Source organism: Anabrus simplex, chromosome 13 (genome assembly GCF_040414725.1).
Source record: "Anabrus simplex isolate iqAnaSimp1 chromosome 13, ASM4041472v1, whole genome shotgun sequence".
Lineage (NCBI taxonomy): Eukaryota > Metazoa > Arthropoda > Insecta > Orthoptera > Tettigoniidae > Anabrus > Anabrus simplex.
In genome coordinates, this window is record NC_090277.1 from 85,021,351 (window position 1) to 85,143,246 (window position 121,896).

The 121,896-nt window shown below is 38.1% G+C and overlaps 2 protein-coding genes across 3 annotated transcripts; one reads left to right on the forward strand and one right to left on the reverse strand.

Annotated features, from left to right (window-relative positions):
• Nucleotides 1-11,102: 11,102 nt before the first annotated feature.
• On the reverse strand, nt 11,103-55,480 carry LOC136884691 (uncharacterized). Of its 2 annotated transcripts, XR_010861406.2 has the most exons (8): nt 55,438-55,480; nt 42,647-42,726; nt 33,566-34,706; nt 32,560-32,642; nt 31,127-31,288; nt 23,160-23,330; nt 19,681-19,898; nt 11,103-12,611 (listed from the first exon to the last, which is right to left on the reverse strand). XR_010861406.2 is itself a non-coding variant. In XM_067156963.2 (7 exons), the coding sequence occupies exons 3-7, from the start codon at nt 34,607-34,609 to the stop codon at nt 12,557-12,559; spliced, it is 1,515 nt and encodes a 504-aa protein (XP_067013064.2). In that variant the 5' UTR covers nt 34,610-34,706; nt 42,647-42,726; nt 55,438-55,480; the 3' UTR covers nt 11,103-12,556. The 2 variants fall into 2 exon arrangements, 1 of the variants encoding a protein (XP_067013064.2); XM_067156963.2 differs by lacking the exon at nt 19,681-19,898.
• A 1,476-nt stretch (nt 55,481-56,956) lies between these two features.
• Nucleotides 56,957-120,130, forward strand: LOC136884948 (CWF19-like protein 2). The gene is made up of 12 exons (XM_067157283.2): nt 56,957-57,078; nt 62,258-62,467; nt 64,179-64,415; nt 73,950-74,156; nt 76,257-76,634; nt 78,681-78,953; nt 79,080-79,145; nt 94,302-94,511; nt 98,481-98,597; nt 108,598-108,753; nt 113,627-113,809; nt 119,889-120,130. Exons 1-12 carry the CDS (start codon nt 56,992-56,994, stop codon nt 120,036-120,038), a joined length of 2,274 nt encoding a protein of 757 aa, XP_067013384.2. The 5' UTR covers nt 56,957-56,991; the 3' UTR covers nt 120,039-120,130.
• Nucleotides 120,131-121,896: the final 1,766 nt, after the last annotated feature.

Consider the following 121,896-nt stretch of genomic DNA (forward strand, 5'->3'; position numbering starts at 1 on the left):
GAAGCTGGATTGGACGTGGCGGAAGTAATGGGGCAGGAAAAGTGGAAGGACAGAAAGGAGTGGAGGAGGCTTGTTAACCACACCCGGGAGACTGGAGTGGGACATTGATGATGATGATGATGATTATTATTATTACAGTAAACATAATAATTAGCTATTTCTGAACCACACAGTGTATTGTTTTGACCATATTGTCTCATTTCAGTAACGGACAAGCTTCACCACTTGAGATAAGGTGTTGGACTTAGGGGATATTTTTAAGCAATCATTAAACATAATTATTAGGTATTTCTGAACCACACAGTGTATTGTTTTGTCCATATCGTCTCATTTCGGTAACGGACATGCTTCACCACTTGAGATAAGGTGTTGGACTTAGGGGATATTTTTAAGCAATCATTAAACATAATTACTAGGTATTTCTGAACCACACAGTGTATTGTTTAGTCCATATCGTCTCATTTCGGTAACGGACATGCTTCACCACTTGAGATAAGGTGTTGGACTTAGGGGATATTTTTAAGCAATCATTAAACATAATTATTAGGTATTTCTGAACCACACAGGGTATTGTTTTGTCCATATCGTCTCATTTCGGTAATGGACATGCTTCACCACTTGAGATAAGGTGTTGGACTTAGGGGATATTTTTAAGCAGTCATTAAACGTAATTACTAGACATTTCTGAACCACACAGCGTATTGTTTTGTCCGTATTGTCTCATTTCGGTAACGGACAAGCTTCTCCACTTGAGATAAGGTGTTGGACTTAGGGGATATTTTTAAGCAGTCATTAAACATAATTACTAGGTATTTCTGAACCACACAGCGTATTGTTTTGTCCATATTGTCTCATTTCGGTAATGGACATGCTTCACCACTTGAGATAAGGTGTTGGACTTAGGGGATATTTTTAAGCAGTCATTAAACGTAATTACTAGGTATTTCTGAACCACACAGCATATTGTTTTGTCCGTATTGTCTCATTTCGGTAACGGACATGCTTCACCACTTGAGATAAGGTGTTGGACTTAGGGGATATTTTTAAGCAGTCATTAAACGTAATTACTAGGTATTTCTGAACCACACAGCGTATTGTTTTGTCCATATTGTCTCATTTCGGTAACGGACATGCTTCACCACTTGACATAAGGTGTTGGACTTAGGGGATATTTTTAAGCAATCATTATACGTAATTACTAGGTATTTCTAAACCACACAGCGTATTGTTCTGTCTGTATTGTCTCATTTCCGTAACGGACATGCTTCACCACTTGAGATAAGGTGTTGGACTTAGGGGATATTTTTAGGCAATCATTAAATGTAATTACTAGGTATTTCTGAACCACACAGCGTATTGCCTCGTTTCGGTAACGGACATGCTTCACCACTTGAGATAAGGCGTTGGACTTAGGGGATATTTTTAAGCAATCATTAAACGTAATTACTAGGTATTTCTGAACCACACAGTGTGTTGTTCTGTCCGTACTGTCTCATTTCCGTAACGGACATGCTTCACCACTTGAAATAAGGTGTTGGACTTAGGGGATATTTTTAAGCAATCATTAAACATAATTACTAGCTATTTCTAAATCACCGGCAAGCAAAACTGATCATTTCTGTGGCTGATGTCTTGCTTCCCAAAGATGCAATTTATCCTGTGAAGCTCAAGAATTCAAGGCCTTTTCCAGTTATCACGCAACTGCGGCGAGGGCTCTTACCAGAGTTGGAAATTACGTTCCTTCCACAATGGATGATAAATAACATTTTCAGGGCTAGGAAAAATGTGATCATTGTAAGTGGTAATAGCGAATTTTTGTGACATTATAAGTAAGGTATTTTTACGCTACTGGTCAAAAGTTTTCGATCACCTATCACAACTATGGATTTGTGGTTAAAACAGAAATGTAGTTTTAAATAATATATCATAGCCCTGTTCTGAGAATAAAACAAGCAGAAACATGTAAAGACGGAACGACTCTGTTGTGTATTTGACCGGTTCTCCACATGGAGGGTCGCTGATGAGTAACTACAAAAACAATGACGTGTCTTCACCCAAGACGTGTCCACTCGAATAGGCCTCATTCCTTCAGCTGCCTGTGTAGCAAGCAGTTCACATTAGTTTTCAGTACAATGTGTGCGGTTAGCAGTGAGTTTGTGTATCTGATCAGGTGCACATGATATTACCTCCCAATGGGACGGAAGCAGGAGATTGGAACTGAAAAACGTGCTGCATCACGTAGGACAATAGCAACAAAAGCTGGCTTAGCCCAATCTGCAGTGGTGTATACACTGCAGCGGTTCAAGCAAACCGGTGCCAATGCAAGTGTTTCGCGATCTGGAAGACCCCGTGTAACATCATACAGGGAAGATCAGTTCATATGTGTACAAAGTAAACGTCAGAGGACTCGCACGGCACCTGAAATTCGCGAGGAAAGCAATAACATGCGAGCTGCTCCAATATCTGTCTCAACAGTGCAATGCCGTCTTTGTGAACAAGGTTTAAAGGGGTAATAGCGGCCAAAAAAAAACTTTATTACGGACAAAAAAATAAGGTGAAAAGAATGAATTGGCACAGCAACATAAAAACTGGAGCGTGCAGCAATGGTCCAAGGTGTTAATCACGGATGAATCGAAGTTTGAAGTATTTGGGAGCCATCGCCGAATGTTTGTTCGTAGACTTCGTGAAGAACGTATGAAGAGTAAGTGTGTGACACCTACGGTGAAGCATGGTGGAGGGTCGGTTATGGTGTGGGGATGTTTTGTGGGTGATAAAGTCTGTGATCTAGTGCGAATTAATGGAACATTAAAGAAGGAAGGATATCACAGGATACCGATCAACAATGCAGTTTTATCTGGCAAGAGGCTTATTGGCCGTGGGTTTGTTCTGCAGCAGGACAATGACCCCAAACATTCTTCTAAATTGTGTAGAGTGTATGTCAATAGAAAAGAGAAATGTGGGGAACTGAAAAATATGATTTGGCCAAGTCAATCACCAGACTTAAATCCCATTGAAGTGATATGGGATGAACTTGATAGGGAGGTCCAAAAACTGAGGTCCACTAATGTTGAAGAGCTATGGAATAATTTACAGAGCTGTTGGACTGCAATATCTACACAAACACTACAAAATCTTATTTCCAGAATGCCAAGAGTTTGTGCAGCTGTTCAGAGGGCAAAGGGTGGATACTTTGAAGAGGCTAAAATATAAACCATATTGTATTCTACTTAATGACAGAGAGAAAATATATATTTTGTTTGTCTATTTAGTTTTTACGATGTGTTTGTTCATTGAAATAAAGTATCTAGTTTTGTGCATAGGTGATCAAAAACTTTTGACCGGTAGTGTATGTAGATTGAATATGATGAGAATTGCGACTTCGAATTTATGACACATTAAGCGGGAACACGTGTTAATGAGGAACACACTAACTAGGTTTCACTGTATAGCCTAAAATAACCTGGAAGAAATACTTTTCTAATGGTAAACGAGGTACCAAAATAATTTGAGTGGTTTGTAACGTTAGCTTTGTTTTACAAACAAACTCTTGTGCTTTCTCCGTTTATAATATTAGTATGGTTAGGTTTTATTTTAGAGTAACTCTGTTTGCATGGTGTCTGTTGTAGCTAACACTCCACATTGCTGGCCATATTGCTTGGGAATAGTGCAGTAATTAGTCTCTCTTCAGGACTGTAACACTGGACTTCATTTCTTACAATTTGAAGGTGATCTGATCATCGTTAATCAAGTTTTTACTGTTAAGTTATTTATCATAAGGTGTTAAGACTTGGGGGATATTTTTAAGCAATCTTTTTCTCCTTCTTAGTCTTTCCACCCTCCAGGGTTGAATTTTCCCTCCGACTTGGGGAGGGATCCCACCTCTACCGCCTCAAGGGCATTGTCCTGGAGCTTGAGACTTTGGGTTGGGGGATACAACTGGGGAGACGGACCAGTATCCCTTAGGCGAGTATATTAGTTTATCGGCCTGAATATAAGATGGTTCTGAAGGTTTAAATATGTTTTACCAATAAAAAAAGAATACTTACGACTTCTCTGCAAGACAGTTCCGGATTTCTGTGACATGTCATAATATCTGTAAGTTAAACGCATTTGTAGATTCCATAAACATGAATGCATGATTTTTACCAGAAGTATGCACGAGTCTTTTCCAATTTCACTAAGAGATGGCGCAAGCAAATAGTACGCAGCGTATGAATTTGACATATACGTCAGTTTGTTCGCCTGACAATAACCTACCAACACACGTAAGTTGAGTCCGCCAAACACTAGCACCTATATTGTATCGTTCAGTGATCATGTCGACATTTGTACCTGAAAAAGAACATTTGCGGCTCACAATGCTTTTCTTATTTAATCACAAGAAAAAGGCTATGGAAAGTCATCGTTTGCTGTAGAAACATATGGTGAACACGCTCCATTGATTCGAACATATGAGACATGGTTTTGCCAATTTAAACGTGGTGATTTCAATGTGAAAGACAGTGCGCGCTCTGGTAGACCACAACAGGAATTGGCACAAGCATTAAATGTGTCACAAGAAACAATCAGAAGACATTTATGAGCAATGGGGAAGGTTAGTAAACTCGGTAAATGGGTCCCACACGATTTGAATGAACGGCAAATGGAAAATCGCAAAGTCACTTGTAAAATGCTGCTTCAACGCCAGGAAAGAAAATAATTTCTGTACTGAATCGTGACGAGTAACAATAAATGGATTTATTTTGAAAACTGAAGCGACCAGTGAAAAAAGTGTAAATAACGATCCCTGTATTAAGGGCATTAACTATAGATAAACAAGTGTTTTAGGTGTATCAATACAAGTTGTAAGTATATTTTGCAGTGTGATTGTTGAATTTAATTGGAAAAAAGTATTATATATCACTATTCTATTTGATTGCAGACGGTGAAAATACCATAAGTTTTGCCATTTGGGGTTATAATATTGCATGGCTGAGAGCTAGTAAGAAAACTCCTGTGAAACATCATAAACTAACTTGACCGAGAGCAACAGCCGTTATTAGTACAGATATTTAAATTTAAGAAATTCATTATTAAGTCCGTAATGAACCAAGAATAATAGATAAGTAAAATTAAAAATCCACCTTTTCAATACTAATATTAAACAAAATTAGTTATAACATTTATTTGGAACTAGTTTCGACGCTGGTGTGCGTCATCTTCAGCCAAATATGAGAACAGGCAATCGTAAATAAACATATAATTATATCAATGCACATATAAACACACTCAAAATGGGACTTATGACGCCCCTATAAGTAACTGGAGAAAACTTAATCATCATCATCATCATCATCATCATCATTTCTTCGCTCCAGTGGGCGGTTATGTACGAGCCTCCTCCAGCTCATCCTATTCATCCACAGATGCTGCTCAGATATGCAACGCCAGTTCACATCTCTCATTTCAAGGTCCTTCAATATCTGTTTTTCCCAAACATCACAAGGTCTTCCTCCTGGTCTCTTCCCAGGAACATTGTGGTCAAAGTACGTTCGAGGAGTCCTGAGAGGGTCCATACCTATAAACGTAGCTCACTATACAGGCCTAGATTCGACGTATCGTAATCGGTGCTTGATAATGAATTTCTGTTTCCTGTTTCCATGAAATAACGCGCATATTATCAAATTAAAATATCATTGAAGCAAATGTACACATTTATAAAACCAGCAAATATTCAAAACTTGTCAATATATCACATTACCTGCAGCTTAATTTACTATTACAGACCTCTTTAAATAAATTCAGCTAGCAAAGTGATATTGATAGTCATCATCAGAAATATGTAACACCAGTTAAAAAGAGTCCCAAATACCACGAATAGTATAATGGGATAGCCCCAAACACCCACCACACTTTCCCTTCTCCCACCACTCCAGTGTCTGAAACCCATAATTATTACTGATGTAAATAAGGTCTAGAATTCCTCCAGACTTCATTTTCTAAGATTGTTATAAGGTCACGTCAATTATTTCATCGAAACCATCAGTTTAATTATGAGAAAAAAAAAAAAAAAGTAAATCTTTACTTGCAGTTAATGTTCAGTAAAATTGAAAACAGTTGGCTGTACATCATTTCTAAGGTGTACAGTTTGTCCATTTCTATCAAAACAGTCTTCCTCTAAGTGATCCGAGCAGAGAACAGTTGTTTTAGAAGGCTCCAAATTCTCCCGCCTGATACTCCTAATCGATGATCTTAGATGTTCGGGTCTCAAGAAAGGAAACCTACAAACATTCAAACATTAATTGCCATTTTGCTCCCGGAATATGCGAAATAAGATACAATAAACCTAAAACTCAAAACACTACCCTAGGAAGATCCTTATGTACAGTATAAAACACCCGATGAAATGATTTCTCCTTCTGCTGATTGGTTCTGTTTGTACATGTAGGATGTTAAAAGGTTTGTTTGTTTGTTTGTTTGTACATCCATAAGCCGAACACTGCGGTATGTTAATACCCTGTAGAATGTTTCTTCATTCATATTTCAGATAAACACATAAATATTTAAATTGAATCTTGTAATCCACAAGTATACTACAAGGCAACGAACCTAAATTAGTAAAATACACTACTATTTACTTTGCAATAACACAGCACAGAACACTTGTGGAACTACAATCAAGAGGCCTGGCGTCACTGAACTAAGCATATACAAAGCAAGCGTGCTCCTCGTGGTCTATTGCACCATGCGCTCGCTGACATCTTACCAAGCCAGTCATTTTCTATGCGGCTTACTGCTACCCAAGCTACCAGCCATCCAGGTATAGAGATCAGTGGGCTGCCATTGTGAACCGCAAGTGCAGGAGTAAGGATGTTGTAAAGAGTATATCAAGATTGACATTTTAAAAAGAGTGCTTGGTTACTGATGCAGATTGAGAGAAGGTGAAGGGGCCTAATTCTGCAAACAGCTTACCGAAGTGCAATTATGGGGATTATTGGGTTAACAAGGTGAAGAATGCCTTAGATAGACTGGGTTTAGGTGAGTTTTATAATACTGAATGGGGGAGGAGTAGGGGTACGTATTGGAAACACGTGATTAAGAGGGTGAGAGATATTGCTGAACAAGAGCTGGTGGCTGAATGTAGAAAGAGGGCTACCCTAAAGATGTTTCTGAGGGTTAATCAAATGGTGAATTTGAGAGTGGTAAATGTAAATAGGACAGTGGTGGTTTTAAGGTTTATACATGAATAGAGGTTGGATGAAATTAAAAGTGAATACGTTGTGTGTGTTATGTGGTGACGAGAGAAAGGACTTTCGTTTGCTGACAGTATGTAAAGAAATGACTGAACAGACGCGGGTTGTTGATTCTCAGTTGTGTCAAGAGGAGAACGAACCAGGCAGGGGATTATCATGACACAGGTAGAGCATTAAATTTCACTACTCAGCACAGGAGTAATGGCAGCCTTCCCCACTACTGGCTAGCAGTGGGGAAAGGTGATGGCATGTGTCACCAGAAGGGAGGATCTTAGCATATGTATTACGCTACGTCAGGAAAGATGGAGTTTACACATAAAATCACGTACCCAGGAAGTGAGGTAGTTAACCTCATGTTGCCATGATGCCATTATTTTGTATTTTTGTTTTGTATTCAGTATTGTTTTTGTTTCGGCGCGCTGCCAGTGTTTTTCCTTTTCTTTTGTTTGTGTGTTCAGTTTTGTTTTGCCCACTAGTGTGGAGTATTATTGTATCTTTATAATGTATTGTCTGATGTTGTCTTGGTTTGCTTGTTTTTGCTTGTAATTTTTCCTAGTTTGGCTTGGTTTTTCCTAATTATTGGTTTCTATTTCTCTCCGTCAAGATCGATTAGGTTGGAAAACTGTAAGATCGGGAGAAAAATAAAGGTTACTTATGTACTAAAAAAAAAACAAAAAACACGGGGGTACATAAAATTTTTCAAGCGACTCCTAAACGTAGCAGTACACAATGCCTACATAATTTATGATTCACAGAATTCCCATGTAGACCATCTAATGTACAGGCTAGATTTAGTGAAGGCCCTCATTCTGACCTACCAGCTACAAATTCCCACAACTCCATCTCCTGGTAGATCTTCAATCAATCCTCCACCAAAAAGACTTCTCAAGAGGCACTTCATTGAAAAAAAAAATCCCTCTAACTGAGAAGGCAAAACTCGAGAGGAGGTGTGTGGTTTGTACTAGGAACAACAAGAGAAAGGAAAGCATCTACTGTTGTCTTGATTGTGATGTTGGACTGTGTTTTGAAACATGTTTCAAAAAATTCCACGCCCGACAGTATTCCTAAGAAGGTAATTAGGCATTTTTTTACTCTGCATAAGATGCCACCTTTCTGTATGTAGATACTAAATCTGCATGATATGAACGTAATCCAACGTTTAATACTGCCTTGAAGAGAAAGATGGGGTACAGAAAGAATCTTAAGACTGGATAGTATGACTACATCATACCTTTGGATTTGGTCACAAGTTTAAAGTTTTCTTCCTGTTTTGGTATGGTTTATTAAGTCAAGTTCTCAACATATCTTGAGGTAATATATTCGTCTTATTGCTATGGCTGTGACTATCATCTGGATCTACTACCTTTAAATGCCGTTAACAATCTTATGCCGTTAACGGCAAGGATTTTAAAATAGAACATGGAATCGTTTATGTGAATTATCTCTTGGCTTATCGAACTTTCCTATGATGAGGGGAGGAAGTCTCTGGCTTCCGTGTGCATTGCAACACGGTTCAATGACCTCCACACCAGCTTGCATTTCTCTCCTTTAAAACCATAAGTCTGTTTGCAGTTTCATTGCCAATGCCAACATAGTTCGGTGCGGATTCTGCTTCTCCGCACACTGCCTACTATGTGATATTGTGGCGTTCATTAAAATGCTAAATACAGAAGAATTACGAATTTCACTCAAACTTAGCAAATATGAAGCACACTGTAAACACCCCAGAGTGAAAGTCCGGAAAGCTACCCCTGCACGTTCCAGAAGACGCGTTCTGGAAGATTAATGTCCCAACTTCAAAAGGACATTTGTAAGTGGGGGCAGGCAGTCCCTGTAGTAGAACATGTCAACAACTGTTGCTTAAAAAGACATTAACCCCTTCCCAGCGTCAACCACTTATAAGTTATTCACAAGTTGCTTGAACCACTTACAAGCGTTATCCAAGTTTGTGTGTTTATTACAAATTGCATCAACCACTTATAAGCATCAGAAGTTTATAAGATTGGCTTTATTTTGCAACAAAGTACTAAATTTTATTTCCATGGAATTTCGTATTCCTTGTACAATTCACGTAGTCGTGCACACATATTTTCCGTGTAATCACCAGTCGAAGTAATATGGCTTCCGTGCTACCCCCTTCCCCCCTCCTCCCGAGTGCAAATAAACAAAACAATTTAGCAGGTGATATTAAGCAAATGCTCTTGCTTTGCGATGAAAGTGAAGACGAAAGTGACAATTATTCTTCCGAATCGAGTGATGACTTCCACGATGACAGACATGAATGTGAAGAAACTGAAGACGTTCAGACTGAGTGGGTTTATTATTATTATTATTACTATTATTATTGAATTTAGAATGAAAACAGAGGGGAACCCTCTTGTGCAAAAGCATGTTAGGGCTTTAGTTTAACAATTACATACAATTTGCAACAGACTGAATATTATGATGAAAGCTTTTTACAGAAGCAGAGGATGAAAGTTAAAAAATTATATTAACAACATTGTTTTTTAAATATATGAAACAGAGGTTTGTTCAATTCAGTGCCGCAAAAGTTCAAGTGACATAGTAGGGTATATCTTCGTCTTTCGAAAGCAGGACAATCAAAAATTAAATGCTGCACTGTTTGAAAGGATCCACAAAAGCATACGTAATCATCTGAGAGAGACATTGATGTTAAATCGCTCGAAATGTGATTTAAATTTGCCATGGCCAGACAGAAATTGTGTAAGCCCAAAATTAGGCACAAGCACTTTGCACTGGGATCTCAGGAAAGAACAGTTCTCTCGTTACGGATCCTTTTGTGCTTGTGGTGCAGATGTTATTCCACTGAAGAGATGTGTGATTTCTAACCTTCCTTTTCAGGTTACATATCAGAGCTTTATCATGAGATACTTCCATCACAGATTTTGCAGCTTCTTTTGCTAACAGGTCTGCTTTCTCATTTCCAATTGTCCCTGCGTGTCCCTGAACCCAGCATAAACACATGTGGGGGCTATTCTGGATTATGGATCTTATATCAGCTGCTATTGGGTTTAAAAATTATACTTGTCATTTATTGCGTTTAGTGCTACTTGTGAGTCACTGAATACCTTTGCACTTTTGCCATTACCTATGCACCAGTGCGGTGCTGATTTTATGGCCTAAAGTTCAGCTTGAAAAACTGAACAGTCTGAAGAAAGCTTATGTTGTTCTGAAAATATTTCAAGACAGTTTTCATATACCACAAAGGCACATCCGGCTTGGTCATATTCATCATTGTTCGGTATGCGTGAGCCGTCTGTATATATTACAGAGTCATGAGAGCTTGAGCAACTATCGCTGAATAGTTTCTTAAAGATACTAGGACGTCCAGATTGAAAATAATTGCTCTGTTCCTCCACGGTGATCTTGATAATGGGTACTGATGAGATTCTATTTTTCTCGAGTAAAGCAAGCTCAGCCCTACAAATTGCGGTCAAAAATAATGGTTTAATTCCTGCAATAATAAGTGCAGCATCAGTGGATGTTGTGCGGTAGGCGCGGGAAAGGTGGTGGTGATTATTGTTTTAAGAGGAAGTACAACTAGGCAACCATCCTCTATATAACACTAATCAGAGAGAAAAATGGAAGGGATCCGACACTTCGAAAAATGAAGATATCGGCCAAAGTAAGACAAGGGCCACGAAGGGCATGAAAATGAAAGACTCCCTAGTCCTTGCAAACCTAATAGCGTCGGGGTCGGAAAAGAACAAGAGTTGACCAAGGGAGGTCGGATAGGACAGATGAAAGTGAGGAGCCAGACACAAGTAAGTGGAAACAATGCCAGGACTCAGCTGAGGGCCCCGTGGTCGCCAACCCACGCTCCAAAGTTCAGAGCCCCTGGGGCCCCTTTTAGTCGTCTCTTACGACAGGCAGGGGATACCGTGGGTGTTATTCTACCGCCCCCACCCAGGCGCGGGAAATTAGAAGAGCAAATCCTCTTTGAAGTTGCATTAAATTGTTTTGAGCCCATTTCTTTTCCAGTACAAAGCGGTTTTGAGCCCATTTTTTTCCAGTAGAAAGCGGAATGAAGAGGCACAGTATAAAACCAATGGTATAAAGGCTGTGTTGTAGATTACTTGCAGTACGTCAGAATTGAGTCCCCATGAAGGCCTGCAAGCAACAGTTATATCTTATATGAATTTGCTGGCTTTGTTTTTCAGCGTATGAAAGTGAGCCCTAAAAGTGAGCGAGGTGTTTATCCCGCATAACCCCTAAATATAGGAGATGATCTTAAAAGGTTATTCTGTGACCATTCATAATTATTTTTGGATTTTTCCCTTTCTTTTAGTGACTACCATAGCATACCAAACTGGAGTTTGTTGTTCCCCCCCCCCATTGTGGAAGATATCAATGTTGCATTTGCACGTGCTTTGAGTTCCTGTACATTGTCAGCTTCGATTAGAAGAAGGGCATCATCGGCGTAGGCAATGACATCACACCCTGTCGGGAGAGGCTGCCGCAGGACATCATACAAAATGTTCCAAAATCCAGGACTGCAACTGGATCCCAGTGGACACCCCCTGACTACATGTTTGGTACTGGCTGCAGTTTCAATTTTAAGTGTAACTTTTCGATTATGAAAGTACGCTTGTATTATCTTATATAAATTTCTGGGACATTGTTTTGTCTTTAACTGAGATAAAATTTTAGGCCACCAGGCATTATCAAAAGCACCTGTTATATCCAGAGAGATTAAAATAGCTACCTTTTTCAATGAAAAGATTTGTTGGATCCATCTAACTACATCAAGGACGACGTACTCAGTGGGTTACGTTTGGAGGGCCGCGCAACAGATTCGATTTTACCGGCAATAGTGGGATTCGTTCTAACTTTAGGGGTAATCTTGAACAATTGACAATATATGAACATTTTTCTTCGTGATGAAAAATTATCTGGAGTAAAATAAAACTGAATACGCAACACATGGAAAATTAATGCTCAGTTAAGGGGTTAACTACTAGTTCATATAACTGTTAACATACATATAATTTAAATGACTTGCCAGCAAAATGCTGTCAGTGAACACTACTTCACATGGATAGCACTTACTGCACGCCTTCAGTTGGACGGCAAGAGAAGAGTTCATAGGATGACCAGCAGTGTATGCTTGTTTGAAGAATCCTCCAAATAGTGAAGGCGAGGTGATGTCACTGGATCCAGGAGTGCGCTCTACAGTTGTTCTTATATATGTAAATACCACAGGATGAGTTTCTGAAAGAACTGACAGTAAACTCGCTTTCAAAAAGTCCATTGGAGTGTTGCCAAGGTGGATCTGTGGCTGCACTAACGGACCTCCAGGCACTTCACAAGAGGATGAGTGTTAACGAGCGGTTCATCCGACAGAGTTGTTCTGTAAATCTGAAAAAAATAAACAGATTAGCAAGTAAATCATAGTAAAAAAATATAAAAAATAAATAAATAAAATTCCTATCTCAAAGGAGTCACTGATGATTCAGTTAAAATGCATGAATGGCTTACAGCATTTTAAAACCGAAAATTGCATTATGAATGTAAAACTCAAAATACTGAGTGTCACAGAGGGCATCAGTGCCTATTTTGAAAGTTCCTGTTAGGCCAAGGCAGGCACAATTTTCAGCTTACCTGGCGTAGAACCAAATATATACACCCTTGTTTTTGTACAGAATATGTTGATGTTTAGTAACTCATAATTCATTCCACAAGATTTGCATATACACGTTAATATATATTATACATACAGATATGAGAAAATGTATTTATTATACATTATATACATAAGAAAAATGGTGCCTTCTGTGCAAAGTGCCCAGCAACACCAAAAAAGTGTACCAAGTGCTTCACTTCAAAACACGTGAAAAAAGGATTGAACATGTAAAAAGCAACATTGTCATTGCTTGAGTTATGTATTTTACTTGCCTAAATTATTCAAAAAGATCAGCAAGTGATTCACAGCCAAAAATCAGGAGTTCCCTGGCTAAGGTTGAAAAAGGAAGAAGAATCAGTAAGGGAAGTTACTTCATTCAAGAGAGAGAGAGCATGCTAAATGATGTTTTTCAAATAATATTTTTTAATGTTTTGATGCTATTACATTAATTGGTTGCCAGTCATAATCTCTTCTTCATCATCATCCATTCCCTTTTCCAGATACTCTCTGGGTAGGGTAGTGTACCGAAGCCCTTCACCTTACTTTATTTTTCCACCATTCCTCTTCTAGTACTTTATTGTTATTGATTTCTCTACAGTATTTGCAATACAGTCCACAACAGAGCTCCTCCATCTCATTTTTTTTTTTTACTAGTTGCTTTACATCGCATCGACACAGATAGATCTTATGGCGACGATGGGACAGGAAAGGGCTAGGATTGGGAAGGAAGTGGACATGGCCTTTATTAAGGTACAGCCACAGCATTTGCCTGGTGTGAAAATGGGAAACCACGGAAAATCATCTTCAGGGCTGCCGACAGTGAGGTTCGAACCCACTATCTCCCGAATACTGGATACTGGCCACACTTAAGCGACTGCAGCTATCAAGCTCGGTCATCTCATTCTAGGACATCCCCTAGGCCTCTTTCCAGTCACTGTATCCATAAATGTTCTCTTTGGTATTCTCTCTCCTGGCATTCTCATGTGTCCAAACCATTTTAGCTTTACTATATCAATCTCTTCTTGAAGTTTACACACTCCCACGCTTTACCTTATTTCCTCATTTTGCATTCTATCTTGTCTTGTCTTTCCCTTTATGCTCCTCAAGAACCTCATTTCAGCTCCTTGTATTTTACTTTGGTTCCGCTTAGTTAACATCCAGGCTGCTGAAGCATAGGTCAGTATAGGTTTATAATAGGACGAGTATAAAACCTTCCTACACATCACTGGCACATCTTTGTTCCATACAATGTCTCTCACACACTGGTAGAAACTTGCAGACTGCTGTATTCTTATATCAATTTCTCCATCCAAATTTCCATTTTGTGATAACACACTGCCCAAATATTTAAAAAAAAAATGTCACTACTTCAAGAGGTTCATTTCCTATTTTTATCGCTCCCCTGGATTTTCTGTTACCTCTTGTCATGATCAAAGTCTTACTTTTCGCAGTACTAATCTTCATTCCAAAATTTCTTATCTCCTCATTCCATAAATCAACTTGTGTCTGCACTTCCTCTTCATTATCTCCCCAAACTACAATGTCATCAGCAATGAGGATAGACTTTACTTGCTCGCCCATCATCTTCTCCTTGATATTATGTAGAATTCTATCAATGATGATAAAGAGTAAGGGAGACAATAAACTTCCCTGTCTTAAGCCTGTCTCAACTCTGAACCATTCAGTTTGACCGACGTTGGTTCTAACACAGCTTTTGTAATTTTGATACAATGCTATTACCATCTGCATTGTTTCATTCCCAATCTGTGCCTCTGTCAATGTTTTCCATACCAAATTCCTTGGGACACTGTCATATGCCTTTTCAATATCTAGAAACATTACTACCATCATAATCTACATATATATAATAGGAGATTTGTTTGTACATTGCTCAGAATTTAAAAAGAATTGTATTTCTGTATCGGTCGTGTCCACAGTAACAAGGAAATGCACCTTTTCATTTTCCGTAATTTCTGTCGGTCTGTATGTATAATTACAATAAACAAGGTTTTAGGTGTACTGTCTGTATGTATTATTAAGAAATATAAATTTCATAATGATTGATCCGTAAATGAACTGTGATTACAATAGTATTTACGGTCTGCAATGAACTGCGAAATCCAACCATCTTCTACTTACTACTAATATATTTAGACTTCCATGCGCAACAATCAGTATCTTTCAAAGATTCTTAACACAGACGAGCTTTTCTAACATCATGTATACTGAATATGTGAATATCTTGAGAAAACAGCTTAACTTCGGCTCAATAGAACTTTAAATAGAAAGCAGCATATTTAAGGAGCCAGCCTTACTTGAACTTCTATGCATCATCCTTAACCAGCATTTTAAGAATCTCTACCAAAAGCACCTTTTAATATAGTGCAGCGCACCACCATTTTATGAAGCTCTATCAAATAGCAACTTTTTAACATAGTGCAGGGCATCTCTTGAACCTTAAACTTAATTCATACATAGTATGTACACATTTTTATGTCACTGACACTGCACTCTTAAAATGCTTGAACTTTCAAAAAAATTTATTTTATATAACCAGTTTTAACTTCAATTCTACAAGTAGTGCATACAGTTTTTGAAGACCTTTGTGTCCATACATTATTTTCTTGTATATATTTGTGTTATTTGCTTTAAGGCTGATGATGGCCTACAGTCAAGTCGAAACTAGTCCCTGAAATTAAATGTAATGTGAAACATTGTACAGTTTGTATTGAAAAGGTGGACCACTGTTGGCAGCCCTGAAGATGGCTTTGAATGGTTTCCCATTTTCACACCAGGCAAATGCTGGGGCTGTACCTTAATTAAGGCCACGGCCGCTTCCTTCCCACTCCTAGCCCTTTCCTATCCCATCATCGCCAGAAGACCTATCTGTGTCGGTGCGACGTAAAGCAAATAGGGGGGAAAAAAAAGATATACTATTGTATACATGCATCACGAGAAAATGGCAGAAGAGAATTAATTTAATGAAAATAGGTATGTAAAGTCGGGGAATAACTCGCTACAATCTAGGCCATAAATAATTTTATTCACGCTGAGTAAAATGGTAGTTTAAGGGAACGCCTTAAATTTAATCCTCAAATATTTATGTTATTAATGGTCCTATCGATAAATACTACATAACCAAAGTTATATAGAATTAAATTTCCGATCATTTATATCATACATTTGACTGTTCTGGCTATGATAACAGAGACATTCATGAATTTGTTTTTTTCTTCTTAAGTCCATATCAGCGCTGAGTAACGAGAAAATGGGTAAACAGATTTTAATGAAAATCGGTATGTGAAGTCAGTGATAAGGAACTACAGTCTACGCTATAAATAATTTTATAAGATGCCCTAACTGCAGAGAGTCGGAAGAAAATTCAATGTGAAGGCCTACAATACAGAAAGCTCATAAAAAAGATCAACAATAACTTTACCTTGACCACTGTTTGTTGTGATGTGCTTTGTCTTCTGCTGCTACTTATCTCCAATAGATGGAATTACTGCTGCTCACAGAGTATAACAGCCTTCCTGAATATTGGCGGGAAGCAGCTGGAGAGTTAGATCTCTTTTTTTCTTTAGCATACCATTCCTCTGGTTCATACATTTTCTGATACTACTGGTACATAACACACTGGTTCATCCTAGCATTCCAGCTATTCAAACCCACTCTGAGGCACTGATTAGAATGAGCAGTGTGCAAATGTAACGGAACAATGGTGGAGGATTGTTCGCTGCTGTCTGCAGCCTGGTCATTTCAGCACTGGTAACTTTGGACTGTTAAGACTGGCACCGTAGTACTATTAGTTAAAAGTGAGAAAATGTGCGGTTTTTCATTTGAACGAGTATTTTGTATGATAACCTTGCTTTTAATCGTGACATTCCTACTGACGTCATTGTTATGTCTTATGTTGACTTCAGTTAGGAAAACCACAAAGACAGTCTTTCTGAGAATTACGTAGGAAAGCATGGGTATATCAGCTAGTATGAATAAAATTAACAAATAACATTCTCAGAGACATTTCTGGGTTTATTAACTTAACCATTGTGGTTTGATTTTATAATGGTTCCTACTGACTACAATCTCTACTACAATAAACACACATTTGACACTTAAAATGAGCCTTGTCAATAGTTAAAGAGTTATTTCCTCAGCGTTTCCCCCCCCCCCCCACACTACAAACATCTGTTGGACCTCTTTACTTATTATTAAACACCAAAGTTCTAAACAACTCTTAATTGATATCTAATATGTTTCATAATAGAAATATATCACAAATGTCATAAAAGAACACTAAACTATACTATTCTATCTACAATCTTCTTAAAATGTCATCCTTGTCTATTACCTAAAAAATATAATCAATTTATTTTTAAAAGTAGAGTCTCTTAAAATTTTACTAAAATCTTCCAATTCAGAGATTACGGCAGTTAAATGTTGCTGGTATTTTGATCTGTCCTCGAGCACTCCCTACAGTGGTAGCCCTTCACTCCAACCTAAATGAATATGCTGTTGTCGATACATAAACATAATTGGCCTTGACCTTAGCATCGGGCCAGGTGCCTGTCAGCAGAACATTGATATCAGGATCAATATCTTTCTCCTCTATTAGCAAATTGGACAATGATTATTTCTGACACCCGAATTCCATCAGTTTTTCTATTTAAAGTTTAGTGCATTCTCCTTGCCCTTGACTTTCGTTGGTTGTCATCCAAATCAAAATAGACATGAACCCAGAAGTGCCAACCTTTGAATTGGATTATCAGTAATCGCCCTCCGCCCCCGAGAAAAATTTCGAGTGAAGTCTAAAGTATGCTCCTCCCTTCTCAATAATGACCCCCTTTTGCCCTTCCCTCTAGCAATCTATTCGAAAGTATATCATATTACACAATAACATCTGCTCACAACCTGTTAGTTCTGTGAAAAAACATTCCTTGTAGTTTGTTTCTCACGCAGCACCTGCTTTTCAGTGTAGTTTTTCCTGAAGCATCCTTCCCACTGTAATGACATTTTCGTCTTCTGAACCATAAGCGATTCCAGTGCAGATGTAAGCCTCACTTCTTTCTCAATCTTTCTGTCAACTGTCAGGTACACTTAACACAGCAAATACAACATTAATGAAGGATTTATAGTGGAGAAGAGCAGCGCCTGAGCTCCTTCATTCACAATGAATTTTACAACGTTTATGGGCAGCAACAAGAAGTCACGATCGAATAAGTATCGTTGCCCACTCACAAGCACTGAAACGAGGACGATTTAGGAGAAATGTTAAATCCTTCCGAGCCTTTTCCCTCCTTCGCTTTTTTTTTTTCGTAGAAAATTATTTTTCCTTTTTAATGTCCGCTTTTCCTTAAAAATTTCCCCTTTGACCGCAATTCCGTAATCGTGATGTGAAATCCATAATAACTATGGACAATCTGTAATAGTTGACACCTCTGCGTGAACCTGTCACCTTGAAGTCTCCAAACATATTGTAGGGAGAAGAAAAAAAAAAAAAAAAAGAAATTTTTTTTGCTAGCGGCTTTACATCTCACCGACACAGATAGGTCTTATGGCGACGATGGGATAGGAAAGGCCTAGGAGTTGGAAGGAAGCGGCCATGGCCTTAATTAAGGTACAGCCCCAGCATTTGCCTGGTGTGAAAATGGGAAACCACGGAAAACCATCTTCAGGGCTGCCGATAGTGGGATTCGAACCTACTATCTCCCGGATGCAAGCTCACAGCCGTGCGCCTCTAAGCGCACGGCCAACTCGCCCGGTAAAAAACAAAACAAAAAACAAAACACACACACCTCTGCATCATCGTCTATCAGTGACTTCCTCATTTTAAGTAATGTTATTAGCCTTTTACCTCCTCTAAAGAAAAAATTACAGGAGGTAAAAGGCTAATAACATTACTTAAAATGAGGAAGTCGCTGATAGATGATGAAGCAGAGATTTTTTTCCTGTCTTGTGTGCGCTCTAACTATGAGCAAGATGTGGAGAAGAGAAATAAATGGTGCTGCCCATGCTGCATTTGGACAACCATCACACCAAGTGTTCACGAATAAAGACCTGACCGTGAAGATGAAACTCATGGTGTACCATGCTGTTGTATTCACATTGTTGTATGGTTGTGAAACTTGGATCCTTTACCGACGTGAGTTGAAAAAGCTTGAACGTTTTCACCAACAAAAACTCTGATCGATCCCTAGGATCAAAAGGGAAGGCCATGTCACCAACATTGCCATTCTTAAGAAAGCGCATGCCGAGAGCATAGAATCGTCCATCACTGGTCATTAGCTTTGATGGATTGGCCATGTCCGTTGGATGAGTGACACCAGACTTCTACGCCAAACCCTGTATGGTGAACCAGACCTCATGGACCCCCCATGAGGCACTACAAGGACCAGCTTAAGCATACTATGATGATGTGAGGTCTCAATCCACAAACCTGGGACACGCTTGCTCAAGACCGTACAATTTGTAGCCAGACTATCCCTGCTACTGTCAATCTGTTTGAAGGGGAATGACGCCGATGTGAAGAGGCCAGGGCGGAAGCACAAGAACTCCATGCAGCACAACCACGCTCTCCTCTTACAATTCTGTGCAATCTGTGTGGACGCTTATTCCATGTTAAAATTGGTCTCTTCAAACATCGAAAGTTCATATACAGACAGTAGTGAATTTATTGGAAGAAAATTATTCCAAAACGAGTTAAAGCAGACAACTATTTTTCTATTACTTTTTCCACCATTTTCAACAGTTCTGAAAGGGCTATTCCTCTACACCTTCTTTGTTCAAAGAAAGAATAAAACTAACCTTCTCCAACAGATGAAAGGCTTGCTGCTGCTGCGGGAGTGCAGACGACCCCTCCTGAAGAAACCACGTTCCTGCTGTCTCCTGAGGTCTGCGACGAGCGAGTCTGAGCGGCACAACTCTCAGAAGCAGGAGAAGTTGGGTGATGTCAGGTTTGACTGCTTACGGAAGATGCACCAATGTTCAGTGCAGGAGAACTGCTTGGACTCTGTCTGCCAACACTGTGTGTGACATATATTATTAGACAAAGAGCTCACATGAGGAACACCAGACAACATTAGCTAGCCACACACTTGGATTCTTCCCTGTCATTCTTTCCTCTCAAAGTCTTTCCCTTCTTGAAATAAAGGAGATAAATCCACCATTGCCACCAAGCATATCTTTATTTCTATCATGATCCGATTTTGTATAGCCTGCTGTTCTGCGCATGAACATCATTTCACGTGCTGTAATTCTGGAAAGGTCTTGAGTTCTTATTGTCCATGCCTCTCTGCTGTAGCAAAGGGCTTGTCTGGCTGAAGTGTTATAAAGATGTGAGTGTGTGCTTTTGGACAAGAGGGCTTCATAATGTGATTTATAATTCTTGTTGTTCTGGTAAACTTGGTTAATTTTGCACAGATATAAAATTCCCTTTGGTAAGATCAATTGTATCCCAAATAATAATAATAATAATAATAATAATAATAATAATAATAATAATAATAATAATAATAATAATAATAATAATACTAATAATAATAATAAAATAATAATAAAATAATAATAATAATAATAATAATAATAATAATAATAATAATAATAATAATAATAATACTATCAACAACATCATCATCAGCTATCATATGCATTTTAATGCGATGCCATCTCGGCTATCTCTGAATTTTGATGTTCTATTTAACTCCACCGGATGGCAGTGTGAACCAGATCTCTGTTGGGTGATCTCTGGCAACGTTTTAATTAATTTTGTATGGAAAACACCAAATGTGATGCAATTTTTCTGCCTTTAAAAAGCAAACTACTGAATTTTCAAAATTTTTTATGCAATCTTGAGATACTCTACTAAAGACATGTTCTAGGGAAATGCCAGCCGAGGCAGAAAGATAAATGCAATATTTAGGTAAGCAAGAATATGTACATTCTGACAAAAAAAATTTTCCACCAGTCGGTCATGAACTGGTTCACCACAGGCAGGGAAGAGAGCAAGCGCGCCTTCCAAACGTGTGGTGTGTGTTACAAGTGGAGATTATGACTACTGCTGCAGTGACTTCTATGAAATAAAAAGTGATAAAGATATTGTACAAAAAGCTGCATCCTCAGGAAAGTTCACATAGTCCATGTTGAAACCCATAGCTGGACTATCTTCATCTAGCACCCAGGGAGTCCAAGGTAAAGGTATATTTTGTCAAAATGTCCCAGTTATCTAGTTTTTTCTCTATCTCTCTATTTCTGATACACTGAAACCTCGTTAGGATGCTTCTGCAGGGGACGAAGAAACAAATAGTGTTAAGTGAGAAAACATACTATCAAATATCCCATTAAAAACTCTCCAATAGGGAGATAGTGTCACTTTATACGTTAGTACATTTTACATTGTGTATGTAGTGTTTCAGGAGATAAAGGACAGCACTAAAAAGTGCGAAAAAGTCTGGAGAGCAAATTTCAATAATTCTCTACTGGAGCCTGTTAAAGTAACAAGAGGCTATTAAAAGATGTGAAAAATATGGAAGAATAAATATGACATTTGTTTGCCCTTGGGCATAAAAGTAGCTACAGAACCTATATATTACAGTAGATCATTTTCTTCCTAAAACAATTGTATAATGAATTGTTAGTTGAAGCCCTAGGTTTTTGACCAGTGGGTAATTAAACACTGTTTTCTAGTAATTTTGTTTGAGCCTGAATTTTTCGCGAGGTTATATTCGCCATGTGCAATTAAACGCTTTCAGCCGCCATCTTGAACACGAAACTTCAGCAGTAATCGCCATTCATTCGGACAGACTCAGCGGTGCCATCTGTCAAACTAGCAGTTTTTATGTTTGTATGAATGGTACACCGCTTTACCATCGCCTGCATCTTTACGTAACTTTTTAATGGGATAGGCCTACAGTATACGGAAGCCTTATTACTTAACGACACCCACAAATGACCTGTCGAAGATCTGCTTTTACTGCACTATAGACTTATTTTAACTTCAGTCGTACCACACTCATTTAAATCATCTTATCACAAGAGCAGTTGTTGGCATTACCTTCAATTTATTGTGTTGAGTGGTAAAAAGAAGTGAAGTGATTATTTGTCGAGCGACAGCCTACTTACGAACTAATAAGATAATCGTGAGAAGTTCAGTAGCGCGGTACATACGGTATCTGTCTTGTGATAGCCTAGCTATGGACAAGAACAGGGTTGTGAAACCAATCACTAATGAAGAAAAAGATTAAAATCCTTCAAGAAGTAGATAGGAATCCACAACTTAGCACGTCGAGTTGGCACGAACATTAAAACCTTCTACTCTGAACACTATTTAGGGTAACCAAAACAAAATTGAAAATGCGTTTCAGCCAAATAGGAACGGAAAAAGAAAACTAGTGTGCGAAGGAAAGTTTCCAAAGTTAATAAATAAATTTCTAACTTCTGACTGGAATACGAAATAGGCTACAAACACAATCAAGCGCAGGGGTTATTCAACAATCTCACTGACAACAAAGACCGTTCCATAGAACAAAGATCGTAGAACAAAAAATAAACCACTTTTCCCTTTGATAAAATCAAATATCATAGATATATCTCTCAGTCATGACCATCCAACAACGGCTGCATGGTTGCTAGAGTTACACTTCCGTTACATATTTTGGTAACTTCCGTGATGCCTAATTTCGAATGACTCCCAGCATAAGCCATGTATGTCAACAGGACAGCTTTGTAAAAAAAGAGAGAAATGCAAGCAAACTGAATTCAGCGCTCCTAGCCCCAGTGGAATCTATTGCTGCGCCTTAACTTAGCACTATCCTGTCTTTGCTGCCAATCAATGACTCAAAACTCAACTTTACCTAAACTAACAGTTTGCCCCTCAAGCCGCAATATACTCTGTGTTCGAGAATTCATTGTTATTTTCTCTTATTGCGCAACTTTCTCCGACCGACTCGTGGCGAGGGCTCTTATCTCTGTTGGAAATCACATTCTGTACACAAGGGATGACAAAGAACATTTTCAGGTCTGGGGAATATATGATTGTACTAAGCGGTAAAGGCGAAAAATTGTGACGTGTTAAGTGAGGTATTTTTTATACACATTTAATACGATGGGCGTCGGGACTTCAAATTTACGACACGCTAAGAGGGAAAACATGTTAATGAGGAACGTACTAACAAAGTTTCACTGTATATGGTAACCCTAAATAAATAAATTCAGTATGTAAAATTTTAGACCTTTATAAGAGAGAGAGAAATTAAAGAAAGAAACAAAGGAGTCCATTAAATACTTACCGAGTAACTCCACCCGTTCTTATATAGCGTCGGAGAGTAGTTCTCGGCAGGTTGTAGTGTTTGGCTGCCTTCGTGGATGACATCTGGCCAGACAGAACTACTGCGACAGCTTCATCCATGACATCTGCATTCCACTTCTGGCTCTGGGGTTCTCGCCCTTCCATCTTCGAGCTATGTGCACAAGATTTCAGTGAGTTGAATAATATTGTAGGTTCTAAATCATTATTCAAGTGTTCTTGCTCAGCTCAAATGAAAGCTTAGACATAGAGATTGAAAACAGCAACGTTGGGAGAATGGCTTGTTTTGTCAGTATAATGAATTCATTCCAAGGCTTTGGAACACTTACCGTATTTCACGGCATAATCGTCGCACTTTTTATACCAAAATTTTCGAAAAAATTGTAGGGTGCGACCATTATACGATGAATATTTAATACCAGTATTTGTATTACTCAAAAATGTATTTATAACTAAATTGTATTTGATACAAATTTAAGATGCACGTAATACTCGCGTTTATACATCAAAATAATTAAAATAGTCTAAAACAAAATTCATAATTTTTCGCAACAATTCGGCGAACGTTTTTCCAACCTGAAAATAAAAATGAACGTATTAAGTTAATTTGTCATTAATTTGGGTATTAAAGTTAAAATATTACACTTGCAAAAAATTATCGCTTTGTTGTGAAATGCGGACTTACCGGTACGCAATTTATTCCAAATCTTCGGTGTCGCTATCTGACGCGCCGTCCTCGCCTCTGTTAATACCAGTATCCGATTCTTCGTCTCCCTGCCACACTGCGTCAACTTCGGAACCGTCTAGTGCATTCGAAATCCCAGTCCTTTTGAAGCTCTTGGAGACTAGTTCAGGTGGTATAAGATCCCAACTCTTCTTCACCCACGAGCATAACAGGTCCAAGGGTGGACGCCTGATATTTCCGGCGGGCGTCAATTGCTGATCGCCGCTCATCATCCACTCGTTGTAAAATCGACGTAAATGGTCTTTAAAGGGTTTATTAACACATACGTCTAGTGGCTGCAAAGCAGATGTTAGGCCACCAGGAATGACTATCTGTCGTGTCTTATTTGTAGTGAGAATTTGCTTCACTTCGTTCACGAGGTGACCTCGGAAACTATCTAAAACAAGCAGAGCTGGTTGTTTTAGTAGTGCACCAGGTCTTCTATTCCACACAGTTTTAACCCAGTCCAGCATGAGTTCTACGTCCATCCAACCCTTTGGTTGCACTCGTACATGAATTCCACGGGGAAACTGTATATTCTTAGGCATCGTTTTCCTCTTGAAAATGATGTAAGGCGGCAACTTTCTCCCGTCAGCTGTAATGGCTAGCATTGCCGTGCATCGCAACTACTCAGTACCGCTGGTTTTCATTAATACACTCCGTGATCCTTTTAGCGCAATAGTGCTGTTGCGAGGCATATCAAAAAAGATTGGAGTCTGATCGGCATTACCGATTTGAGAAAGCAAGTACGAAGTTTCCTTGCGCAAACGTATGACAAATCGGTGAAAATTTACAATCTTGTCCGTGTAATCAGCAGGCAACTTTTGGCTTAGTGTTGTTCTCCTTCGCACTGACAGATTGCGTCGTCGCATGAACCCCTTAATCCACCCACGAGTCGCCTTAAACTGAGTTACCGGTATGTTGTGTTTGCGCGCTACCTCCTGTCCCTTAATTTGTAACATTTCATATGATACACTGCAGCCATTGTTACGTATTTCACTAACGTACCTAAACACTTCTTCGTCAATTACAGGAAACTTCCCTGTTTTAGGACCTCTAAACGCGCGTCTAGAAGGGTTTGTGCTTTTTCGCTTGTTTTTTACTTTCCGCCAGTCACGCACCAACTTTTCACTCACAGAAAATTTTCTTTCTGCAGCTCTGTTCCCGTGCTGTTCAGCGAAGGCAATTACGCTTAGCTTGAAGCCCGCAGAATAGTTTCTATATTTACCCATAATCGCTTATAAATGATTCACACGTTAATGTTTTGCGATATAAATGACTTTCCATAATTGTTCACTATTAAAACAAATTATTTCTGCAAACACCCAAAACACAAATTAAAAACTTAAATTCTCACGCACACATGTCTACAGTAATCACGTAAATCTGAAACAAATAAATGCATCTGTGATCTGTCCATTCCAGAGCAGCCAATACTGTTAGGCAGCAAGGAAGCATGCAACAATTTATCAGTTTAGCTCGTTGGTTGCGACACACTACTGCGCTTGCGCAAAGCTCGCAAACCGGAGCTCTAGCTAGCGCGGTGTAGATCTACTGTATAGTTGACTGTATTCCGAGACGTCAGTAACAAACATTCATTTTTTTCAATTTCTTTTAAACATACGGTAATTAGGTTAATATTTCTTCCCAGTTATTGATGATTTTACATTACATTACTGACGAGTTTATAAAATAAAACTTTAATAGCATTGGATACCGGTAATAATTATCTTGACTGCTTGGATAAAAGTTTTCATCCCATGCCCGGACACTTATGACGTAGTAGTAAGATAAGAGTCTAGCGATGACAACTGAGACATCGTAAATAATTCGGCTGAATAATTCCGTGGAAATCTGCGTTATCGTCTTGGATTTCACTTCGTGCGCAATAACACAGGAGCCGGCCCCATGGTGTAGGGGTAGCGTGCTTGCCTCTTACACGGAGACCTCGGGTTCAATTCACAGCCGGGTCAGGGAATTTTACCTGTATCTGAGGGCTGGTTCGAGGTCCATTCAACCTACCTAGCCGGTATTTCCTGGCGACGTTGCCGATAAGCGATAACTTACAGCCTTACGTATTTCAAATGGGAACTCATAATATGTAGGTGGTGAATAAATAGTACACTGTCTCGCGACCACGTTGTCAAACTGCCGATAGCCTACCGGTAAGCATAATATGTAGGTGGTGAATAAATAGTACACTGTCTCGCGACCACGTTGTCAAACTGCCGATAGTCTACCGGTAAGCCATGCGTCGTACATATACCGGTATTATTTATTTATACGTTGTGCAACATGTCGCAAACGTGACTGTGTTGCCAAATTGCCCATAAACCATACACGTATTTAAATTGTGCATTCATGTGCAACTTACGTTGCAGTTCCATTTACCTTTTTAACCAGATTAGTGAACAAAATCTGGACGTGCGACGATTATGTAATTAAAGGTTTAAAGTCCGATTTTTGTATTGAAAATAAAGGATGCGACGATTACGCGGTGGCGACGATTATGCCGTGAAATACGGTACTCTCATTTATGCTATTTTTACAATAAGTCAGCTAGTTCCAAGAGAAAATAACAAGAAGTCAGTTAAAATCAATGTTTTCTGATGACATTACACTTTGGAGAGAAAGAACAAATTAATGCAAATTAATGTATGGCACTAGAAAATGATGCGGAGGACAAGCTGCAGAAATGGAGTGAAGAGTTTAAGACATATGATTTAAATATCAACAAGGATAAGACGGCGGTGATGAAGTCACAGAGGGGAGATGACAACCATAAAACAGATGGACAAGTGTTTCATCGTTAAAGTACTAGGATAGTACAGTATCAAAAGACAACCTTCCTACGCACCATGATACGGAAGACCAGGAAGGACAAGTTCAGGAATGAAAAAGTCCGAGAGGAGGTGGGAATAGGAGACTTCCTACTACAGAGCATTCAGAAAGTAAGAAGTGGTTTGGCCATGTAAGAAGGATGAGTGCAAGCAGGATTGCAAGAAGGGAATATGGAAGAGAAGTAGAAGGAAAAAGACCAGTGGGCAGACCCAGAGGAAAATGGATTGATCTGGTGAAGAAGGATGTCGAGGAGAGAGAGGACAAGATTGGGAAAGATCACGAGAGAAAAGTGGTTCATGGACAGACAAAGATGGAGGGGGGCTCGTACACGACACCCAGGCAACTGGAGATACACTAGAACTTTGAGGAAACAATTTTAGCCAAATTTTCAACATTTGAAGATACTGTGTTTTGGATGCCAATATCTTTAGAATTAATGGTTATTCCAATTTTAGTATAGTCATTCATATTGTTAAACTATGAATGTGTTCATAAATTCTTATGTTTATATATTTTATTACTTTATTTTTAGAATTATAATTAAGCACAAATTTGTCAAAACAAATCAAATATGACAGGTCTTAACTTTGAGACGATTATATAGGCTGAGGATGCTTGAAATTCAAGCAAAATATGTCCCTATAAAATAACGTTGTAGCATTATGATCTAACAACATAAAACCAATTGTACTGAAAAGGTGGAATAAAAAATCACAATATTGTAAGCATACAACTGGAGATGGTCGATGATGATGATTATGATTATTACTAGGGAATAGAAAATTTTGGAATGAAGATTAGTGTCTCAAAAAGCAAGACTTTGATCACATCAAGAGGTAACAGAACAGACAGAGAATAGATAACAAAAGGAAATGAGACTCAAAGTAGTGCACAGTTACAGAGCACACAAGAGCAGCATTTTTTTTTTTTGTACAACAGATTGCACAAAGAAAGTACTGAGCAAACAACAGACTTTACCAGTGCACCAAGAGACAGTAATGGGTGTGGCCTCCGGAGAGGCCTGGTGCAGGACTATAGAGTTGATCTGTGTGTCTGTGAGGATGGGGCCCTACCTAGGATTAAATCTAATACTGAAGACGGCACAAACACCCTGTTCCCAACCCAGAGGAAATGACAAATGAAGGTTAAAATCCCCGACCTGAGAGCCCTCATATCAACCAGTTAACCATGGAACTGGGCAATGTACAAGCGATATGCAAGAAGATGCCCTTTTCATCATATTTTGTACCAATCTTTGCATATGGAGCCTGCTGAGAGAAAAATGAGCAGAATTCAAACAAAAGTACACGTAGCCCCTACAAGCTGCATCATTCACCGAAACATCAGGGACCACGATGCATTCGTCTGTGAGGTGACCTTGAGGACGGCTTTGTATATCGTTACTGCCACGTAACTTCAGTAGTGTCTAGTCCATTAAGGCCCAACGTTGCGTTAACGCAACATTTTATTTTGTCTTTGCTCCAACTTAATGTTTCAGTGAATTTTAATTTTAAGCATTGATATATTGAAAGGAAATCCTAGAAATATCGTTGATCCAGTTGTCTACACTAAATACATGTAATGGCATTTTTTCTGAATTTTTTAATATTGAAAAAAATCACATTTAATCAGGTTGATTTGAGGTTTTTTCAGAAATAGAATAGACATTTCGTGGTCTGTTTTTATATATTTTATATATTCAAATTTTGTAGACATACTTGTATGACAATAGGTCTTTTTTCCCCCCATAATGAATCTATCACAAGAAGCTTTTTTTAAAAATTTACAATAATGTTGCATTTACGCAACTTCGGGATTAACAAGGATGTATTCCTGGTTCATAGAATGCTCACTTGACTGTACTTTTAAACTGTGTTCCTTCCTTCCTTCCATGATGATATCGCAAGAAAGGTATGTTAAACTGTATTATAAAATTATTTTATAAATAGGACACATTTTTTGTTTGCTGTGGAATTGTGTATAACAGGATAAGGATAAGGCTAGTTGCTTTACGTCGCACCGACACAGATAGGTCTTATGGCGACGATGGGGCAGGGAAGGGCTAGGAGTGGGAAGGAAGCGACCGTGGCCTTAATTAAGGTACAGCCCCAGCATTTACCTGGTGTGAAAATGGGAAACCACGGAGAATCATTTTCAGGGCTGCCGACAGTGGGGTTCGAACCTACTATCTCCCGAATAGTGGATACTGGCTGCACTTAAGCGTCTGCAGCTATCGAGCTCGATAATTGTGTATAACAACCATCCTTCGTATTTATAATAGGATTTGTTTCTTTTCAGACATATCTCACATCTACCAGAAAACACTAACTGTGGCAGAACTCGTAGCTATCTTAGAAGAAGATGATGACTTTGTGAATGAAGAAAACAGTGACGCTATCTATATTCCACCTGACGTTGATGAAGTAACGAATGAAGAAGACATAGATGAAGACCTTCTTGTGGAAGAGGTACAAGTACGTGACGTGGCTGGTACCTTTGAAATACATATAAGTACTGAATAAGAACCGGAGTATGAACCTGGAGGGTCAGCTGTAGAGAAACCTAAAAAGAAAGCAGAAAGAAGGAGCAGCTCCCAAACTGGAGAAAAGTTGCTCCTGTTTATACTTCTTCACTAATCTCAGAAGAATTGGCCAAAATTGAAGAAATAAAAATCAATATAGGTGGTAATTCACCTTATGAAATATTTTCATTGTACTTTGATTCACAAGTTTTCTGCAAAAGATGGTTGATTATACAAACAAATGTGCTCACGATAATAACCGCCATTCCTTCCGGCTAAGCACTGTAAGGCTAAAGCGATTCATGGAAATAATGATCCTTTCTGGATATCACACTTTGCCGTTTATGAAGTTGTACTGGTCGAAGGACGAAGACAAAGGACTAACAATTGTTAGAAAAGTGTCAATTTCAAGTTAATTTCATTTTTTAACATTGAAGACAAAAGTTTCTGCAAGAAGTGAGGTCAATTTGTGTAAATAGTATACATATTTATATCTTTTGCATTCCAAAATAGTCCTCAAAAAGACACTGGGTTCTTCCATTTTTTTATTTTTATTTTATTTTTACATTTTTTTCAGTTTCTGATTTGAGTTTTGTAATCTACCACGTGATTTTATGGCTGATGAAATCTCAAATAGAGAAGAAACATGCCCCTAAATATTTTTAATATGTTTTTAATTAAATAGTTCACTTGTAAAGTGACGTGTGTTGATTGAGTGCACCAAAATCTAACATTGTTTCTTAGTTTTAACTGTATCAATACGGATCTACAAGATGAAGTTTGTAAATTGTACTGGTAAAGCTCCCGTCGAGCCTTCGTGAACAGACAATGTCATAGAGGCTACAGATTCAACATGGAAAGTCAAGCATGAGGGCACAGGTGCCTGGCATTCTTCAGTTTGGATTGTTTGCTTATACTAATGACAATGAGTCAGTTCTTGCATATTATTCTGACTAAATTTTAAAAATTATTTTTTGGACATTTTGCACTTAGGATCCCATTACGCCATCACCTCGCTAACAAACTACTTCGATGTCTCAGCGCAGACGTTCTGCGATAGCATCAACCAATAAACGTGAAGATGAGCACGTGCTCATGTTTACAATATGACTGGTTTTCTTGCCAACAGCGGTATATGTGCATTATTCAACAGATGAATATTAGATTTAAAAACACCTTAATATTTACACAACTATACATTTCACAAAAGAATTAATTGAAAACTTATATGATGGCGGGAAAATTATGCAAATTTTTATTTTCCCCAAATTTCAATTTCAAAATTAAAGGAACAGAAAATTATGCAAGGAGTAATATTAAATGGGTGGATAGGGTGTATACACGTTATAAATAAAAATGATTTGATATGAGGATATTCTCATTTTTCTGGGAACATGTCTGTCATTCTAAGTCCATTTAAATACTTTCACTTAGTCTATGGAAAATTTACCAACAAAGTAAAATACAGTATACACTGTGATACATTATTGAAGGACAGTGTTAAGCATATTGAACGTTGGTATTCACCAAGATTTGTATTTTCTGCATGGTCAGGTTTAACCCTCTACCCTTTCCAAAGAGTCAACAAAAAATTCTTATATATCAGGACAACCCGTGACTGTTAAGGGTTAAATGTTACATTATATACAGTATATAATGATCTTTAATGAACATTAATATACATTTTTAAAATGATTTATATGATTATCTCATAAGGTCAAGCAGAGTTGAATACAACAAGAAGTAATTGGCAGTAATTGTCTTGTCCAAAAAGAAAATTTGCATTATAGCAGGTTTTTTTTTTCCTTCTTTTAACTATACCAGGCAGAATTGGATAAAAATTGCGTGAGTGAAGCTTACTCACTTGGTCACCCCACCTGGCTGGAGGTGCCGGCGTAGAGTCGTCCTCGGCAGATTGAAATGCTTGGCAGCTCCTGTAGAGGACATCAGTCCGGATCGGACGGCTGCTACAGCTTGCTGCATGATCTCTGCATTCCACTTGTGAGTGTGAGAGCCTTCACATACCCTGTACAGATTATTCTATTAAAGTAACAATTCATTGTACCTCATATGCTTAACTTCATCTAGAAACAAATATTACAATATACACTATCTAATCAAAACTTTGTTACCTACTCAAAATTGTCCCTTCATTGTTTACTACTATTATTATTAACAAATACATCATAATTGGAAAATATCCTGTTGGCAATCATCACTTACAGCAGCGTAATAATAAAGTAAAGTTAAAACATAATAAAACAACAACAAACAATTTCATGGAAAGAAAATATTTTAAAAAATTACTACTAATTTAATATTCTAAGCGCTAGTTCTACCACCCACGGGTAAAGTAGCGCGTAACTCGCCCTCCGCGTAAAAGGTATTTCCGTTCGACCACTCCCAGGTAGCGCAATCGGCAGCATAAATTGTAGTTACCCAGCACGTAATTTATAAGCGTTTATAAGCCACTTCGAGGGCCCGATAGGACTATACCTTTATAATACGAATATAAAGGGTCCGTTATTGGACATTATAAATTTTCCACCCAACTCATTGCCGGTTGCCAGCGTTTCGTCCCAATGTGCTAAGCTGGGCTCATCAGTTGGTAAACAGCACACCCACCAAGACGCATGGCTGGTGCACACTGTGGAGGCCACTGCGTAGGCTATTTGGAGCCACCGGCAGTGCCAATGCACTATGAGAGACTTTGTCTAGTTACCAAAAATTGATGCCTGCTTGGCCATCACATGATATAGATGTTGATTCCCCAACGGACCACAGTTTGTTGCAGTCAAGTCTTCCTCTTTCCACTTCACAATCACAGCCATGCAGTTAGCAAGGGTAAGGTGACAAGGGCAGAAATGGCCAAGTCCGAATGCTTACTGATGTGGCAACCAACAACCATTTTAAGTTTGAAGCCATTCTACAGGTAACTCACAGCAGTGAACAACACTGATCTCTGAGCCCTTTTTTATAGCAACAGCAGCAGCTGTAATAACATCCAGGCTCTAGTTTATGCATACAGCAGTGCATCTGGATACTTCTCATTAGACAGTGTTTTTATCTTACATCTGTCCTTTCTGAAATCTTTCCTAGGACTGGTAATGATGAATATAGATTTACTGGGCTTTATTGGAAGACAACCAGATCCCCAGGTAGTGAATACCAAAAAACACAACACCAGGAGAGAACCCACCTATTCATCCTTGAATCCCCTTTCTAGAGCGTCCTTTTCCAACACTTTATCCTATTATGTATCCCTCTTCATGTTCCAATCTGTCTGATGCTACTCACCGCCTTTCTACATCCTTAGTTCCCACTCCTGAACAGGAGTTGTGGTACTCTTCAGTAACCAGCTTATCTTGGCCACCTCCAGTCTATAAAATGAAGAAGAATATTTCACTATTCTCTTCTGATGCAATGTTATCACTGAACATCATATCCTGAAAACAAAAAATTAAAATAAGGATTAAACAGGAAACTTACACCTTAAACTGCCAATAAATCATGCAAACAGCAGACAAAAGATGGTACGTGTTCACTACGCTTTAGAAGGTCAATTACAAAGAAAAGATAGAGAATTTCCACAGATCTGTTATCGGTCTGCAACAGAAAAATTTGTAAGTACTCTTGAAGATTAGTAATGCAGACCGGACGCCAGTATATTTTGAAGTGCCGCTAGAGTATAGGCAACTAATAAAGCTTACGATGTGAGGAATTCTTATTCTTTTGTAGTTTTTCCACACCCTTGTGGGGTCGCGAGTACTAACTGGGTCAGATACATACAGTACATATGGCCAGTTTACGGCCAGATGGCGCTGCCTGCTACCAACCCTAATCAGAGGGCTGCATTCACTACTGCTTGAGGATGGTTACCCAGATGTACTTTCTCTTAAAACAGTGATCAACGCGCAGTTTTGAGCTAGCGGGTTCAAACCCCACTGTCGGCAGCCGTGAAGATGGTTTTCTGTGGTTTCCCTTCACCAGAGTTGAAGGGAAGGAGACCTAGAGGAAGATCGAGTGACAGATGGCTGAAAGGTGTAAAGAGAGCATCGAGGCAAGATGAGGGAAATGGACAAGAGCAAGAGAAGAGAAGTGGTGGATGGACATAAAACAATGGAGAGGCCTATGTTCCAAGCAGACCTATCCTGTGGTTGGAAACTGCTCCAGATGATGATGAAGATGATAATGACCAATGGGACTAAACAGGAACTCGAAAAGGCTAAATTAAGCCCCAAAAAGGCTAAGTTGGCAATACTGCCAGATAACTAACAAAAGCTGTTACTACAAAAATCTTTACCTGGGAGCCGATGCAACTAGCAGACTGCGTAGCGAACTGGACTATGGACAGGAGTTCATCTTCTGCAGGCCCCAGTTGCGTCTTCACAGCCTGGTAGGGGATGATAGCATGTTGTATTTGACCAAGAACGTCTGAATTTTCATCACCAGAGCACCCTTCCATCTTCACCTGGCGGTACACAAGGATGCCAGGCTCTGCTGACAATGCAGCTACTTCCTGTGCCTGGCTGTTAGAACTCACTTCTATCTTAACCGTCTGAAACGGGATGACATTCTGTGGCAGTACCTCTAGCTTACCATCATTAGAACACAATTCACCCCGATAAGAAAACACCGTACCAGACTGAATCACCTGAGGAATCTCTTTACTAACTCCTGGCGCAGCCCGATATGAAAAGAGGTCTGTCCGCACGTTCTGTAAATCATCTGTCGAGGAGCCCTCGCTAGCATTAACCTCTGTCTTCACAGTCTCACACGGGAACACTATAGATGCCGGATTTACCTCCGGCAACTGCTCCTTATTACTTTCACTGTTTTCTACCGGTTCTATTTTCACGAACTCACAATTAACTATGGCAGGGTCCTCACGTTGCAACCTTGCCTCCTTTGTTAAACTCAGCTGCTTCTTCAAAGTCTGATAGGATGGAATATGTTGCTCAAGCTGCTGCATTATCACTTTTTTGTTTAACACATTTACCAAATCGTGACTGTTCACGTCTGCTCCAACTAACTTCTTGCCACCTGCGAGTGTGAATACTGCAGAGTCCACACCAGAAGTAATGTCTTCTGGTCTTTTTAATTTTAACTGAACTACATTAGAGTCTAGAAACTGAGGTAGCGACTCGAGAATGTCACTGCTCTTTACTGTTTGGATGGAAAGAAACCCTGGTTCTGTATGAGCAACTGCAGACAGTGCAACTTTCTCTGAAGAACAATTTGCATTCTTATCTTGGACGGTTGGGACTTCTGTATCTAACAGTGGAAATGCCTCTTCTGAATCTTTATCTGAACTAGTATCTGTAACTCCTGCTTGGAATGGATACATGTTGCAATAAGCTGGAGGAAGAAGTGTCACACTGAATGGGAAGCTGATAGCCTGCAGTAGAAGCTTCTCATGATTCTAAGAACCAGAACAGCAATGCCTGTCAAGATAAAACAAATAATGTTACATGACAAGTCCTTTAATTTCTTTGTGATAAAACACCTCTTGTATGAAAGGTGAAACACTTCATATCAAAATTCATTTATGAAGAAAGAGAACCAACAAAAACTCTGAATAATTGCATTAAAGACAAATATTTACATGGCTATAATCTTTATGGTCTACGTATACTTCACTCTTAACACATGAAGATGATGAGATGCTGGAAAAATTTGTAGCCAGAATTGATGTAAGTCCTAAATCAGTTTCCATTTGTGTTAATTTAGCAACACTGCCTTGGAAAGCTCACTGGAATTCGCCGGTGAAGCGATGTGATTAGGCAGCTTCAGTAGCTGATAAAACGACAGCAGCGTGAGATATTGATTTATTTTTTTATCAAATTATTTATCAGTGCAAACTGTGTATGGATGGTAATGTTAGCTGTGTTTTGCTCAAGGGCAAAAATCAAGTTTCTTCCAGAATAAAACTTGTCTGAGACAAGGAGATGCATTATCTCCTTTTCTATTCAACATTGCAGTGGAGAAGATTATCAGGAAATGAGCTCTTGTACCTGCTGGCTTCACATTGGGGAGAAAACATAAAGTCCTTGCATATGCGGATGATATTGTTCCTATTGGCCACAATGAATTAGAAATTAGGCAGTTATTTTTGGAACTAGAGAAAATGGCAGCAAAAATTGGCTTATGGGTAATTGATAAAAAGACACATTACATTGTTGTACAGAGACCGAATCATGAGGAGGTTGACAGATTGCATTTGAAGATTGGTAAACATATATTTAAAAAAGTAGAGGAGTTTAAATTCCTTGGTATATTAATCGATGAGCAAACTCGTAGGCAACAGGAACGCCAAGCTAGAATTAAGAATGCAAATAAGGTATTTTACTCTATGAGCCTTACATTAGCTCCAAGTTTTTAACAAGGAATGCAAAAACGACTATCTACAATACAATCATTCGACCAGTACTTTTGTATGGTTCCAAGACATGGAGTATAATCAAGAAAGAGCAGCAGCAGTTGCAAGTCTTTGAGAATAAAGTTTGTAGAAAAATATTTGGCTCATGAATCGATCCTATCTCTCAAAGCTGGCAGAAAAGATCTAATTATGAGATTTATACCCTCCCTCAACAACACACCATAATGGGTGTGATAGAATACAACAGAATGCATTGGGCTAGACATGTACTGAGGCTGCAGGATAACAGAGCACCACTAGATCTATACAAGGGATCTCTTAATGAGAAAAGACCTTCAGGAAGACCCCAAAGCACCTGAAAGGAGGTCAACAAGGTATGCCAGAATCTCCAAATTGATAACTGGGAAGAGGAGGCTCAAGATCGAAAAGGATGGAAGAGGATTGAGAGATCGGCACAGGAACTTCACTTCCTTCAGAATCCTAGAGTGAGTGAGTGTTTATCAGTTTGATCAACCCTCTACTGTTCACACTGTTCCCGACCACTCTATATATACGGACTTCAGTCGCATTAGAGAACTTTATGCCTATGTAGTAGAATTAGATGTGGCCACAAAAGAGCCAAGTTCATGCTGCATAAATTGGGAATATTAGACTCTCCACTTTGTTATAGTGGAACTTCAGATCAGACCAAAACACACATCGTTCAGGAGCCTTTCAAGAGATGGTTTAACTGGAGCCGGAACGAAATAATTATTGCCACTTCAAAGGCATACAACAGCTAGAACAGGACGTCAACATTTAATCCGTTTCACAGCACATACTGTATTATTTTCTTTCTGTATAATACAGATATAAACATGGAAATATCCACACTACTTTTATCTTTAATAATAATAATAATAATAATAATAATAATAATAATAATAATAATAATAATGTTATTGGCTTTATGTCCCACTAACTACTATTACGGTTTTTGGAGACACCGAAGTACCGGAATTTAGTCCCGCATGAGTTCTCTAATGTGTCAGTAAATCTACCGGCATGAGGCTGTCGTATTTGAGCACCTTCAAATACAACCGGACTGAGCCAGGATCGAACCTGCGAAGTTGGGGCCAGATAGCCAGTGCCTCAACCGTCGGAACCACTCAGCCCGGCTCTTTTATCTTTGGTGTTTGCCCCGCCTAGTAGCAGGATCCACTATGTCCGTCCTCTGTCTCCATTTCTTCCTCTTGTCAGTATGGAGATTTACACTTTTTAGGTCTCTATGAAGCGCAAAAGCTCATCATTGCCTAGGTCACCCCTTTAGTCTTTTGGCCTCATCCCAGCAATTTCCAAGGTATAGTACTTCTTCATAATAGTATCTTCTCCTAATTGCAGCACATATCCAAACCACAGTAAACAGCCCTCTGGCATTTTCTCCTCGAATGGTGGAACACCAAATTGTTTCCTTATGCTTTCAATGGAGATGCAATTCAACCTGTCCATCTAAGCAACCAGCTGTCCATCTAAGCGTCTTTTGTCTCTCTGCTTCTCTGGAGGTTGGCCAATTCAACACCATAGAGAGCAATGTGATGAATGACAGTACAGCAGATCTTATATTTTAGGCGCTCTTTTTCATCCGATGATAGCAGGCTGCGCCTGTCACCGTTCGTCACTTCATCCTTGCAGCACAAATTCTTGCATTTACCTATCAGCAAGATGGCCATCCTTAGTAATCGTAAGGGCCTGGATTATTTAAAAATGCATATGCAAATGCATATTTTGAACGTTGGATTATATACAGATATATTTTTCTCGTATGTGTGATCGATTATCTAAGATTTCTGAACGAAATGAAAATCTAATGAACTCTATATGTTGTACATCTCTTGGCAACACGAGAAGCCTTCCCTGATCAAGGAAAATGTTTTCAGTGTTGCAATACAAGCAGGTATACAGCTAATGATCCTTTTCACAACAGCTATTTCCTTCTTTCTGACCTTCCTTCCTCCTTACAGTAGCCTCCCAAGGTTTACTTAACTCATTGCGGGCCATGGACGGTGTATGATGTTTAAGCTTGCTCCTATACTGCGGGCCGTGGACGGCGTAAGACGTTTAATATTCCATGCAAAGCAATGCTGTTTACATTCGTCATCTATGCATTCTTACACCTCAGTCAGCATTACTGGTTGTAACAGGAAGTTAGTTGACCTCGTTGAGATAACCCTCGCGTTGAGTGGGCTCATGTTTATCTCAGCTGTTTTAGCGGGAATTTCTCAGCACTTCCTCGCGCATCAAGTCGGTACTTGAGATTCCAATGCAGTGCGTGTCATTCTTACCTAGTGTAGTATAATCTCTATATATAAAATAAGAGTTTTGTCTGTGCATTGCTCAGAATTTAAACAGGACGGCATTTATGTATCAGTCATATCCACAGTAAGCATTTTTTAATTTTCCATAATTTTTGTCCATCTGTCTATCTGTATGTATGCACGTATGTACACGCATCACGAGAAAACGGCTGAAGAGATTTGAATGATAATCGGTATGCAAAGTCCGGAAATAATCCTCTAAAATCTAGGCCATAAATAACTGTATTCACCCTGAGTCAAATGGTAGTTTAGGAGAAGGCCTAAAATTTAATTCTCAATATTAGTGGTCGTATTTAATGAAAATCGGTATGCAAAGTCGGGAAGTAAGTTGCTACAATCTAGGATATAAATAATTGTATTGACGCTGAGAAAAATGGCAGTTTAGGGGAAGGCCTGTTGCGAGCTGTTTGTGCTTACCTTAAAAAAAAAAAATCTCCCCTTCGAATTGGTGCTCTTTTCTCCGCCTGCTGTTACGAACTGTCGGCTTCCCGGCTGCTTGTACTACTGCTGTCACTGCTCGCCTGCATGGCGCATCCACTCTGACGTCACGCCTATAGTATGTTCTCGATCTACCCCGCTGGCATATATATATATGGCCTTGTGTCGTTCATTCGGCAGGTCAGTTGTAGTATAACCTTGTTAAAGACAGTGGGAGCTGGAACTCTGTACACGGCTGGAACGTGTCCATTTTACTTGTAAACTTTGTGCTGGACTTCTGTCAAGGGTGAGCAGACACTGTCATTTAACGTGCCCTACCTTGCTGTACTTGGGCTTCACCGTAGTAACGAAAATTGAACTTTGGTCCCTTCAGGACACATCTGAGTAGTCGTGCAGCGCAAATGTTCTGCCTTTTGGACATTTATATTCCTAAAATGTGGTGTAAATGGTGTACTGGACAGCTGATCTAAAATTCTAGCCCATACACATTCCTACCTTCTGAGATGAACTTTTGCATCGCGTCTGTTAGTGCTGAGGACTTGGCGGCTTGATCCTTATCCTATCCCATTCCTCCGTTTCTTATTTCCTTGTTTTCTTTTCTTATCCCATCTATCTGTTAACTTTGCGTAAAAATGGTGCTTGCTCAAAAGATGTGGTCTGCTAATTTAATTTGTATGTTCATCGGTTAGCTTCAATTTTATTATCGCCTCTGCGCATGCATGTGTGTTTTAATCCCTTCTGGGATCACTTGTTAGAATTCCTATTTTTTTTCTCTAATCTACCAAAAGGATCACTCCCTGGATTGGAGATTGGTTTATTTCTATTCTGAATCTCTAGAATTGTTTGGCATGAGGTTACATTTTTTGATGTCCTATTGTAAACATTGTATCAATTTGAGAGCTTATCTAGCAAGTGTATGACACTACCAACTTTGTATTCTACTGGCACGAGCCTGAAACTTTATTTGATGTACCTCCCTTCTAGCGTATTGTGTAATATAATACAAAGAAACTGATTTCAGAATCTATGGGTTCCCTCCCCCTTTTTCTCTTTCCCCTAATTGAAGTGTCGGAACATATGTCCAAAGATTGTAGTGATTGGTGCTTAGGAATTCGATTATGACGATGTAATCAAATTTTGTATCCTACGTGTTTTAAAATCAAACTTAATGCTTTTATTATGCCATATGCTGGTTCATACTATTTGTTCTGATGTAAAGATAATTTGTTACCCCTTTGAGATTGGTATAATATATTTGTTATTTTCAAACTTGTTTTCCAAAATTCTCCTTCACGAGTTCCTTTCCCCTATTACTTCTGTTTTCACGTGTACCTACCACGGCAATTCTCTTGGGTAGCAGCCCTTTAACTTCTTTATGCACATGTATGGAGCTCTGAATTGCACTGTTTACGGTAATGTTGACACGATGTATTGAACTGTTATATTCTCATGTTGCACGCTTCTCGGCTCTGCGCGCTTGTGTACTGTCAGTTCTGAGTACTTTGATATCTTGTTGTCTAGTATCTCGATCAAGGGCACTCTCCTAAAAACAAATCTCAATTACCACGCTATTTCTAGCAAGTTGATAGTAAGCAAAGATACTATCAAGTACAAAGAGCGTTACAGGCCTAAAATGTAGTTCTCAAATATTTGTTATTAGTGGTCCTATCATAAAAAACAAGTTAGAAGTGAAACAATATGGTACTGCAATAAGTGTGGTGTTCCTCTTCACCCTGGAACCTGTGACACCAGATATCACCCCTCAGTATCTACTAGAGGTAAGCACAAAGTATCATGTTTCTAACATTTATAGTTCAGGAGTAATGGTAAATTCTATTAAGTGGTGCATGTACAAAGGGCCGGGCATGAAAATGGCTGGTCCAGGCATTCAAGTGTCCTGCTGAGAGGCAGGTACTGAACGTGTTAAACAAGTGCGTTCATCTGTGAACTTGTTCTTCGGCTATTGCAGTGTTTTACCGAATGAAAATGTAAAAATAACTAAAGATAAGAGCTCTAGGTCTATTTTAATTAGACTATAGATATCAGGCAATGGTGACTATACAAGTGACGATGCAGTGTAATGTCAAGTGTGTGACAAGAGTGTAAAATGCGATAAAAAATTCAAACTGAACAGCACTTTACAAAGGTGAAAAAATGAGTGTATCCTCCTACTTCAATACATCATATATTCCATCACTAGACGGAGTAATCAAATTCGAACATGTTTCGGCTCGTTTGAGCCATCTTCAGTGAAAGGGGGCGGGGGGACGGGTGAAATAATTTACATAATACAAGCTAAAAAATGCCCAAAAAAAAACATAATGAACAAATGAAAAAACAAAAGAGCCTAGATGGAAACAAAATTAGCAAAATATACAATATTTACATCATCATGTGGAGCAAAAAAACAACTCACTGCGACAAAATTCAGTGAAACGGGTTAATACAAACATAATTGAAACTAAAAACTGTGTTAGCCTAAGAAGAAAAGAAATGAAAACAAATGATACATATGGAAATGAACAATAAGTGCTCATAGTGAGGTTGTGGACCTCATAGTTTACAAAATATTGGTTTTGTAACATTACAAAAAGAGGATGAAATCACTGTCAAAAATTCAGGCAGAAAATCTATCTTTGTAGAAACCCATCACATCGAATTGGCTAGGAAGGGAGCGGGAGTGAAAAAGTTTGAGAAACAAAACCCGACATAACGTGACAAGGAAAAAACACTGATGAAATTTAAAGCTTTAGAACAGCAGCATTCTCAATATTTTCCCAATCTAGCGGTCCCATTCTTGATTTATCGTTTCATAATGTTGCAAACCAACCAGCCCAGTTTGAGGAACTATTGTCTTTAATGATGTCAATTATTACATGTTCTGATAGTGTGACGTGTGATGCACTTAGGGTTACCATATTCTGAAACCCCAAAATGAGGACACCCTCAACGGAATTGAATAACGCATTCTTAGAACGGCTGAATCCCGAATGGAACATTATCAGTTCACTTTTATGTTGTGAAATAGCTACATTTACATAGGAAACAAAATTTAAAAATATTACACACATTGCACATACTTACACTTTAAAGTCCACGTCCCATGCATATTTCTCACCAGACTGAATCTTTTTTTTAACAGTTCCGTTTGTTGACACGAATATTTAAAGTAGTTTTTGCAATTCACATGTCTAAAATTAAATTTTACCATTGCAATCCCTTTTACAGTATCAACTGTCAGTCTATTTCTCTCCTCTGCCCACTGCGCCTGTATTAAGGAGAACAACCTTTCAACACAAGCGTTATGGGCTGGCACTGCAAAGAGGAACTACACAATTATGTAGATTGTAAGCAATGTAAATCGATATTTTCGGTTTTACTAGTACAACAGATTGATTGAAAGTGAATAACAAACTGCGTAATTCAATGACTGATATAAAAAATACATACAACTTATTGACAATGTGAGATGAAACAAAAATCAAAAGATCTTACTTCCCAACAACAAAAAATGCACACATTAGCAGAAATCATAACAATGTATGTGGACACTACATTAAACATCGAAAGTACAGACATGCCCGCATAAATGCGGACGTATGGTACCCCTACATACACTGCTAGCAAGAGTGAAGTTAGCGATTACATTAACTCTTGTACAGTAAGTTTCTGCACCTCCAAATCGTGCATATCAAATATAATTCCTGGGGGGTATCAACACATGGTCAGTCACTGGCATGGGCTTTGGGACCAGTGGTTGCAGAACACCAGTTGCTGGTAATTTCAATAATATGTTTGGTTTCAGTGGCCTGGGCAGCTGCTGAAACACTGGTGTGTTCAGTAACGGAATGTAGTTTATACTCTACCAGCTTAACTTTTCAGATATAAGAACTTCATCTATTTTACACTCCAGCACCTCAGTTATAATGTCAACATAACATGATTGATAATTCTGATCCCTCTACAAATCATTATACAAAATATAGGCCAACTATATAACCAGTCATTTAGTCACATCCCATAAGAAACGAGATAAATTTCACAGTATATATATATAATAACCTGATACTGTCACAATGGTATTGTTGGTGACATGTCATCCTAAAACACTTCAAGACTGGCAACTATTCAAATAGATTCCAGTCTAGTTTGATCAAGCTCTTTGTAGCACGGCTAATAACAATAACCAAAATAGCACATGATTTCAACTTACCATGTGAGAGAGACATCCTCCATTCCTGTGCAGCTAGAAAGTCTCTAGTTTTCACAGCCATCAGCTGCTCCATACGGCACCTGGAATATAAACATCAATGTGTAATACTTGGTAAGGGTCAGTGTTAACAACATTATTGCTGTTTGCAGAATACAGTCTGCAAGACACTGTAAATTAACTAAACACCTCCACAATACCCTATTTACAACCACTTCTATGGTCTCATTTACTTCTACAACTCATATAATTACATCAAAGTTTTACTAAGTAGCTGTAATGTCGAGGGTTATGCTAAGTAGATGTAAAATTTGCAACAAAACAAACAATAAGCTTCCTTAACTCTTGCAGTATTAACAATAAACTGATAAAAATGCATGCAGTCATTTTCTGTCAATATGTATGCCTACAACACACTGTAATTTTGATTAACAGTAAACGACTGCAAGGCTGTGCCACCTGCATAGGTCTTTATTTTTATTTTTAAAAATTTCATTTCAATTTAGGCACCTGAACCAAGGCTCTTGGTGCAATACAGATGAATTACAATGACAGTTATGTTCACAATGTAACTATACAGTAAAATAGAATAAATATATAATGTAACACAATTTAATAGATAAAACAAAGCTTCATGAACATAATTAACATACTACTTTAAGTACTCAGTTACATTATTCATGAAAATAGATAAAGTTGGAGAGAGTTATACAGTTATAGAAAAATGTCAAAGAGAATTTTGAACCGTAACTAGTAGAATGAATCTGATGGTACTGAATGTTATAAACAATTCTTGTTTCATAATTATGAATCTGTGAATTGGTAATTATTGATGTGTTTGAGCAAACTAATTTATTTTAGAGATCATAATTATAGAAGCCTTTATGCAGAGGCTTACAATGCTCATACAAATGTTTAATCGGTGTTATAATTATAATTTGATTATAATTGAAATTCTCGAATCCTCATATTCAGGCGAGTTAGTTGATTGTTTTCTTCCAGTTCTGTTGTTTCTTAATTGTAAGCGGTATTGTTAACGTGAGCAAAAGAACAGTAGTGGAGAAATATGTGGTCTTAAAAAATGGTTAATTATGAAGACAATGAAACAGGAAATGCAGAACAACAAATAAATGACAAAATGTCTGAAATGTCAGCTTGTTCCACGTCACAATGCAGCTATATAACTAAGGGATATTTTAAAATTGTGTGGCAATGAACAAACTCCAGTACCCCACAATGCTCAATTCCGTAAGGAATATTCTCTAATGCTCGTATGATGTCAAGTAAGTTAGTACAAAACACAGTGAACTGCAAGGAAAAAGTGTGGACCATTTCAACAAAACTTTACAATAGAGAAAAATAGAGGCTAGTTAATTTGTTAACCCTCTCATGCATGAGGACCTCATATGAGGTCGTTGGAGTTCTCATGCATTTTCACGCATTATTTATTACATATTCCTTAATCATCTACTCAAAATATACCAGTGATGCCCTTCTCTCTCTCTCTCTCTCTCATATTTTTTTTTTTTTTTTTACATAACAGACAGCAAAGTTGCCCTACTGCCCTACATCCAAAGGTACTCCTTCCTCCCCGTCAACATCCAGGCATACCAACCACTGTTCATTTTTCTAATACATTACTGACCTACGGTCGTGTTAGTATACTTGTAGCTTGCAATGCAGTACCCACAGCCAGTAGAGAGTACGGATTGGTCTTTGAAAGTTAAAAGATTAGCGTAGTAATCGCAAAAGGTTGCTATTTGCTTTACGTTGCACTGACGCAGATAGGTCTTATGGCGACGGTGGAATAGGAAAGACCTTGGAATGGGAAGGAAGTAGCCGTGGCCTTAATTAAGGTACAGCCCCAGCATTTGCCTGGTGTGAAATTGGGAAAGCACGGAAAACCATCTTCAGGGCTGCCGACAGTGGAGTTCGAACCTACAATACTCCAGATGCAAGCTCACAGCTGCGCACCCCTAACCGCATGGCCAACTCGCCCGGTGCAAAAAGTGTGTGTGTGTGTGTGTGTGTATTTTCCATTAAGGCAAACCACATCACATAAGAGTGTTAAGGTATTGGCTCCAGTTAAGAATTGTTGGTAAATCTATGATGCTGAACGCAAGTAAAACTTTGAAGCTTGACATTTTCGTCACCAAACACAAATGAAAAATCATTCATGCACGAGAGGGTTAAAGAGTTCAAGATCACCATCAGTGCTCAAGAATGTAGTTATCTTATACGTGAAGTAATAAAATAAAAAAGTTGTGCGGATCACATGATATCACAGCAAGCTACATAAGACTGCCAACTTACAAAATTAGGTCAGCTGGTAACAAGACCGTTGATCTGGATAAGATAGACCCGGCTAATGAAAAGCTTAATAGAATGGGCTGGGTGGTAAGCGAAAGGGAGTCTGGGGGCATTATCCCCAGGTTAGTGCTGTAAAGCAGATCACAGGCCTCTAGTATCCCCAGTGACAGTATTGACTAGTGAATAAATTAACCTGTGATTAACTAAATAATCTGCGAATTTCACTTCTTTTTAATTTATAAATTGACCTTTTTTCATGAATTCTTAAGAAAAGAATATTCATTAGGACATATTCTCTATGGAATAATGTACAAGTGTTTCCTTGACGACTGTTTCAATTGTAGAAATAGTTTATATATTTTCTCTTGAGTTTTTTGTTTGTTTTATGGCCGGTTTCTGGAATGACAGTTATCTGTACATGCGTAGTTATCAGTGACTTAACATGGTGATATGTTTAAAACGAGTTTCCGAAACAACAGTTATCGGCTTCTTCACAGTGGTCTGCGCAACGACTGGTAACTGCGGCTAGTGCTATAGTTACCTCTATGTTAGAACTGATTCCAACATATACCGCTATGAGGCTCCACTCGTACAAGGTCTTATATTAGTTTCTTAAACATTAATATGTGATAATGAACTGGTTATAATACATTTACAGTCACTCATTGTAGTTTTAACGTGCTTGGGTGTGCTGGAGTCGACATTATTTTGGTCAGTACATTTACTTCCATGTTATCACTGGCTTTTAGTCACTGATTTCACTTAAATGGTATCATCTGTCCCTGTCATCTGTTTACGTTATAGTCTTCTCGGAGTATGACGCCTCTAATGTAGATGCATCTTGCAATATGGGAAATAAATCGTCAAATAAAATAGAACTCGAATCAAATGGATTTTCATCAGGCTCAAGTTGATCTTTCTGTGTACAGTAGAATTAATGTTAAGATCTCTTTCGTCAGGCTTTGATTCATGTGTCCCACCAACAGTTAACACCGAGTCTGAAATTATGGAATATTTACATTTGTATTAAATAATAAATATCTTAGGTACCAGTATGCATTTAATATAAGCCTGCTGAATAATAAATATCGATTTTTCATTGTTTTTTAATGTTATTATAGGCTATTCTTTAACCGGTGACGTGAGGTCTCAGACTCCCAGTAAACATAAAACATCTGGACTTGGGAGCTGTAAGTTATGTCATCTTCTTATGTGTCAACACACTTCACACCCTAGGTCGGGGTTAGCTCGCTAGGGTCGATTGAAATTCTCAAGTGGACTTCACGTCAGCAGTTACGATAGTATTTTTGTCAACGCATGTTGTGTGCTCAGTGTAAGTAAAACATCTCAAATTACTAGTCCGTTGCAGTTATTATGAACTACAAATTCTCAGTTCAAGGAGTACATTAGGGAACTACAGTACTGATGAAAAATTGAGTGATACGGCTATTTTCTTTTAGCTGTTGGAGATCGCAGATTGTAATGCTTTCATGTTGTCCAAGTTGTGCCATGAAAGCCCGCAAAAAAATGGAATTCTTGAAGGGTTTGGCATCTGATCAGGTGAAATTACATGTCAAAGAAGAGTGATAAATGAGTGAGTTCCCTGAGAGATACGAACGGGAATAAGCAACATTTTGTACGTAAGACTCGGCGTCGAGATACAGAAGAAAAACTGAAGAAACGGCAATCTTACCGTACATATCCAGCATCCTTGAAGAGAAATGGCATATGCGTGTTTTAAGTAGGAGTTTTCGGTTTGTTTGCAATCTACAAAAAAAGTCTGCAACAGTTGCAGCGGGAACAAATGGATATCGCACCATCAATGCAGAACTTCAGTGCCGGAATGATAGGTTTCAAAGTGTGCTGCACTTTTTCATTTATGGATTTTTTCGTTTACGCTTGTTGTGTTCTGGATCAGTGAAAAGTGATCTGTTTGGAAATTGCCGCGTATTTTTATAATTTTACTGACGACAACGATCAAGGTGCAATTTAGACGACTGCGTACTGTGAATAAGAAAGAACAGGAAATATATATAATGTTTGCATTATTTGATCGTACATACTGTATATTCATATTATGAGAGATTATTACATACTAATAACATTGATTGAGATGACTGTACATATTTGCTAACCATTTTTCATTGTAGAAAACTTCTGCTAGTAAAAGTAACTAGATATTACCAAAATAACCCTAAAATCATTTGCGTAGAGACATCTATTGGAGGACGACAGGTACTAAACATGACGATAACTGCACTGTTTATTACCAGGGCTTATAAATCTGGATTTAAGTTTCCGGAAACTCACTAAAGTTAACAGCGCAGTTAAAGTTACAAGCGCATTTAGGTAACTCACAGGTAACTGCGGTGTACCAGAAACCGGCCATTAATGTTGTCAATCTTATGTTAATTTTAAGGACACTTCCTCTTAAGCATTACTTCGTCAATTTATATATTTTTCATCTAGACAGTGTTATGTGGCTGAAGATGTTGATAATATACGAAACATGTACCACTTTTAACCATTAAATTACTTAAGCAATCATTGTATCAACTAGGTGGAAAATAATAAATACTTAATTGTGAATCGATAGGAACTGTGCCGGCTGCCAAGGCCTGTCACACTCCTCTGGGGCAATGATTAATAAATGACAGATGAAATTAAATGATATTGCTGGAATGATAGATGACAGGGAAAGCCGGAGTATCCAGAGAAAAACCTGTCCCGCTTCCGCTTTGTCAGGCACAAACCTCACATGGAGTGACTGGGATTTGAACCACAGAACCCAGCGGTGAGGCTGGCGCGCTGCCGCCTGAGCCACGGAGGCTCTTAGCTACTTCAGGTATCAGGTATACTTTCTGCATAATTTTCTCCTTCATAAATATCCACTCATGGCAGGAACTGCATAATCTTCCCTAGTCTTCCCAGCCCAAAATTTGCAACATTTTCATAACACTAATTTTTTAAAATCAGATATCACTCTGAAGAGCTGCTTTGATATTCTCCCGTTCTTGAATCAACTAATCCTGGTGTAGGTCCCATTGTAGACCTTTTCTAAAATTAACAGATAGGTAGCCTACTTATAGTGATCCCATGAGATACTTTTACTCCATTAACACAGTAATTAAAATTGGTGAAACTTACAACCTGACCTTTTGCCCCATTTACTATCGTATTATTGTCTGCTACCCATCTCACAACTTCATTGTGGACTTTTTAACAGTCACTCACAATCCAACCTATATATTATTCTGATCCCCAAAAAGCTGTATCCCTGTATTCTGATCCCCAAAAAGCTGTATCCCTGATCCAGTTCTTGACTCATTATTTAGGCCTATATAGGCTATATATTGCAGGTAGTTAAAATACTGGAAAGGATATTAGAAAGAAGAATGAGAAGAAAAATTGAAGGAGAGTTACAAGAGGAACAATATGTCTTCAGGAGTGGAAGGTCTACAGTAGACCCAATCTTTAACATGAGACAGCTGATGATAAAGAACTGGGATTGTGGATAGGATCTGGTCATGACTTTCATAGATATAGAAAAGGCATATGATAGTGTCCCCAGAAAGAAAGTTTGGGAAACCATGGTTAAAAAGAGACTCAGAATAGAAATGTTAGAAACGGTGTAAGCAATGTACAACAACTGTGTTAGCAGAGTACTGACCCCAGTTAGAAAGAATGGTTTAGGAATAAGACTAGACTAAGACAGGGGAGTGTGCTGTCCCCTCTTTTATTATGGTCACGGACGAAAATGTAAAGAAAACAAAGGAAGCCTATGGAGATAGAGAGATGATACTGCTATTTGCAGATGTTGATGTGATCTGGGAAAAGAACAACAAAGAAGTGCAATAACGGCACTTAACGCCCTTGAAAGGGCCTTGGCCTGCCCAGCGACCACTGCTCAGCCCGAAGGCCTGCAAATTATGGGGGGTCGTGCGGTCAGCACGACACATCCTCTCGGCCGTTATTCTGGGCATCCTAGATTGGAGCCGCCATCTCTCCGTCAGTTAGCTCCTCAATTCTAATCACGTAGGTTGAGTGGACCTCGAACCAGCCCTCAGGTCGAGAGAAAAATCCCTGACCTGGCCGGGAATCAAATCCGGGGCCTCCGGGCGAGAGGCAGGCACGCTACCCCTACACCACGGGGTCGGCAACAACTAGATGTACTGAACGAAAAAACTGAGAAGTATGGCATGAAAATCAGTACAGAGAAAAGCAAGACTATGGTGATGTCGAGAGGGGAAAGGCAAGGAAAGGGCACTGTGAAAATTGGAAGTCAAAGTCTGGAAATTGTGGACAGCTTCAAATACCTAGGAAGAGAATTAATGCAAAATGGGCATGGAGATTACCAGGAGGATACAGCAGGGTAATGCATTCTACCAAAGTGTAAGAAAACTTGTTTGGAGCAAAGAAGTACCAAAGAAAAGTAAAGACAAGGAAAGAGAGAGTGAGAAATGAAGATGTTAAGAAGGAAGTTGGGATACGAAAGGTAAATGAGAGAGTTGAAAAGAATAAACTAAGGTGGTTTGGACATGTAAAGGTGCATTTTTTTTTGCAACTTGCTTTACGTCGCACCGACACAGATAGGTCTTATGGCGATACTCAGATAGGAAAGGCCTAGGTTTGGGAAAGAATCTGCCATGGCCTTAATTAAGGAACAGCCCCAGCATTTGCCTGGTGTGAAAATGAGAAACCACGGAAAACCATCTTCAGGACTGCCAACAGTGCGGCTTGAACCCACTATCTCCCGGATGCAAGCTCATAGTTGCGCGCTCCTAACCGCACGGCCAACTCGCCCGGTATGTAAAGATGATGGAGGAGAATAGAATTCCAAGACAGATGCTGGAGGCAAAGTGTGAGGGCAAGACAGCAAGAGGAAGATCTAGAACAAGGTGGATTGAATCAGTGAAGAGCAACATAAGACTGAATTCAGACTGGGACAAGGTCGTGGAAGAGGAATGGAGGAGGGAAAGGGGAAGATGGAGACGTGGTATAAATACCCCAACCCGGCAGGAGCTGGATAAGGGGAACTGACAATGATGATGACAGTCTATACAAGAAAACATAAGCGTCCAATAATACTGTCCTGCAGAACTTCCCTCTTAATCATTCCAGTACAGGATCAGATCCTTCACCTACTCTAATTGTCAAAGTTCTGTTTTCTAGAAAGTTAGCTACAAATTCAAGCACTCTTTCTTTTAGCCCAACAGCTCTAATTTTTATCAGTATTTTCCCATGATCTACAAAATCAAAAGCCCTGGATAGGTCAATAGCAACACAGTCCATTTGACATCCAGTATTGAAATATCTTGTTGGAATCCTGAAAGTTGAGCCTCGCTGCAATAACCTTTCCTAAACATTTATTTTTATCTTTTACAAGTTGCTTTACATTGCACCCACACAAGATAGGTCTTATGGAGATGATCTAAGCATTTTACAAATATGTCTAATATAAACAGAAAGTATGCTTTCGTGGTATAAGTCCAGGATACATCGGCTCAGGTGAGCAGGGACTCCGCGGCAGCTGTTCGTGCGTCTATATGACGTCATGTATGACATGTTAGAAAGTTGAGGTTTGCAATCATGGTGGATAATTCGAAGGGACGTGTAGTGGCAGCTAAATGTATAAATTAATGGTCTGGTATATTTGGCTGTTTGAGACGACGTAACACGGTCCACAGGCAGTAAATTGAGTTAATACTTCACTAGCTGGTTCGTAAAAGAGACATTAATGACGGAGTGATCTTTTGGGGTAAATATTAATTACCTTGCGATGTCATCTCTGTTACTGAAAATGTACTATCTGTATCTATATATACATCGTTTACACCTCAAATCATCAAGTACTATCGGCGCACTTTTTAGTGATAGATTTACACCCTAGTGTTGAAGTGGTTGACTTCGGTTATCTTCAAGATTCGTATTGGCAACCTTTGAAACACAAACTAAGAATCGCTTATCATCGCTGTGCGCCATCTGGCGTACACTTTAAGTACTCTTTCTGTTGTTGTTTACACGGCAAAGCCAAACTACAGAATTCATGCTAGGAACACGTTTCACAACGGGATATGTTATATAGTATTATATATTGTGTGTGTGATACAGTTGTTTGCTTAAAATAATAAAGGTTTATAAAATTCATATCGATCGATCATATTATCGATTCAATTCAGATTTCATTTCCATTCAGTTGGCAGTATTAACGGAACCCTTCCTACTTCTCCAACGAGTACAAAAATCTATCACTAAAAAGTGCGCATATTATAACTTGTTTGAGTGGATAAACCGATGGACTATGGAGATGAAAATCGCTGGTTCAAGACGGCCTGTTGCCAGGAATTTATAACAGGTAAGTAAAATTAGTATAATATGCAAATTTGTAAGTGGAATAACTACGTATTCTGGGTGAAATGGATGCCAGTGAAGTACAGGCGGGAGGTAAAAGAAAGTGAAGAGATTGAAAGTAAAAGGGGATACTTCTTCTGTGTCTTTTAATTTCTCCCCACCCAAAACCCCTCCTATCCAAGAGGTCCTGTAAGTATGTCGTCATAGCTGTGCCGGCGAATTCAGGCCTTGTTCCCCCAGAGCTTATATACAAGACTTTTCAAGCTGACTGGCCTGAATACCATTAACCCTGGAACCATACACCCATGTTTCAGGGACAGTAACCGTACACCGGGGCACCAAGTACCCCACAAAAAAAAGCTTCACGTAATTTACACATTCAGACTTACGATTTATTTTAAAATTTCATGAAATCAGTGAAATGGATTATTTTCAATACACGAATATATATTTGCAAATTAGAACAGCCCTGCAATCACTAGTAATGAAATAAAAAGGTCCAAACAAAATTCTACCTTTTGATTTTTCGTACTATCAAGATTCAGTTTGCAGAATTAGGGTTTAACTCCAGCATATAGCTTTTGCATACGAATATATTTTGTTCACTGCAGGTAATTGTGATTTTAGAATCTTTGGACAGTCGTTACATATTCCAGACCTGCGACTGAATATTGTTGGCTGACTGGGTATTGAAATACCATTTTTTACACAATATAAAGGCGAATTCCTCTCTGTATTGATGAGATTTCCAGTCCTTGTCATACCCAAGATATCATTCATTCTTCTGCCGACGAGAAAAGATCATCTCAAGCACAAAGGGAAAATACATATTCTACTCCTATCATCATCTTCAACGATGTTTATTTCCATCATCGTCTAAAGCATCAAAAAAGAGAAGAATGAAAGAAAGAAAATACTTCTGGAGAAAGCATAGGCCCTACTTCATCAACAAAAGGCTCAGACCTACCGGTACATGATTCTGGTCAAATCTGTTCACCGCTTTCAAAGCAGTCGACTTCAAATACTCTTAACGCAAAGTACAAAGGTACAAAGCATTAAAATCTAAACTGGCTACACAGAAATGATTAAACATACACCAGGAAACAGTATGCCCCAAACATATGTTTTGATATACAAGCAGTCTTCGCTCGTTAGAATTAGCGCACAAGCTGAGAAAGTACGAAGGTGAAAGAAAAATCACAGAGGTAGGAGATTATAGGGGTTGCTAACACCAAATTACTGCGAATTAAAACTTCCCAAGGGCATACAGTGCCGCGGTGTATGGTTCAATGGTTAACGTACACAAGTGTTTTACAATTATAATACAGAGAAATAAACAAGTACTAAAATTTCCACCCCACAGGTTACCTGTACTATTACATGGGTATAAGAACCTACAACAAATTACAAGTATAATAAGAGAATTAAAATACAGGGAAATGCTAAGAGAAGAATGAAAGAAAGAAAATACTTCTGGAGAAAGCATAGGCCCTACTTCATAAACAAGTATATAGAAGACATTTAACGTAAAGGATCTCGGCCACTGGATTTGTCATTACACTTTATGGAAAAATGAAAACCTACAACCTGTTTTCCAATCATTGACCGGGTCAGGGATGTAATGAATGAAGCAGATATAGGCTGTTAGTACGATGGGGTCGCCACTCCCAAAGTGATTTATTAATGAATGACAGATGCAATGAAATGAGAACGGAGTGTTGCTGGAATGAAAGATGACAGGGAAAACCGGAGTACCCGGAGAAAAACCTGTCCCGCCTCCGCTTTGTCCAGCACAAATCTCACATGGAGTGACCGGGATTTGAACCACGGTATCCAGCGGTGAGAGGCCGACGCGCTGCCGTCTGAGCCACGGAGGCTTACACTTTATGGAAAGAAAGTAAATTTATAATTTTGTATTTAATTATCTTTAGTGCTTGAATCTGTTGTATGTAATCTTTAAGTCAACAAATTTTACCATCCATGTTGATTATGTCACTATCAACAATTACAGGCTGTGAAAGCATCAATCTAGACAATGAAGAAGTTAACACGTGCTATTTCAAACACCACAATTACCGTATTTATTACAAACTGAAACAATTCTTAGACAATATGCAAGAAATCTATGGAACTGAAGTTATACTATATAGTCAAAGAACAGAGAAGATCTTCAAAGAGCAATGGATAACAAGCAAATGTGGGCACCAGAAAATTATTTTGGGATAAATAAGAAGACAGTAATGATGATATTCAGAAGAGGCAGAAGGGTGGCAAAAGAGGACAATATAACTTTTGAAAAAAAGGACCTACAGAGTGCGAACAGCTTCAGATATTCGGGTATCTCTTTGCAGACCACGAGACTGTCCTACAGGTTTTATATAAGGGAAAGGATTCCTGCAGCGATTAGAGCAATCTATGACATAAAGGGACTCATCAGGCTATCGTTATCAACTGTTATGAAGTTATTCCAAACAAAAATAATGCCAGAAACTACATATGGCATAGAACTGAGTTGGGGGGCAGTCTTAAAGTGTCAGAACTTGCAGCGCTGAAAATAGTAAGGGCCAGATTTTTAAAATGCAACATTTGGCATCTCAAAAGTAACCCCTAATTGTCTGGTCTATGAATCGGCGAAAGAGACCTTCCTTACTGAAGATATTAGGTGCAGTATGTCACTACCTTCTACCTACTTCACATATGACAGAACATAAAACGAAGAGAATAAGAATGAGATCTCCAAAGATTTCTACTGAACAGATGTCATATTGGACAGAAACTGGACAAGACCCAATCAAGAAAAGAGGAATGCCATAACACATCTAGCAGTACATGGTTTCCACCATAGATTCTGAAACAATACCTCGTTTCACCAACCGAACGAGAAGTGTGTGTGTGTGTGTGTGTGTGTGTGTGACTTGTGTATGAAAAATTGCGAAAAATATCACTTTGATAAATGTGAAAAATGAATCAAGTCACTATGTGAATGTAGTAAAGAAAAGCAATGAATGAGGTATGCTTAACAGACTTGAGTGCTATAGTTTTGTATGGAACCAAATAAAAATAAATCTCATATTATCCTGTGTCTGGCCATTGGCTATTATTATAAAATAATTCCTGAACATTGTTTTATTAGAAATCCACCTTCATAGCACACTGGTCAACTATAGCACACAAACCTTTTCTTGAGCCCTGAGATCCATAGTGCTGAATGGGAACTATAGGGCTCAAGAAATGGTTCGCGTACTATACACCATATACTGCATAGTAAACTACAGTTAGCCTACCCTAAGTTTATATCCAGGTTTTGTCATGTTTATTATGACTGCGGTCTTTCTCAGGGATTTTCCGCACTCATCTGAACATAATGCTGGGCATATTATTATATCACAGTCCCGACGCAACTATTGGCAGTAATTAGTAACATTAACCACTGATATGATCGAAGAACTCATTTCAATTTTGTGTATAGATTAAACTGTCCGAGAATGGTTCGAAGTTATGAATTTACGCAGTATGCTGCTCGATACACAATCTTTCACTTCCATTATCAACAAATTTACAAGTACGTTAAGTATTATTAGCACGCACAAAATGTGTTCTATAGCACGGTACCGGTACTTCATTTAATAATAATCATACCTTCAACAACCACTCTTCATATATATATATATATATATGCATTGAAACTCAATTAAATAAATAGTCATTTTCTTCTTTCTGGCGTAAAACCTGTATTTGGTAAAACCTAGATGTGCCTGTTCATTCCTCCCCGTCCAAAAAAATGGAATGTTCTTCCCAGTAAAACCCTTCTCGCTCGATATCAATTCAGACATCCTGACTCAAAAAACTAGTAATGAGAAAAATACAAAAATAAACCTGTAAAATCACAATTCGCGAACTTATTTATTAAATCAGTCAATCATTACGACCTATTATATTAAAACAAGCCGGACTTCAAGAATGTACCCCCTTTAACAGCAAGTAAGAACTAGCTTTCCAGGTGATACAAATTTCTTGTAACATGAAACATCACTGAATATATATTTATTTATAAAATTTACAACACAAATTTACATACAAAACAGTGTAGCATTCCAGTCTAAATTCAATACCATTACAATACCAGTACCAACCATTTCCCATTTATCGAAGAGAATATCCATATCCATATCCATATGATCAAGTGCAAAGAGGATAGAATAGAATAGAGATGAAACTCAATGATAAATTTCGGTTCCAAGCCACTTGGCGCTAGTAGTTTTAGTCTCTTTTCCGAGATAGCGCCACAGTGTGCATTCTGATGCAATACCTTAGTATTACTATCAACAGATAGCGCGGAGAATTCACATCCGGGGCAGTGACGCACAACCGGGTATGCTTACGGCTCCTCCCCCTCCTTTCCCAGCCCCTCGCCCAAACGGCGATAATAATGCAGTTCTACTACTTCCATGCCCAATACATTGTAATTCATATATTTTTATTTCCAAGTACTTACTACGTTGTAAATAATGATCTGATACCCCTAGTTCGTATGGCATACTATGTTACTGAGAACATAACCACACACCTCAAAGCAGCTTTAACTTCAAATGAATGATTGACACATTACACAAAGCTGATATTATAACAAATAAGAAATCCCTTCGAAAGCAAGACAACAGAGCACACCATATGCAAGAAAATGGGGTATCACATCAATAACCAAGTACCACATGAAAATAAAAATAACAGAACTAAATGCACTGAGACAGGAAATATATAGAACTACATTAATAGAACCATTCAGCTTTCAGCCCCTGATGTGTACTCAAACAGGAAATACAGGATTTCAGGAGGACTGGCGAAGATATATTTCAAATAAACAAGCACAAGGAGCGAAGATTTACAGCACATACAGCACAAGCACGAGCACTTGGAATTCAAACAACACAAATACTGTAGCATCATGGGAACTATCGATTAAAATCGATATAAGTTCGAACAAGGTTAATCGATTGGGTAAAATCGAATTTGATGCAATTCAGCAATATTATCTCCACAATGCTTGACGTTTTATGACTAATTAATTTGTTAGAAGGGCCCACTGATTGAGGTTAGACTTGAAATACTTGAAATACTTGACTTCGAGACAAACTGCCTTTAATTATTAACAACGCTCATTTCATGCTTACTTGGGTGCCATCTACAGAACGTGTATATAACTATTTACACGTTATGAATGACCTCCAGCGCCATCTAGAAAAAGAGACTGAAACTACCTGAAGCTAACTACAGATTGGAACCAAAAGCCCTATTAGAGTTTCACCCCCCTGATCAAGTGAGCAACAACCACAGAACACCAATATCAATGGTGCCCCAGTTATTCCTCCGAGAAAATGAAATCAAAGACTAGCTTTGAAGATACTTCCACCTATCCTAGGAAGTCGCAACATATCTTTATATTATAGAATTAAATGATAATTTTGTGTGCACACTTCAAATCGTCTCATTTTTCATTTTTACCTCGAATTGCGTGGTATAAAGTAAAAACTCAGTTCAGTTTAATGCTTGTCCCGTGATTAAAAGTGAAAAGAGGGGAAAGACCTGTTTGCATATTCTCTTTGCCTGTTTGTATACATACAAGAAGAAGAAGACCTGTTTGCAACTCTTCTCTTTGCCTGTTTGTTTTTAGTTTTTGGCCTGTGAGAATGGCTTATGTCAATTTTCAAAGTTCCAGAGTTAAGGAACATGCTCGCGAAGAGAAGAGAATGGCTAGAGACCTGCTATTAGAAAAGGTATCGTGAAACGGAACGTGACTGAAAACTTCGCGTTTTTAAGTAGACGCACATCCTCTTTGTTATTGCTCCCTGTCTGTGAACAAAACTGCAGGTTAGGTTAAGTTACAGCATGACATATATGAGTTGTAAATTAAGATTCACCTTGGTCTTGAGCTGTTTAATGTTATGTACAAAATGAATGTGTTGAGTGTTTGCGATTGCTATTTTAAGAAAGAAAACACTTGAACGGTCATTGCTTCCTATCTCATATACCAGAACGAAGTCTAGCCTCTTTTGTTGGGTGAATTCTAATAAACTGAAACACACACACCTGGACAAAATCTAATCCCTTATGACTAGTTTCACTCGGATAGCCTATCTACTGAAAGGAGGCCACATTCCACTATAATTCACGATAATTGTGTTACCCAGATCACAGTACTGAATTGGCTCCCACCATCGAAGGGTTTTACTCAGCCCCTCTTAACGGTAGTTGGAGGGATTATTCCAAAACTTAGAAGAATAGAGGTATACGTTAAAAAATGAGCACTTCTTAGGCCACCCCTATTACCTTCAGGTTCGTAAAAGTCCAATAACACTGAGCGAGTTGGCCCTGTGGTTAAGGGCGCGTAGTGTGAACTTACATTCGGGAAATGCTGGGTTCGAACCCCACTGCCGGCAGCCCTGAATATGTTTATCCGTGGTTTCCCGTTTTCCCACCAGGCAAGACATTCTAGATTTAAAAAAGTAATTTAATTTAGTTGTATCAGATATCATGAATCTGTCCAAGAAATATTGTGCAATAATGAACCATAAATAAGATCCAGAGAAACTGAGAAAAGCCATTAAGGTCTCAATTTCAATGACGGTACTGATCTGCATTTAGGGCAGTCACCCAGGTGGCAGATTCCATATCTGTTGTTCTCCTAGCCTTTTCTTAAATGATTTCAAAGAAATTGGAAATTTATTGAACATCGCCCTTGGTAAGTTACTCCAGTCCCTAACTCCCCTTCCGGTAAATGAATATTTGCTTCAATTTGTCCTCTTGAATTCCAACTTTATCTTCATATTGTGATCTTTCCTACTTTTAAAGACACCATTCAAACTGATTCATCTACTAATGTCATTCCACGACATTATTCCACGCAATTATTAATGGGTAAAACGAATGGCTTCCGTCTTAACAAATTTGAGAGAAGTGGCAGTGAGGATTATAATTGTCTACAATTGACTGATAGCATAAATTAAGAAATTTGACCCTTTTTTTTGGCGCTATATTGGTCCGTATTGACTGAGATCATGAAATTAACGCATTGGGTTAATAATGGATATGCCCCGTTAATATTTATTGTTTTTACTATCGCACAGTTAATTTGCAGTGTTCTCCCCAGAAAGGTTTCATCAGCCAGGTGTCCGGAATGAGTAGCCAGGCAAGAAATAGGGTGTAAAAATTGGATATGATAAAATTTCACTTTATTCTTCTCAGGGTATTAACAATATCAGTACCAGGCGAGTTGGCCGTGCGGTTAGAGGCGCGCATCTGTGAGCTTGCATCTGGGAGATAGTGGGTTCGAATCCCACTGTTGGCAGCCCCGAAGATGGTTTTCCGTGGTTTCCCATTTTCACACCAGGCAAATGCTGGGGCTGTACCTTAATTAAGGCCGCGGCTGCTTCCTTCCAACTCCTAGGCCTATCCCATTGTCCGCCATAAGACCTATCTGTGTCATTGCGATGTAAAGCCACTAGCAAAAAAACAAAACAACAACAACAAAAAAACAATATCGGACACGTAAACATTAAGTGCAAAATAGAACTATTTTAGTGTTATCATAAACAAGACATAAGAGTATTTTGAACTTCATTGCGATTCCACGCCAATCCAGGCACCACTCGCGCACAACACTATGTGGTAGTCACGTTAACATTTAAACTCCGATGTAATTGAGGCAGTTATTCTGACAATAATGAAGATTTGTCATGTAAACAAACAGTTTTACAGCATTTATATTTTGAACACCCAGTGACTCAAATATATATTAATATTATGGAACTAGCATATATCTCGGTTATGTTAATCGGGCGGTCTGTAAAAACGACAGGGCGGTCCGGCCATTGAACAGGTTCTAGGGAGAATACCGATCTACATTAGGGCTTAATTAATGAACGTAGGTTTTCATGGCTCATTGTATTAACATAAACAAATAAATGAACTGGATTAAAGCCACTATATGTATATATTTATTTAATAATAAAGCCAAGCTTTCAGCCAAATTGCATTGGCCTTCATCAGGGCATGTGTAGTTTTGCCTCCGACAGTGAGCAAAGAAATTCTCCGAAGGAACATGGAAGTCATGACCATACTATCCACGGCCTACCCCACTAACTGGTCTCAAGGATCGTGGCGCTGTGCTGTGGTGGTTGGGAGGGAAGTTACTGATTCACCACCCTCTGTCGACAGTTTGAGTGCGACCCTCTGTGCCATGGTGGTGTTATGCATGTATTTCTGCAGTACAGGTCTCCATGTATTTGATAACTTGAAGCCATCTTCCTTGTTGATGTTATTTGCGTGTAGCTGTATCTCTATGGCTTCCCTCACAAGATGAGCATCGAAATCTTTTACAGGCGTGATGACCGTCGCCTGGTCAAAGAGGATTTCATGGTCTGTACTGTAGAAATGTTCTGCTATGGCAGACTGGCTTATAGCGTTCTCCGTGGAGGATGAAAGAGCGACATTCTTTACCGACCTGATGTGCTCTTTCACCCTGGTGCTAACAAGCCTTTTTGTCATGCCATGTGGTTGTGGTTGTTCATAAAGTACTAGAAGAGGAGTGATGGAAAGATCGAGTAAGGTGGAGGGCTTTGGTACACTAACCTACCCAGAGAGAATTTGGAAAAGGGAATGGATGCAGAAGAAGTATATTTTAGATTTGTAACACTGTATGTTTTTGTTTGTCTCGATATACAACACATCACACTACAAACCACCACAAAGAGCGACAATAGTCTATACATCCCTCCACTGAGGGTTGACGTCAGGAAGGGCATCCAGCTGTAAAAATTGACAAAATACGTATAAAATGCCGAACCCAGGTAACTGGGAAAAGACCAGGAGGAGGAGCAGGAGCAGTTACACGCAATAGTTTTTGTCCACAAGATAATAGAAAACAACATCGTTCAAAACACAACTACACTCTAATAACTATGATCATTGATTTAAGAGCTGTGGTATATAAAAAATAATCAGTTTATAAAACTATTTCTTAGCTATCAGTTTGCATTTGGAAGATAGTGGGTTCAAATTCCATTGTCGGCAGCCCTGAAGATAGTTTTCCATGGTTTCCCATTTTCACACCAGGCAAATGCTGGGGCTGTACCTGTCGCTTCCTTCTCACTCAACCCTTTACTATACCTTTGTTGCCATAAGACCTACCTGTGCCGGTGCAACTTAAAGCCAATTGAAAATAAAAGTTATGTTTTTGTCCTGTTGTTTTTACTCCATATCTCATTAGAAAAGCTATGCAAGGGATTATCGAGATGTAAATAAGGTGTCGTGGATTAGAGCAATTGTCACTGAAGTTTTAGGAAGAAGAACCTATTTGTGTGAGCTTGCAAATCACTAAAATGTAATTTGGAAGAGGCACACTGATCAGATTATTAGAATAGGAGAATTTTACAGTGATGTTAAACTGCCAAATAAAGGTGATGATGATGATAACAGTGATGCAAAGAACGCTGGGCTTGCTGAAGTGAGTCCAGAAGAGTCGACTTCGAATCAAGACACAGCAGTTAATCCGCAAGTGAAGGACGAGAACGGAGAAAGGTTGCTGCGAAGACCAATGGGACATGTCTGCGTAACACATTTTCAAGATCTCGCCGAGTAATAAAACCACCCAATGGGCTATTATTGTAATTAAATAATTATGTATTTAAGCTGTATTATTATTATTTTGTTTCAAACTAGTGGCGGAGGGATGCAGTGTATGTAGTTACTTAGTTACGGTTGCCAAGTGATATTCTGTTTATGTTTTTGACCTATTGTTTTTGCTCTATAGCCTATCTCATTAAAGAAGTTATGCAAAGAAGGTTGTTATTGATATAGTGCAGTCTTATACATTGGAATGCAGTTCAATAAACTGTATTGCAATCACTTGAGGTCAAGCCAGTCAGCTTCCAAACATGAATGGATTATTACCATGGATTGACCAACAATCATTTGCAAAGGTCCTTAAAAGCTTTTATATCCCTGTGGGTGGGGGGTAGTAGAATAACATCCACAGTATCCCCTGCCTGTCGTAAGAGGCGACTAAAAGGGGCCGCAGGGGGTCTCAACTTGAGACCCATGGCATTGTTTCCACTTACTTGTGCTAGGCTCCTCACTTTCATCTTATCCAACCTCACTTTGTCAAATCTTGTTCTTTTCCGACGCCGGCCGCATTAGGTTGTGAGGTCTAGGGAGTCTTTAATTTTCACGCCCTTTGTGGCCCTTGTCGTCCTTTGGACGATACCTTCATTTTTTGAAGTGTCGGATACCTTCAATTTTTTCTCTCTGGTTAGTGTTATATAGAGGGTGGTTGCCTAGTTGTACTTCCTCTTAAAACAATAATTACCACCACAACCTTAAAAGATTTTAATGGTTGATGGTGTGAGATTTCCAAGTTTGCGCAGTCTAAACATGGGTAAACTATAAATCTGTGTCCTCTTCCTGAGGTGGAGCAGCTTTTAATAGTCATACCCCCAAGGAAGGTACCCTGCATGTACCTTTTCAACTGTGCCAGCCCTCCTTCGAATCTTAAATTTCTGTTCTCTACCAGGCCTCTGAGGATGTCGTGTAATGGTGGTAATGGACTGGGGTAAATTAATCTGATAGGAATGTCTAGTATTGGATGAATGTGTGGTGTTCTGAAAGGTTAAGTCTTTATGTAAAGTATTAATAGTTTATACACAAATGTGATATATTAGAATGGGACAATAACTAAAGAAGAGCATATATTGAGTCTGAATGAGCATTGCCTTCTTTTGCAGCTTTAAAACACTGATTATATGCACACTGTTATTGTATGAAACTAGGCCATAATTGAAGGTACTTAGAAAAAATGCAACGCATGTATTACAGCATACACTTTTGAAACAGCCAATGTTGAGTTTATTCCATCTCCATTGTATTATTTCTTTGTCTGTACTTCTGATCTCTTTTCAGGCTGAAGCAGACTATAACAAAAGGAAGCAAGTGGAGGAAAGGCGGAAAGAACGAGGAGAAGACAAATGGATTTTGCCATCAGTCGATGCTCGCCTTAAAGCTGAAGCCAAAGAAATGAGGAGGGAAAAGAAGAAGAAAAAGAAGGATAAGAAAGAGAAAAAGAAGAAGAAAAAGAAGAGAGAAAGGAAATCCTCCTCTTCATCTACTTCTGTGAGTTTGTTTTCCTAATGTTTAGTCGTAAAGTGAAGTTCTTGTACATTAATTCCTCTCTGCATTATCATTTCACTTGTAATATCTATTATTTTATTTATTTAGTGTTAAACTAGCTTTGGTGGTGGGGTTATGTGAAACTAATGGAGGAGAATATGTTACCTGTGAGAATAATGGACTTGGTCCTGGAGGGTAAGAGAGAGAGAGAGAGAGAGAGAGGGAGATCAAGGTGACAATTGTTAAACTTATTTTTAATAAGTTAAAGATAAGAGATATGGAGCTAAGTGAGGCCACAGACCTAGTTACAGATTTAGTTAATTCATGGAGACTTGCAGACTGAATGCTGAAAGGCATAACAGTCTGTAATGCAGATGTATGTTTATTTAGTGCATGGGTTTTAGTGCCTAGGATCAGGTCTTAATTATGTGCTCGTCCGGGTGAGATGATGATGTAATTGATAATTTTAAGTACTGTACCTGTTGTTGAAAGTATGAAAGTCTCAAAGTTCCCTTGATAGTTCATATCTGTTGTGTTTGTAGAAATACACAATAACTTGTATTGCACCAGGAGGGCTGTAAAGCTATTTTGTTTTTATGCACAATTGACATACTTGAGTTATTTCCTTTCATTCCAGGTGGAACATAGGGTCTCAACGAATTTCTCCAGCTTGTTCTATCTGCCACCAATGCTTTTACCTCCCTCCATGTCTTGTTAATTCCAGCAGTCTCCCTTTCTGTGGTTCTCTTTCAGGTAATCCTCGGTCTGTCTTGTCTGCGACTACCTTGTGGATTCTAGTCCAATGCCTCTGTTACTTTCTTGTGGTCTTCTCCATTTTCTTATTATCTGTTCCTGTATGGGACTTTGACTTGTGGCCTCCCAAAGGTCTTTGTTGAGATGGTCTTTGGCCACCATATTCTCATAATGTACCTCAAACACCGATTTATAAAAGTCTGTAACCTTTGCTCACTTTCCAGGTCTCGCTTCCATACAGTAACACAGATTTAACATTTCAGTTGAATATCCTTAGCTTCATTTTTATACAAATGTGAGGGGATTTCCATATTGATCATAACTGTGCAAAAGCTCCTTTGGCTTTATTTATACAACTCACCACATCTCTAAAAGCACCTCCATCCTGGCTTACCGTGCTTTGTAAGTAGAAAAATTTCTCTACCTTTTCTATATCCACTCCATCTGGAGTCAAGCTAGAATTGTTACGATGGTTTAAGTGCATTTCCTTAGTTTTTTTGTTATTAATCTTTAAGCCTACTTCTTTAGCTTCTATTTTTAAGTCATTCAGTTTGATTTCCATGTCCCAAAAACATCTTGCAAGAAGACAGAGATCATCCGCATAATCAGGTTCTTCCAATCGGTTATTTAATCCCCACTGAATGCCGCACTTTCTGTTCGTTGCCTCTCTCAGCATACAATCCCGTGTCATGATAAAAAAGATTGGCGACAGTAGACATCCTTGTTTTACTGCAGATTTTACAGTAAAAGTTTCAGACAGCTTCCCTTCATGTTCTAACGACAAGTATATCCATCATTCATTTTATGCAAAATAGTACCTAAATTAATCCCACTTTTATACCAAAATTTAGGATTTTTATTCACCATAAAATAAGACCCGTAGTTATTCATCAGTAGCACTTTATGTTGGTCTCGAGTTTTTGCTCAGAACAGACGTATAAAGATGTCGGGAATGTTTCAGAGCAGTTCAGAGGAAGAGCAGTGGGTCGAGAAGAAGGACACTGCACCCAGCAGCAGAGAGCAGAAGGACCCTGACAAGCCTTCCAAGAGCGCTACTAACCAGACTAAGGAGCGAGATGAGTGGATGAACATGCCAGGCCTCTTTCCCTGCGTCACACGGGATGAACTGAGGGAGAAGACCCGCACAAAATCAGAAGCTGAACTGAAGCGGGAAAAAGAAAAATATATGCTAGACAATGTAAGAAACTCCTTGCAATTTCATTTTATATTTGTAGGAGTGTTATGGTGTATCTGGTTCAAATTTGAGTTTTTCTTTACCCTATTTTGCCAAGAGAGTTGCCCAACTCCCTGTGGACGTGGTTAAGACACCCACCCTCTCGCCTACCCTTTTCCTAACGTTCTTCTGTGTGAGCTTGTTGCACTGCATAAAAGCAGATCTGGTTTAAGGATTCTAGGTCTTAATTTCTGTTGCATATTGATATACTCAGTAGTTTTCTGATGTAAGTAGGTAAATATGTGAATGGGTACTGTGAAACGTAGGACTGGGAACACATTTTATATCAACAAACTGAGATGTTAAGAAAGAAGTTTGGTCAGTGCTCTCAGTATTCTATTTACATTTTGAGTAACTGAGAAGATTTTTTTTTTTTCAATTTACAGTAGGACTACTTCCTTAGAATTATGTGCTCGTCTGGATTCCTTAGAATGTGTAACTGATCACATTTTTTTATTTTATAAAAAAGATGTTCATTTGCTGACAGTTTGGTAAAATTTTCAAGGAAATAGCTCATAAACTGAGAAGGTTGTGTTTATTTCTCTTTCTCTGTCTCCATATTAGGATGTTGAACACTGGCATATACTAACCACAAGGCAAGGGGGTCACAGGCTGTTACTAATGTTAATCTTCTCCATCTTGTATATCTTGTTGGTTGATTTACTGATGTGTCAAAAAATTCCTACAGGACAAAATTTCCTCCTTCTAGACATCTTTGTAGACCATAAGACATCAGTGGAACATAAATCAAATACTGTATTTACTCGTGCATTAGACCGCCTCGCGTAGTAGACTCCCCCCGGCATTTTGGGACAAAGAAAATGAAAAAAATAAATCTTGCATACAAGACCCCCCAATGTAATTCGTCAGAGAAGAACAACGATTCCACTTCAAAGTGGGTACAAGCCTTACTGCAGCTCCAATGATATCACACAAATTTTTGAATAGTTTTGTCTGCACGACTCGCACAATAAAAATGCGTCAAAGTCATGCGGTACATCTGTGTTTCGTAGTTAAGAAATATCGTCTCCGTAGCGTAGGCATACTGCAGCTGTGTTGATGTACAATTAGGTGAATAGTTTTATGTCTGACCTACGCAATTAAAGCATGCATCAGTCATGCTGTACGTCTGATTTTTGTAGTTAAGAATGTCTGCCAGCGTAATGGTTAGCATAGTTAGCTGCTGTTCTCGGAGGCCTGAGTTCGATTCCCGGTACCATATTGCCAGAGATTTAAGAATGGCAGGAAAGTTGATATGCGGTAAAAATGGTACATGCAGCTCCCCTCCATTGGGGACTGCACCTCCTCGGGATGAGGAAACGAGTTTACTAAGTTAAGAAATATTCACGTTTGTTGCTATTAATATAGCAGGTGAGATCATTAACAAAGTGATCGTTTAATATCCCATAACTTGGGCCAATATAGCCTACATAATCTTTGGAGAGAATTAGGTTTAAAACGTGATAAAAACAATCCAATCATAACTATTGTTTTACTCACCCACGTGCCTAAATAATAATAATAGGATTGATTTTACGTCCCCACTAACTACTATTACGATTTTTAGAGACATTAAACAGAACATACTACGCGTTAAGAAAAAAAATGGAGGTAACGAACATGCGAAAATAAATGTTATGATAATAAAACGTATTACCGTCACACCCGTAGATATCCGTAAATACGACAAGCTTTCCTATTATTTATTTTTATTCTTTCCATCATGAAACATCGACTCTAGCCAGGCACTTAGTAGCATACCTAACCTAAACAATGCGGTCTCTCATATCTCAGTTACAGCTGTTTAGGTAAATCCTGATGTGATAAATGTAGAGAACAAGCATGAAATATACCTAGAAATCTGACTTTCAATAGACACAGTTATCCAAAGAATGCTTCCAGTCACTATGTATTATATTCAGAAGTGCAATTCATAACACATGCTAGTTATCAGCTGGTGGGTTGGCACGCTTTTTACAGCACGGCTTTATTCAGAAGGGGTGGCTTCTGATACACACACACACCAGCTGGGAAAAACAGAGACCCTCTCCAGACACCATTTGTGAATAGATTCTCACTGTTTGGACTCTATAGTCGGGAAAGAAACTATTTCTTAAGTTGCAAAAAGACGGTATCTCGAATTCTCGCGATTGCCGTGAAGGTGACGTCATTTGGAATGACGACGCTCCAGTAGCAGTGAAGTTGGCGGCACAAGACGACGATAATTCAAATTAAAGCAATGATCAGGTTTACTGTGTGGTAGGCCTACTGCTTAACTGATAGACACAAATGACTGCCATTACGTTCTTGCGTATTAATATTGCATAATACGATACTCTTTCTCTACGGGGTTGATTGTAGTGAGACGAATCTTTTTAGCAAGTTTTTACGACTGCATGCCCTTCCTGATGTCATCCTCATCAGAGGGGTTAATGAGATGAAACAAATGACGTGATACAAGAGTAACTGAAACTGACTATATTTCATGCCTGCCAAGTATTCCGGTATTTCCGTAAAATGTACGGATTTTGAGTGTGTTTTACTGTTGTATGGATGAACAACGTTATTGTACGGATTTTGAATATCCGCGCTTGGTTTCGCTTTCTGCGGTCAAATCGGATTTGTTTGACTTTCGATAGTAGCTGGTAATATACGAGAGGCAGTGTTTGAAATTTGACCGGTAATTATTGATTATCACCATGCTTTCGTCACCTGTTCGACCTCAGCTGCGACTTCATTCAATGAGATGTTTCCAAACAAGTAGCAGGCTGCGATTTTGAAGAAAAGAAGTCTGTGAAAGGTAGCACGCTGTGAATTTATTTAAAACAACTTTAGTAACTGCACTGTGCTTAATAGCAGCTGAAAGACTTTGTTTGTGTGCGTGTGTAACATCGGCGGTAGTTCTGAAACTCGTGGAATTATGTGACGAATTTCTGAGCAATTTAGTATTTTTAGTGGTGTTCGTAATGAATTCAACTAAGAAACTATATTATCATTCTTTTCGGGAGGCATGTTCTGCTTAATTTCCTTGTTTTATACGATCATGCAAAGTGTTCCTAGTGTTAAATGAAAACAGATGAGCACTCATCAAAATGTTACTTTGTGTACTAAATTTCAGGGGTGATCATATCATACACAGTAAAACCTCGATGCTTCGTTTTTCAGGGGGCGGGGGGAAAATGACGACAGATGCGGAAAAACGATAAATGTGGGCGGCATAAAAAGTAGGGGGAGAGCAAAATAATAAGATACGGGTACTCTATTGGGACATTTTTCGTTATGTAAATTTATTATTATTATTATTATTTTAATAATGGCTTTACAAGAACTTAGGAACACAGACCAGGACCCAATTGAATCAGGAGGTTATCGTCTCTACAAAGGACCTCCAGGAGAAAGAGTAATGAAGAATGTCCCTCAATTTGGTGTAGGTTTTCTTGTTCATAGTAGCATAATAGACTCAATTGAAGAATTTTCTTCAAAATCTTCGAGGATGGCACTTCTAACAATTAAAGTAGGGAATAAAACTTATACTTTAATAAATGTCCATGCACCAACAAATGACAAAAACAATAAAGATAGAGAAGGAGTTGAAAACTTTTGGGAGGAACTTGATTACATATTAGCGAAGATCCCTGATGAGCATATAAAAATCTTACTTGGAGATTTCAATGCTAAAATAGGCAGAGAAAAGAAGTATTGCACAGTTGTAGGAAAATGGCCAGCTCATAAATTAACGAACAAAAATGGCCAAAGATTAATTGAACTTTGTGCAGATCATAGACTCGTTTTGGAAACCACCAGATTCATGAGGCGACCACATAAACTTATGAAATGGAAATGCCCTAACGTAAAATTGGGAGAGTTTCAGATTGATCATGTTGCCATGGATAAAGATTATCATAAAGAAATTTATAATGTCAGAGTCCTCCGTGGGGTAGACATTGACTCGGATCATTATATCTCAAAAATAAAAATCAAGTTAACACCAAAAAGGAAACACAAACATAATCATCTCAAAGCAAGGAGAAATTATGATCCCAGTTACTTAATAAATAATAAAATATATTTAGAGAGATCCAAAACACCTTTAAATGACAAATTAGAGACAATGATCAACAAACTTAAAACCATAGCTGAAGAAATTGCCCCAATCAAAAGGAGAAAGAAACATGCGTGGTGGAACGAGGAATGTGACAAAGCAATTCAAGCAAGACACAAGGCATGGATAAATGATCAACAGAGGAAAACGGAAAAATCTCAAGAAGAACTAATTAATGCCAGAAGACAAACAGCTAAAGAAATTAGGACAATTAAAAGGAATTATCAAAAGGAAATGCTTAGCACTATAGAAGAAACATTCAATCAGCATAAAACAAGAGACTATTACAAAACATTCAAGCAATATCAATCTAAATTTACCCCTCCCACACTTATGTTAAGAAATAAAAATGGTAAAATGGCACACAATAATCAGGATAATGCTAACATTCTTGCAGAATACTTTAAAGAGTTACTTAATTGTGAGGATCCTGTGGAACATTTAGAATTTGATCCTAACCCAAAAAATAAAACTCCATTACAAAAGATTATACCACCAGTTTACAATGAAGTGAAAACGGCAATTAATGCACTTAAAAACTACAAAGCAGCAGGAGAGAATCAAATAGTAGCAGAAATATGGAAGAATGCTAATGATCAGACTATTCAAAACCTACATAAATACATCATTGATATTTGGAACACGGAGAAGCTTCCTGAGGAATGGAATACAGCGATAATCCACCCGCTGCACAAGAAAGGTGATCGCTCCGATCCAAATAATTATCGGGGGATATCCTTACTTGATATTACATACAAGATTTTATCCAAGATTATATACACAAGAATCCAAGAACAACTCGACCAAGAACTTGGAGAATATCAGGGAGGATTTCGACCAGGTAGAAGCTGTCCAGATCAAATCATTAGTTTAAAATGGATAATGAAGCACCAAAGAGTTCGAAGTAAGGGTCTGGTCATCACGTTTGTAGATTTTAAAAAAGCATACGACAGTATTCATCGTGACTCATTATTAAAAAGCCTTAAAGAATTTGGCTTACATCAAAAACTTGTTAACCTCATTAATATGACTTTTAAAAATACGAAGGCAAAAGTTAAATTTAGAGGTGAATTATCAGAATCATTCACTATAAGAACTGGACTTCGACAAGGAGACGGACTTTCACCATTGTTATTTAATTGTGCATTGGAGAAGGTTATGCGTGAATGGAACAAGAAATGCCAACCAACTATCAAGATCGGTAGAAATATTAAACTCAACTGCCTTGCTTTTGCGGACGATTTAGCATTACTTGCAAATACAATAGAAGAGGCTAAATTTCAAATTGAACAACTAGAAATTATAGCTAAAAAAATGGGATTACAAATTTCATTTGAAAAAACAGAAATGATGCCAACTTTTAAAGTTGATTTACCAGTTATTCAGCTGAACAGTAATAAAGAGATTAAAATTGTTCAGAAATTCAAATATCTTGGGGAAATAATAACATGGAACACAAATGAAAAAGAAGCAATAGAACACAGAACAACTAAATTTAAACAAGCACAAAGACTTACCTGGCCAACCTATAAAAAAAATCTCTTTCGATAAACGCTAAGCTGAAACACTATAATTCCATAGTTAAACCAGAGGCAACCTATGCTAGTGAAACTTTATTCAAATTAAATGTAAAATCTACAACAGACAAATTACAGAAAACTGAGAGAAGAATTCTTAGAACAATTATTAATAAAAAACACCAAGTTGATGGACAGTGGAGATTGTTGCCTAACAACATTGTCTATCGTGAATGTGAATCAATAATATCTACAATGCGTAAAAGAAGAATTTCCTTTTTCTGTCACATATCAAGATTAGCAGACACCAGGATATTGAAACAACTATTCGATTACTTTTTGAAGAATAAAATCAATAATAATTGGTTCAAAGAAGTTCAGGACGATTTGGAAGAGTTGGGTATAACTCGGCAACAAATCAAAGACAGAAAAGAGAAGAGGATTTTGAAGAACAAAAGCATAAGTCTCAAACTAAAAGCAGTTGAACGGAAACAATATACTATATCGGACACACAAAGGGCTTCCAGGTCGGAGAGGATGAAAAAGTTCTGGGAGAAGAAGAAGAAGAAATTAACTCAAATGTATTGATTTCAGTGCTCCAATGTGGGCGTAAAATATGTAAATAAATAATAAATAATATTATAAAAACAACAATAATGGTGCGTGGCCTCCGGAGCTGGGTGCAGGTCTTTCGAGTTGTCACATGATAGACGATCTACGCGCATATGAAAACGCGGCCCTACCTAAGATTAATTATAATGTTTAATTTGGCAAACAAACAGCCCCAGAACCTTTTGAATTCACCAAGGAAAGTTAAAATCCTCGACCCAATCCAGACCCCTTGAACAAAAGGCCAACAAGTACTAACCATTTAGCTCATACTATACCTAACGGTATAAAAATATTGCAACCATGATGTAGGCCTACGAGATGAAAATAAAAAGCGCGACTTTTACGCCGTTTCACTTTACACATTTCGTAATAATCGAAAACCATTATGTTTAGTTCTCTTATTGCAAATTAAAGATATATGTGGATATTATGGCAGTAACCTGTATTTAGGAAAAGATTCCATAGACCCTTTGTGAACGATGGGTTAGATACCCAACACGGCGCGGCTCCTGCAGCTCAGCTCAGACGTTGTCACAGAAGTTAGAAATTCAATGCGGCGCGTCTCGATCAATGTGGGAAAATTATGACCGAGGACAAATCATTTTTCGACGATCGATGCGATAAAACAATAGTTCGAGAAACTATAAATGCGGGGAAATTTAACATTGGTTTATATGGAACATTTTTGGGACCGAATAAATTGAACGATGAATACAGGAAAACGACAGTTTCGGAAACGATGCATCGAGGTTCTACTGTATTTAACTTGTTTTAGTATTGTTTATAATCCCTCCCCCCTTGCCGTCCTTTTTCATTATATCTCAAGACTGTTACGCATGCACGTGTTAACAATTTGATATAGACGATATAGAAATATTTGTTCCGAATGATTAAATTTGTAATACCAATATAAATGGTCTGTTATTGGACATTATAAATTTTCCAGCTAACTCATTCCTGGTTGCCAGTGTTTCGCCCCCGTGTGCTAGGCTGGGCTCATCAGTTGGTACCTAGCACACCTACCAAGACGCATGGCCAGTGTATACCGTGGAGGCCACTGCGTAGGCTAATTGTAGCCACCGGCAGTGGTAATGCACTATGAGAGACTTTGTCTATTGATGCCTGCGCAGTGGCCTCCACAGTATGCTCTGGCCATGCATCTTGGTAGGTGTGCTAGGTACCAACTAATGAGCCCAGCCTAGCACATGGGGGTGAAACGCTGGCAACCAGGAATGAGTTAGGTGGAAAATTTATAATGTCCAATAACGGACCATTTATATTGGTATTGTTAACAATTTTCCACTTCAGGATCTTCCGGATTTCTCTTTTTGAAAGTTGGCATGTATGATGTTTGCTTTATATGTAGGCCTAAAAGTCATGTTACCATTTATTCCTTTGTTTTAGAAATACTGCCTTCCAACAAAAATAGCCAGTAATACTCAGAATACATTCCTAAGTTTGTTAAAGAATAGTGTCAAATGTTATTGTAAGATGTACAATTATAGCCTAGAAGTCACACAGAATTTGAGGTTAACGCATATTGGACACCCCCCCTCCCCCTTCTACTTTTCTTGGCTGTCAGTGTGGGGAAAAAAGGGGTCTAATACGCGAGTAAATACAGTAACTACTCGGAAAAGTAGTGTGTTTGAACTGTCAACTACATTTATTAAACTATGGTGCTATTGTAATTACAAGTTCACTCACATTCGAGTTTTCCTCTTCACACAGTTTGTACTCACAGCCCTCTGGTGTGTCAAATGACTCCTTTTCAGCACGGTCTCCACAGCGCAGTGTCATTCCCAGAGCAGTTCATTTCACAACTTGCTGCACTATATGAAATATGTTGTGGTTACACACGAGACCATTAAAATTGATGTCGTGTGCAAGAGACATGCCAGTAGTGTTATATTAGGTGTTGGTGTTTTCAAGTTACATTTAATGTTCTTTTCCATATATAATTTAAGGCTTAAGATGACTCAATACAAGGGTCGAAACTAGTCCCAATGTAATAAATAATATTAACATATTATATACAGTATTGAATAGGTATATGATTTTTCACGAGAGTTTAATCCTGATGTAAACAAGGCATGTCCACGCCTCAGCCAAAGAAAGAGTTGTGATTCGCTGAGCGTGTAGTACCGACCTCCGCTCCGTCAACGTCTCGTGTTTGGACATACAGTGCTGTGCATATCACCTAAAATAGACGAGGAACAGTTTTTGAGCTGTGTGAAACTAAACGGAGGGGTTTGAAGGGTGATCTACTGCTGAAGATTAGGGCCTACGTTATTTATTTATTTATTTATTCATTTCTGAATATTAAAGAAAGCTATCGTAGGCTAGAGCACAAAATTACACACGTAGGGAAGTTTATCTTAGGACAGCTGTTTGAAATGTCACGCAAATACTTCCGTCTCCACAATACAATATCCTCCCTATCCATTAACACAGGTTTACGTTCTCTTTTAACAAACTGGAACCCTATGTCCTTTAAAAGTCTGTACAATGTAGTTAAACTGAAGGTGGCTACTTTGCTTTACGTCGCACCGACATAGATATGTCTTATGGCGACGATGGGATAGGAAAGGCCTAGGAATTGTGGTTCACTACATGCGATGGTCCTACGTCTTGCTCCATTTCTCTCACTATGAATACTGACACTGACAGCTGCTGCAAGATGCAACACCTTATCTCCACACTGTACAGCTTGGGACTTTCCCTCACTATGAGAAGACTTCCTGCATTACACCACGCCTTCTGCCTTCATATCTCGTTATTTAATCACTGTTTTATTTTTAAAAAACATATAGATACATACCGGTATATATGACAACCATATTTTAATTTGATTACGTACTCTTTCAGACTCTCTAAATGTAATAAACTAAGATAAAATTAAATTAATGTGACGTACTAATTTTCTTCGAGCTCGCATACAATCAAATGAGTGCGACGGTTGCTTCTCCAATCAACTACGTATATGTCCATGTGCAAACCCAAGGTGCTCCGCCTATTTGTTTACATCAGGATTAAACTCTCGTGAAAAATCATATAGACCTTTTCATCCTTGTTGATAGTGATAAGTCATCAATACGGACCTAAATGAAATTCATTTCATATGGTAACAGCTTGTAATAAAAAAAAAAATTAAAAAAAATTATTATTATTCTACTAACTGAAAGTCAAAATATATGTTTTTCTATCACAGTAAAATTTTCCTTTATGTAAATATGTATTCTGAAATGAGTTTTGCATCTTGTTTTACAGTTAGGTCAGAGTGATCGCGAGCTGAACCCCTACTGGAAGGATGGGGGATGTGGACTACCTCAAACTGCTTCTAGTTCAGTCTCTCTGGCTTCAAAAAATGTCGGGGACGGTGGTGCCAACTGGCTGAGGCGAGCTTTAGAGCGCGCCAAACAACAGGCAGCTGATGAGGGCCGCTCTGTCGAGGATGTGGCCGCCGAAAGATGGGGGGTGAGTGTCTTCTCATACTGCACAGTGGTGATCAGAGAGATGCTGAACCCTATTATCATCAAGAACAGTTCTCGTCCTTCCACACAAGTCTGTTCAGAAGACTAGCTTTTCCAACAACTCCTATCTCTCTCTATTCTTCTTATTGTCATCAAATTTTCTCCACTTTATTCTATGGACTGCCGTACATCTTTCTGCCATTTGTGTGTACTGCTTTTCCTTTAGGTCTCTTAAGTTGAGACTAACCTTTAGAGGTCCAAAAATGTCATTTTTCAATTTTTTTTTCTTTTCTTCATGTACTATGAAATATGCTTTTTGAATCACTTTTGGAATTTCGTTGATATCTATAATACCATATTTACGCGAATAATACCCGCATATATATTTTTTAAAAATTTGAGACACGAAATGGAGGTGCAGGTTTTATTGGCATCAATGTTAGCATTTTTTGTTTTCAAAATCAGCCTTCCTAACGTTAGGGTGCGGGGATTATTTGCGTAAATACGGTACTTTTCATGTTATGACCTAAAGAATGCAGGGTCGTCACTCACATTAGCTTCTTAAATTCTAGAAGCTTTCCACTGCTTGAGTGAGTTTGTCGCTTGTTTTCTGTAAAACGTGTTTTTCATTGTTTTTCATATCTACTTCCCTGATAACTCCCAGAGTTTTCCAGAAACTCAGTTAATCCTTTCCCATGGACTATCCTTGACTCACTGTCTGGCGAAACCTAGAGTAATCATTTGCTTGTCAGGTATAGTTGTGGAGTACTTTCACTAAATAATTTATTCTGTAAAAGCCACTTAAGATATTGCTTTCAAATTTTGTAACAATGGAAAATACAGTATAGTTATTCTAAAATGATACAATGAGATCACCTAATTACAAGCAGGAACCCCACTGTTCAGAATGATACATCAAGAAGCATCCAACATAGTGCATAATGTTAAATTGCTTGTTCTTAAAGTCAGTGCGAATTGCTCAACCTGATGGGGCTCTTATGTTCTTCGTAATGCAGGGAACGCAGGACTTCACTCTGAATCCCCCAATTTATTTCATTTTCGGGATCCGTTGGATGAAGATATTTAGATGGCAATCGTACCACTGAGACATATGCAGTTATGGTAATCATTATTGGCAGCAAACCAACTCATGAAATATCAATTAATAATCAGCTACTGCCTAGTCCAATTAGCAGGCTTTTAACTAATGAAACATCAAGAGGATATCACGACAAGTGGATAACAGTGCACACTGAAGGTGACCTTATAAGAGCATGAGCTTTTTCTTATTAAGAACATTTTAACATTCATAACATCATTCTTGTTGCTATTGATGCTTTCACGGCCCGTACTTATAGACATGATACTGTATAGGCTTTTGGGCTTTTGCCGTGTCAAGAAAATAAGGTGAAATTCTTTACGTTTCGCAGAGAACTGTGCTTTCTCGTGGACAGTCGAGATTTCTTCTGATGACGCAGAGCTTTCTCGTGGAAAGTCAAGATTTCTTCTGATGACGCAGGGCTTTCTCGTGGACAGTCGAGATTTCTTCTGATGATGCAGAGCTTTCTCGTGGACAGTCAAGATTTCTTCTGATGACGCAGAGCACAGTTCTCTGCAAAATGTAAAGAATTTCACCGTATTTTGTTGACAGGGCATAAGCCCAAAAGCCTATACAGTAACATCATTCTTGTTTCAATTTTAAATGTTTTTAACTGCAATATGTATATGTCAGTTTTTAGGAATCTACTGAAGATGATCCAGTTAGCATCGAAACATGTATAGATGTGACAAATGTGAAATGTAAGTTTTTAAAATTTACATTAACCATAACGTATTGAATAAGGAGGATACTGTTCAGTAATAAATCATTGTTATTATTGGTAGAGATCATTTCGTGTGATATGGGTGCAGTATTTAGCTCCTATTAGCTTTCTTACCTGATCATTTATGACCAGTCATTTTGTTTATCCTATTATGTGTTCCTGTTCTTGTTGTTTTTCTCGATATTTGACTTGATTTGATGCCCATTTGTTCTTGTGCATGTTTATGATCACCATTAGATGAATAATTGAACACATTTTGCATTCTTGTGTGGTTGTTGCAGTCTTTAAAGAAGTTGGAGTCTCTTATAGAAGAAGCAGAGAACAGGACAAGACATCAGAGACCAAACCACAGAGAACAAAACCAATACAGGAGAAGAGGCGAGTTCAGGAAGCCTGACGATAACTCGAGGAGCCAAAGAAGCTACGCCAGCTCTCAGTCATCTGGTCAAAGGAGCTGGAGGAAGAAAGACACAGGCAGCCAGAGCAGATCTGAGGAACCCAGAAGAAGAAAGTCACCATCCCCATCACCGGCATCGTCGTCTTCATCTTCGGATGAATCTGAACCTGCCAAGGAAGATGCATCTGCTGTCATCTTGACTGAGAAAGAGTTGAATGAGCTTGGTGCTAAGCTAGTCAAGGCTGAACTAATGGGAAATGAGGTTAGTATTACAGTTGCTAGACATACAGAGGTCATTACATAAGTCACGACAACCGTGTTATATCTTCTAAACATGTGGGAACTTGTGTCACACACTACACCTTTGTTAACTGAATTATTAATTTTTAATTCTTTTTGGACAAGAATTTAAATACTGTTTACTGATATATAGATTTATATGCGCAAACATATAGAGAGATAATCCACCTGATAGCTGCCCCTGTCAGGGAATCAAAAGATCGGCCTCCTAATTAGTTCATATGAATATTTTTTTTGCATAATGTTTGGATTAAACAGGGCATGAGTCATAACTCAGGATTACAGTTGTCCCATCAGGCAGATTGTCTCTTTCAGATTTATTTGGAAAAAAAAAAAAATTCCAGTACACGGTTCTTCAAGTTAGGGAGCAAGAGTGGTGTCTAAGAATCGCCAAGCCGAGTTTGATACCTGCAGTCGCTGAAGTGCAGCCCGTATCCAGTAATCGGGAGATAGTGGGTTCGAGCCTCACTGTCGGCAGCCCTGAAGATGGTTTTTCGTGGTTTCCCATTTTCACACCAGGCAAGTGCCAGGGCTGTACCTTAATTAAGGCCACGGCCGCTTTTTTCCAATTCCTAGGCCTTTCCTATCCCATCATCACCATAAGACGTATTTGTGTCGGTGCAACGTAAAAAAAAAAAATTGCCAATTAATTTTTCAAGGCTGAGTCTGCTATGGTCAGGATAATAGTATCCGGGATTTTGTTTATTCTTCAGAAGTTCAGCGTCTCCTTAGGAATTGTCTCTCTAGTGCCAATTATAAGACCAATGACTTCCCATTTTGTAATTTCATACTTTTTGAGATCCTCTAGGCATGGGTCATATGTGGCCTTTTTTCTCCTCACATGCTAATCGAGGCTACTGTTCATTGTCCTCGAATCTTACAGTGTGATCAGTCACCATACCTGTACCTTTCGCCCGGTCGAAAATATTGGTAATTTGGGCTAAAATATAATTTGGGATTTAAAAGTCCTGTCAGGATTCAGGGGAATATTTTCAAGGTGCATATGAATAACAATATGGTGAAATGCATTAAAATCTTATAAAAATAATAATGTCATTTTGCCATATTTCATCGGTACCATCTATAATACATGTTTCATATTAAGTTATCTCACTTTTTTGTTTTTCCAGTGCTGATGATGGTTCAGATGAGCCAAAACATGTACACTTTTAAAATGTATTATTTTATTAAATAATCTATGAAATGTGTAATTTTGAATAGATGAAAATTTAATACTTTAATTTAGATTCGCATAATATTTTCCAAACATCTGTGAACACGGTAAGTCAAGTAAAAGCTGTGTCGCGCACTACTTAATGTGTCTGGGTGTAATGGAGGCTAGCAACACAATGTGTGCTACGGGCCCTGTTCCAAGATGGATGTAAATAAAGATGAACAGCGGGTATATGTCACTGTCACCGCTCAGTGGCAGAAATTCACTTTCAGAGCTAAGATAAGCATTGGGTGATAGTGACGTCTCATGTGTCAGAGGTGTCAGTGGCCATATTTGAAAAGTGCATAACAGAAGACAGGCATTGGACTGTGCAGGAATTGTCCACACTTAACAGTATTTCTATATCGACAGTGTTTCAAATGACTTGCAGATGTAGAAGATTTGTGTACATAATAAAACATTGATTCCTATTTACTTATCTTTTGATTGCCCCTTGCCATTAACTCCTGTATATGGGTGCATTCCAAAAAAATGTACTCTTGGAATGATAAATTCAGTTTTTGTTAATATACATACAAGGTAAATGCTTTCATTTAAATTAAGGGCCATGGTATCGCTCGATTTAACATTTATTTGTTCCTTTTCATTGTTTAAAAATTTAGTAGTCCTGATTGGAATTCTAAAATAGCCATAGAATCACAATTTACATTGCAATACATTATGTTTATAGCTTTCATTAGGACTAATTATTTCATCCTTTTCTTAAGTTATTTGATTTTTAACCTATCTCCCATAGAGGAGGTGCATGTTAACAACTCGAAAACTTCCCAACAGAAATTGGCTGCGGAGCTGCAAATGAAGCTGGATGCTGCTCGGGCTGCAAGGAAGAACTCAAAACAGGCTCCTCCTACTTCGTCATCGAAACAAGAGGAAGAGACGGTTATCCTCACGAGAACGGACAGTCGCGGCTTTGTCCGTCCGTTGGAGCAGCACGCTTACCCGGAGCCATCTGGAGGGCGTCGGAAGAAACAGAAAGTGGAAACGCATGCTGACGGAAAGAGAGTACGGTACTTTGCTGATGATGACAAGTATTCTCTACAAGAAATGGTAAGAATTTGGTTTTTCATCCTCATGGAGGTCAGGAACACTTACATAAGTCCTGCAACAGTTATTCATTTTTCTTCTTCATAATTCATTCTGAGATTTTTATGCTTCCATTTTCTTTGTTCTCAGTTCCAGCGAGAGAAGTTGAGCACAGTGGAGGACCAGAATGAAGCTTTCGCCAAATTGGCGGCAAAGGTTTGTGCACATTATTTTTCAAGATCATTTTATTACATGATAATCCATACTTATTTTTGAGTTGTGAATGAAATAACAGTTGCCAAATTGTGATATTATGTTAAAAAGATGATAACTTGTTCAAGTAAGAACAGTAAAAAAAGAAAGGAAGACAACGACTCCTGTTATTCATGGAACAGTGTTCAAATTTGTGTTATTAAGATGCAATAACCTCTTAACTGGGGAATTTTGGCTGAGAAACGAACATTTGCAACGAGGAATATATTTCGACTGAAAAGGAGTTAATTCATCACATCCATTATGCTTCCACGAATTACGAATGAACTCGGTCCGCCCATTATGTGCTTCTGCAAATGACGAAGGAACTCGTCCCGCCCATTACGGGTGCATGCGGCTGAAGGGATTCGTCACACTGAACATGCATCTCCTCGTAATCTGCAGGCCTTCGGACTGAGCAGCGGTTACTTGGTAAGCAAAGGCCCATTGGGACTGTAGTTTGGTTTGGTGTAGGAGTGTTTGTAAAATTATAACTATACATATTTCATTTTTGTGAAGTTCAGCCAAATTGTTGGTTGTTTATTCATTCCCGGATTTTCCGTTTTCCTGTGTTGTACGTTTTTTTTGTGGTCCCGCAAAAATCGGTGAATCGAGGTTCCACTGTATATACATGGTCAGGACAAATAAATGTAATAATAAAATCCGGATACATGATACTTTTGTGAACACTATTCATTAGCCAATTGAAAAATTGTATTCTTGCAATGAAATCTGTAAGCGGTATGTTACGGACTGAATGAGACCAGTAAGATTGTAAATGTAATTATTTTGTTGCATTATGTGCTGACGAATGTGAAATACCAGTTTCCTGACCTACTCTTGGAAGCGACTTATGTGGACTGACTTGTAGTCTTGGCCGGATATGTTCTAACCTCTCCTATGCAAGAGCTGTTCTCCTTCCCTGGTTTTTCTTGTTAGTACAGAACCAGTAATATGACACATGTGAACAAGTTGCTGTTCGTAACATTTTGATGGTACTGTCAAACCGGGAAACTGTCTATGGAATTTTCAAAGGCAGCTTTTAACTGTTTTTTTTCTTCTTGTGCAAATAACACACAACCAAAAATATTCTCTGTACTGTAGTGTTCTTGACCATCGCGATAATAACCTTATAATACACCTTAAAAAGTCTAATAGTCACTAACGAACTGAGCAAGAAAGCCAAATATCTGTTGTGTCGGTTGTCAATACTTCTTATCAGGCCAAGATACGGTTCCATGGCTAAATGGTTAGCGTACTGGCCTTTGGTCACAGGGTTCCCGGGTTCGATTCCTGGCAGGGTCGGAAATTTTTTACCAACATTGGTTAATTTCATTGGCATGGGGGCTGGGTGTATGTGTCGTCTTCATCATCATTTCATCCTCATCACGATGCGCAGGTCGCCTTTGAGCGTCAAATCGAAATACCTGCACCTCTGTTATTTATAAGTTTCATTTCCGTATTGATGGATATTACTTTACAGAAAAACAATATATATACAAATCTCCACCTTATCAATACAAATTTATTTCACATTAAGCAGGTAAATATAGTCAAATAGTCAAGACTAGTTTCGACCCCTAGGGGGTCATCCTCAGTTGACATGCATTAAAAATTGTATTGTTCATAAAAACATCACATATAGTGGTAAAAGTTTAGACTAATTTAGACTGATCATTAATGTTGGTATGTCTAATGCATGACTAGTGTGCATCGTTCATGAAGACACATATCACCTTACTGCTACTACCATCCAATTTTTAGGTTATATAATATGGAACACACATATGTTTGTGTAACTCAACAGTGGCAAGTTCAACTATATACACAATTGGCTATTGATTAGTCACATGAAAGTACAGAACACTGGCTTGAACATTTCTGATTGAGGTATCAATGCAACACCTTACTTGCATACATCCTAAAAGCTAAATTCAGTTTGTAGGGCCCATTACTTCTGATTGAAACTTAGTATGAAGTTAAAATTTGAATAAAAATATTTGCTAATGTAGACATTAAAATGTTGTTAAAATGGGCATATAGTCAAAAACAGTGGTATGTATGCCACACATGTCTAGTTAAAAATACATTACATTGATGTTGTTTATGTGCGGTACAACATGTACACTGATTTGGAATAAATGAGGTTTGTATATATAGTGTTCCAACAAAATGGATCCGTAAAAAATATTATATGTAAAGACAATTGATATTATAATGATCCGCTGCAGATCAGGTAATGCTATTTATTTATCTGGAGATATTATTGGCAGCTACAGATGTTGGAGTTATTAGAAATGTTAATGGAGCATGTTTTCTTCCGTAGTCGCGATGTTTATAGTTGGTGGCATTAGTCAAATATGTTGAAAGTTATGCGTCTTGGTGCACGTTGATTTGTCCTGGAAGCTTATATGTTGTAAAAAACAAGGTGGAGTGTCTGGAAATAGAAATAATAGTGTGATAATGTTGTGGATAGAAAGTGTAATAGTGAATCGTATGTCGTTTTACTTACGTAAAGTGTTGGAACCGTGCGTTCTTTGTAGCTGCCTGTTGGGATCTGATACGTGTAGCTCTGAGATTGTAGTTAGCGGCGGTAGAGGGGAGGTTTGGGGGGATGGGTGGAGTGTTAGTGATGGGAGTGGGGTTGGAGGGGAGAGGGTTTTGGGGCGGTTGATTTGAACATATCGATTTTTGTTTGCTTATTCTTTTGATATAGAAATCTTTTAATAAGGGAATTACTGCATGAAAAAGGATATTGTTTCTGTCTATACTTTCATTTAGGTTGGAGTTTGGATTCACGTATTTGTCTAAATTTATGTAAAATTCTTCTATTATACTGAGCAAGGGACTTTTTGGATTCATATTAAGGATTTGCATGTCGTTCTTAATGTCCGTGAAATTATGTTTTTGATCGTCAATATGCTGACCCATAGCTGAGAAATGTCTGTGTTTGACGGCGTTTACATGTTCATTATATCGTATTAAAAAACTTCTACCGGTAAGTCCTATATAGCTGGCTCGGCAGTCGTTGCATTTTAGGCGATAGACTCCTGAGTGATTGTATTTATTTATGTTATTAACTGATTTGGAATTGTATAGTATGTTGGTGTTATTGCGTGCCGTTTTATATGCTATTTTTAGGCCTTGTTTTTTGAAGATATTTGTTATGGGATGTATATGGTTATTGTTGTAAGTAAACAGTGCATATTCTTTTTTATTTTTAGTGATTCTGGTTAGCTTGGTTTTAGGTTGGTTTTTGACTTTATTGATGATCCGGTTTATCATTTCTCTTTTATATCCGTTTTGTTTTGCTATTTCATGGATTGTGTTTAGTTCTTTATTTAGATTTTCCTTTGAAAGTGGAATGTTGTATGCTCTATGAATCATACTATAGTATGCAGCTCTTTTATGGGCATGTGGGTGGGTGGAGTCTATCTTTATTGTATTTGATGTGTGGGTAGGTTTTCTATATATATTGTATGTTAGGTGGTTGTTATGTCTGGTTATGGATATGTCTAAGTAATTTATGGTATTGTTGTGTTCAGTGTCCATGGTAAATTTAATGTGGGGATCTATTCTATTTAGTTGTTCTAGGATTATGTTTTCATTAGTATGTCTATTGTCCATGATTATAAATGCATCATCGACAAACCTGCACCAATAGATGATATTTTCTATTTTTTTAATTTCTTGGTGTTCTAAGTAATCCATATATATATCAGCTATTATGCCTGATATTGGTGATCCCATGGGTAATCCTTTTTGTTGATAGATAGTGTCATGGAACTTGAAATAATTGTTATTGATAGCGAATTGTAAAAGTTTGATAAATTCATCTATTTCCAATTTGCTTAGCTTACTGTGGTTATAAAGGTTGGATTCTATGATAGTGATAGTTTTTTGTGTGGGTATATTGGGATACATGTTTGTTATATCATATGTTGCTAGCTTGTAGAAGTGTTCTATTCTTATATTCTTAGTAATGTTGCAGAAATCTATTGAGTTTTTTATGGTTTTGTTTGCTTGAAAAACGTAATGTTTTTTAAGGAATTTTTGTATGTATTTGGATAATTTATAAATGGGGCTTGGTCTATAATTTATTATGGGTCTCATAGGAATGTTGTTTTTATGGATCTTAGGATAGGCTTTAGCTGTAGGTATCCCTGGATTCATGGTGGTTAATTTTGCAGTTTCCTGTTCGTTCAAAAGAAAATTGGTGTTTTTTAGGAGAATTTTTAAGTTTTTCTGGATACTGTTAGTAGGATCTTTAGTCTTGATTTGAAAAGTTTCATCTTGAAAGCAGGTTTTTGTTTTTGTTATATATTCCTCTTTATCCATAATAACTGTAGTGTTTCCTTTATCTGCCTTTGTTACTATTAGGTTATTTTGCTGGATTTTATTTTTGAGTACCTTAATTTGTGTTTGGTTTGTGATATCTTGATTCTGAGGTTTTTGAGTGATCTTATCAACATATTGTGGTAGTGTTTTTTTAATTTCATATCTAATTTCATTTTGTTTTTCTTGGGGTATTTTGTTTAGAGCATCTTCTGTTTCAGTAATAATAGTGGCTATGTTTTCAAATACTGAATTGTTTTTCCAGTTATGTTTTGGTCCTTTGCTCAGTATAGTTGTTTCTTTTTCATTGAATGTTGTGTTAGTTAGGTTTTGGAGTGGGGGATGGAAAATATGTTGGTTGTTATCAGTAGAAACAGTAATATGTTGTCTATACTGTGTGTGGTTGGTTTGGTTTAGTGATGCCTTGAGTGCGTTAAGTTTCTTGTTTAAGGTATTCTGCTTCTGTATGGCTATGTTTTCTATCTTTTCGTTAGTTATTTGTTGGAAGTTGCTCCAGTATGTGTGTGGTAGCTCATGTGAGGCTTTAAGGTGTGCTTCATACATTTGTATGTTGAGGTGTTGTTTTTTCCTATACATGAATTTAATTTCTTCTTTAAGCCATATTCGATTGGTTTTGTTTTGGGTATTTTGGGTTTGATATGTGCTTCTATGTTTATTATTATATTTCCTAAGAAATTTAGGAGTTAGATTATTAAGTAGGCATTGTTTTAAGAAAGTGATGTTTTTGACAATATTTGTGATCTTAATTTTCAGATTTTGGTATCTGTGTGCCATTTTTCTTGCCTGGTTGGCTTTTCTACTGTTATTTATAAGTTTCATTTCCGTATTGATGGATATTACTTTACAGAAAAACAATATATATACAAATCTCCACCTTATCAATACAAATTTATTTCACATTAAGCAGGTAAATATAGTCAAATAGTCAAGACTAGTTTCGACCCCTAGGGGGTCATCCTCAGTTGACATGCATTAAAAATTGTATTGTTCATAAAAACATCACATATAGTGGTAAAAGTTTAGACTAATTTAGACTGATCATTAATGTTGGTATGTCTAATGCATGACTAGTGTGCATCGTTCATGAAGACACATATCACCTTACTGCTACTACCATCCAATTTTTAGGTTATATAATATGGAACACACATATGTTTGTGTAACTCAACAGTGGCAAGTTCAACTATATACACAATTGGCTATTGATTAGTCACATGAAAGTACAGAACACTGGCTTGAACATTTCTGATTGAGGTATCAATGCAACACCTTACTTGCATACATCCTAAAAGCTAAATTCAGTTTGTAGGGCCCATTACTTCTGATTGAAACTTAGTATGAAGTTAAAATTTGAATAAAAATATTTGCTAATGTAGACATTAAAATGTTGTTAAAATGGGCATATAGTCAAAAACAGTGGTATGTATGCCACACATGTCTAGTTAAAAATACATTACATTGATGTTGTTTATGTGCGGTACAACATGTACACTGATTTGGAATAAATGAGGTTTGTATATATAGTGTTCCAACAAAATGGATCCGTAAAAAATATTATATGTAAAGACAATTGATATTATAATGATCCGCTGCAGATCAGGTAATGCTATTTATTTATCTGGAGATATTATTGGCAGCTACAGATGTTGGAGTTATTAGAAATGTTAATGGAGCATGTTTTCTTCCGTAGTCGCGATGTTTATAGTTGGTGGCATTAGTCAAATATGTTGAAAGTTATGCGTCTTGGTGCACGTTGATTTGTCCTGGAAGCTTATATGTTGTAAAAAACAAGGTGGAGTGTCTGGAAATAGAAATAATAGTGTGATAATGTTGTGGATAGAAAGTGTAATAGTGAATCGTATGTCGTTTTACTTACGTAAAGTGTTGGAACCGTGCGTTCTTTGTAGCTGCCTGTTGGGATCTGATACGTGTAGCTCTGAGATTGTAGTTAGCGGCGGTAGAGGGGAGGTTTGGGGGGATGGGTGGAGTGTTAGTGATGGGAGTGGGGTTGGAGGGGAGAGGGTTTTGGGGCGGTTGATTTGAACATATCGATTTTTGTTTGCTTATTCTTTTGATATAGAAATCTTTTAATAAGGGAATTACTGCATGAAAAAGGATATTGTTTCTGTCTATACTTTCATTTAGGTTGGAGTTTGGATTCACGTATTTGTCTAAATTTATGTAAAATTCTTCTATTATACTGAGCAAGGGACTTTTTGGATTCATATTAAGGATTTGCATGTCGTTCTTAATGTCCGTGAAATTATGTTTTTGATCGTCAATATGCTGACCCATAGCTGAGAAATGTCTGTGTTTGACGGCGTTTACATGTTCATTATATCGTATTAAAAAACTTCTACCGGTAAGTCCTATATAGCTGGCTCGGCAGTCGTTGCATTTTAGGCGATAGACTCCTGAGTGATTGTATTTATTTATGTTATTAACTGATTTGGAATTGTATAGTATGTTGGTGTTATTGCGTGCCGTTTTATATGCTATTTTTAGGCCTTGTTTTTTGAAGATATTTGTTATGGGATGTATATGGTTATTGTTGTAAGTAAACAGTGCATATTCTTTTTTATTTTTAGTGATTCTGGTTAGCTTGGTTTTAGGTTGGTTTTTGACTTTATTGATGATCCGGTTTATCATTTCTCTTTTATATCCGTTTTGTTTTGCTATTTCATGGATTGTGTTTAGTTCTTTATTTAGATTTTCCTTTGAAAGTGGAATGTTGTATGCTCTATGAATCATACTATAGTATGCAGCTCTTTTATGGGCATGTGGGTGGGTGGAGTCTATCTTTATTGTATTTGATGTGTGGGTAGGTTTTCTATATATATTGTATGTTAGGTGGTTGTTATGTCTGGTTATGGATATGTCTAAGTAATTTATGGTATTGTTGTGTTCAGTGTCCATGGTAAATTTAATGTGGGGATCTATTCTATTTAGTTGTTCTAGGATTATGTTTTCATTAGTATGTCTATTGTCCATGATTATAAATGCATCATCGACAAACCTGCACCAATAGATGATATTTTCTATTTTTTTAATTTCTTGGTGTTCTAAGTAATCCATATATATATCAGCTATTATGCCTGATATTGGTGATCCCATGGGTAATCCTTTTTGTTGATAGATAGTGTCATGGAACTTGAAATAATTGTTATTGATAGCGAATTGTAAAAGTTTGATAAATTCATCTATTTCCAATTTGCTTAGCTTACTGTGGTTATAAAGGTTGGATTCTATGATAGTGATAGTTTTTTGTGTGGGTATATTGGGATACATGTTTGTTATATCATATGTTGCTAGCTTGTAGAAGTGTTCTATTCTTATATTCTTAGTAATGTTGCAGAAATCTATTGAGTTTTTTATGGTTTTGTTTGCTTGAAAAACGTAATGTTTTTTAAGGAATTTTTGTATGTATTTGGATAATTTATAAATGGGGCTTGGTCTATAATTTATTATGGGTCTCATAGGAATGTTGTTTTTATGGATCTTAGGATAGGCTTTAGCTGTAGGTATCCCTGGATTCATGGTGGTTAATTTTGCAGTTTCCTGTTCGTTCAAAAGAAAATTGGTGTTTTTTAGGAGAATTTTTAAGTTTTTCTGGATACTGTTAGTAGGATCTTTAGTCTTGATTTGAAAAGTTTCATCTTGAAAGCAGGTTTTTGTTTTTGTTATATATTCCTCTTTATCCATAATAACTGTAGTGTTTCCTTTATCTGCCTTTGTTACTATTAGGTTATTTTGCTGGATTTTATTTTTGAGTACCTTAATTTGTGTTTGGTTTGTGATATCTTGATTCTGAGGTTTTTGAGTGATCTTATCAACATATTGTGGTAGTGTTTTTTTAATTTCATATCTAATTTCATTTTGTTTTTCTTGGGGTATTTTGTTTAGAGCATCTTCTGTTTCAGTAATAATAGTGGCTATGTTTTCAAATACTGAATTGTTTTTCCAGTTATGTTTTGGTCCTTTGCTCAGTATAGTTGTTTCTTTTTCATTGAATGTTGTGTTAGTTAGGTTTTGGAGTGGGGGATGGAAAATATGTTGGTTGTTATCAGTAGAAACAGTAATATGTTGTCTATACTGTGTGTGGTTGGTTTGGTTTAGTGATGCCTTGAGTGCGTTAAGTTTCTTGTTTAAGGTATTCTGCTTCTGTATGGCTATGTTTTCTATCTTTTCGTTAGTTATTTGTTGGAAGTTGCTCCAGTATGTGTGTGGTAGCTCATGTGAGGCTTTAAGGTGTGCTTCATACATTTGTATGTTGAGGTGTTGTTTTTTCCTATACATGAATTTAATTTCTTCTTTAAGCCATATTCGATTGGTTTTGTTTTGGGTATTTTGGGTTTGATATGTGCTTCTATGTTTATTATTATATTTCCTAAGAAATTTAGGAGTTAGATTATTAAGTAGGCATTGTTTTAAGAAAGTGATGTTTTTGACAATATTTGTGATCTTAATTTTCAGATTTTGGTATCTGTGTGCCATTTTTCTTGCCTGGTTGGCTTTTCTACTGTTATTTATAAGTTTCATTTCCGTATTGATGGATATTACTTTACAGAAAAACAATATATATACAAATCTCCACCTTATCAATACAAATTTATTTCACATTAAGCAGGTAAATATAGTCAAATAGTCAAGACTAGTTTCGACCCCTAGGGGGTCATCCTCAGTTGACATGCATTAAAAATTGTATTGTTCATAAAAACATCACATATAGTGGTAAAAGTTTAGACTAATTTAGACTGATCATTAATGTTGGTATGTCTAATGCATGACTAGTGTGCATCGTTCATGAAGACACATATCACCTTACTGCTACTACCATCCAATTTTTAGGTTATATAATATGGAACACACATATGTTTGTGTAACTCAACAGTGGCAAGTTCAACTATATACACAATTGGCTATTGATTAGTCACATGAAAGTACAGAACACTGGCTTGAACATTTCTGATTGAGGTATCAATGCAACACCTTACTTGCATACATCCTAAAAGCTAAATTCAGTTTGTAGGGCCCATTACTTCTGATTGAAACTTAGTATGAAGTTAAAATTTGAATAAAAATATTTGCTAATGTAGACATTAAAATGTTGTTAAAATGGGCATATAGTCAAAAACAGTGGTATGTATGCCACACATGTCTAGTTAAAAATACATTACATTGATGTTGTTTATGTGCGGTACAACATGTACACTGATTTGGAATAAATGAGGTTTGTATATATAGTGTTCCAACAAAATGGATCCGTAAAAAATATTATATGTAAAGACAATTGATATTATAATGATCCGCTGCAGATCAGGTAATGCTATTTATTTATCTGGAGATATTATTGGCAGCTACAGATGTTGGAGTTATTAGAAATGTTAATGGAGCATGTTTTCTTCCGTAGTCGCGATGTTTATAGTTGGTGGCATTAGTCAAATATGTTGAAAGTTATGCGTCTTGGTGCACGTTGATTTGTCCTGGAAGCCCCAAAACCCTCTCCCCTCCAACCCCACTCCCATCACTAACACTCCACCCATCCCCCCAAACCTCCCCTCTACCGCCGCTAACTACAATCTCAGAGCTACACGTATCAGATCCCAACAGGCAGCTACAAAGAACGCACGGTTCCAACACTTTACGTAAGTAAAACGACATACGATTCACTATTACACTTTCTATCCACAACATTATCACACTATTATTTCTATTTCCAGACACTCCACCTTGTTTTTTACAACATATAAGCTTCCAGGACAAATCAACGTGCACCAAGACGCATAACTTTCAACATATTTGACTAATGCCACCAACTATAAACATCGCGACTACGGAAGAAAACATGCTCCATTAACATTTCTAATAACTCCAACATCTGTAGCTGCCAATAATATCTCCAGATAAATAAATAGCATTACCTGATCTGCAGCGGATCATTATAATATCAATTGTCTTTACATATAATATTTTTTACGGATCCATTTTGTTGGAACACTATATATACAAACCTCATTTATTCCAAATCAGTGTACATGTTGTACCGCACATAAACAACATCAATGTAATGTATTTTTAACTAGACATGTGTGGCATACATACCACTGTTTTTGACTATATGCCCATTTTAACAACATTTTAATGTCTACATTAGCAAATATTTTTATTCAAATTTTAACTTCATACTAAGTTTCAATCAGAAGTAATGGGCCCTACAAACTGAATTTAGCTTTTAGGATGTATGCAAGTAAGGTGTTGCATTGATACCTCAATCAGAAATGTTCAAGCCAGTGTTCTGTACTTTCATGTGACTAATCAATAGCCAATTGTGTATATAGTTGAACTTGCCACTGTTGAGTTACACAAACATATGTGTGTTCCATATTATATAACCTAAAAATTGGATGGTAGTAGCAGTAAGGTGATATGTGTCTTCATGAACGATGCACACTAGTCATGCATTAGACATACCAACATTAATGATCAGTCTAAATTAGTCTAAACTTTTACCACTATATGTGATGTTTTTATGAACAATACAATTTTTAATGCATGTCAACTGAGGATGACCCCCTAGGGGTCGAAACTAGTCTTGACTATTTGACTATATTTACCTGCTTAATGTGAAATAAATTTGTATTGATAAGGTGGAGATTTGTATATATATTGTTTTTCTGTAAAGTAATATCCATCAATACGGAAATGAAACTTATAAATAACAGTAGAAAAGCCAACCAGGCAAGAAAAATGGCACACAGATACCAAAATCTGAAAATTAAGATCACAAATATTGTCAAAAACATCACTTTCTTAAAACAATGCCTACTTAATAATCTAACTCCTAAATTTCTTAGGAAATATAATAATAAACATAGAAGCACATATCAAACCCAAAATACCCAAAACAAAACCAATCGAATATGGCTTAAAGAAGAAATTAAATTCATGTATAGGAAAAAACAACACCTCAACATACAAATGTATGAAGCACACCTTAAAGCCTCACATGAGCTACCACACACATACTGGAGCAACTTCCAACAAATAACTAACGAAAAGATAGAAAACATAGCCATACAGAAGCAGAATACCTTAAACAAGAAACTTAACGCACTCAAGGCATCACTAAACCAAACCAACCACACACAGTATAGACAACATATTACTGTTTCTACTGATAACAACCAACATATTTTCCATCCCCCACTCCAAAACCTAACTAACACAACATTCAATGAAAAAGAAACAACTATACTGAGCAAAGGACCAAAACATAACTGGAAAAACAATTCAGTATTTGAAAACATAGCCACTATTATTACTGAAACAGAAGATGCTCTAAACAAAATACCCCAAGAAAAACAAAATGAAATTAGATATGAAATTAAAAAAAACACTACCACAATATGTTGATAAGATCACTCAAAAACCTCAGAATCAAGATATCACAAACCAAACACAAATTAAGGTACTCAAAAATAAAATCCAGCAAAATAACCTAATAGTAACAAAGGCAGATAAAGGAAACACTACAGTTATTATGGATAAAGAGGAATATATAACAAAAACAAAAACCTGCTTTCAAGATGAAACTTTTCAAATCAAGACTAAAGATCCTACTAACAGTATCCAGAAAAACTTAAAAATTCTCCTAAAAAACACCAATTTTCTTTTGAACGAACAGGAAACTGCAAAATTAACCACCATGAATCCAGGGATACCTACAGCTAAAGCCTATCCTAAGATCCATAAAAACAACATTCCTATGAGACCCATAATAAATTATAGACCAAGCCCCATTTATAAATTATCCAAATACATACAAAAATTCCTTAAAAAACATTACGTTTTTCAAGCAAACAAAACCATAAAAAACTCAATAGATTTCTGCAACATTACTAAGAATATAAGAATAGAACACTTCTACAAGCTAGCAACATATGATATAACAAACATGTATCCCAATATACCCACACAAAAAACTATCACTATCATAGAATCCAACCTTTATAACCACAGTAAGCTAAGCAAATTGGAAATAGATGAATTTATCAAACTTTTACAATTCGCTATCAATAACAATTATTTCAAGTTCCATGACACTATCTATCAACAAAAAGGATTACCCATGGGATCACCAATATCAGGCATAATAGCTGATATATATATGGATTACTTAGAACACCAAGAAATTAAAAAAATAGAAAATATCATCTATTGGTGCAGGTTTGTCGATGATGCATTTATAATCATGGACAATAGACATACTAATGAAAACATAATCCTAGAACAACTAAATAGAATAGATCCCCACATTAAATTTACCATGGACACTGAACACAACAATACCATAAATTACTTAGACATATCCATAACCAGACATAACAACCACCTAACATACAATATATATAGAAAACCTACCCACACATCAAATACAATAAAGATAGACTCCACCCACCCACATGCCCATAAAAGAGCTGCATACTATAGTATGATTCATAGAGCATACAACATTCCACTTTCAAAGGAAAATCTAAATAAAGAACTAAACACAATCCATGAAATAGCAAAACAAAACGGATATAAAAGAGAAATGATAAACCGGATCATCAATAAAGTCAAAAACCAACCTAAAACCAAGCTAACCAGAATCACTAAAAATAAAAAAGAATATGCACTGTTTACTTACAACAATAACCATATACATCCCATAACAAATATCTTCAAAAAACAAGGCCTAAAAATAGCATATAAAACGGCACGCAATAACACCAACATACTATACAATTCCAAATCAGTTAATAACATAAATAAATACAATCACTCAGGAGTCTATCGCCTAAAATGCAACGACTGCCGAGCCAGCTATATAGGACTTACCGGTAGAAGTTTTTTAATACGATATAATGAACATGTAAACGCCGTCAAACACAGACATTTCTCAGCTATGGGTCAGCATATTGACGATCAAAAACATAATTTCACGGACATTAAGAACGACATGCAAATCCTTAATATGAATCCAAAAAGTCCCTTGCTCAGTATAATAGAAGAATTTTACATAAATTTAGACAAATACGTGAATCCAAACTCCAACCTAAATGAAAGTATAGACAGAAACAATATCCTTTTTCATGCAGTAATTCCCTTATTAAAAGATTTCTATATCAAAAGAATAAGCAAACAAAAATCGATATGTTCAAATCAACCGCCCCAAAACCCTCTCCCCTCCAACCCCACTCCCATCACTAACACTCCACCCATCCCCCCAAACCTCCCCTCTACCGCCGCTAACTACAATCTCAGAGCTACACGTATCAGATCCCAACAGGCAGCTACAAAGAACGCACGGTTCCAACACTTTACGTAAGTAAAACGACATACGATTCACTATTACACTTTCTATCCACAACATTATCACACTATTATTTCTATTTCCAGACACTCCACCTTGTTTTTTACAACATATAAGCTTCCAGGACAAATCAACGTGCACCAAGACGCATAACTTTCAACATATTTGACTAATGCCACCAACTATAAACATCGCGACTACGGAAGAAAACATGCTCCATTAACATTTCTAATAACTCCAACATCTGTAGCTGCCAATAATATCTCCAGATAAATAAATAGCATTACCTGATCTGCAGCGGATCATTATAATATCAATTGTCTTTACATATAATATTTTTTACGGATCCATTTTGTTGGAACACTATATATACAAACCTCATTTATTCCAAATCAGTGTACATGTTGTACCGCACATAAACAACATCAATGTAATGTATTTTTAACTAGACATGTGTGGCATACATACCACTGTTTTTGACTATATGCCCATTTTAACAACATTTTAATGTCTACATTAGCAAATATTTTTATTCAAATTTTAACTTCATACTAAGTTTCAATCAGAAGTAATGGGCCCTACAAACTGAATTTAGCTTTTAGGATGTATGCAAGTAAGGTGTTGCATTGATACCTCAATCAGAAATGTTCAAGCCAGTGTTCTGTACTTTCATGTGACTAATCAATAGCCAATTGTGTATATAGTTGAACTTGCCACTGTTGAGTTACACAAACATATGTGTGTTCCATATTATATAACCTAAAAATTGGATGGTAGTAGCAGTAAGGTGATATGTGTCTTCATGAACGATGCACACTAGTCATGCATTAGACATACCAACATTAATGATCAGTCTAAATTAGTCTAAACTTTTACCACTATATGTGATGTTTTTATGAACAATACAATTTTTAATGCATGTCAACTGAGGATGACCCCCTAGGGGTCGAAACTAGTCTTGACTATTTGACTATATTTACCTGCTTAATGTGAAATAAATTTGTATTGATAAGGTGGAGATTTGTATATATATTGTTTTTCTGTAAAATACCTGCACCTGGCGAGCCAAGCATGTGCTTGGACACTCCTGGCACTATACGCCATTTCATTTCATTTATCAGGCCAAGCTTGACACAAGCGATATGGCGCTGACTTCAGGATTCCTGTGGCCTGTGGCCTTAAGTGCGAAATCTTATAAATTATACTCCCTGTAATTGATAACATTGTCTTTGTCTCTCCATTTTGTAGCTCCCTTTTCCTACATATCATTTTGTTTCTACCTATATTTTTACATTGTACTGGTTCTCTTTGTCCATTTCATAACTTGTATTTCACTTTTTAGTATGCATGTTGTTCGACGAAATGTAAAGCTAAGATTCGTTATTTGTGCATTTTATCTCCGGTAACAGGGAATCGGACGTCCAGACAGCGAGTATGACATGGACGATGTGTTCGCTGAGCGTGCTCGCATGAAGGAGTCGGATGGCAAGACACAAGCAAGAGAGAGGGACCGTGCCATCAGGGAACACAAACGTGCCGACCGAGCCTTGGAGAACTGCAACAGGTGCTTCGGCAGTAAGAGCACGATGAAGCACCTCATTGTGGCCATCGGCACCAAGGTATATATTCCACTTCTTATCCAAATAGTTTGCCTTATCTTCTTGAAACATCTCTTGTGTGCTATACCCAGTCTGCCAATCACCACAGCTGATGCTTCTTTATCCTCTGTAACAGTCTTCTTCTCGAGTGATCGAGTCGAAACTCAAAGGTACGAGTTTCAACATTCGCACCACTTCTAGGGGCTTAAAAGATGCAAATGCCAGTCCACTTTCTGACAGATTTTAATTTTGTCTTTGTTAGTAAGGAATTTGACGACATTTTGCATTTATGTAACTATTAAAAATATGTATACAAATAGGCGAACGTCACTACATGTAGATAACCCATCTGCATGATTAATTCATTTTATAAAGCCTCTCATGTTGTATTACATCTGTGCAATCCACGGATGTAGTGATATTTTAACCCTGTCACATTATATTCACGTTTGTGTTATTTTTGAGACTCAAGACTTGACAAGATGCCAATACGTCGCTCCATAAGATCCGTAGACTTTTTATCAAATTGTTTTATCGTGTCCTTACCGTATTTTTAAATGATTTTGTTTGTGACTGAATATGCCTTGAGAGTGAGACGAAATGTGTATCACTAACATATTTTAATGTAGTCTTATTAACACATTGCGGACCGGGTGCACTTCACCCCATGCACAGCCCTGTTCCCGGCCACTTTCTAACTACCTCTAAGCTGGAGTGCATGCATTCAAATAAACTGTCAGAACTTCACTATCTTTTGAAGGACTACTGCGTATTTTTCTAGTGGCCTTCCTGAATAGATGTTGAAATGCAGGGTATTTCTTGAAATCTATTTCGGCTCATAGTTTTTGGAAATATGGCTTTTTTATTAGGGGATCGGTTGGCCAGTAATCTTCCAGACATGATTTCTTCACTTGCCCTATCAATATACACAGAGCAATATTTTTTTAATTTCCCTGATAGTGACATTAATCCACTTTAGTGTTTTAGGGGATACGTTATGAGAATGTGAATTCTGCTCATAGTATAAGTTTGTCTTTCCAGCTACATACTGAAAATATTCCTCACCAATCATAAGTCCTGCTGCTTGTCCTATGTTTCCAGATTCATTAGACCATACCTTTATACCAGCAGCACCTTAAAAATCCTATAGCCTAGGTTCACTGTTGCCCATAACCCAGTTGTCAGAAAACACTACATTCTTTACAATATTTAGAATGTTTACACCCGCAACACAATTATCAGACTCGTTCTGCGCTATGAGTGTTTCACACCTTGAAGATAAGACTATATCCTCGTCATCACTTGAAACATTTCCGTTAGAAGATATTTCATCATCGAACTCTAAATATTCAGCATCACTTAGATATTCGGAGCCTGTATCAGCACATAATTCGCGAATAATTTCATCTTTGTCTAAACACGTGCGATCCCTGGGCGCTGGCATCTTGCATGGTTCTTCGAACTTTGTAAACATGTTGTCAGGAAATGCAAAGAAAATCTATGATATGAAGAATACTCGAAAAGAAATGCGACTATCGATTGTGTAGAACCATACATAGCAGAGTTCTATCACCCCTGACCTCCAAATAGTTCCCGTATATCTCAAAAGATAGCACTAAAGTTCAGTCTGCTGGGTCTGCTGCTAACACGAGATAACTCGGGACTGGTCTGCAATGCTCGGCTAGGCAAGCACGAGTTTTCTCCGGACCGGTCCGCAATGTGTTAATAAAGACGATTTATGGTATTGTAAAGCTGGAACATTTGTGTAAAGATTTTCACTAGTTAATGATCTGCAATAATAATTGATATTTTTATGACCGGGCGAGTTGGCCGTGCGCGTAGAGGCGCGCGGCTGTGAGCTTGCATCCGGGAGATAGTAGGTTCGAATCCCACTATCGGCAGCCCTGAAAATGGTTTTCCGTGGTTTCCCATTTTCACACCAGGCAAATGCTGGGGCTGTACCTTAATTAAGGCCACGGCCGCTTCCTTCCAACTCCTAGGCCTTTCCTATCCCATCGTCGCCATAAGACCTATCTGTGTCGGTGCGACGTAAAGCCCCTAGCAGAGAGATATTTTTATGGGCCCCTTTGCGTATGTTTTCGTATTTGTTTGGTGTATTTTCAACACCTTTCAGTGCACTACCGTTATCTTATAAGCTCCAGCGGAAAAGGTTTTCATATTTGTTCCATCGTGTTTTTCACACCTTTTAATACTCTTTTCCTCATCTTTAGAAAGTGTTGACATAGTTTTCACTCTGACCATGGATACACGACGTAAAATGCCTTCATGTTGGAGAAAAATTGTATTGTATCCAGTGTTTCCATATTCCTGTTGGATAGTTTTTATTCATGTATTCAGTTGAACGTTTTCTCGCTTAACCCCCCCCCCCCCCCCTTTTTTTTTTTCTGTTGCCCCCTGCAGAAACGTCTTAATGAGGTTTTACTGTACTATCGTTTTTCTTGCAAACTTTGGTGATTTAATCTTCCTGCCCCAAGTGGAAAAGAATATCAGTGGTTTCCTAAAGACTCGCGCTTTGAGAAGTAATCATAATTGAAATTTTACTGATTACTTTTTGAGAAAGTAATTTGTAATTTTGCATGTGTATGTTGGGTATTCAGCGCGAAGGCTGGTTTGATTCCGCCAACAGCTGTCATAAGGTGGCCTATGCGTAACTGGAGAGGCATACTAGGGAAGTGAACAGTGAGGTAGTTCCCTGTTGCTTTCTTCATCAAGCCAGAAGTTGCTATTACATATCAGTCTGCCAAGGCCACTGAAATGCAGGCACCAACTGACCCTATGAGTGATATTCTCACACCATTCATAACAGGCACTGGCTGCATAAGAAATGGTTTTACTGTCATCGCTTGTACCTTAGTCACTTTCAAACTGTCAAAGCCAAGGATGAGACTGAGACGGGCGACTGAAAGTAATACATTTATTCTAGCCCATACCAGAAGACATAGTGCACTGTAAACCCTATATTATGCCAGCAAAGGCATAAAATGAAGTAAAATATTTCTCAGGTTACTGAAGTTCAGTCAAATTACTTTTATTTTGTACTTTTTCCATCTCTAGTTTACATCTATGTTTATGGTGCCTCATTCTCTTGTTTCGTTTCTCCCTCTTTTGATGCTGACCTGTCATTGTGTTCATTCCTACCAATACAGATGTAATGCCAAATAAACAACAATGCCTAGTTATACCGTAGGTAAATTGTCATAAAATACAACTGATCAAATAGTGGGCAGTGTGAAAATAAATGTTCTTTCTTTTTTTCTTTCTTTCTTTCTAATAATTTACTACTGTCAATATTGCCTATTATTGTTATTATTCTTATTAACAATATTATGTTATTTAAACATTTATCACCATCTCTATTACTTTAATTTATTCTTAGTACTATTATTCTGTTACCTCAAAAGTTTGTTTCATTGTATGAAAAAGTTTTACACTGAAGCCAACTTTTAGCTGGGTTAAATTCTTATTTACTTTTTTTCTAATGAAGTGGGTATTGGTGGTGTGCACCTTCTCAAAATTTGTGTTATTTATGTGCAGATGTTTTCGAGATATAAATGTATATTTGTAGTACTGTAACATAATTGCTGCTTGGACATTTAAATTACCACCAGTGTGGTCGGGCGACGGAAATTCAAATTCCGGTTGGAAAATTTAATGGTCATTAATTCTCCATGCTTAGTACCACAGGATATCTCAGCTGCATATGCAAAAACTGTTTTTGCACATTGTGCGCTTTTCATTTAATAATAATATGCAAATGACTGTTAAATTTGAAATTTGGTTAATGTAAGGTATTCCAAAAACTGTAACAATAGTTAGTGGGATGTAAAACTATTATTATTATTATTATTATTATTATTATTATTATTATTATTATTATTATTATTATTATTATTATTATTATTATTATTATTATTATTATTATTCACCACTACCACATGTTATTTCTGATAAGTTTTCTGTGTCCACCAGACATACCTGTGTCTCCCACCCCATCAGTCGCTCACAACTGGACACTGCCTCATCGTACCAATGTTCCATGTTCCCTGTGCAACCCAGCTGGACGAGGATGTATGGGCAGAGATGCAGGTAAGTTATTCGTGTTACAGTACAATTTTATTTCGGACAGATTTCCCGGAAGACATGGAGTAGGTTGGAGATGAGTGTCATAGATTTGGCTCCAGTGAGTGAGATTCGGAGAGTCATAATCCTTTCGCTGACAGCGGTTGGAGTTAGCTGATAATCATTCACCAGTGTGCAGTAGCGGCTCTTCAGGTGCATCAGGCACAGCCCGGCTGCCCTAACATTTGTCAAAACAATTGTCTATCATTTTCTGCATCCCTACATTTTTTGTTTAAAAAATTCGTTGAAAAAAAAACGAAGAGTACGCTCTATATGTTGTGATTACTCAACATGCGTAGCGCTCATAGTTAAGCAAGCACCGCTGTTCGCTTCCTTTACGAGTGCTGCGGACTGAGTGCAGCCCTCTCAATGCTCACAGCAGTGCGGGTGGACTTGTGACGTGTAACACAACGGTTGCCATGACAACGCTCAAGAGTGTCATGAGTACGCATACGGTTGTATTTTGCGTGGTGCAGCCCAGCGAGTCTCTGGGATATTCGGCTGCTTGGCTCGAGCTGGGACGATATTATCTGAACCCACCCGAACGTGTAACCCGCCCTCTCTGCTTAGGTTGAACACATGCGGGCTCCTACAGCATTGCTGCCAATATTAGTATCTCAATCTCACGCTAAAACACAATCAAACAGACACATTTACTAGTATATTTTGTCGCAAGAGTTGTGGCTACTGTTACAACAGCTGTAACAAGAAGCTTCTTATAAATTTGAACGTGTGGTGCACGGAGTATTCTTTCATATTGAAAATAAATGTCCGTTGTTATAATGTGAATCGTGGCCGTGTGGCAGATTAATTGTGAGTGAACTGTAAATAATATAAGCGCATTTGATGAGCATTTAGTAGCACAGCTCACACGGTGAGCTCTTGGCATTTTCATAGTTACTATGTGAAGCGTAGAATAATTATTGTCGCATGCATGTTTGGAGAGGAAGTGCGTTTGAAATTCATTAGGGATATAAATATGTAGTATTATAGTATTATAGTATTTAAATGTTTTCCTATAGTGTGAAAGAATAGTGTTCCCTCCAGGCCGTGCTTTAACATGGAACCCTCCGTGGATTTAGTTTGTATTATAAGAGAAACTCCGTTTTCAAAATGGAAGGAGGAGGATAAAAGAGAAATTTTATCAATCAGTCATCCCCAGCCAGTTTTGACTTATCAGAAAATAACAGGTACTGCCTCCGGAAAGATGCACACACGAAATTTCCAAGTATCTTGGTATAGTAGTTATACGTGGTTATGCGGTAGTCATTATTTGCAGAAACACTTTTGTTGGCCTTGTCTTATTATTGGAGTGAAACAGGGAGTCTGGAATCACACAGGATTTGAAAATATGTCCTGTGCTACTAGGTCTTTCCAAAAGCACAAAGGTTCCACGGAGCATATTAAAATGCCGTGGGATTTAAAGAACTTAAGAAGAATCAGAATCAAATTGCTGACGCTTTAAGAGAAAATGCTCGTTTATACATCACAAAATTTAATGAGAATGTGAGGCTTAACAGACTTTTCATGCGATTGCCAATCGATGCAGTTTTATTTCTTTCTAAGCAGGAAATGGCATTTAGAGTCCATGATGAGAGCGGCGATCCCTTAAATAGAGGGAATTTCAAAGAACTGTTGAAACTTCTAGTTTCCAACAGCTCATTAGAAATGCAGCAGCATTATGCTTCTATAAAGAAAGTTTTTAGCACAGAATCGAAACTATACAATGTGAGTCAATAGACTGCATCTATACCTTCATTAGGGATGCTGTGAAAGAAGAAATTTTAGAAATCTCTTTCTTTTCAGTTCAGGTCGACGATACAACTGATATCACAAAGAAACCGCAGTGTTCGGTGATACTTCGGTATATTACCCACAAAGGTGCGCTTGTTGAACGCTTTCTTGGTTTTTTTGACGTTAGTTCGGACCGTACGGTGATTACTTTATTCAGCTTGCTGCAGACTGTATTGAGTGGAATTTCCTACAAAACTAAATTGATTGCCCAGTGTTATGATGGAGTTAAATGGTCGTCAAACTAAGGTCAAGGAGGGTACCCCTCAAGCATTATTTGTACATTGTTTGGCACACCGATTAAATCTAGTGGTAAAGGAAAGTATTATCAATATATCAGAGTGCCATATTTCTTTGCGAGTCGTGATGGTATTACTTCATTTATTCATTCATCAGCCAAAAGAATTTTCTTTGCTGATTCAGTAATTGCGAAGCGAATAACATCTGGTGTGGATACACATTGGTCGTCACATGGGAAACTTTTTAGTGTGGTTGTCGAGGAGTGGGAGGGATTGAAAGAAATTTTTGAAAAACTCATGTACGATCCTCAATCAGACGAAAAAAACATTCGTCAATCAGAGGGGTTGTTTAATAACTTCAATAGCTTCTAGTTCACATTTTTATCAATAGTATTCAATGACATTTTTGAGCTTGCTAATATATTATTTATGTGCTCCAAATGAAGTCTCTGGACGTTTACATCTGCCTCTCAAATATAAAACTCACATGGCAACTGATACTAGGTAAAAGGAATGAAGGAACATTTAAAACATGTTTTTGTATGGCTAAGAAGGAAACCAAAATTGAACTAAAAAGACATTCTGGTTTAAAAACAGAAAGTGAATTTTTTTTAAAGTATCGAGTGCTTTATTTTCAGATACTGGATTTAGTCTCCGTAGAGATTGATACAAGATTTCAAGATATGCAGAAGCTCCAATTTCTTTGCTTAGGAGATAGCTCTAAATTTGAAGAATTTTCTAAAATCCTCCCTCTTGATTCTCTAAAGAACTTAAAAATCTCTTATCCCATGACATTTGACACACACAGGTTAAAAAATGAAGTTCAGTTTATCTATTCTGATTCCACCCACAAAAATACCAGTTTGGAGGAAATAATTCTGTCGCTCAGTAAAAATGAACTCACGGACGTTATCAAAGAAGCGTATAAATTATTTTGTTTAATACTTAGCATACCGTCTACCAGCTCCTCAGTAGAAAGAAGCTTTTCGTGCCTTAAGCGGATAAAAACCTACTTAAGGAATTCAACATCGCAGGAGAGGTTGACTGCGCTGGCAACCATATCCCTGGAGAAGTCACTGCTCAGCTACTTGATGGATACAATGCCCTTTTACGATGACATCAGTGACAAGTTCGCTGCTTCAAAGGACCGAAGAATAGATTTAATGTACAAGCAATAGACGTTACCGAATGTAATATTTGTTTTTAAGTTAATGTTATAGTTACATCGTGCTTTTTAAAGTAATTGCATGAAAATTATACAGCGGATATTTGTAGACCATTATCTTACCAAAAGATCACCCCGATCCCTTATTTCCTCCTAGCTAGATTATCCAACACACCTATTCAAAATGTACACGTTTACTGCAGATGCGAGTGCTGGGCTGCACCAAACTTTCAACCCACGAGCCGCCACTGCCAATGTGGTCTTCACAGTAAATCCGACACCATGAATGCAGTGTTCTCCATCATCTTTTCCCTTCCAGAAGATTGTATAGCCTGAGCTGAACTTTGTAAGATCACCTTCGCTGGACAGTCCGGTTTTACGTAATGCAGCAATATCAATGTTCATTCGTCCAAACTTATCAGTGACAAGTGCTGTTCTTCTCTCAGGTCTGTTATTGTTTTCAAATCAAGTAGGGCTTGAACATTCCAGATTCCTATAATCAAAGTTTTGGTAATTTTTGTTTTTCGACCGCATAAGGGGTGACCTGCTGGTTGCGGCCTCCCAGGTGGCTGAGAGTGTGACTACTGATGTTTAGCCCATATTTTCTAGGGCCTTCCCCATTCAGGGTGGGCAGCAGTGATCCTAAATAGGCCTGCCCTAACACAGATGCAGGACCGAATTTCTGTGTATTCAGGGGGTCTCAAAAAGATGACAATCACACATCTACTGCCAACGTGCAGGTCGGAACAAGAGGCTTCCAGTTTTACCCAAAAACCTGCCTCCACCATCCTTATCCCATCGCCGTTGGACTTGAGTTGAAGGGCTTGTCAGCAGGAATAATTGCCACAAGCAGGATTTTGTTTAAGGTGGATCGCAGCTTGCAAGGAAGTGACCTACACACTATGATTTCGGAAGTACACCCTGCGACAGAAATGAAATGCGACGTGCAGGTTCTAGTACCACGACTGCAACGGACTGCCGCAGATTTGAAATATCATTGAGTTGCACCTTCACAGCCAGTCCATCTGGCAGATGATGCCTCCACGACCATTGAGAACCAAAAAGAAGGAGGTTCCTCCGTCCGTTTTGCCATTGGACCAAAATTACAGATGATTGGTTCCATTGTCATTTCCTACACTGAGGGGACCATCACCCCACCCAAAGGGGCTCATCCACCCGAAGCTGTTGGCCCCTATGGGGGGTAGAGTTATTTACCACCACTTGACACTCAGTGTTAGCAGTTTTTACAGCTGGTTGCCAAGCCAGCTAACCCTCCTCCTTTCGTATTCCGGATTTGCACTTCTCTATTTTTGACTCCCCAGATCATTATGTCATTTGCAAACAACATTTTGATATCCCCTCCATATCTTGCCTTTGTTTCCTTAAGAACTTCATCCATAACCATTATAAACATAAGTGGAGACAATTAACTTCCCTGTCTTAGTCCAGTTTGGTTTCTAAACCAATTAGTTCTCCCCACTGAAGTCTGGACACAAATGAAACAATTCCTATAGATTGCTTTTTCTAGTTCCCTTGATTGCCTTCCACATCCTTTTCTTACCAGGTGGCCATAGAACTTGATGGATTCCATCAGTCGTTTGGCTTTTTGACGTAGTTCCTCTTTTCCTCGCAACCTGTATTGTCCAGCCAGATCTTCGGGCCCATTATCATTCGAATGATCTTCCTCTCAAATATTATTATTGTTAGTTAATACCATATGCAGCAAAACGAACACCACTGAAATGTTGTTGAAGTATTGGAAGAATACAGACAAGTGTCAAATCAAATCACGTGTAGATAGATAGTCCTTTCTATGCATGACTTGAAATGTTATATAGTTGTCTTAGTACAGTGTAGGTGCCACATGTTCATAACGCTTATGAAGATTATTGAATATTTTGATGAACAAACGTCACTGTAAGGACACAAAAAAGTATGTTATCTTCTTGCATAATTCAGGAATATTTGTAGGTGAGTTGTCTGTCTTGAAAACTGATTCTTTCAACATGTCCCATACGTCGGTATCTGGCCATAAGGTCTGGGGAGCGGAAATGGAGTGCCACAAGAAAATGGGTGATCTCCAAAGTTCCATTGCATAAATGTTAGCGATGCTCTCTCGGTATGGGCTGTAACTCCATCTTGCTGCATCCATTGTTGTTGGAGGAATAAGTTTCTAGCGGGACAAAAACAGCACAAATACTGCACGAATTGGGAAATAATGAGGTGTCTGTAGATTATATGGTCCACTTTTTTTTTTGATTCTGTGCAGCATCCATGATGAATTAAGGGCCCAATATCCCATGAGCGGGCACGGCGCACCAAATCATAACCCGTGAACTGTGTAGTGCTTTCTTTAAAAGGAGATCAGGCCTTTCAAACTCTAAAAGAATAAACTGTTTGTTGGTTGATGTAGCTAAGAAGGTGAATATGGCTTTCATCTGCAAACCATATGTTGCGGAAGAAATTTGGATCCTCCTACGTCATGGACAACACTTGGCTGCAATACTGTAATCAGGCTTACTCACCCCTTTCTGTTAGACGCTGAGAAACTTGAATGCGGTATGAAAATCTACCCAGCTCTTAACCTTTCACGGTCCAGTGTCGAGGTGACCTCAACATCACAGTTTATTGTAACTGGTCCAACGTCAAGGTCACCTCAACATTATGTTTTGTTCTACTTGAGAAGTTATTTATTGAAGTTCTTTGATGTGATTGAGGTAAATCAGTATCCCTGGAGTTTCTAGAGCAAATTTTCATGCTTAAAGAATACCGTTCTGTTATCCCCATAGAAATATGAGAAATATGTGGCCGTGCATCGTCATGGTTTCCCGCGGTTTGTCAGTGTCCTGGGCAAAGGATGAGCAGAATTACGAAGGCAGTGTAGTCAACAGTTAATACAGTACAGTAATTAACTTACATGGACCTTTATTTGAGGTCTTCCTATAAAGTGACTTAAAGGAGTGAATAACCCCTAAATCCATAGGTTGTAGCTTGCTTCCACTTTTCTTGACGTTGACCTCCACCTGTAGGATGGCAGAATCATAATCTCTGTACATGCCAAACCCACAGACCATGAGCAGTATCTCTGTTATAACGGTTTTCACCCATATTACACAAAACGATCTTCCATTCAGCCTTGCCCAGGGCAAATGGACAGCATAGGAGCCACACTGTTTGATCATTCTGAGTAGCCTCCTGCTGAGGCCAAAATGCTTCCCATTTGACACAGACATTAGCTGATTCCTTTGCATTACATATATCAATGCATTAGCTAGCCATACACGGAAAGGAATTGTGACAGGCGAGGCCTCTTGTGACGCGTACCGACAGGCTAGGACTGCTCGTTAGTGAGCGAGACGAGTTTGAGGTGTTATCTGCTACACGCGAGACCTGTTATCAGCACCTCAACGGAAAGACCTCGCCTCACAGATAAAGCCTCTTGTAAGGAAAGCATCGAGTGGACAAAGGCACTTCTGGAGAAATTTATTGAAATGTCTGAACTGCAATTCCTGTTGTAAATTTCAAATCTTCGAAAGATTGCCCAGCAGCTAAACTTCTCAGTGTTGCATTCAAGCATTCCTCAGGTGGTATGCTTTGTCGCATTACAGTATCCTCTTTCTTCAGCTTGGAAGCCACAATACCTACCTGTATTACAAATCAAACATTTAACATAATAACGAGAAAAATGCATACATGTTACCTAACAGCATATCATAATCGCACTGGTCCATTCACAAATAATTCTTGTAATGGTCCAGTTCATTTTCTCTCAGGTGTTGTATCAGGCGCATGTGACTAAATCTGTCTCACTCTCTTATCCCTTATTACATCCACTTCAGTCGATTTTTCTTTTTGCATGATTTAACATACAGCAAAATGCACATTCCAACAAACGCAACAGCAAATTTTCTTTTCTTCTGAACACTGTCTGCTTCGATGTCCATCGCACAATTCTAAGTACGGCAGATCCGATCAGCAAGGATTTCAAACTAGTTTGAAAGGCCCGTGGATGAGGCTTGGCCTGCCAAAAACTCGCGGATCATTCCATTAACAGGAGGGTCTGGACTGTTCACAGATCATGATGCACAGCACGACAGGCTTGGCGCCACAGTTGATGGCGAGCAGCAGGCCTGGTCTCTGAAGGTCACGCCTAACAAGTGGCCCCAAAGGCGAGGCTTCTCAAAAGATCTTTCCGTGTATGGCCAGCTATTGGGATCCCTTTCTCCAGTGTTCCTAGTCCTTCATCCTTATTCTTTTACAGTTTGCTTAATGTCACACCGACACAGATAGGTCTTATGACAGTGATGGGATAGGAAAGGAAGCAACCATTGTCTTATTAAGGTACAGCCCCAGCATTTGCCTAATGTGAAAATGGGAAACCACAGGAAACCATTTTCAGGGCTGCCGACAGTGGGATTCGAACCCACTATCTCCCAGATGCAAGCTCACAGCTGCGCGCTCCTAACTGCATGGCCAACTCGCATGGTCCTAGTCTTTTCTGACCTATATTCGTCTTTACTTTTTGTTTCTTTTTTCCTGTCTTTATACTGCCTCCTCTTATCGCGCACGTCCCACATAAAGACTGGCTATCTGTTATGATGATCTCTCAGTGAGTATTGATATCTACCCTTCTCGTTAAGCTGGGAAGCAGAATTAAGTTTGTTGGGGACTCAGAAGAAATAGATACAGAAGTACTGGAATTGATCTGTCTGGAGTTGGCAGTGTATATGTAGAGATTGTCTGTTTTTTCATTCATTCATTCATTCATTTAGCTTCCATAATACTGTACAATTACATATTTTGAAAAATGCCAACAATATAGGAAATGTAGAGATATTTCTTAATACTAACAATAAAATAAGCACAATTTATTTATTTACATTTTATGGCCTTCATTGGACCGCTCTAGCCAACTTTATACAAATAATTTTTCAGTTTCCTGTCAGCCCAGTACTTCTTCGGATATTATCTTTCTTTCTTCGTCGGAAGTCACCCTTCCTGTTGTCTGTTTGTTGATTCTGGTTTGCTTGTCTCCGAGTTTTCTGATTTTGTCGGTTTTGTTTCTTAGGTCTTCCACTGTAATTTGTAGTTCATCTATATCTTCCTTGATTTCTGTAATCCACTTAATCTTGCACTTACTATTCCATAATTTTTCTATTATTCTCTTGATGGTCCTGTTCTCTGGTGTCCTGATTAGATGTCAAAAAAATGAAATGCATTTCTTCCTGATTGTGCTCATTACTGGTTCTATTTCTTTGTAGACTGTTTCATTAGAAGCTACTCTCCAGTGTCCATATTTTTGGTATGATTTGTTGATGCACATTCTAATGATTTTTCTCTTTATCTTGATTATTTTATCTATTTGTGCATGTTAATTGTTTTGAAGATGGTTTTATTTGTATATGTTGTTTCTGGTTGAGTGACTGTTTTGTATTGTTTTAATAATAATGAACGTAATGAATAATGAACATTTTGATAAAGAAAAAGGGAAAAAAACCAACAAGAATATTGAATACCTCAATGTTAGGACAGCACATCCTAATTTTTAAACATAATAAATAATATTAATAATCAATATGTACAAGACAAAGTAAAATCTACGAGTGTGGTGTTAACAACACGTACATAACCAATGTGACATCAACATATTTTTAAGGCTGTATACTAGATATTAAGAACGTTTAAAAGTTAATAAGTAATATCATCATTACCAGCACTTCATCATGTATTCTTCTATACTATAGAAGTAGCTACTCAACAGGAGATTTTTTTAAAGCTGTGGTAAAAGAACTGAAGTGACTAATATCTTTAATCTTATTTCGAAGCTTATATGATCTGATTCCAACAGAGTCTACATGCAGCGCTAATCCCTGAATTGTTATTATAGTGCTTCATGAACTGCAACTGGTGAAAGATTTTTACATCTATTGTTTTTCCTGTGCGTTATTTTTTATATTTTAAGTGATCGGCTGATTATGACCCGGAACAATGGTTGAAACCGGTACCACTTGTAATCAACTAGGAATGTAGCATTACATTTCTAATTCTTCTTGTATTGGAAAGGTTGAACCATTATATATCTTATTGCAATTTAATTGCGAACTCAGTTCAGTACAGAACATTATGAAATTCTTTAAATTAGTCTACATGTCTCAAAGGCAATGGTTTTACTCTTGTGCTCGATAAAAATATTTCTTGTTCGCGTCTGGTGATTGTGATTTGTCAAAATTTATTTCTGAAGTGATCCTTTTTTTTCTTTTTTTTTTTTTCCCGCATGTAGAGTGCATTGCATGATGTATATGCTTGGTACTGGGAGTATCCTTAGTCTCTTAAATAATGGTCTGCAATGATCTAACCTGTTACGTCTCAATATAATTCTGATAGCTCGTTTCTGTATTTGAAACATAACATCAAGATTTGATTTGTAGGAGCCCCAGAAACCAACAGCATAAGAGATGACTGAATGTAAATATCCAAAATATGCTATTCTAACATATTCTTTACTACAACTATTTTCCTTTAATGATTGAATCCTTTATTGGGAGCCTATAAAACTTCTGTAAATATGTAAGGTGAAACCTTTAATACGTTTCTCTTGTTCCTTTTAGTAGTATTAATATTGAGTAATTTGTTTTCAAACCATTTTTATAGGAAACTTTTTCAAGTTTGATGACACATTTAACAAAGCTCATTGTATACTTGTTGAGAATCACTGAATTAGATTAATCTAAATGCCTTGCAGCAGATTGAGCATGATTTGTTTTTCCTACAGACCTTCAGGAAAGCTCTGACAGCCATGTTTTCTAAGATGGACGAGGATGTGGTGTTCTTCGAGACTGCCATGTATCTGGGCCGGTTTCCTCACATGGTGCTGGAATGCGTGCCAATGCCCAAAGAGACTGGAGACCTGGCTCCAATCTACTTCAAGGTCAGTAGTGTAATATTATTATAGCTTTCTGTACGGTATAATCTAATATTTTCACTAGCCATGTATCTTGCTATCTTCAGGAAAAGTAAGCAGTGAAACCTCGTTAGTGCGTTCTTTACTAATACGCTTTCCCGCTTAGCATGTCGTAAATTTGAAGTCCTGATTCTCATAGTATTAAATCTATATACAAATATCTCGCTTATCGTGTCACAAAGTTTTGCTGTTACTGCTTAGTACAAACACATTTTACCTAGGCCTGAAAATGTCCCTTTCTCATCCCTAGTGAAAGGAAAGTAATATTCAACTTGTGGAAGAGCCCTCGCTGCAGGTGGCAAGTCCGTAATAACAGGGAACAGTTTTGAATTTCTGAACTTCACGGGGTAAGTTGCACCTTTGGGGAGCATGCTGATAGCCTCAGGAATGTTCAGTTTTGCTTGCTGGTTAGCAGTGAGATTAAGGTTGCTGAATAATCCAGCGAGCCTGTTTGTGCTTGTATTTTGCTTTCCATTCAGAAGTTAGAAATTTATTTTGTGTTGAGTGATACAGTGAAGGATAGATGGCTCACTGTATGCTTCATACGTCAGCTTCATGTCAGTAGATTTACTGTCACGTAAAAGAACTCGTGTGGGACTACATTCCGGCATCTCCGAAAAGCGTTAAGTTTTTAGTGGGACGTAAAGCAAATAACTTGTCATTGTAGTCAAGAAAACGAGGTAAAACTTTTTTACATTTCACAGAGAACTTTGCTCCGCGTCTTCATAAGAAAATCTCGACTGTTCACAAGGAAGACAATAATGAGGGTTTGAATTTAAGAATGCTTTACTGTTGGAGAACTGTAGTGGTATGCTCGTTCATCACCAGGTGGCTCCTCTGGTTTTCTCCACATACTTTCTTTCCATTCTTCAGCTCTGTTGTCTTTCGTTGCATTTATTTTATTACTTTCTATTTTCTTCTATCACATTCATCTCTGATTCGTCCTATGTCCTCTTTGTTACTCCTCACGCACTCACGTTGTGATGAACATCTTAATTGGAGCTTAATGTTGTCGTCAGCTTCCGCTTGGAGTGCTGTGCCAGCATACAGTGAGCCATCCTCTTCAGCTGTATAAATAAAGAACTGTCATAATGTTTTTCTTTTGAGTTCTTTATTTATACAGATGAAGAGGACCACTAAGTAGTTGAAACATGTCCTGTAAGTTTTAATTTTATTCACTGTAAGTTTTAATTTTATTCAATTTTGCCTGAGGCATTAATAAAGTATCGATTAGGTGGTTATTTATACTTACTTCTTGATTAAACATCGATACGGTCATGGAATGGACAACTTGTAATACGCGGTAAAAGTCATTAAATTCCTTCCTTACGAAGAAAAAATTAAAATCTTTCAGAAGGTGGACTGGCATCCGCATCTTTAAGCGTGTGGAGGTGGTGCAAATGTTGAAACTCGAACTTGATCACTCGAGTTGGTCAGAATTAGGTCTGATTCAAAATGGCGGCCAAAGTAATTCTTTCTGTCACATGTGGTTGGGGGTAACCTCCAATTCGTTGTCTAAGAGTGTGACCAGAAAATGTTTAATAACCCACTGGTCCAGAATAAAAGGCTTCTACTAACATTTGTTTTAGAAAGAGGGTGATCTTCATTAATACGTTGATAGTTTTATGAGCCCCCTGTGAAAATATTTTTGTATTTGTAGTCTGGTCTTTTTCACATCTTTTTGTGCACTGTTGTTATTTTATAAGCCCCAGCGGAGAAGGTTTTTATGTTTTTCTCTCATGTTTTTCACACCTTTTAAGAGGAGGCAAGGATAAATATGAGAACACAAAAGGAGAAGGACAATCTCCACACCGCCGTCTACAAATAGAGGGGCTCTGGGATTGATGAGGAGAGAACTTGTCTGTTTGAAGACAGCGGTGTTGGTCGTGGTGGTGAGATGAAGACGATCCTGACTCTTCCCTTGAAAAAAATATAAATCAGGCTTTAAAAGTGCTTTGTGAAATCATATGAATACCTTTCCTGTACATTATGCATTTTTAGCTTTCTCTGTCTTCACGCCAACGCTGAACATTGGCTTTAGTTATAGCGTATTTTCTTGTGGCTGCAGAATTATTCTCTATTTATGCCAGTTTAATAACCATTAACTTAAAATGGCATCATAATATCGAAGATAACCTGTTGAAAATTTGCTGGCAATACATATTCCAAGCTTCTCTGCAATACGACGATCCATCAGGAAAAATATTTCTGCTTTCTATAAAATGTTTCTATTACTAAGCGTCAGGTACAACCAGCTGCTGCTACACACACGTCTCGCTTGCCGGGTTTGGCCGACTTGAGCTGCAGCGGTGTGGCCATTCTGCCCTTACGTTTTTCGCGCACATACCACAAAATGTCATCTTCGACTTCCTTAAAGCGTCCTTGTTGCGGGTTACTGATTTAATGTTTTGTACTGAACCCATTTTTTAAGCTACCTTTGTCTTCACACTATCGCCAGATATTGGCTTCAGTTAAGCGTATGCCATATTTTCTTGCGGCTGCACAATTATTCTTCATTTCTGCGTATTTAATAACGATTAACTTAAAATTTGCATGATAGTATTGAAGATAACCTGTCGAAAATCTGCCGGCAATAGGCTACCTGTTCCATGTTTCTTAATACGACGATCCATCACAAAAATATTCCTGCAGTCTGTAAAACTTAATTTTACAAAGCGTCAGGTAAAGTGGAAGCGTTATAACTCTGCCACTGAGTACCTTTCTAAGAATTCGAGGGGTTCGCATGTTTTGATGTCATTTTGCAGATTTGAGAAACGTTTTGGTAGAGGCTAATAGAATGTCATTCTGTCTTCGCTATTTCCCAAGATCCAGGGACGTTACACAGTGGCACTGTGGAAACAGTCGCCACGACTAACGATGTATAATAAAGAGGCGGATGTTGATTGTCAACTTGTTTTGTGTGTGCGTGGGGGAGTGGAAAGCAGCAGCGCGGTTAACGTGGTAGCTGCCGGTGGTGTTCGTTACTGTAAGGTCACGAATGCAAGACGACCCTTGATTTTTCACATGAGATTCTGAGAAAAAAAAAGTCTTGGTACTGGATTGTGGAATAAGTATGCAAACTGTTCACAATTTGACGAGAAGCTGGAGGATTTTTTTGTGTAAAGGCGGGTACTGACTAGAGGGGCTGCAACGTGCAACGCAACGGTTACTGCAACCTTGCATAATGTTTATGTTTGTCAGACCTTAATGCGAACACCAGTAGCTCCGCAGCGTTCCTTGTGACACGTGCAACAATGCCGTCCAGTATACTCGTCGTAAGTGCTGTGTATATTCTGCTGCAATACCTAATAGAGGACTATAAACATCCCCGTCTATGGTGGCAAGGTAAAGCTAATTCCAATTTGCTTCTGGATTTGAAATCGCAAGAAATAAGAGGATATTTTAAGAATTTCACTCGTATATCACCGACCGATTTCGAGTATTTATTAAATTTGGTTGAACCAAAAATAAAAACAAGGGACACGAAATTTAGAAAAGCTATATCTGTTCAAGATAAATTGGCACTTACTTTCAGATTTTTAGCCACCGGTGACAGCTTCACCAGCTTGCTGTATCTCTTCAGAATATCCAAGCAAGTCATAAGTAAATTTTTTTTTTTTTTTTTTTTTTCTATTTGCTTTACGTCGCACCGACACAGATAGGTCTTATGGCGACGGTGGAATAGGTAAGGGGTAGGACTGGGAAGGAAGCGGCCGTGGCCCTAATTGAGGTACAGCCCCAGCATTTGAATGGTGTGAAAATGGGAAACCACAGAAGACCATCTTCAGGGCTGCCAACAGTGGGGTTCCAACTCACTATCTCCCGGATGCAAGTACACAGCTGCGCGCCCCTAACCGCACGGCCAACTCACCCGGTAGTCATAAATAAATTTGTACCACAAGTGTGCCAAGCAATCATCAGCGAATTAAAAGATCACATAGAGGTAAGGTTAATTTAATTTTATTTCATTTCATTAAACATTTTTTTTTCATATGAGATGTCATTTATATTGAAATCATTTGGCATTCACTGAAGGGTCCTATAATAATGTATAATTGCGATATAATACTATTAAATTTAGGCAGGATTCCTCAGTCCACTCCATGACCTCTGCGTGTCCTGACTACAAAATGTGCCTGCAACACGTCAACGAACACACTGCGCGCCTCTTTGTGTTCGCTGGAATAACGACAACCAGATGGATCACAGTGCACCTCACTGCGAACGGTTGCAGCAACGAAGCTCAAGGCGTACTCATTAGAAAAATATGGTTGCAGCAACCGTTGCGTTGCATGTTGCAACCTCCTAGTGAATACCCGCCTTATGAGTGGTAGTTCTGGTGAACATTCAAAACATGAAAATTTTAAGAAATCTGCTTGTGGAGTATTAGATGTTGCACTTTTACAGGGATTCAGCAAAAACAAAACCAGTATAAAATGTACATTTAGAGCCAAGTTGTTCCATGAATTTTCATTGAATGAGCTCCATCTGTGGATCAGGGGTAGAACTGTCAGCCTGTGGATCCCAGGATAATGTGTTCAAACCCAGCAGAGTTAGTCTGGAGTTTTGTAGGGCGGGGGAAAAGTCTGTTTGCAACACTTCCACGTTGTACGATGTTATGTAAAAAAATCCTTTGTGATGTATTTCGTGTTTTCTTGACGAAATTCATTAAAAGCTCGGCCATAGATCACCTGAGAGAAATCAGTTTCATCCCATCAACACAGTAAACGACACTGTAGATTATTATTACCTTTATGCAGAGATACAATTTTATATCTGTTAGTATAGGTAAACACTTGCAGTTCTCTCAGTTACCTTAAAGTGTCTTGAACTGTTTCAGAAAGCCATACTGGAGTGCGAGATGGAGTGGTCTAACAACAAGAAGGTCGTTGACCTCAGCAAGAAGGATGTGCGCAGAGCAATACCCAAAGGACTGCCGTACTTTTCAGTGGATTTTGGACTGGAAGGAGGGTTTGCTCATGTCATAGAAGATGAGAAGTTGTTTCCTCAGAACTTTGCCCAGGTAAAACACAACCTCACATATTTTATTTTTTGAACACAATCCCTTCTCTGCAGAGAGTAAAAATTTGTGTAGTGTGAAAGGAAACTAGTGGACTGTTCTAATTACTAGGGATGGGAATTCTTCTTGCTTAAGAGTTGTGAGGCTGGCAGCCAACTTTTTAGAGTCTCATAACACCTCTCAAGTCAAAGTGAATAGTCATGCATACTCTGCCTTTAAGGGCTGTAAACGTTTGTCTCTCGAAAAACAGGACATGAGCTATTTTAAACGATCGTATATTTTGTTAGTCTGTCGGAACATGTGCGGAACATCATTGTAGAAATCCTTTCCTACAGAATACAATGTATTTTTGATTTTCTAAGTTACTATTAATCTTCCAAGCCTGTGTTTAAATACCACGCTGATTATTCTACAGGCAGTAATTCAATTCACTATGACTCGGCATTCTGCAAGTATTACACAAAACTGTTAGAATTGAAGAACTGTATGATATAATTTATAACAATTTTCAGGACAACTGAAAACAACTTCAGGTGGTCTTGTGGTGCTGTATACAAGAAGGTACCTTGTGGCAGGGGCATAAATATAAATGTTTTGTTACACTTTCCATCCACATGTAACATTTATTTACAGATTCTTCACAGAAAGGTCACACACTAATTTACGCTGTCTCATGTATCAATTAATTAAATAAATAAATGTATTTGTTCATTTCTTATTTATCTTTTACAAGAGTACAGTTAAAGTTTACAATTAGTTCATTGATTATTGGCCCTTGAAACAAAAATTTGAAAACTAAATTATTGAAGATGCGATGAATGAATTTTATACTCCGCACGGCTCTACTTTTAAATTGACGTTTTGGCAGATTTTGGCTCTGTCTGTTGGTTATGCGCTGAAGCATAGATATCCAACCAATCCCAAGCTGCCATTCATATCGATTTATATCGGCAGAGCACGATCTCAAAACCTAGTTGCCAATTCTAATATTTAAATTTACCATGTGGTTTACCTATCTCGCTCAGCGTGTATGGTGTTCCGTACGGTTTGCGATTTTTTTTCATTTTTCTTCTGTAATTAGTGTGTTTTTCAAATTGTGGGAGGGTTCTGGTGATTTTTGAGATCAGTGGAGTGTTCCCTTTGTAGGCCATAACCTCCTTCCTGTGTCTGTCATTAGCAGTGAGTGATGTGTTATTTCCTCATTCTCTTTTATTCTTAATAATAATATATTCTCTTATTAGTGTCAGATGTTGTTAGTAAGTGTAGATTTTGTGAATTTGTTTTTAATCCATATTCATTAGTTTTTCTGAGTACGGTATTACATTTTACAAGGGCTGTTTACCACGGTCGTATTGCATCAGTTGTTCTAGTGGGTGTAGTGTGCTGGCAGCAGAGGAAAAGTGATGCTCATTTGTTTTGCGAAACTTCAGTTTAGAAGCAAGGCCGTGCGGAGTATAGGAACTGTGTGTAGCAGCAGGATTTTGTCAATAGATGATGGAATGTCTCTGAAAGTTCCATTAGAGTTTCTTCCTAGTCTGCCCATCACAATCGAGCCAGTGGCTGCACGGTTTGATTAACATAGTTAACAGCTTGCATTCAGGAGGTAGTGTGTTTGAACCCCACTGTCGGCAGCCCAGAATATGGTTTTCAATCGTTTTTCATTTTCATACTAGGCTGTACCTTAATTAAAGCCATGGTCGCTTCCTTCCCACTCCTAGCCCTTTCCTATCTCATTATTGCAATAAGACCTATCTGTGTCATGTGACATAGGAAATTGCCAGGTGCAGCTCTGTGGGCAAAACCTTAAAACATGACTCCAAGCACCATCAAATTTTGCAATCAGGACAATACACTTCTTTTTTGGTGTTTTCCTTTGAGAGTCATTAACACGAAACCCCAGCGAAGTTTTGCTGTTCCACCTCTCTAGTAACTATAGTTACAAATAACCAGAAGATGCATTTGATCAACATTACGTCCTAGAAAGACATGAATTTCCTTGCTGGTTCTCATTTCTGAATGTGTGATCTTGACCTTACATCTGTTCATCTCGGCTTCAGTTTGGTCAAATAACCTTGTCATCAAAGAATAATAGAAAGCATCTAACACATTGTCCTATTGCAACCCTGGTTGACAAGTGAAAGGTTCTTCTTCTTTCTTTCTTTTTTTTTTTTATCCTAATGGTATTCAGATCGTTTGTGTTGCCGTGCCCTTGCTATAAGCTTGACGCCAGCAGATCCTGTTGCCTAGATCTCCAGGCGTTAAATTGCTACCATCCTTGTCTTTCTGGATTGGCCTGTCTGGTGGCCTTGATTGTTAAGGCGTTGAAGTCTATACGGTCTGACACTGTGGTTGGCCGGTTCGAGTCCCGTTGGTCGAAAAAATTTCATCATCGGAATGTTGGCAAGCAGGGTAGGGGAGCTCATATAGAGTGAGGGCTCATGATGCTTTTGATGCTGATTCGTCCGTCGGATGGAGACTTTAAGCCTTGAGCAGACCCCTTGGTGCTATTCGACCAGAGTAGGCTATGTGCCAGCACCAGGTTTCACCCTCTTCCTTCCTACTATCATAGATCTCATCATTCATTTTATCTGTGATTAACTCTTCTGATGAGGTTGACGTCAGGAAGGGCATCCGGTCATAAAAACCCACCGCTAAAGATTCATCTCACCTCATACCCGATCCCGCAGAGAAACGGGACAAGGGTTGGACAAACACACTTGTCTTCCTGGGATTCTGATCCTCTTTTGCCAGAATCACTATCCACTGTCACTTCTTTTTCTAGTGTACGTTGAACCAGCTCGAGGGGTTAACATAACTGTCTAATTGTAAAAAAGATGTAGAACTAAACCCAGTTCAGCAACTCTTAAAAAGCAGACTTAAGACTAAATATTATTTGCAATTAAATATAAATTTAGTGTGTTTATTTATTATATTGAGCCTCCGTGGCTCAGACGGCAGCGCGTCGGCCTCTCACTGCTGGATACCGTGGTTCAAATCCCGGTCACTCCATGTGAGGTTTGTGCTGGACAAAGCGGAGGCGGGACAGGTTTTTCTCCAGGTATTCCGGTTTTCCCCGTCATCTTTCATTCCAGCAACACTCTCCATAATCATTTCATAGCATTTATCAGTCATTAAGAAGTTACCTTGGGAGTGGCGACCCCATTGTAACATCAGCCTATATGTTTCCTTCATTACATCGCTGACCCGGTCAAAGACTAGAAAACAAGTTGTAGGCCCATGCTGGAAATACCTGTCCACGCAGGCGCAAGTCTCTTCCCATCAGACAGATTGTACTTCCCTACGTTGCTGACTTATAAACAGTTATGAAGCAGAATAATGCCGAATACTGTGGCTCTACTATATCGCAGCTGCATGCACAAACACGCACACACACACACACACACACACATTAATGTATCAATCTTTATGCGTCAGTTTATGTAAGCTGTATGTTTCAACCATCTCTTGTGGACGAAAACAGTAATTGCAGCCTGTCATCAGTAGGCTTACACAGCCCTGAGTCAGCAACTCAGGGAAGTACAATCTACCTGATGGGAAGAGACTTGCATCCGCGTGGACATGTGTTTCTAGCACGGGCGCTGTGCTTACAGCGGGCAATGTTTGACACCCATGTCTTAGATAGAAGAGCTGCTAGCTGCTGCTTAACTGCAGTGAAACATCCACGGTTCTTCAGACGACTAACCACGCCTGATGTATCTGTGTTCAAAACAAATACAGTATTACCCGTCTCTTACTCTTTTCAAGGGACCCAAGGAATAGCGTTGTAAATGGGAAGAAACAACTTAAGGACGTAAATGTTACAAATGTTAATCTTAATACTATTACAGTACTTACTTCAGATAAAGGTCCAATGTAAATTAACTGTTGACACTACATGCTTTTGTAATTCTGCTCATCTACTGACTGCGAGAAGGGTACCTCTCGGTACTTAAAATATTGTGTAATACAGCATATTATTTTAAGGACATAATTGTGTGCAACACGGCGTTCTCCAAGTCTTGGGTTAATCTGCTGTCGGCTGATTATAATGATGGACTGTTCTAATGTCATGCTGTTCTAGTTTCAGCTTGACACCTTTGCTTTTGCTGCTCATCGCCAAGCATTCCGTTTTTGTTCAGCTGATTTTAAATTCAAACCTTTTGAATCCTTCCTTCCTTCCTTCCTTCCTTCCTTCCTTCCTTCCTTCCTTCCTTCCTTCCTTCCTTCCTTCTTTCCTTCCTTCCTTCCTTCCTTCCTTCCTTCCTTCCTTCCTTCCTTCCACCAGTTAGGTCACATTGAAGATCAGGCTCAAATAAAATGACAGATTCTGTAAGTTGACTGGGTAAACCAGACATTTTAGTAACTTTTCTTCCTGCTTGTACATGTGTACCATTCACTGTGAATTGACTGAGACATCTTGGTATGTTATCGCTCTCTAAGTGTACTGCGCGACCCAAGAAGTGGCTTAGTTTCCTCTAGAGACTTGTGAGATGACGTGTTCCTTCTGCAAGACAGTGAGAAGTCCTCGAACTTATTGAGACTTGCGCTCTCTTTCCCATCCCTACATGGGAAAGAGAATCCAGAAGGGAGAGCTGCCCATACAGTAACAGCATGAAAGGGATAGTAATGTAATGCCGTCAAATTTTCATACAGTATTTATAGGATAAAATGAACTTATATATTTTTAATATGCGCTGTATGACTGATTAACAAGAACAGCTGTCTGACTTCCCTCCCATCAATGGCTTCCTTGTGTAAACAAAGAGATGTTACTTTCTTGCACAAGTCCCTCACGGCGGCCTTTCACCATACCCTAGACTCTCCTTATCCTACAACTCCATCTGAAGGGCCCCCCTTTGCATGATCTGAGTCCTACAAACTAGGTTTCTTTGCTCATTCAGTGCTGCTTTGTAAATATAGTTAAATGTTATGTTCGGAAGCACATGTGGTGAGAAAATGTGTGTGAATATGTGGAAGTATGAACCAGGGAGTGAAAGGATGTGTAATTGAGAGATAGATCCGACGATCAGATTTGAGACATTCGAAACACAACCCAGTGAGGTGCATGAGGAAAACAAAACAACATACGAACCAACCATTCTGTTCAATCAACAAGAATACTGATATCAAAGTCATAGGATTAATGATTGGTGCTTGAGTAACCATTCCTCCCTTTTTTGTCCAGTTCTCCAAATCATTTAACCTCGGTCAGACTTTAATAAGAGAAATTGCAGTGAATGCCTTGAAATGTTCTGTCCAAATCCTGAAGAACCGTATCTCCTGAACTTGTTAATGTCACAACATACAGTATGTCGTGTGTGCTAGCCAACTCCAGTTACTTTTAATATTCATATTGTCTTTTTGTATACTTTGTCCTCAGGGGTAATCTCCAGTTGGGGAAAGTCAAAATAAATAAATGAATGAATGAATAAATAAATAAATGGATTAATTAATTAATTAATTTTACACTTTAATTAAGGCCATTTGCTTCCTTCGCACTCCTATCTCTTTCCTATTCCATTATCGCCATAAGACTTTATCTGTGTCGGTGCGACGTAAAACAAATTATAAACAAAAATTATATGTAATACTTTTTTACGTTAGCTGTACATGGTGTATATGATTGTTTTAGTTTAGGATTTAGGCGATTATTTCAACAGGTCAGCGGGCAATACATGTAGGGTACCTGCGCTTTTCCCCTGGCCTTCTGTAGTTACTGTAAAAGTTTTATGGTAATAAAGAATGAATGAATTCCCCTGTTGTACATCTATCCCTGACGAGGAGTACTTTATTTTCTCTTACACATACGGTATAAATAGTGATTTACTATCGACATTGAATTTTGTAAAATATTTAAACAAATATATTTCTAAAACTACTAGGCAAAACAGAAATGGGCTAACATTGCTGATGATTACCCAGTTGGGAGGGGTTAATGGCATTGACATTCCACTCCAATTGGTACGACATTCCTATCAGGTTGTTGTACATGAATTATCAGATTTTGAGATGAAATTATTTTCTTATAAAACATTACTTGTCACTGTCTTCCATGGAAATTCATCGTCATATTTTCTTGCAGGAGATCATTGGTGGAATGCTAGATTTGGATCACAGCCTGTGGCGCAAACAGCGGCGTGAGAGTTTCGACGTCCAGTGCAAGAAAGTGGTGGAGTTTGCAAAGTTGTGGAAACCCTATGACTTTACTCAGAAAGAGTCAAGCAGAGATTAACTTCTGCTACAAAGACTTGTTATTTTGTAAGATATGTAAATAGACCGAATTGATTTTTATGGAAAATAAAAAAATATATAGTGTTTATAGAACTAGCTGTTGAGGGGTTAGGTGTTTATATAATTCCCAGCATGAGAGATTGTGGATGAGTTCCCACTCGAACTGATGGTCGAACATTATCATATCCTGCCAACTTTCCCGATTTAGGCAGGAGACTCCTGATTTTCGACAGTTTCTCCCATGTCTTGATTATTCTATTATTTCTTCTGATTTTAGCTTATTTTTTGGTGAACTTCAAACATTTGTTTTCAAATCCCGCAATTTTATCTTTGTACGCCAGTGGCCGGATATCCTTCGCACATTGGCCGCTTTCAAATTACATATATCGACGTTTATTAATATGAGAAATGCGCGCGAATGTGCGATGTTTATTGAAACCTGTATATCGATTATCAGTCTCTCGTTCTCGTGTGCTATGTTCGTGTTCGTTCACATCAGTCTAGCCTAGTAGAGACTAGTCGCTAAATTTAGAGTATTTTTTAGTAATTTAGTGATGGAATTTCAAAGATAGCTACTAGTGAATTTTCTAGAGATTTTAGGAGCCATTTGGAGACAATTCTGGCGAATTTTAATTTATGACTTGATAAAAATAGCATTGTGCTTTGCATAATCGTGTGGGTGCGTGATGCAATATATTAATCTAAGCATTTGCTAAGTAATGGTATAAAAGTACATGACTGATTCACATTTATGTGGAGGACGAATTCATACTATTTTCAGAAGGTTTATCAGAGACCGATCATCTCACTCACATACTTCCTGTGAGGGAATAGAGATGTGTAATTTTTAGCCAAGTAGCCTCGTATAGCAACAGTCGGATTTCGAGACAATAAGTGTTAATACCATAGTACTCCTGTATTTCTCTTCTTGAACCACCTTGGAACACTCCTTCTTGCAGTGCCTGTATTCTGTTTTGCATTCTGTTGTTCTGTTTCTCACCCATCTTTTCCAAGCTTGTTTCTTCCTTTTAACTATATCTTTTACCCTGTCATTTCACCAGGGCGTTTCTTGATCCTTCTTCCTTCCTGATACTCTTCCACCAGTCTTTTCTGCAGACTCGACCATGACTGTTTTAAAGTATGCCCATTCTTCTTCGACCCTTCTGATGTCTTCCTTAGGTATACTTCTTTTAATGTATGTTTGGAACTCTTCATTTATTTCCTTCTCCTGCAATTTCCACACCCTTAGCTTTCTTTGAACTTAACCTTTTATCACCTGTTAATCTTTGTCCCTTCCTTTCTCTTATCTTTACCCACCTTTCTGTGAGAAGGATAATGCAACTTTTATTATAATTTGGATCCACCTTATTCAGTACATAAAAACTGTTGTTTAGATGAAATTACAACATATATTTCAATCAGAACTAGTTTCGACGCCCATTTGCGTCATCATCAGCTGATATAGGTTCTTGGAAAAATTGGCAATCACATAAGTTTATCTACGTCAAATTGAACACAATTTTAAACCATATTAACAACCTAAAACTGTGTTACGATTAGTTGTTAGGTTTGCAAGGGCTAGGGAGTCTTTCATCTTCACGCCCTTCATGGCCCTTGTCTTCCTTTGGCCGATATCTTCATTTTTCGAAGTGTCGGACCCCTTCTATTTTTTCTCTCTGGTTAGTGTTATATAGAGTATGGTTGCCTAGTTGTACTTCCTCTTAAAACAATAATCACCACCACCACCATCAACGGCGTACTAGCGCCAGTGTCTTGGAAAGGTGTAGCGTTCCAAATGATGAGCCCACTCCTATACTAGGGTAATTTCACGATTGGAAAAGACTTAAGAGCTTAAATGT

Coding starts and splice junctions, on each gene's coding strand:
- LOC136884948 (XM_067157283.2), top strand. CDS start 56,992: ATGGCTTATGTCAATTTTCAAAGTTCCAGAGTTAAGGAACATGCTCGC. Junction 62,468..64,178: donor CCTCCTCTTCATCTACTTCT/GTGAGTTTGTTT, acceptor GGAATGTTTCAG/AGCAGTTCAGAGGAAGAGCA. Junction 78,954..79,079: donor AGTATTCTCTACAAGAAATG/GTAAGAATTTGG, acceptor CTTTGTTCTCAG/TTCCAGCGAGAGAAGTTGAG.
- LOC136884691 (XM_067156963.2), bottom strand. CDS start 34,609: ATGTATCCATTCCAAGCAGGAGTTACAGATACTAGTTCAGATAAAGAT. Junction 23,331..31,126: donor CAGCCAGGTGGGGTGACCAA/GTGAGTAAGCTT, acceptor TTGTGCACATAG/CTCGAAGATGGAAGGGCGAG. Junction 12,612..23,159: donor AGAACGGGTGGAGTTACTCG/GTAAGTATTTAA, acceptor TATTTTTTTCAG/ATTTACAGAACAACTCTGTC.